At 45.1% G+C, this 144,179-nt stretch overlaps 2 protein-coding genes across 5 annotated transcripts; one reads left to right on the forward strand and one right to left on the reverse strand.

Moving 5' to 3' along the window:
• Positions 1 to 21,579: 21,579 nt before the first annotated feature.
• On the forward strand, positions 21,580 to 23,855 carry LOC115090878 (histone H3.3). 2 transcript variants are annotated; one of them, XM_029600494.1, is made up of 4 exons: positions 21,580 to 21,672; positions 22,437 to 22,575; positions 22,765 to 22,918; positions 23,150 to 23,855. In XM_029600494.1, the coding sequence occupies exons 2-4, from the start codon at positions 22,448 to 22,450 to the stop codon at positions 23,276 to 23,278; spliced, it is 411 nt and encodes a 136-aa protein (XP_029456354.1). In that variant the 5' UTR covers positions 21,580 to 21,672; positions 22,437 to 22,447; the 3' UTR covers positions 23,279 to 23,855. The 2 variants fall into 2 exon arrangements, with proteins under 2 accessions (XP_029456354.1, XP_029456353.1); XM_029600493.1 differs by lacking the exon at positions 21,580 to 21,672 and adding an exon at positions 21,679 to 21,820.
• Positions 23,856 to 24,009: 154 nt separating this feature from the next.
• LOC115090877 lies at positions 24,010 to 112,372 on the reverse strand. 3 transcript variants are annotated; one of them, XM_029600489.1, is made up of 17 exons: positions 112,193 to 112,372; positions 110,394 to 110,504; positions 107,782 to 107,857; positions 105,911 to 106,067; positions 104,739 to 104,784; positions 104,059 to 104,117; positions 103,939 to 103,974; positions 103,367 to 103,419; positions 91,280 to 91,306; positions 82,279 to 82,411; positions 77,817 to 78,013; positions 76,159 to 76,204; positions 75,997 to 76,062; positions 65,256 to 65,315; positions 64,635 to 64,717; positions 51,438 to 51,533; positions 24,010 to 25,416 (listed from the first exon to the last, which is right to left on the reverse strand). In XM_029600489.1, exons 1-16 carry the CDS (start codon positions 112,227 to 112,229, stop codon positions 51,482 to 51,484), a joined length of 1,239 nt encoding a protein of 412 aa, XP_029456349.1. In that variant the 5' UTR covers positions 112,230 to 112,372; the 3' UTR covers positions 24,010 to 25,416; positions 51,438 to 51,481. The 3 variants fall into 3 exon arrangements, with proteins under 3 accessions (XP_029456349.1, XP_029456350.1, XP_029456351.1); XM_029600490.1 differs by lacking the exon at positions 91,280 to 91,306; XM_029600491.1 differs by lacking the exons at positions 24,010 to 25,416; positions 51,438 to 51,533; positions 76,159 to 76,204 and having other exon boundaries at positions 64,631 to 64,717.
• Between the last annotated feature and the right edge of the window lie 31,807 nt (positions 112,373 to 144,179).

Here is a 144,179-nt window from a genome sequence, read left to right on the forward strand (position 1 = left end):
AAAATGGAACTCCTTACCACCTTATTTAAGAACTCAAACTAATATCAAAACTTTCAAAAAAGATCTAAAGACTTTTCTTTTTCATAAAGTCTACGTTAATGATTATTTATTTCAACAATCTAATTTTAACCAAGAATACCAACCGTACTCATGCAAAAGAGATAATGAAATATTGTCTGGCAACAACCATCATAATAGCAATATGAACTTATAATTAACAACACTAGAAGACCATCCTGAATATGTTTAAATACCAATACTGTTACCACTATCTTTTTCCCTTCTTTTCCTTATGCTCCCTTTTTCACCACCAACCTCTTCCCGATCCCTTCTTCTTTTCCCCTGTTAATTTATGCATCAATGTTTTTAATGGTTTATTCTCTGTTTGATTTTTGTAAACCGTTATGATGGCTGAACCGAATGACGGTATATAAAACTAAACAAATAAATAAATTATACACTCAGTTAATATAGAAGCAATTGTGCTTCACGCTACAATTTCCAGCTCCTTTGCATGTATGGCATGAGGGAGAGTTAAAAATGTTTGATATGATGGAAACCACTAAGAAATACATGGAAATTAAGTAGCTGAATAAATAAAAAAAATTGTTGCATCGTTAGTCTATTCAAGTTGGTGAAAATGCAGCTACTTTCACTGTACCTTTGAGTTCAATAACAACATTTCTGTATAATCTCCCGTTTAACTGTTCTGTTTCTGCAATTGGATATTGATTCCAATTAAAATGAAATGAATGCTGGCTTTGAAAATCTGAATGGTTGAGATCTGATCCCGTGTTGGAGTTTACATTGGCAATAAGTAATTGCAAAGTTCTTCATGCAGAGACTTGCTACAGGTGCTGTGATAGAAGCAGACGAAATGTGGATATCAGGGTAAATGCAGCTATAATAGCAGACAAGTGACATTTGATGCAGCAAGGTCTTTGGCAGATGGCTGGCAGTCTACACATTTCTTATGCAAGGTGTATCGGATACTGCACTGGAAGCAAGAGGCAACTACTACTATCACTTGGAAAATTCACACGTGTTGATTGTTTTTCAGTTTGAGCTCAAATATTAAATACTGAGCCCAGCTGAGTGGGCAAATATTAGACTAAACAAACTTTGGATCTCAGCTTAATTTCCTGGTCCAGTGCAGTTCCAACATGGGGAGTGGTAATGCTAAAAGTCTGTATTGTATTTCCTCTTTATGTCCGGGAGGGTATAGATTCCAACAGGATAAAGATCATTCAAGAGACTAAATGCTCAGTAGAATCTATATGGGTAGAAATCCCATGTGTGTTGGGTAAGAGTATAGTGATAGGAGTATACTACCATCCACCTGGACAAAATGGTCAGACAGATGATGAAATGCTAAGAGAAATCAGAGAAGCTAACTAATTTGGCAGTGCAATAATAATGGGAGATTTCAATTACCCCAATATTGACTGGGTAAATGTAACATCAGGACTTGCTAGAGACATAAAGTTCCTGGATGTAATATATGACTGCTTCATGGAGCAATTGGTTCAGGAACCAAGAGAGGGATATATTTTAGATTTAATTCTTAGAAGAACGCAGGATTTGGTGAGAGAGATAACAGTGGTGGGGCCACTTGGCAACAGTGATCATAACATGATCAAATTTAAACTAATAACTGGAAGGGGGACAATAAGTAAATCTGCAGCTCTAACACTAAACTTTCAAAAGGGAAACTTTGATAAAATGAGGAAAATAGTTAGAAAAAAACTGAAAAGTGCAGCTGCTAAGGTTAAAAGTGTTCAACAGTCATGGACATTGTTTAAAAATACAATCCTAGAGGCGCAGTCCATACGTATTCCACACATTAAGAAAGGTGGAAGGAAGGCAAAACGATTACCATCATGGTTAAAAGGTGAGGTGAAAGAGGCTATTTTAGCCAAAAAAAATCCTTCAAAAATTGGAAAAAGGATCCATCTGAAGAAAATAGGATAAAACATAAGCATTGTCGAGTTAAGTGTAAAACATTGATATGACAGGCAAAGAGAGAATTTGAAATGAAGTTGGCCATAGAGGCAAAAACTCAAAATAAAAACTTTTTAAAATATATCCGAAGCAAGAAACCTGTGAGGAAGTTGGTTGGACCATTAGATGACCAAGGGGTTAAAGGGGCTCTTAGGGAAGATAAGGCCATTGCAGAAATCCTAAATTAATTCTTTGCTTCCGTGTTTACTAATGAGGTTATTGGGGAGATACCAGTTCCGGAGATGGTTTTCAGGGGTGATGAGTCAGACAAACTGAACGAAATCACTGTGAAACTGGAAGATGTAGTAGGCCAGATTGACAAACTAAAGAGTAGCAAATCACCTGGACTGGATGGTATGCATCCTAGGGTACTGAAGGAACTAAAAAATGAAATTTTTGATCTATTAGTTAAAATTTGTAATCTATCATTAAAATCATCCATTGTACCTGAAGACTGGAGGGTGGCCAATGTAACCCCAATATTTAAAAAAGGCTCCAGGGGCGATTCGGATAACTATAGATCAGTGAGCCTGACTTCAGTGCCGGGAAAAATAGTGGAAACTATTCTCAAGATCAAAATTGTAGAGCATATAGAAAGACATGGTTTAATGGAACACAGTCAACATGAATTTATCCAAGGGAAGTCTTGCCTCATGAATCTGCTTCATTTTTTGGAAGGGGTTAATAAACATGTGGATAAAGGTGAACCGGTAGATGTAGTGTATTTGGATTTTCAGAAAGCGTTTGACAAAGTCCCTCATGAGAGGCTTCTAAGAAAACTAAAAAGTCATGGAATAGGAGGTGATGTACTTTTGTGGATTACAAAGTGGTTAAAAGACAGGAAACGGAGATTAGGATTAAATGGTCAATTTTCTCAGTGAAAAGGGTAAACAGTGGAGTGCCTCAGGGATCTGTACTCGGACCTGTGCTTTTCAATATATATGCTTTTCAACATTGTATAACTACAGCAAGGGTTATTTTCCCTATATGCAACACCTTGCACTTGTCCACATTAAATTTCATCTGCCATTTGGATGCCCAATCTTCTAATCTTGCAAGGTCCTCCTGTAATGTATCACAATCTGCTTGTGATTTAACAACTCTGAAAAATCTGGAAAGAATACGAGTGAGGTTATCAAATTTGCGGATGATACAAAATTTTTCAGAGTTGTTAAATCACAAGCAGATTGTGATACATTACAGGAGGACCTTGCAAGATTAGAAGATTGGGCATCCAAATGGCAGATGAAATTTAATGTGGACAAGTGCAAGGTGTTGCATATAGGGAAAATAACCCTTGCTGTAGTTATACAATGTTAGGTTCCTTACTAGGAGCTACCACCCAAGCATCATAATGGATAATACTTTAAAATCTTCGGGTCAGTGTGCTGCAGCAATCAAAAAAGCAAACAATGTTAGGAATTATTAGGAAGGGAATGGTTGAAAAAGGGAAACATGTCATAATGCCTATCGCTCCATGGTGAGACCGCACCTTGAATTCTGTGTACAATTCTGGTCGCTGCTCCCCCTGCCCCAGCGAAATAAAATCCTCTGCCCTGGCTTAAAATGGCTTAAAATGCTGATAGCCTTGGCGGAATGTGGCAGGAGAGCTGGAGTTAGCGGCACCAGCATGGTCTCTTCTTCTCACCCTCGTCGGCCTGGAAGAGGACGTGGTATTTAGCAGTCAAATGCACGGGAAGTAGAGACCATGCTAGTGTGGGAAGCATGCCCCCGAAGAAGGGAGGCATGGCCTGAAGAAGAGCAGCACGGCGCAAAGCAAAAGAGAAGCAATGTCAGCCCCCATGGCAGATGGGAGTCCTTTCTCGAGGCTGTGAGGGCTGGAAGTGGAAGAGGCTGCTGCTGCTAGGGCTGGAAGTGGAAGAGGTTGCTGCTGCTGCTAGGGCTGGAAGTGGAAGAGGCTGCTGTTGCTGCTGCTGCTAGGGCTGGAAGTGGAGGAGGCTGCTGCTAGTTTGGTGGGAGGAGAGAGAGATAGACAGATTGAGTGAGCAAGCAAGCATATATGTTTGAGATCCTCTGTGTGTGTGTGTGAGAGAGAGAGCGAGAGACAGCATTTATGTAAATGTGTGATTGAGAGCCTGTATATGTGTGTGATTGAAAAACCTGTTTGTGTGAAAGAGAGTATGTGTGTGTGATTGAGATCCTTTTTGTGGAGAGAGATAACATGAATGTAAGTGTTATGATTGAAAACCTGTATGTAGATGAGAGATCATGTGTATATATGATTAAGAGCCTGTGTGTATAAGTAAGAGAGAGCATGTGTGTCTGTGTAGATGAGAGAACATGAGTATGTGATTGAGAGCCTGTGTTTAAGTGAGAAAAAGAGAGCATGTATGTAAGTGTGTGATTAAGAGCCTATATAAGAGAGAGAAAAAGTAAGTGCATATGTTCGTGATTGAGAGCTTATGTAAGTGAGAGAGAGAGATCATGTGTATATGTATGTGATTGAGAGCCAGTGTGAGAGAGAGAGATTGTTTTGAATTTGCACAATCTCAGGGCACCTGGATATCAAACATTCCCTGGTATGCAGAGCAAAGCTTTTATTTATCCTTATTTTTCATTACTAGGTCTTTGTGTCTGCTATTTTGAAATATTTTATTGGTATCTAGACATTTTTTATATGAGTTTTTAATTATTGGATATTCCATTCATCAGCTATTTGGAATCTGTTCTTTTTGTTAGTATGGTTTTACTGCTATTGATTTTATATTTCTTGATTTGTTTTGAGGACTGGTAATGTTTCTCTTTTTTTCCTTTCTTACACTGCATACAGTCTCTCTGGCTTGTTGCATTTCCAGTTGTTTTGGTCTGCATGTTTCTAGTTATTCTTTATAGTCTCTTTATTCCTTGTTAGGTGAGGATCTGCACATGTGACTGAGGTGAGGTTATCTGCTGGCGTGAGGGCTCTATAGCAGCCTGCTTGGTCCGTTTTCCTAATAGGAAGTGTATTGGTGTCTTAAGGCCTGGTGTAATATTTTCAGTGTTGCCTTTTCTTAGGTAAAGTGGTTACTGTTAAAGTGCTGGAAATTGGTGTTTTGGTATGGGATGTTTACTATTTATGCAATTTCTATTCAGATAGCATACTTATCTTTCCCTTGTGTCATTCTTAACAATAAAATAATACTGGAATTATGAGCAGTGTGTCACACATGTGAGCGTGGTCTGTGAGGTGTGTCACGATGGGAAAAAGGTTGAGAACCACCGCTCTAGGATATTACATATTTAGGTCCTTCAGTCTCACGTATAGCTTTTGGTCAGACCCTAAACCATTTTGGTTGCCATTAAAGAATGGGCCTATACACCAGAAGATGGGTGGCCATTCTTTAATGAAAGATGCGCCAGTAGTCATTCTCTCCAACCCCTGAAGCAGACATGAACACATCGAAACACTGGCAGGGTTGGACAGGTTTTCCATCAGGGAGCATTTAACGGAAGCAAATTGAAGAAAGAGAATGAGCTGTGAGCTAAGCTCTTTCAGTTCTCTGCAAAAGTATCTTTAATTACATACTGATTTTGCAGGCGAGATGAGGCGAGAAGGGGTGAATGCTTGGGGCAGGGAACAGTACAAAAAGCGGTGAATGTTGGGAGGAGGTTAGGAGGGCGTAAATGCTTGGGATAGGAGGCACAGAATTAGGCCACGCTACACCTGCCAGCCAGGGGAGTGGCAGGGAGAGGATTGGAAGGGCACGCTGGGCCATATCCGGGGAGGGAGGGAGAGAGACATCCGGTATGGAGGAGAAGGGTGCAAAACCAGGAGGGGACAGGAGAAGAGGGAGAGGAAGAAGGGAGAAAGGGCAGAGTGATGGAGAGGGAAAGGGGATCCAGGGTCCAGACAGAGAAGAGCAGGTACTGGGAAGACCGAGATGGAGAAATTACTCAGGAATCGGGGGAGAAAGGGGTCTCTGATATACAGGGAGAGATTTGGGGATGGGGTCAGGAGAAAAGGACACTGGATAAGGGAGGGAGGGGGCAATCCAGGATGGAGGGAAGAGGACCAGATATTGGATGGGCAGTGAGGGGAGCAAGGACTTAGTTTTTGGGTACTTGCCAGGTTCTTATGGCCTGGATTGGCCACTGTTTGAAACAGGATGCTGGGCTTGATGGACCCTTGGTCTGACCCAGTATGGCATATTCTTATGTTCTTATGAAAATGGGTGAAGAAAATTAAGATGTTTTTATTTGCATTAAGAAAAACTTTGAAAAATTAATATTAAGAATCTTTAAAAACAACACTGGTATAAGATTATACTTTAGTTATAGCCATTCTGGTGGCTAAGATAACATTGTATGATACCAGAGACTGCCTATTAAGCATTTTAGCCCCTTATTTGTTTTGTGATACAACCAAGGAGGGGCAACTTTTTGAGGCTTGTATATGTTTTTGTAGTTATGATTTAACTACAGAGTCATGCACTTGGGGTGCAAAAATCAATCTGAGCTGTATGAAATTGGTAATGAAGAACTGACCAGGAGGAAGACCTTAGTGTAATAGTGTCAGATGATCTTAAGGTAGCAAAACAGTGTGACCAGAGCTGGGAGGATACTTGAATGCATAGAGAGAGGCATAACCAGTAGAAAGAAAGGTAATTTTTGCCTCTTTACAGTTGACTGGAATACTGTTTTTATTTCCGAAGGCTGTATCTCAGGATCTAGAGAGGCTAGACAGGATCCAGAGAATGGCAACTAAAATGGTGCAGGCTTTGTACTAAACAGCACTAGGAGATGAAAGTGAAGGAACTCAACTTAATATGTACACCCTAGAAGAGAGGCGAGATGGGGGGGGGGGGGGGGATGTGATACATTTAAATATCAAAGATATTAATGCACAGGTAGCCAAGCTTTTTCAAAGGAAAGGAAGCTGTAGAACTAGGGATCACAATATGAAGCTCCAAAGGGTAGATTCGGGAACAATGTCGGGAGGTATTTTTTCACAGAGAGAGTGGTGGATGCCTGGCTGGAGGAGGTGTTGATAACAAGGACAGTGACAGACTTCCAGAAAGAATGGGATAAACAGAGGATTCCTACCGGCAAGAGAATAAGGAAACAAACACTGGGCAACATTCACTGAGTGACTGTTGCAGCCTATAGCAGCAATTATATGGCTGCATTGTGCTGCCTAGAAGGCATAGTGTAGCTTGCACTGAGTATCAGTTACTACCCTAAAGGATGCACAACAGGTTTGGGGGTTGAGTTTCATGTGGGCCTTTTTATCTTACTCTAGGTAAATGTGCATAAAATTGCTGTTGGGAAGACTAGATGAGCCTTTTTGGACTTTATCTGCCATTACTGGCTATGTTAATGCTCTGTTAAAATCAGACATCTGACACTATTACTAAAAAAAAAACCCCCCATACATTATAAAATGTTTATTATGGACACTCCAAGATTAATGAAATACCCAGTGAAGCCCTTTTCAGTAAAATTTCAGTAAAATTGATGAAATAAAGATTCTGAGGGACAAAAGGATTCTGACTGGCATTTATTTTTCAGATACAAGCATATCTGTGGACTAAGTGTATCCCAGAAAATAGGGGTTTTTTTTAGCTCTGGATGGAACTGCTTGTATATAAGCATATTTACAGCAAATTTAACCTGAGAATCATGTACATTGCTGCACCAGAATTTTTTAAGCTTTACAGAATCAATTAGAGCCAATACTTAAAGTGAAAAAGTTAACATTTCAGTATTGCTGTCTGATTGGCAAACTTAAGTGCATCTGTTTTTCAGAATCTGAAAAGCAGAGCTTATTTGTAGAGAGGGTGTAGAATCCTTTAAAGTGGTGAATGAGGTTAGAGGGAAAAGATAGATCCAGTATATGTGGCATAATATTCCCTCCTGTGAAGTTGATGAACTTAGCTTTGTACACATTATATTCGTGCATCATAGAAATAGTGAAGGAAAGCAGAGGAGCAGTATCTGTCTGACAGACTTTCCCTGTAAATGGCAGTGACATTCAAGCCCTTACTAATAACATAGTTTTCTTAAACAAGCAGTTGTGAATAAAGGTAAACATTTGATATTAAATTGTAGTTTGATTGCATGCTGTTAAATACATTTTATGATTTGTACACTAAGGGCAAGCTAATAATATGTTGATTCACCTGGATTTTTATTTAGGTTTAAACGCTGCACCATTTTCATTCTTCAGATCAGAAAAGGCAACTATTAAACACTTTCTATTTCTGGTGCAGAAAATATTACATGAAAAAAGGTGATTGGTCATTAAAATGGAGTTCTTAGAATATAATAATAAGCAGTCTCTTCAGAAGAAGCTGTTTTGTGCTTTACTTTTTCAGGAGATCTCCATATTAATAAGTGTAAATTTAAACCCATTCGGTTGGATGCTAGGCCCCAGGTTTTGCTTAATGGACTCACAGATATATCAAAAGGAAAACCAAAGACGTTTGGTACCCAGAGCCATATTGCCAGGGTCGTTTTGTTCATGGTCTCAATGGAATGAAATTATTGAGGAAGAGTCCATGTGTCTAAAAATGTCACAGGGATTTGGCAGCTTTAATACTCTGCTCAATATACTGTACACTTTGTGGTGTTTCACTCAGACTCTGTGGAAGTCTAATATCTTACTGGTTTCTAGTCTGAGGCTTTTTTGTATAGCTGCAGACAAATTATTAGACACCACTAAAATCTGGGACAAGGCCTAAGAAAGATCCTAAAAGGGGGAAGCTTGGCAAGTTAATAAGGATGTTTAATAATGGAATATTTATAATATGAAAGATGACATTGTGAAGTCTGATTTTAGCTATTTTAATGTTGGTGCAATATAGGACTGGAAGTAGAACATTTTTTATTGTAAAATCAGACTCTTACAGTGCTCCCAGAATATTCAAACTTGCACTCTGAATGAAAAAGGATTGTTTATCCTCTCATATCAGCCAAGAGCTGGCTCTAGTTTATTATATTTTAATTAGTAGTTAAGACTTGACCAGCAGTTCCACTAATGGCAGCCAACTTTTCAAAATGATTGAGTGCTTAAATGCAATAGAAATTACTCCTCCCTGGACACAGTGAAGAGGTTTACTCAATATTGGGGGTGTTCAAGATTCCACAGTGCTGGTGCCTCTGCTTCCATAGAAAATGATGCTCATCAGAGCTTCACAAAAAGGTTAAACAGCAGACTGTGTGGATAATTACTGGAGAACTCAAAAGAATCAAAGGCAAGAGAGAAAAGATGAGTTTTCAACTGAGATCATGTGAAACAAGAGTTGCTTGGGCCAGATTATCAGAAAAGAAGGGGGAAGATTGTTTTATTTGTACATTGATTTGTTAAGAAAGACGATTAATCAATAATAATAATAAACTAAACTCAACTAGATATTTTTTCTCTGAGGCAATGTTGGATAGTGAAGGAGCAAGCAGATACCAATAGCGTAATGAGATTTTACAGAAATACTATATATAACAGAAGTTCAGTTTTAAGCTGAATCCTGAATGAGGAGCCATTCATGTTCTTTGAAATTAAGTCAAGGTGTTAGTGTGAATGAGAAGCATCTTTTGATTGTTGAACTACACAATGGTGAAGATGTAAAAGAATGGGAAGTTTATTTATTTATTTGTTTATTTATTTAAAAACTTTTCTATACCGTCGCTAAGTTATGTACCATCGCAACGGTTTACAAATAGGCACAAAATAAGGTATATATAGGTAGTTATCATACATTCTAACAGGTGCCAGATAAGAACGGTTACAATATCATTAATAAAATTAAATTTTGGGTAGTGATGGATTAATCCAGTAAAGTTATTGAGATACTATGAGTTGGTCTACTTCTTAATTGCATTTATGTATTTATATTATTGTGATCAGTTTGGAAGGGGCAAAAGAGATAACTGATGCAGACACTCTTATGGAGTTTGGCATATACAGTGGCTTGCAAAAGTATTTGGCATATACAGTGGCTTGCAAAAGTATTTGAGCCCCCCCCCCCCCAAAAAAAAAAAGTCATCTGATTACACAGATTGTTCCAGATGATATATTTATTGCAAACCAGTATACGCAAATTACATTTTCAAAGTCACAATTCATTATTTCTTTATAATCATTAGTGATTATAAAGGAGGCTGATTTGCATAGAAATGACAGTACAGCTTGCAGTTAGAATCTGTGTGACCAACAGGAAAGAGGTGGCTAGAAGAGACCAAAAATTAGGGATGTGAGATGGAACCCACTGGCTGAGATCAACAAGTTTGTTAGAGTGAGGAGCTGAACTATGATAGAATAGCCTGAGACAGATCAACATAGACCTAACACAATCCAAGAAGGTGTTTGAGATCCATGGAATCAAAAGGTACACTTAGGTCTGTGACAAGATGTTAGCTAAAGCCAGAAGAATACTGGGCTGCATAGAGAAAGGAATAACCAGCAAGAAAAGGGAGGTGATAATGTCTTTGGTGAGGTCTCACCTGGAATACTGTTCAGCTCTGGAGCACATATCTCAAAAAGGATAGAGAGAGGATGGAAGAGGTCCAGAGAAGGGCAACCAAAACAGTGTGAGGTCTCCATTGGAAGACTTCTGAGGAGAGGCTGAAGGATCTAAATATGTATATCCTGGAAGAGAGGATACAGACCTTCAGATAACTAAAAGGTTTTAATGATGCAAGAACTTCAAACCTTTACCATTGGAAAGAAAATAATAGAATTAGGGGTCATGAAAAGAAACTCCAGAGAGGACGATTCATATCCAACATCAGGAAACAGAAGGACTAGGGGGCATTCCATGAAGTTAGCAAGTAGCACATTTAAGACTAATCGGAGAAAATTCTTTTTCACTCAACGCACAATTAAGTTCTGGAATTTGTTGCCAGAGGATGTGATTAGTGCAGTTAGTGTAGCTGGGTTCAAAAAAGGTTTGGATAAGTTCTTGGAGAAGAAGTCCATTAACTGCTATTAATCAAATGTACTTAGGGAATAGCCACTGCTATTAATTGCATCAGTAGCATGGGATCTTCTTGGTTTTTGGGTACTTGCCAGGTTCTTGTGGCCTGTTTGGCCTCTGTTGGAAACAGGATGTTGGGCTTGATGGACCCTTGGTCTGACCCAGCATGGCAATTTCTTATGTTCTTCACAGAGGTGGATGCCTGGAATGCCCTTCCAGAGGAGGTGATAAGGATGAAAACAGTAAACGAATGTCAGAGGGTGTGGTTTTAAACACTGTGGAATCCTAGGAGTTAGAGGTTGGAAATGAAGAAAAGAGTGCGATGTGGAATATCCTGCATGGAGTGGCAGTTACTACCTTTAATCAGAAGACATGGCAATTGCACCATCGCGCTCTGCTTCGACGGTGGGGGGGGGGGGGAATTGGATTCAGACGACAGTCAATGCTGGGTCCTGAATTTTATGGTTCGGGATAGTGATCTGCTGATATCAGGGGAAAAAAGCAAAGCATGTTCAAGCTGCATGGTGTGATTGTAAATATTACTACCCTTAACATAAGGTTTGGGGCTAACAGCACAAAGCAGCAGTTACTACCCTTAACAGAGTCATAGGGGAGACCTGCATGGAGCGGAAGATACTACCTTATGAAACTTGCTTGGTAGACTGGATGGAACATTTGGTCTTTTTCTGCCATCGCTCTATGTTTTGATAATAGGTTAGGAGAAGGAATCTTCATCCACAGGCAGCAAAAATGATTGATCACATGAGTAGCATCAGTTTTAGTACTATGACCAGAGCAAAATCCAGACTGGAAACAGCCCAGCATATTGTGGCAGTCAGGATGATATAAAGAGGTGAGAAAAGGTTCATTTTCTGAGAAATGGGAAATTAGAAGTGAGATGATAGCTGACAAGAGAGTTATCAAGGAATGTCAAATATGTTGATACATTTCACCTTTTCAAGTAATCGGAGAAATGAAACAAAGGAGTCATTGAAAATGAAATAATGTAGAGATGTAAGTTTTAAAGATAAAGAGAGGGTTGCAAAGGACAGTAAATGTACATCCAGAGAGTCAAATATATATTTTTTCTATGTTTTGCGAGCCAAGAGAGTTGGGTAGAATATTATCTGAAGTCCTATATTTTGAGAGGAAATGGCAAAGAGAACTACAGAGGACAAGAAGAGGGAAGGGATGTCTAGTGAAGAAAAAGGGTGCTAAAGGGAGGGCATAACAGTATTATTCTGGATACAAGACATTTTTAATGGAATAAAAGGGAAGTTTAGGATTGCAGGAAGAGGAAAGATATAGTAACATAGTAAATGATGTCAGATAAAGGCCAAATTGTCCATCCAGTAAGTTGCTTGTGATAATAACTGCCGCTCCATTCATGTTACTCCTTAAATTAGCATAGGTTACTCTATAATCTTCATTTCCATCCTCTAGCAAGCCTGTCTGGATCCACAGCATTTATCCTATTCCCCTTTGAATTTCAGCATTGTTCTCATCTTCACCATCTCTTCCAGGACGGCATTCCATGGTATCCATCATCCTCTCTGTGAAGAAATATTTCCTGATGTTGGTTCTGAGTTATCCCCCCCCCCCCCGGAGTTTCATATCATGACCCCTAGTTCTGCAGTTTCTTTTCCAGCAGAAAAGGTTTGATGTTTGCATCATTAATTTCTGAGGATAAGCAGGATGGCAGTCGTCACACACAGGTGACATCATCGAGTCCAGCACAGAAAACGTCAAAGTTTCTAGAACTTTGACTGAGCCTCATTGAGCATGCTCACGCATGCAATACACCATGCGTCCATGCAGGGTCCCCTCAATCTCTTTTCTGTGCTCGGCTGAGCCTCTCCTTTTTTTCAAAACTTTTTCTAATTTCTCGACATTTTTGAGTAAGCTTATTTTCGTTGTCAACCCCAGGGGCGGCAGTGCGCTCAGTGCCCGCCGGTCATTGACAACCACCGCCATCAATTTCGATCTCGCGTTCTTTTTGTTTCACGGCGACACATCCACTTCTGGTTTCAAGCAATGCCCTAGGTATACAAGGACCTCCATAATAGATGTGTTCTCTGCCTTGGGACATCGAACGACGTCTGGGTTTGAAGCAAGTACCAAGACCTGAAGGGGCAGAGAAGACCAATCCATCAACATTGGAATCGAGGGACCTCGGAGCTGCACTGATGGACACCGAGCCATCGACCAACGGGGCCGCCAGTTCCATAAAGGGTGTCGGCTGAGAGGGAAGCCGGAGACCTGCTATCATCAGGCTCCGCCAGGACAAGAATGTCAGGTTCATCAACCTTGGCATTGGGGAAGGACCGATCCAAGCATTGAGGGAAGTCTATGCATGGTGCTGGGCACGGAGATGCTCTAGCTTCTGCAATGCCCCCGAAGTGACCCTGTGGCGAGGAGAGCCAGTTCTCTATCGATGCCAGGGGTACGCCATAGTCTCCACTGATTCTGATGCCTGCCACAGATCCTCTTTGTTTTAAAGAGGATCTGGTTACACCTCCTAGGTCCCAGCCTGTCCTGACATCAGTGATTCTCAAGGAAGAATTGGAGAGGCACATGCAGCTGGCTGTGGAGAGGGCGATACAGGGCTTTGGCATCTGAGCACAGATGGCACTGACATCGGCACCGTTGCTCTTTGAGCCACTGCTTGAATCCCTGCATGCCCTTATCTGTGTGTTACTGACCCAGTCCCCAGTGTCTGTTCCCGGGCTGACATCTATGCCTGGCGGGGCACCAGCACCACCACCACCACCAGCTGATCTGGCTGTCATCCCTGGTTCTTCCAAGGAGGAAGTCCAAATACCAGAGGTGGCACCGGGGCCCAGGACAAACGGCCAATCAAATTGGTGCCTACTGCGCTGTCTGGGGGCTGAGTACCTAGGGGCCCCTTCCTCAGTCTGTGAGGGCATCTATGACCCCTGGGGGGATGTCTTCTCCGTGGCTTCCAACAACACTTCAGATGGTCTCCCCTCAGAACCATCTCCTCCAAATGATCGAAGGAAGTCGCTGCTGGAACACACCTCCTTCACAGTTAATAGTTTGGGTAATGGTAGGGGCCATCCCATTTCAGTTGAAGACTGAAGACAATACCAAGCACAAAATGCTAGATGTCCTCCAGTATGTGGAGTCTCCCAAGGAGAAGTGGAGTTACTGATGAGGATGTGGAACACCATCTCGCAGTGCCTCCCATGAGCAGGAAGGCGGATGCAATTTATCTAGTCCAAAAGGCTCTCAAATCTGACAAGCATCAGCTGCCCCACCAATTGGAGGTCATCAAATCCTCTCTCAAGAAGGCCAAGCACGCTCTGACTCATTCTTTTGTGCCCCAGGAAAGGATCAGAAAGCAATGGATGCTCTTGGGAGGAAGGTGTTGCAGGGCACTATGCTTATTTCCTGCACAGTGGCCTACCAACTCTACTTGAGCTAGTACGTGCTCAAATTTCTGAAGCAGGTGCAGGAGGTTGCCGAGCAACTGCCTCAGCAACAAGACACTCTCCACTTGCTGGTGCATAAGAGTCTGGAGTGATGAAACACAGAATCCGTTCGACCTATGATGTTTTTGAAATGGCATCGAAGGTCTTTGCAGTGGGAATTGGTGCCTGCAGGCTTGCATAGCTGTGGGCTTCTGATCTCAGACCGGAGGTGCAGGAGCAACTCACTGTCATGCCTTATACAGGAGAGAATCTCTTTAGAGATAAAGTGAAAGGTGTGGCAGCCCATATCCGAGATCACCATGCGACACTCCAGCAGCTCTCAGCTGGTATTCAGCCAGGAGGCCATCGAGATTTGAGCCCAGGAAATCCTTCTTCTGCCGTCTCACTTCTGTCAGTAACACCAGGGCCCTCGTGGCCATCCCAGGCAACAGAGGGCCCTGAAGCCCCAGCAGCACTTCAATCAACTCCAGGGACGGAGTTTTGACTGGATTGCAAGGAACATAGCGAAGTTGCCTGTACCCGGCACGATGGACCTGCTGGTCGAGGGAAAGCTTTGGTTCTTTGCGAACCTGTGGCAGAGTATAACCTCAGACCAATGGGTTCTTTCCATCTTTCATGAAGGGTACAAATTGAACCCATTGGGTACCCTGCCAAATTGTGCCCTCCCCCCCCCCCCCCCCCACAGCCCATTCTGGGACTCAGTAATGCATTAGGAAGTACGAGTAGCAGAGCCTCTCCTCCCTCTTAATGGTCCAAGCATTCAAACTTGTTTCACCAGGGCAAAGGGGCAGGGATTTTGCTCCTGGTACTTTCCAATATCAAAGAAAACAGGGGGACTCTGTACCATCCTGAACCTAAGGGGTTTGAACAAATTCAACAAAAGAGAAAAATTCAAGATGGTTTCCCTGGGCACCCTGATCCCCCTTCTTGCAAAAAGGTCACTGGAAGTATCTCAGATTTATGGTGAGAAAGCAGTACTTCCAGTATTGCATTCTGCCATTTTGGCTCATGTCAGCTCCACGTATCTTTACATGTCTTTGCAAATTGGGAGTTCACATTTTCCCATATCTGGACGATTGGCTGGTCAAGAGCACCTCTCAGGTGGGGACTAATGAGTCCATGTGCACGACTGGGTGCTAGAGACACTAGGGTTCGTTGTCAACTACCCCAAGTCCCCATCTCAACTTGACCCACAATTGGACTTTATTGGAGCCCTGCTAGACATGGCTCAGGCCAAGGCCTTCCTGCCCCAGCAACAGGCCATCAACCTGATGACCATCATGGTGAGAATTCAACAGAGCCAGTAGGCATCGCGTGGCACATGTTAAGTCTGTTGGGCCATATGGCTATGACAGTATACATTACTCCCTTGGCACTTTTACATATGCGAAAGTTCATGCAGCAAACCAGCTTCATTATGCCTTCGCCTTCCTTTAGGGTGAGGGTCTTCTGAATGCATATCCTCCAGCTCTACTGGTAACGAGGACTCTCTTGAAGCTTCGTGAGCTCAAAGGGAGTATGATGCTCATAGCCCCTTCCAAAGTCCTCCCACCCAAATGCCTTACCACTGATGTATCTACTCTGGGCTGGAGAGCTCATGTAGATGGATTCAGCACCCAGGGTCTATAGTCTGTCCAGGAATATCTCTATCAAATCAATTTCCTAGCGTTGCAGGCAATCAAGTGCATGCTATGAGCTTTTAGAGATCAACCGTCCAACAAAATTGTTCCGATACAGACTGACAACTAAGTGGCAAATTGGTATGTCAACAAGCAGGGAGGTATGGAATCATATCTCCTGTGTCAGGAAGCAGTCCAGACCTAGTTGTGGGCCCTCTCCCACAGGATGGTGCTTAGGGCCATGTACTTGGTCGAAATGGAGAATGTAATGGTGGAAATAGTAGACAGATATCCACAACCAGGCTTCCCCAGAAGTGGATCTTCCACTTCTGGGGAAGCCTGGTTGTGGATATCTTTGCAGTGCCTTGGAATAGGAAGGTTCCTCAGTTCTACTCCTTTACAGGACATGCAGCAAACCAGCTTCATTATGCCTTCACCTACCATTGGGGTGAGGGTCTCCTGAATGCATATCCTCCAGCTCTACTGGTAACGAGGACTCTCTTGAAGCTTCGTGAGCTCAAAGGGAGTATGATGCTCATAGCCCCTCATTGGCTGAGGCAGATCTGGTTTCCACTTCTCAGGAAAATGCTCATCTGGAAATCAATCAGGCTGGGGACTTCCCCAGATCTCATCACCCATGATCGAGGCAGGTTGGAATTGCCCTGTCAGTCATAGCCTGGATGTTGAGAGATTACTATTGCAACCACTCAATCTCTCGGAAGGTGTGTCTTGGGTCCTGTTGGTTTCCAGAAAGCTTTCCACTAGAAAGTCCTGAGTACTGAAGTGGAGAAGGTTTTCTGTGTGGTGTGAGCAGAAGGCTCTAGATCCTTTCTCCTGCTCCCCACGAAAACTGCTTGACTATCTTCTACACTTAGTGGAAGCTGGTTTGAAGACCAACTCCATTAGATAGTATGCCCATTTCTGTACAACCTATTCTAAGTTTCATGTGGCATCTGCTTCAGTTGAAGCCTCCCCTAAAGCTTCCCTCTGTCTTGGGACCTCAGTGATGCTCCTGTGACCTGAAGTACCTGACCTGGAAGGTCGTATTTTTGGTGGCATTCACTTCAGTACCGAGGGCAAACAAGCTTCAGGCCTTAGTGACTTATCCGCTTTACTCTAAGACTTTCATGACAGGGTGGTCTTTAGTACGCACCTTAAGTTTCTGCCTAAGGTGGTGTCGGACTTCCATCTTAACCAGTCCATCATCCTGCCAACATTTTATCAGGCCCCATTTACACCAGAGAACAAGTTCTGCACCATTTGGACTGCAAAAGAGCATTAGCCTTCTAACTGGAGCGGACAGAAGTTCATAGACAGTCCACCCAACTTTGTTTCTTTTAATAGGAATAAGTTAGGTAGCACCCGTTGCCAAGCAGACACTTTCTAATTGGCTAGCAGACTGCACCTCCTTCTTCTGTTATGCTCAGGGAGGACTGCATCTTGGGGGTCTTGTCAAGGCTCATTCTGTTCGAGCCATGGCAGTGTCGGTGGCCCACTTGTGAGTAGTTCTCATGGAAGAGATCTGTAGAACTGCGACATGGAGTTCTCTCCATACATTCACATCACATTATTGTTTGGATAGGGATGACTGATGTGACAGCAGCTTTGGCCATTCTGTCCTTCAGAACCTGTTTGAGGTGTAGAACCCAACTCTATTCCTACCTAGGGCCCTTTGTTTTTGTTCAGTCTGTCCCCTCTGTTACCAACAAAACTAATTGTTTTGCCAGTTTGCACTTATTTTGTTTTGTTGGTCCCCTTTTCTGTTGGAGGGCAACCTGTAGCTAGAGGTTCACTTATGTATGAGGACTGCCAACTTGCTTGTCTTCTGAGAAAGCAGAGTTGCTTACCTGTAACAGGCGTTCTCCGTGGACAGTAGGATGTAAGTACTTACAAAGCCTGCCTACCACCCTGCTGACTTGGATTTCCAACATGTGCGTTTTTTCATTATTTTATTTTATTGTTATTCTGAATTCTATGATTATAAGACTGAGGGGACCCCCATGGAAGTGTGATATAATGCATGTTGAGCATGCTCAGCAAGGCTCAGTCAAAGTTCTAGAAACATTGACATAAGTTTTCCATGCTGGGCTCCCTCCAATGATGTCATCTATGTGTGAGGACTGACGTCCTGCTGTCCTCGGAGAACATCTATTACAGGTAAGCAGCTCTGCTAACTTTCAGGTATTTGGAGGTCTAAGTCAGTTTAAAGTAGGGATTAAAGATTATCAAACCTTTGAATTTGAATTGCTAGGAGCATAGAAACATGCCAGCAGATAAAGATCATATGACCCATCTAGTCTGCCCATCTGCATCTCCTGCTCATCGTTATAGTCTGTTTCCATCCCAGTATGGAGTCTGGTTTGATTTCTAGATCTTGTAGTGCATAAATGGAGGCACGCAATAAAACTAAGTTAATTTAAACTAAGTTGAACTCCAGAGGGTGATATCATAGAAACATAGAAATGACGGCAGAAGAAGACCAAACGGCCCATCCAGTCTGCCCAGCAAGCTTCACACGTTTTTTTCTCTCATACTTATCTGTTTCTCTTAGCTCTTGGTTCTATTTCCCTTCCACCCCCACCATTGAAATATCTAGCTTGATTAGTTAGGGGTAGTAGGGGTAGTAACCGCCGCAATAAGCAAGCTACACCCATGCTTATTTGTTTTACCCAGACTATGTTATACAGTCCTTATTGGTTGTTTTTCTTCTCCCCTGCTGTTGAAGCAGGGAGCTATGCTGGAAATGCGTGATGTATCAGTCTTCTCCCATGCTGTTGAAGCAGAGAGCCATGCTGGATATGCATTGAAAGTGAAGTATCGGACACAATTGGTTTGGGGTAGTAACCGCCGTAACAAGCCAGCTACTCCCCACTTTGTGAGTGCGAACCCTTTTTTCTTCTCCCCTGCCGTTGAAGCAGAGAACTATGCTGTATATGCATTGAAGGTGAAGCATCAGGCTTATTTGGTTTGGGGTAGTAACCGCCGTAACAAGCCATGATTTTTAAGTAAAGTTTTGGTGGACGTTTGGAAGAAAAGACCAATAAGAATTGGCCAGTGCCTACAATTTGTTGAACAGAGGAGAGGAATTACCAACTTAGGGCTGTATTTACTAAGCATTTTTCCTATAGACACAAATGGAAGAAATTCTTTAGTAAATAGGCCCCTTCAATTGTAAGCCAGGGCTTCCCAAACTTTTGGCCAGTGTGACTCCATTTTAGCACTAAAAATTCATACAACTCCAGACAACCAAAACAAATTAGTAGGGATCACTCTACTCTCATCCTTATCGCACTCCAGTTTACCCTCTCTATCTCAATCACCATCCCCTCCAAAGAACTTCCTCCCCTCCAGTGGACCCTATCTCAACCCCTGTCTCTCCAGTTCATCCCCTCTTACATCTCCCATATGCTCTCACCCATCCCATCCCCTTTCTGACGCCCTCCAGCCTTTTTTGCATTCCCCTAATTGATCCTCTTACCCTAAATCCTTCTTAGAATAGTTAACTGATCCTCTGTCATCCCCCCCTTCTCTCCCCATTCCCACTTCACCTTCATCGTCTCTCACACTCCTCACTGCCCGCTGATCACCTCTCATCCCCAGCTTCTCTCTTACATCCCCCAGTTGATCCTTTGTCATTCCTTCTTCTCACAGCCCATCCTTCCAGCTGATCCAATCCTCAAACACCTTCTGCATATCTTCCCTTCTTTCAAACATCCTCTCCAAATTTCCTCAAGGCCAGGGTCAGTCACAATATTTTCCTTTGGGCCCCAGGCCACAGGTGGATGACAACTGGTGAAGATTGGCAAGGCTGATGACAGGGGTACCATTTTTCTCTTGGGTAAGTTCAGTAATGGGTGAGGAGAGAGGAACAGTAGCAATCTCCACTGGCTCATGCACACACAGCCCTCTCATCTTGGCTGGTCTCAAGCATGAAGGTGATGTGCAAGCAGCAGCTTTAGTCATTGTGGGGCTTATGAGCCAGTGCAAGCTCTCAGACTCTGCAGCAGCCCTAAACTCTCCTTCTGCAGGGCTTCCTGTTACCACACATTCATATGAGGGCAGGGCTGCTGCAGGGTCTTTGAACACATTCTGGCTCATTGGTCCAATGCAAACTTATACTACCAATGCTGCTGCTGCCGGTTGAGGCACTTGTGACCCCAGCTGAAAGTTTTGTGACCCCATTTGGGGTCCCAGCTTGTAGTTTGGGAAGCCCTGTTGTAAGACCTCTACACTCTTCCAGAACCTTTATCCGCGCTCTCATCTCCCGCTTATTCTATTGCAACCTGCTCCTTTCAGGTCTCCCAGCAAGCCATCTCTCTCCATTGCAATCTACCCTAAATTCAGCTGTATGACTTACCTTCCACCAGAGTTGCTAACCCCATTTAACCCCTCTTCTGAAGTCACTGCATTGGCTCACTATGCATTCCCAAATTCAATTCAAGATCCTCTTACTCACCTAAAAGTGCCTTTAATCTGCAGCTCCTCACTACCTCTCCTCCTTTATCTCTCTCTACACCTCTGCTGCTGTTCTCCACTCATCAGACAAGTCACTCCTATTTATGCCTTTCTTATCTACTGCCAATTCCTTACTCTGTGCTTTCCACCTGGCTGCACCATGTGCTTGGAATAGTCTTCCTGAGCTCCTGCATCATGTTCTCTCTTTCACCTTGTTTAAATCCCATCTAAAAACTCATCTTTTTTAGGCTGCTTTTAAATATTAAAACTCAGTTGTCTGCCTTCAGCCTTGTTACAAGGCAGACAATCGGGTTTAAGATTTAAAAGCAGCCTCAAAAAGGTAGGTGTTTAGATGGGATTTAAACAAGGTGAGAGGGAACATGATGCACCAGCTCAGGAAGACTATTCCAAGCACATGCTAGGGGCAGGTGGAAAGTACAGAGTAAGGAAATGGCAATAGAGCCTAAAGATTAGATAGTCTCTGCTTCCTAGAGTTTACAATCTATGTGTTTGTACTGTGGTTGAGTAGGGCATTAGAAATGTTAATTGTCAATTAAAATTAAGTAGTAGTGGTAGGATAAGAATAGTAATCTGTGTTAAAGTGGCTGAGTAATCATGAAAGGTGAAATATAAATCTTAAATGAAAATTAAATTTACAAGTTTTTTGAAAAAATAAAATGAACGTTAAGAGTTTAGTGATATTCTAAGTACCTTCCCCTAGTCTCTACTTTATCGCTAGTCTGCATTATTTTGAGGTGTGCAAAATATTATGTACAGAAGAATACCTCTGCAGGGTAGAATCAAAAGCCTTTTTTGTAGGAAGTGCTGTTGTGTGAATATCTCTCGATATTTATCTGTTTATGCAGCTCGACAATTTTGCAACCTTTCGGTTAGTCTAAAAGTATCTACTTTGTGACTTTACCTGACTACAATATTAGTATGCTAAACAGTGAGAACGTCTTTAACATCACATTGACTTTCATTGTTGAGCTTTGCGCCAAGGACAGGATACAAACCTAGTCAAGTATCAACCAATCAGAGGAGTCACTTGAATAGTGCTTGTGATTGGCTTTTGAGTAAGAAAGAAACCCAATCAGTGTTTTACTTTAACAACCAATCAGATGGCTGCCTTTCCACCAATCATAACGAGGACCCGAGCATGGCTTTTGTGTTCTGTGATGTCACCGCGATGCCGGAGATGCCGACAAATCGAAAAGCCCGTTGCAATTTCGTGTAAGTATGCTAATACGGTTACCATGACGTCAATACGCTGCGTGCCGTTCGAATATAAAATGTGAGTGCCGTGGGGGGATGGCACAGTGTTATTGTTGCAGAGAAGAAGACAGGAGGTCTTGGCAGCTGTAGTTTGCAACGAATTGAGGTGAGTTTGGTCGTCAACACTGGTCGTGTTGTTCTCCGGCGAGTATGCTGTTATGTTCGGGGTTGGATGAGCTCTGTGAGTTCCAAATAGAACGTTTTGGTTTTTGTCTCGCCCTTCTATGTAACTGGAGCCGTCGGATAGGTTGCGGCGGTTGACTGGGGATGGTGGATTCGGAACTTTGGTTCCTGGAGAAAACTCCTCTTTTGGGTCTTTGTTTCCCCCTTTGTGGATGTGAGGGACTTCTATGGGATAGAGGCCGAGATTGCGCTAGACCCCGGCACTCCTTTGGTTGGTGTTCCCCCGGGCTTTGTTAATCTTTGGCAGGTAGGCTGGAGGGGGAGGGGAACGGCGGCGGCGACGACAAGCTTCCTTGTCTGGAAGGAGGGAGGCGGGGCATCTCGTCCTCAATGGCGCTTGCGCAGGCAGGCAGCCGGCCTTCGTGTTCTTTTTCTTCGTATTCCCCCCGCGGTGTGACTCAGACTCGTGGGCAGTGTGTTTCCTCGCGGAGGTGGTTTTAGGTGCGTGTAGAACGCGTGACTGTGCCTCATTGAAGGAGAGGGCAGCGATGTAGATTATTCTTTCCGGCGTAAGAGGTATAAACTTTTTCTTCATCTAGGAAAGAACAAAATGGCTCGTACCAAGCAGACTGCTCGTAAATCCACTGGTGGGAAGGCTCCCCGCAAACAACTGGCGACTAAAGCCGCTAGGAAAAGTGCGCCCTCTACTGGAGGAGTGAAGAAACCCCATCGTTACAGGTATGACCTCAGAACCGTTTTGGCCGTGTTGTCGTCTTCCCCTTTTCTGTTGACGGTGTTATCTTTTACGGCACTTCGGTATTGAGTTAGTTTTCACTATTCCAAGCTATTACCATGGTCTCTGTATAGCTGGCTACAATGCAGAAGGTATTCCTAAGTGGGTAGTAATGGTGTTTCCTGGTCTTCTAGGCCTGGTACTGTAGCACTACGTGAAATTCGTCGTTACCAAAAGTCCACAGAGCTGCTGATCCGTAAGCTTCCATTCCAACGGTTGGTAAGGGAAATCGCCCAGGACTTCAAAACAGACTTGAGGTTCCAGAGTGCAGCCATTGGTGCACTTCAGGTAGAGTTTGAATACACTTATTTTTTTATTTTTTTTTAATAGGTGGTGACAAATTAAATTCCTTATTTCATTCATGCTGTCTGGCAGCTTTATTAATTGCATCTATTTAAAGCTGCTGGCTTTTAAACCTGACTGCCATTTTGTGGTTCTCTGCCAGATTAAAAAAAACAAAAATAAAAAACTGTATTCTAGGCCTTAACTTAACCAATGGTTTTTCCTTCTTGAAAACAGGAGGCTAGTGAAGCATACCTTGTTGGTTTGTTTGAAGATACCAACCTGTGCGCTATTCATGCCAAGAGAGTCACCATCATGCCTAAAGATATCCAGCTGGCTCGCAGGATACGGGGAGAGAGAGCTTAAGTTAAAAATGATGTTGGTGATTTTGTAGTAAATTCTGTAAAATACTTTGGTTTTATTTGTGACTTTTTTGTACGAAATTGTTTATAATATGTTGCATTTGTACTTAAGTCATTCCATCTTTCACTCAGGATGAATGCTAAAAGTGGCTCTGTTCATAGACCTCAGTGATGTGGGCACTTGTGCTCTGGAGTGATATTTCTGATATGCAGAAGGGGGTGGGTGATCTTTCTTGCTTCTCATGCATGTTTTCTGTATGTTAATGAATTGATGGTAGCTCAAATTCTAAGGTACTAGAATGGTATAAACATGTACAGGGTCCTTTTGCAATAAAACTGGTTATGACTTAGTCCAAGTGTGTTAACAGTTGGGGCTGTTTAAGTCTAACCAGACATCACTGTGATAGGAAATGGACTTTTCAGCACATGAAAGGACAAGTCTTAACCACAGTGTAACTTACAGTTTCCTAAAATGTAAAACCTGGCAGCTATAGAATACACTATGTGCATTTATAATAGCTATTTTATATATTGTAGTGTTGACATTTTTAAATTAAATGTTTTACATTCACATGCAAAAATTTGTCATCTGTTAAATAATGAACATTGCTTGTTTTAGAAGTCCAACAGATTTTTATTTAGTGTAGAGTCCTGTATATAAAATTCAAGCACTTTGCTTGATAACTATGGTATGCATCCAATTTTATGATTTAGGGCAGGGGTCCCTAAATCTGCCCCCCCCCCCCCCCCCAAATCTAATCAAACTTTCGGGAGTTCCACAATGACTGTGCATAAAGTTTGCATGTATTATCTTCCTATGCAAAAAGATCTCTGGTTTTCCCCACAGTGACTCTACCTGACTAGATTTCAACATCAGAAGTGTGGGGACACCTAATCTAGGCCCTATGCTCTAAAACAAGTCATAGTGCTTCATTCTTGAAGCTCTTGTATGCTATTTTAGTAAAAATAACATGGTCAACTGTTGCATATAAAGAACATTAGTATAAAACTGTTTTTGGTTTTTTTTTGTTGTTTTTTAGTGAAGGCTATAACATTTCCTTGTAAGAATGGCCCTAGTTAAAAAATGAGGTGAAACTTAAGACAGGTTGATATTTCCCTAGTGTAGCTAAGCAAAAAAAAAAAAAAATTTGCCGAACTATTGGTCCTAGTGATCTCCTGCCACCTGGGCCAGAGCCATTACAGCTGAATTCTCCCTTCAAGCTATATTGTTGCCATAACAACATGGGATGACATCTGCTGTCTTTAAAGCTACATGCTCCATCCCCTGGTGAGGGGGTGGGGGGAGTAATCTGCCCATTCACTAAAAGGCAGGGTATAGTATCAACATACCTAAAGCTTATGCTGGTGATTTAACAAACAAGTGAATTTCAGGATAGTGTCCAGCCCTTGATCTTATAACTGTCTTGTTTAGCAGCTGCAGTTTCAATACCTAGTAATTGAGCAGACAGCAATAAGCCACCATTCCCTCCAGTACGCTACTTCTGAGGAATTAAGAACTCCTTAGGTGTGGGGTAAGGTCCTAAAATTATCTGAAATAGTGCATTGACTGTAGAAAGAATCTTTCATTTTATAAGTAGTTGCAATAAACTCTATCTGCCTTAAACACTTAAGACTAAGAAATGTACCTCCCCACTCCAAAGAACTTGATGATGCCTTAGATATTAACCTTATCGCCATACTCTTCAACCTTTTTTGAAAAGGTTGTTAGCTGAGTAATTATTTCAATATTGGGGGGGGGGGAATTGGTGGATTTAACTTAATCTAAAAGTTTTGATTCTGTTTTTTCACAATCTTTAGTAAGCAAGTTACTCTATAAAAAGGACAGAGCTGGATTTCAACTCCACACAACAAACGTCTTCCACCATGGGCATAGAAAAGTGGTTTGTAGATGTTTTAGAGCAACATGCCTGTACTCAAAGGCTGGGCCTGGCTACCACATCCATCCAGGCAGCTTGTTAACCTAGGTTCTCCAACTGTATAGCCCCCTCTGCAACACATTGCTTCACAGAAGGCTCCCTGTAGAATTTTCATGATCTTCAGGTATTGGAGACCTCCATGAACAGTAGCCAACTTGCACCATTTTTCTTCAGACAACCCACTCCGTATGTTTAAACCCAGCAGCTAAAAAAAAAATAAAAAAATTAATGTGCTAGTATTGGACCTAGACTTTTTTATGATTAAGAGGTAGTACACAAGGTCCTAGCCTAATATACATCCGGTAAGCTAATTCTTTTGTGTTGCACAGTATTGTTAACTCAAAATGGAAAGGGTGGTTGTACTGCAAAATCTACAAATGAAACCAGAAAAAGATTCTTAGACAAGGTCTTAAGGATAGCCTAACTTACTAAAAACTAAAGCAAGTAATAATTATTCTCACATGACAAGCAGGTTGGTAGTCCTCACATATGGGTGAAATCACAGGATGGAGCCCAATCATGGAAAACTTCTGTCAAAGTTTCCAGCACTTTGACTGGCCCCTACTGGGCATGCCCAGCATGGCACTAACCCTGCAGCCAGCAGGGGTCCCCCTTCAGTCTTTTTTCCGTGCAGCAGTAGCCTCGTGGTTAAGGAGCTCTGCAGAGATTCCTGACAGGAACTTTCCTCACGGAATTACTAAAAGTTAATTTGCCCCACAGGGGTCCCTCCTCTAACTTTTTCAAGCCGCAGTACTCTAAGTTTTTACCCGTTTTTCCGTCTATTACCCTAGAGTTTGGCCCTCGCAGCCTACTGGCCATCAACCGTACCATGGCTCAATTTTTTCCATGGCATCGGGGTTCCATCAGTGCCTGGACTATAATCGCACCATGTCCATCACAGACCCCCCTAAAGTCTGTAATGTGTCTTGGACAAGAGCACGATGTCTTGACCTGCACCAAATGCGACCTATTGGTGTCATTAGGGTACAAGGCCAGAATGGAGAAGATGGAACTTCTCTTCCGTGCTCAAACCCAAACTCCATCCATTGCATCGACGTTGTCTGAACCGGCACAGTCAACTTTGCGCCAGCATCATCCACAGTCCGGCATCGACATTTAGGCCTTCAACACCCTCTAGACAAACATCGCCACTGCCATAGAAAGTTCTCGGATCATCGACCTCGCCATCGTCCGAGCTGTTGTCGAAACCCTGTCCAGAAAAGGCACTGACCTTTTTGGCGAACTGGTCACCGAGGCAACCCCCACCGATGCAGCCGCAACTCCATCTTTAAGGATGGTCCCTCCGGCTATGCCTCTGCTGCCTTCTTCTGTTCCGGAGCTGGGGCTGCTTGCTCCAGGTCTCCGAGAAGAAATGGACTGGATGGTTCAGGAGGCCATCGACAAGGTGATGCAATGACTGCAGGATCCTCCAGTACCGATTGCGGAACCGATCACAGACTTGATTCCGGCAGCATTGGCACAACTGCTCTCCAGGATGGAAGCGCTAATTGCTGCTTTTCCACCGATGGACCCTGCAGGGGTCACTGGCGCCAGTGCCCTCCCTGCTCACTCTGTCATCGGGAGGATAAACAACTGTTTCGCATTCCTCCTTCGGGAGTTCTGCCTCAGCCATCGATGCCAATGTGTCAATCACCACAGAGCCATCCATCAATGCCTTTGCCTTCATTGCTGCCTCCGATTATTCCTTCGGAGCCTAGACCAGGACCTTCAGGTATCCCACCGTCCCGTCCCCCTCTACATCCTAGAGGGGCAGTGCTGATCCCTATGATGCCTGGACTGATGATTCCTCACCAGACACCGATTGACTTGCCTTCACCTACTGAAAGTAGAAAGCGTTCTCCAGAGGACCTTTCCTTTATAAATTTTGTGAAGGAAATGTCTGAATTGGTTCCCTTCCAATTACAGACTGAACAGGATGATAGGCATCAGATGATGGAGTTGCTCCAATTCTTGGATGCTCCCAAGGTAATAACCTCTATCCCTATCCACCAGGTTCTTCTGGATCTCCTGAAGAAGAACTGGGAACATCCTGGCTCCAGTCCACAGGCAAGCTGACACTACCTATTTTGGTGCAATCAGCTCCGGACTTTCAGAAACCACAACTGGATCACCAATCTGTAGTGGTGGAATCTGCACAGAAGAGATCAAAGCCTCACACTTTTTTTTCCCCCTGGCAAGGAACAGAAGTTTCTAGATGCCATTGGTCGTAGAGTCTTCCAAGGATCAATGCTTATCTCCTGAATTGCCGCTTATCAGCTCTATATGACCCACTATAACAGGGTCATTTTTAAGCAGATACAAGACTTGACGGACTCCCTGCCTCAGCAATTTCAAGAACAGCTCCAAACCTTAGTAAACAAAGGTTTTGAGGCAGGCAAGCATGAGATCAGATCATCTTATGATATCTTTGATACTGCTACTAGGCTTTCTGTAGCTGCTATTTCAGCGAGAAGGTGGGCCTGGCTCAAGTCTTCTGAGGAACAAGACAGGTTATCTGACCTGCCTTGTTGGGTAGGAGATAATCTGTTTGGAGAACAGATTCAACGGATGGTGGTGGAACTTAAGGACCATCAGAAGACCCTAAGAGAGCTCTCTCTGATGCCTTCTGATTATTCTTCTAAACAGCCCTTCAGAAAGGACCCTAAAAAGTCATTCTTCCACCTGAAGAAGTCCTACCCGCCACCACCCAGATCCCATGCCACGAGACCTTTTCAAAAAGCACAGTCTCGTCAAACACGTAAACAAAAACCACAAGCAGCTCCTCAAACAGGGCCTGCTTCAGGTTTTTTACTTCCACCTAGAGAGCAGCAGCCTAATTCCACTGCCTCACCTACCAATGGGAGGTCAATTGTGCCACTTCCACAACATATGGCACTCAATCACCTTGGACTAATGGGTACTGGTGATAATTGCTCATGGTTACTATCTGAATGTTCTCTCCGTGCCACCAGACTCCCCACCTCTACCGAAGTGGAGAATATACAATCACTCCATTCTTCTGGATCAAGAGGTCTCCCTCCTTCTCTAGTCCAAGGCAATAGAACTTGTACCATACTCTCAGCATGGTCTAGGGTTCTAGTCCTGGTACTTTCTAATCCCCAAAAAATCGGGAGGCGGTTGTCCTATTCTGGACCTACGGGCCCTCAACAAGTATCTCCAGCGAGAGAAGTTCCAGATGGTAACCTTAGGCTCGCTTCTTCCTCTTCTACAAAGAGGAGACTGGCTCTGCTCTCTCGATCTCCAGGACGCATACACTCATATTGTGATAACTCCATCTCATTGCAAATACCTGAGGTTTCTAGTAGGCCCCACCCACTATAAATACAGAGTGCTTCCATGTGGCCTAGCATCTGTGCTGCGAGTCTTCACAAAAGGCCTCGTCGTAGTTGCAGCCTTCCTCAGGAACCAAGGTGTTCAAGTCTACCTCTATCTAGACTACTGGTTAATCAGCGCTCCCACTCAGCAAGCTGCTCTGTCGTCTCTCAATCTAACCTTACCCACTCTAATTTCATTACGATTTCTCATCAACTACGACATATCCTACTTCCCTGTACGTACCAGGATCAGTCCAGGACACCTGGGTTGTGACTCCGCACCAGTAGATGGAGACAGACAGATTCTGGTGGTTAGTCAGGTTTTGAATTTTGGGCTAGTTTTTGTTAGGCCTAGTTGTTTTATGCTAAATTGGGGTTTTGTTTTTCTTTTAATCCTTCGTCCTGGGTGCCCTGCCTCCTAGGGGGGTTGAGAGGTCCTGAGGGGACTACCCTCCCCCGGTTGAGGCCGCTGCCAGGGTCGAGGACCCGGCTGGTCTAGTGGCAGCGTCAGGGGTGACACCGGGGAGCCCGGTTCACTCACCCCTGCAGGACTAGGGCTCCAGGACCCGGGACAGCGGTCAGCGTTTAAAAAAAAAAAAAAAAAAAAAAATTGTTTGTTTTATTTTGTTGCGGCCGGCTTTCCGTTGCTTAGGCGTCGCTGCTCCTTCGTTTTTCACGCGGGGGGGGGCGCCGCTGGCAGGGGGGAAGGTCGCCGAATTCGTTTTTATTAATTTTGACGCGCCTCAGTTTTTTCTTCCCGCGGTCGCCGGCATGCCGCGCGGTTCTCCCTGCAAGGCCTGCGGATCGGCGCGTGCGCGAGCGTTTGTCCCGGGAGGGCCTCTGCTCGGCCTGCGTCCCAGGCGGTGAAGGAACGTCCGGGACATTGCGAGGGGCTCGGGCCCGGAGCGCGCGTTCGCCGCCACGAGGGGTAGGCCAATTAGATAGGCCTCAGGACATGTTCCCGCTCAGCGCGGGAGTGGCGGCCATTTTGGCCACCGGCAGGGAATTCACGCGGACCGCGGCGGGCGATTCCGCTCTACCTCCTGTGTTATCCCCACAGCGGGGCGCGGCGGGAGGGGTCGTCGCGGAGGGGCTTCGGCCCCAGGGGGATTCCGGGGCCAATTCGTCTGACTCGGGTTCGTTTTCGGAGGATTTACGCGGTTTTGCTGCGCAAGGTACTTAAATACAAGCGTAGCACGCGCTCCCGAAGGGGGGGCTCTGAGGAGGGCCCCCACCAGGCCCCACCAAGTAAGCACAAGGCGAAAAAGACCGAGGTGCGCGCCCCGGAGCCCTCGCGAGGGATACAGCGGCCCCGGGGCGTACCTCAGGAGTCAGATTCTGAAGATTCCTCCACGGTGGATACTGCTGATCCCGAAGAGCCCCCGAGGGGGGCCGAGGCGACGGGGGCGGATGACGCCGCCCAGCCCGTCGCGGGAAAAGGCACACAGGCGGCGGACGGGGATGACCCCAAGGTAGTCCACCTGTTCCGCAGAGAGGAGCTATCGCCACTCATCCCGGCCATCCTCCAGGAGCTGGGGATAGAGGCTCCACCCGTGGTGGTCCGCCAGGAGGCCAATATGGATCCAGTTCTGCTAGGTCTCACGGGACCGGCGGTGGTTTTTCCTTTTCATTTTTTTCTTCTTCGGATATATTTTTCCGGGAGTGGGATACCCCGTAGTTAGGGTTGAAAGTCAGCAAAGCCATGGATAAGCTCTACCCGCTCCCGGAGGAGGCGCTGGAGCTTCTTCTACTTCCAAAGGTGGATTCAGCGGTCTCCGCGGTGACGAAAAGATCCACTATCCCGGTCACGGGGGCGGCGGCCCTTCGGGATATACAATACAGGAAGCTAGAGGTGCAGCTCAAGAAGATATTTGAGGTATCCGCCCTAGGGGTGCGGGCCGCAATCTGCACTAACTTCGCCATGCGAGCTCGTTTACGCTGGGCCCAGGTCCTTCAGGCGATTGCGGGCCTCTCTGCAGAAGAGACGTCTCAGGCTGATAGATTGGAGGCGGCAATAGCTTATGGAGCTGACGCCCTCCACGACCTTCTGCGCACCTCGGCTAGGTCCATGGTGGCAGCAGTTTCGGTGCGCCGTCTCCTGTGGCTGCGCAACTGGGCGGCGGATGGCTCTTCCAAGGCCCATCTGGGTTCGTTACCTTTCAAGGGGAAGTTGTTGTTCGGTAAGGAGTTGGATGATTTGATGATTTCTCTGGGAGAGAACAGGGCATTCAAGCTGCCCGAGGATAGGACCAGAGCGTGGTCCTCTTTTCCGGCCAGGTCCCGGTTTCGGGGGCCCAGGAAATCACGCCCTCACAGATCCGACGGACCTTCGTATAGGCATCTTCTTCCCGGAACACTCAGTGGCAGCAGTCCTTTCGTGGGTAACGTTACGGGAGGCAAGCCGGAGCCCTGTTGGGTGCGGGGTCCAAGCCCTCCCAATGAAGTCTGGCCGGTAATGGACCAAGGTGACGTCGGATCCGTGGGTCCTCGACGTGATAAGACGCGGCTACGAGTTAGATTTTGCTCGCATCCCAGCGGACAACTTCCTGGTCTCGCCTTGCAAGGCCTCCGGGAAGAGGGCGGCGGTGTTGGACACCATCCGTCGGCTGGAAAGCTTGGGGCCCATATCCCCCGTCCCTGTCGATCAGCGCGGCACGGGCCGTTACTCCATTTACTTCGTGGTTCCCAAGAAGGATGGCTCTTCAAGGCCAATTCTGGACCTGAAAGGAGTAAACAGATGTCTTCGAGTTCCCCACTTCAAAATAGAAACGATTCGGTCAGTTATCGCTTCGGTGCGTCCGGGCGAATTTCTGGCTTCCCTGGATCTCACGGAGGCGTACCTTCACGTGGGCATTCAGCCATCGTGCCAGCAGTTTTCTGAGGTTCTACCAGTTTCGGGCGCTCCCATTTGGCCTTGCAACGGCGCCTCGGACATTCACAAAAGTGATGGTGGTAGTGGCGGCGCAGCTGCGATGAGAAGGTCTCCTGGTTCATCCTTACCTAGACGATTGGCTGATTCGGGCGAAGTCCGAGAGTCAGTGTCGACAGGCGGTGGACAGGGTCCTCTAGCTCTTGCAGTCCCTGGGCTGGGTGGTCCATTACCACAAGGGTCATTTGGACCCCACTCAGTCCTTGGCATATCTGGGGGCCTTATTAGACACGGATCGGCAAGCTGCAATCTCAGGTGAGGCGTCTGTTGTCGCTTCGCCGTCCGCGAGTCTGCGATTACCTGACTGTGTTGGGGTCTATGGCTTCAACGCTCGCGTTGGTACCCTGGGCGTTCGCTCACCTGCACGGTCCAGTCTTTGGTGGCTGGATCCAAGTCATTTGTCCTGTGGCGTCTCCCTTCTCGTTCCAGAATGGACGGTGGTGACCACGGATGCCAGTCTCCCCGGCTGGGGAGCAGTTTGCCTAGGGAAGTCGGTACAAGGCCTTTGGTCAGAATCACAATCACAGGCTCAGTGGTCCATCAACCGCCTCGAGACCAGAGCGGTCCGTCTGGCTCTCCAAGCCTTCCTACCATTGGTGCGGGGACAGGCGGTCCGGGTACTGTCGGACAACGCCACCACAGTGGCCTACATCAATCGTCAAGGCGAGACGAGAAGTCCGCTGGTGGCGGAAGAGGTGCACATGTTGATGGCCTGGTCGGAACAACATCTCGGCAGCATAGCAGCGTCTCACATTGCTGGGGTCGACAACGTACAGGCAGATTTTCTCAGCAGGCATCGTCTAGATCCCGGAGAGTGGGAATTGGCGGACGAAGCGTTTCTCCTCATCTGCAGGACTTGGAGAGTTCCCCACATGGATCTGATGGCCCCGTGGCACAACGCGAAGGCTCCGCGTTTTTTACAGTCGGCGTCGAGAGAGGGGAGCAGAGGGCGTCGATGCGTTGGTGCTTCCTTGGCCGACGGATGTGCTGCTGTACGTGTTTCCCCCATGGCCAATGATTGGCAAGATTCTGCGGTGCATAGAATTGCACCCGTCCATGGTGGCCCCGGAGTGGCCACGCCGTCCATGGTTCGCAGACCTCATTCAGTTGTCGGTGGCGGCTCCCCTTCGTCTTCAGGGATTCGCGGGGCTGCTTCATCAGGGCCCCGTCTGTTTGGAGGATGCAGATCACTTCTGTCTCGCGGCATGACTTTGGAGAGGACTCGGTTGAAGAGAAAAGGTTACTCGGACGCGGTTATTGCTACGCTACTGAGATCCCGGAAGCAGTCTATGTCCCTGGCCTATGTCAGGGTATGGGTAGTTTTTGAGGATTGGTGTGTGACGCGAGGTTTGGATCTCCCTAGCGTTGCGGTCCCTGATATTCTGGCTTTCCTCCAGGCGGGACTGGCCAGAGGATTGGCGTGCAGTCCCTACGGGTCCAAGTGGCGGCACTTGGTTGTTTGCGGGGGAAGGTCGGTGGATCCTCCCTGGCTCTTCACCCGGATATAGCCCGTTTCCTGAAGGGGGCTAAACATCTCCGTCCTCCTTTGCGTCCTCCCTGTCCGGCTTGGAATCTCAATTGGGTTCTTTCGGCCTTATGTTCGGCACCGTTTGAGCCTTTGCAGCGCTCTACTGTCAAAGATCTCACGTTAAAGACCGTGTTTCTGGTGGCGATTTCTTCGGCTCGCCCTATCTCGAAATTGCAGGCATTGTCCTGTAGGGAGCCGTTCTTGCGAATCTCCGACACAGGCGTTTCCTTGCGGACTGTCCCTTCCTTTCTTCCTAGGGTCGTCTCGGCTTTCATTTGAACCAATCCGTTGAACTTCCCGCTTTCGCGGTCGGGGAGTCGTCGGATCCGAAATCGAGGGATTTACGGAAGCTGGATGTGCGGAGGGCCCTCCTTCGCTATCTGGAGGTCACTAATCCTTTTCGGGTAGCGGATCCTCAGTTTGTCCTCCTTTCCGGCCCCAGGAAGGGTGCTGCAGCGTCTCGTACGACGATCGCTCGATGGCTTAAAGAGGCCATAGGCTCAGCGTACATGATACGGGGACAGCCTCCGCAGGTGGATCTTCGGGCTCATTCGACAAGGTCTCACGCTGCGTCTTGGGCGGAGGCTTCTCAGGTGTCGCCTCAAGAGATTTGTAGGGCGGCTACCTGGAAGTCGTTGCATACCTTCATCAGACATTACCGTCTGGATGTTCAGGCCACTGAGGCCGGAGGGTTTGGAGAGAGGGTACTCCGAGCGGGACTCTCTGCTTCCCACCCTCGGTAAGTTGGCTCTGGTACATCCCAGGTGTCCTGGACTGATCCTGGTACGTACAGGGAAAGGAAAATTAGTTTCTTACCTGATAATTTTCGTTCCTGTAGTACCAAGGATCAGTCCAGGATCCCGCCCGCAGTACTACGCTAAAGTAACGGAGAGTCCACTCATCATTCTTTCTGTACGCTCACTGCTTGTTCGCTCTCCCGGTTGGGGAGTCTGGTTCCTACCGGAGTTGGAATTGTTTCCGGTTAATTAGCAAGTTTTGTTAGTTAGCTATGGTTGCCTACTTGGGTTTCTACTTTGACATTACGTATGACTGAGGGGCTGTGACTGGCACAGGGGCATAAATGGCTCCGCCCACAAGTTTTAGTCTGTCTCCATCTACTGGTGCGGAGTCACAACCCAGGTGTCCTGGACTGATCCTTGGTACTACAGGAACGAAAATTATCAGGTAAGAAACTAATTTTCCTTTAGTCCCATCTCAAACCTTGTCGTTCATTGGGGCAGACTTGGACACCTTGCAGGCAAAGGCTTTTCTGCCTCGACAGTGAGCTCTCACTCTCGTGTCTCTTGCACACCAGCTGCAGTCTCAGCACTCCGTGACTGCATGCCACTTTCTCATCCATGGGACACACCAATGGCCCGTTTGGCCATGAGTCATGCAGTGGACTCTAAGGTCTCAAAGCATTCAGCCCCTGTCGACCATTGTCCACGTGACTCACTCCATCAGTCTCTAGCCTGGTGGAAAAATCAGATCAATCTCCTCCACGGCTTGCCCTTTCAGGCTCCAAACCCTCAATTAATTCTCACCACTGATGCTTCCAACCTCGGATGGGGAGCCTATGTGGCCGATCTGCAGACACAAGGACCTTGGTCTCCAGAGGAAGCCAAACACCAAATAAATTTCCTGGAGCTTCAAGCAATCAGATATGCTCTCAGGGCATTTCAGGATTACCTCTCAAATCAAGTTATCCTGATCCAGAAGGACAACCAGCTGGCCATGTGGTACATCAACAAACAGGGAGGCACAGGCTCCTTTCTTCTGTGTCAGGAAGCTGCACAGATTTGGGCGGAAGCTCTCTCCCATTCAATGTACCTCAAGGCCACCTACTTGCCAGGAGTGGACAATGTGTTTGCAGACAAGCTTGAGTCGCATCTTTCAACTGCACGAGTGGTCTCTCAACCCCTTGGTAGTGAACTCCATCTTACAACAATGGGGATATCCTCAGACCTCTTTGCATCTCCTCAAAACCGCAAAGTAGAGAACTTCTGCTCTCTCAGTCGCAGTAAACACTCTCAGCCCAGAGATGCATTCTCCCTCTTGTGGGCAACCGGTCTACTCTACGCATTCCCTCCACTTCCTCTTCTCTCGAAGATTCGTGAAGTTACGTCAGGACAAGGGAACCATGATCCTGATAGCACCTCACTGGCCACGCCAAGTGTGGTTTCCAATACTACAGGATCTCTCCATTCGCAGGCATATGCCCTTGGGAAAGGACCCGCTTCTGATCACTCAAAACGATGGGTGCCTCCGCCATCCCAATCACGCCTTGTCCCTGAATGCATGGATGTTGAAAGGTTAATCTTTCAACCACTTAATCTTTCTGAACCAGTTTCCCGTGTCTTGATTGCTTCACGGAAGCCTTCCACGAGAAAAGCTTACTCTTACAAATGGAAAAAGATCATGTCATGGGAGAAAAGCTTACTCTTACAAATGGAAAATGTTCATGTCATGGTGCTCTTCTCAGTCCCTTGACCCCTTTTCCTGTCCAATCACGAAGTTTTTGAACTATCTCTGGCATTTATCAGAGTCGGGTCTAAACACTTCTTCCATCAGAATGCATGTCAGTGCGGTAGCCGCCTTCCATAAAGGTATTGGGGATGTTCCTATATCAGTACAACCCCATGTAATGCGTTTTCTGAAAGGCTTGGTTCACCTCAAGCCTCCACTGCATCCTCCGGCCCCTTCTTGGGACCTCAACCTGGTTTTGGGTTGAACATAAGAAAATGCCATACTGGGTCAGACTAAGGGTCCATCAAGCCCAGCATCCTGTTTCCAACAGTGGCCAATCCAGGCCATAAGAACCTGGCAAGTACCCAAAAACTAAGTCTATTCCATGTAACCATTGCTAATGGCAGTGGCTATTCTCTAAGTGAACTTAATAGCAGGTAATGGACTTCTCCTCCAAGAACTTATCCAATCCTTTTTTAAACACAGCTATACTAACTGCACTAACCACATCCTCTGGCAACAAATTCCAGAGTTTAATTGTGTGTTGAGTAAAAAAGAACTTTCTCCGATTAGTTTAAATGTGCCCCATGCTAACTTCATGGAGTGCCCCCTAGTCTTTCTACTATCCGAAAGAGTAAATAACCGATTCACATCTACCCGTTCTAGAGCTTTCATGATTTTAAACACCTCTATCATATCCCCCCTCAGTCGTCTCTTCTCCAAGCTGAAAAATCCTAACCTCTTTAGTCTTTCCTCATAGGGGAGTTGTTCCATTCCCCTTATCATTTTGGTAGCCCTTCTCTGTACCTTCTCCATCGCAATTATATCTTTTTTGAGATGCGGCGACCAGAATTGTATACAGTATTCAAGGTGCGGTCTCACCATGGAGCGATACAGAGGCATTATGACATTTTCCGTTTTATTCACCATTCCCTTTCTAATAATTCCCAACATTCTGTTTCCTTTTTTGACTGCCGCAGCACACTGTACCGACGATTTCAATGTGTGGGTTGGTTCATGAAATCACCATTCGAGCCTCTTCACTCCTGTGATCTTCGCTATCTCACATGGAAAGTGATTTTCCTTCTGGCAATCACTTCAGCTCGCAGAGTTAGTGAACTACAGGCCTAGTTAGTTACCTATCCGCCTTACACTAAACTCCTGCAGGACCGGGCAGTACTCCGCACTCATCCTAAGTTCTTGCCTAAGGTAGTATCGGAGTTTCACGTTAATCAATCCATTATACTACCTACCTTCTTTCCCAGGCCCAATTCCAAGCCAGGAGAACAGACTCTGCATACCCTTGACTGTAAACGGGCTCTAGCATTCTACCTAGACCGTACAGCTGCCCACAGGGAAAGCACTCAACTGTTTGTCTCTTTCCACCCTAACAAGTTAGGGAAGCCTGTGGGTAAGCAGACTCTCTCCTGGTTGGCGGACTGCATATTAGGGAAGCCTGTGGGTAAGCAGACTCCTGGTTGGCGGACTGCATATCCTTTTGCTATCAGCAAGCGGGCATTCCATTTCAAGACCATGTTAAAGCGCACACTGTGAGGGCCATGGCGACTTCAGTAGCACACCTACGATCGGTGCCGCTTCCTGACATTTGCAGGGCTGCCACCTGGAGTTCTCTCCACACCTTTGCAGCCCACTATTGCTTGGACAAAGCTGGAAGACAATATTCCATCTTCGGCCAGTCTGTCCTTCGTAACCTATTTACAACGTGATGTACCCAACACCCTTCCGCCTGCCCAGTGGGGTTCAGGATGCCCTCTACCAAATTCCACCCCAGTTGTTGTGCCTGTTGCACACCTTTGGGTACATTTGGTGCATGTTCGGACATCCTCAGCACGGTACTCGCCCATATGTGAGGATTACCATCCTGCTTGTCCTGTGAGAAAGCAAATGTTGCTTACCTGTTACAGGTGTTCTCACAGGACAGCAGGATGTTAGTTCTCACGAAACCCGCCTGCCGCCCCGCGGTGTTGAGTTCGTAACGTTTTATTTTATTTTTCAGCATTGCCTGTAGCTTTTTAAATAAGACTGAAGGGGGACCCCTGCTGGCTGCAGGGGTAGTGCCATGCTGGGCATGCCCAGTAGGGGCCAGTGAAAGTTCTGGAAACTTTGACAGAAGTTTTCCGTGATTGGGCTCCAGCCTGATGATGTCACCCATATGTGAGGACTAACATCCTGCTGTCCTGTGAGAACACCTGTTACACGTAAGCAACATTTGCTATCATAGATACCTGGGATGTTTGGTGGGGTAGGCTTTAGAGTATACCTTCTGACCGGAACTCAAGGAATGGAGGTTTGCTTAAGCAGGCTTTTACTTTTGGCAATGTGGAGGAGGCAGCATTAAAGATGCCATCTTTAGCTACTTGCTTCAGTTTTTCTTTCCCTGTATATACCTGATCAGTCCAGACTCCTGCGTTTATGCATCACTTGCAGCAGATGGAGCCAGAGAAAGCTTCAGCCACTGCTTCATAATCCCTGGTGCTACCAGCAGATGGTTGCTGGTGCAGAAACCTGCACTGCGGCAAGTTCTTTTGTTTTTTGTGAGCCTTCCTCCCAGGGGTTTGAGTCCTGGGGGATCCTTCCCAGTTTGGTCGAGGTGGATGAGCTGGAGGTCAGGGACCTTTTTGTACACTTGCTCCATTGATCTGGGAGGTGTAAATCTGGTGGTCCAGATCCCTCCCCTTAATTAGGCCACTTAGACTGCTCAGGTTGGTTTCTCAGCTGGTTTGTTTTTTTTTTGTCACCTTCCTCTTGTTCTTTAACTTTGGCTGAGCAGGACAGCTCAGCCTTAGGAGAGGGTGTTTGTAAATTTGATTAAAAGTTTAAAAAACAAAACAAAACACCCCAGCATTTTGTGAGGTAGGGCTCTAACAGACAGCTTTCTTCCCTGTGTGTGATTGATCTGCTGCGAGGGTTGGGCTCTTTGCTCTTCTCCAGTGTTTTGCAGTGCTTGGGCTTGGTGTTGGGATCAGGGTGCTGATCTGGATGCTGCCGGCATGGTTCTAGGAGATGATTATGGAGGATATTCCTGTCTTGGAGGGGGATGAGCCCAAGAATACTCGCTTGTTCCAGAGGGAGGAATTAGGTCCTTTTGATTCCTTAGGTTCTGGAGAAGCTGGGGCTAAAGGTCCTTTAGGAAGACTGTCATGGAAGGGGCGGATCCAGTTCTGGATGGGGTTGGGGTTAGGGCCCCCAGAGAGTGTTCCCTTATAAATCTGTGAAAAAGATGGTGGATCGGGCACAGGGTGCTCCCAATTCTGGCTTTAGTGGGAAGTACAATGTCAAAGCTTTATCCCTTGCCTGATCAGATGTCCGAGTGTTTTTTTCTCTTCCAAAAGACGCAGTGGTTTCAGTGTTCACAAAGACTACTATCTCTGTGGCTTTGAAAGATGTTCAGGATCAGAAGCTGCAGCTCCATCTCAAAAGGTTCTTTGAAGTGTCAGCCCAGAGTCTGCGGGCTACCATTTGCTCAAGCTTCATGCAAAGAGCATGCCTGCACTGGGTACAGCTTCAGGATGGGCAGGCAAAGTCTGGTGACAAGGCGGTTAAGGCTGAACGCTTGGAAGAATCTGTTGCATATGTGGCGGATGATTTATATGACTTAGTGAGGACTTTTGCTCGTATTTTGGGATCCGCTGTGTCAACCAGGTGGCTGTGTAACTGGTTGGTGGCTGTGTCGTTTAAGTCCCAGTTGGGTTTGTTACCTTTCAAGGGATGTCTTTTTTTTTTTGTTTGGGAGGTCCTGGAACACTTGCTGAAGTAGCTGGGTGAGATGAAGGTACACAAGTTGCCGGAGGACAAGCCTAAGAACAAGCAGTCTTTTCAGTTTTGTTTGCGTTTTTCGGGAACGCAGAAAGTCTCTTCATGCGAGAGGAGCACCATGGTTGCAGAAGCAGTTTTCTCCTCTAGGTCAGGCCTGGGGCCATTCCTTCTGAGGCAGTCGAAGGCCCTTCAGAGCTTCTATAGGAGGGAGGGCTCCAGGGGCTAAATCCTCAATGAGGAAATGCCGGTCCACTCAATCGATGCCTTTCTAGGAGGTCGTCTAGCACGATTTTACGGTGAGTGGGCCAAGGTCACTCAGGATCAGTGGGTTCTCAGTGTAATAAAATGGTTACACATTAGAATTTGTGCTTCCTGTTTGTGACCTGTTTCTAGTGTCCCCCGGTGGGTCGTTAGAAAAGCAGCAGGAGACTTTAGACAGGTTGCAGAGATTAAGGGCTGAGGTTCCGGCTCCTCTGGATGAAAGGGGCAAAGGTTGATATTCTATTTATTTTGTGGTTCCAAAGAAAGAAGGCTCTCTTCGCCTGATTCTGGAATTGAAACGACTAAATGTGGCATTAAGATTCCAATATTTTGAATGGAGTCCTTGCAGTCGGTAATTGCAGCAGTGTGCGATTAAGAGTTCCTGGCTTCTTTGAATTTGATGGAGGCATAGCTGCATATCTCCATTCGTTGGTATCCCCAGTGTTTTCAGTGACTTATGATACTGGGTCAGCACTTCCAGTTTCAGGCTCTCCCTTTTGAGCAGTGGCTTTATGGTGGGAGGGGCTGTTGGTACACCCTTATCTAGACAACTGGCTCATTAGGGCAGAGTGAGAGGACAGCTGTCGCATCACAGTACAGAAGGCGATTGATACTCTGGAATATCTTGGCTGGGTGATGAATTTGGCAAAGAGCCACCTAATTCCATCTCAGATTCTCAACTGTCTGGGATTTCGGTTCAAGATGATAAAAGGCAAGGTCTTCCTGACGGAGGAGAGTGTGTGCAAGCTTACAGAAGCATGTTTGGTGCTTGTTAATGTTGCAAGTACCCAGAGCCTGGGATTTTTGCAGGTTCTGGGTTCAATGGCTTCAACGCTGGAGTTTGTATTGTGGGTGTTTGCGCATTTAAAACCTGTTGGCACAGTGGAATCTGTTATCCGAGGAATTTCATCAGCCCGTGTCTCAATGGGCATGCGGGGGCCAGTGTCTTGGTGGCTGCAGATGGCAGATCTAGTATGGTGTGCCAATCTGGAGTTACCGGATTGGGTAATTTTTTTTTCTACCAATGCCAGTCTTGCTGGATGGGGAGCAGTATGCCAGTGAGAATTGGTCTAGGGCACTTAGACCAAGAGGCTTCTTCACTGACCATCTCTCACTGAGAGACCAAAGCTTTTCTACCTTTGGTTCAAGGCTGCTCGGTGAGGTCTTGTCTGGCAATGTGATGACCTTCGCAGAGAGGAACCAAGAGTCGAACGGTGGCCTTGGAGGCTCAGGAGTTAATTGTTTGGGTGGAACAGTACTTGGTTCAGAAAGCGGGGTCTCACATCAAGGCTCAAAAGTCCAAGTGGATTTTCTAAGTCGCAGAATGCTAGACGAGCGGGAGTCGGGTGAGTCAGTGATGCAGCTCATCCAAGAGAGGTGGGGTTGTAGATCTAAGGGTAACTCATCTCAATGTGAAGGCATCTCACTTTTACAGCCTAAGACAGGGCGCAGGAGTTGACACGCTGGTGCTACCCTGGCCTCAGGGGGTTCTACTTTACATATTTCCCCCTTGGCCTCTGGTAGGCAATGTGTTGTGTCGAAGGGAGAGACGAATGGGGGAAGTGATATTGGTAGTTGCAGAATGGCCACGTCGGCCATATTTTGAGGACCTGGTTAACATCATAGTGGACGACTCGTTATGCTTCAGTCATCTTCCATGCCTTCTTTGGCAGGGCCCCATATTTTCAGACCAGCCAGATTGCTTTTGTCTAGCAGCTTGGTTTCTGAGAGGTGGCATTTGAGACTAAGAGGGTACCCAGAGGCGGACATTGCTACTCTTCTGCAAGCTAGACACCCATCTACTTCATTGTCATATGTCCAGAGTCTGGAAGGTCTTTGAGACATGGTGTATAACTAAAGGTGTACAAGCTGTCTTTGGTGTCTCAGATCTTGGCTTTCTTTCTAGAAGGTTTGATCAAAGGCCTGGCCTTCAATTCTCTGAGTTCAGGTAGTGGCTCTGGCTTGTCTAAAGAGGTAAAATTTTGAAGGTTGCCTGTTCTCTTAGCCTGATGTGGCGAGGTTTCTTCAGGTGTTAAGAATTTGCAGCATTCGGTCAGGAGTTTGTCCATCCTGGAATCTTTAATTTCATTCGAGGTTTGTGTAAGGCACCTTTTTGAACCTCTTTGCAGAGTGACAGTTAAGGATTTGACTTTAAAGGTTGTATTCTTAGTAGCTGTTTGTTCTGTGAGGAAAATCTGAGTTTGCAGGCTTTATCTCGCCGTGATCCATTCCTTCAGATCTCAGACTTAGCCGTGTCCTTGTGGATGGTACCCTTGTTTCTTCTAAAGCTGGTACTTCCAGCTTTGATGGAATTCTAAAGCTGGTACTTCCAGCTTTGATGGAATTGGATCCTTCTGCACCTCATCTGCGGAAGCTTAGGCTGTTGGATGGCTGTGAGGTTTTGCTGAGGTATCTCAAGGTAACAAATGGTTTTAGGAGATCTGATAGTCTCTTCATTTATGGAGTAGTTCAAAGAAAGGTATCCAGACGTCCAGCACGAGGTGGATTAAGGAGGCTACTGGGTCGGCATACATTCTCAAAGGCTGTTAGGTACCTGAAGGATTGTGGGCTCACTCTACATGGGTTCAGGTGTGCTTGTGGGCAGTGGCCCGTTGCTTTCATCACAGGAAGTTGTAGAGTGGCGACTTGGAAGTTGCTGTGTACTTTTGGAAGGTACTACTATCTGCATGTAGAGGATGTGCAGTCTCAGTTGTTTGGCGAAAGTGTCTTGCGCGTGGGCCTCTCCAGGTCCCACCCTCAGTAGGGAGCTTTGGTACATCCTAGGAGTCCGGGTACGAACCCAGAAAGGAAAAGTGGTTCTTACCTGATAATTTTCGTTCCTATACTACTATGGAGTAGGCCGGAACCTGCCTGCCCTAGGGTGGTAGAGAGTCATCTGTATGAAAAAAAGGTATAACTGAGCAATTTCCAAGTTTTTCAGGGTTCTGGAAAAGTGTTTTGTTTTTTTTGTTTTGCAAGTATTTTGTGCTTGGGTACAGATTAATAGTGAGGAACTGCAGGTGCCACCAGCCATTATAAAGCAGTGTCAGTGAGGCTGGACTGAGCAGTGGTACTACATGAAAGAAAAGTAGCAGGTAAGAACCAATTTTCCTTTCCTGGTTGCATAAAGTAGCAGTTACAATTATAAACTGGAGGCATATAGTTAACCTAGACCATTTTGATCTTTAGCCACCCTCATTTATGAGATAGTGGTGTGTATCAAAGTGCTGGACCAGTGGGCATTTGAAAGAAAGAGCTCATTAACATTCTACAGCTTTTAAGTTAGTCCTATCCCAGTTCTGGAGGTTTTGTTTTCAGAAAATATGGACCCAGTTTCTACTTTTCATACTAGGCTGAGACACTCAGAGGCCAGAAGAAGTTTGTTCCCTTTTTTTTTTTTTTTTTGGAGAGTTAGAGTAGCTAAACATGGACATCTATCTCTCCTTTAATATCATTCTTTTGAACCTTCTATATAAAAAAATGCACAGGTTCACGAAGGCATTTTAACAGTATATACAGGCCGATACAGTAAAGCGTGGCCGCAGTTACCCCGTTTCTAACCCGCTGTGTACTCACAATTTCTCTGCGTAAGTCTAAACCCGCGATTCACTATCTGTTTTTTACCGATCCTTACCGCTTCTTTAACGACGCGTATCCCTTTCCGCCCGCGGCATGTATATGTATGTAAATGATCAGATTAGCTATTCCCTCCCATACAGTAAAGTGCCCCCCGACTATCGCCTATTTAACCTGCTATCTTGCCGCGTCTTTAACCTACTAATTTACCGCCTACCCTGACCCTTGCATTAGTGTGGTGAACTTAGCCGCCCAGTCCCAAACCAACCCAATCCACAGAAAAAAAAATGCTTCTCGCACTTAGCCGCCCAGTCCCAAACCAACCCAATCCACAGAAAAAAAAAATGCTTCTCGCACTTAGCCGCCCAGTCCCAAACCAACCCAATCCACAGAAAAAAAATGCTTCTCGCACTTAGCCGCCCAGTCCCAAATCAACCCAATCCACAGAAAAAAAATGCTTCTCGCACTTAGCCGCCCAGTCCCAAACCAAACCAATCCAAGCCCAAGCAGAGACGAAATTTCACAGTCCCAAACTTTCCCCCAGCCCCCGCTCACCTGCCCTGGCCGTGGCCACGCAAGCCCCCAGCAGCAGCAGAAGCAGTAGACGTAGAAGGGCGGCGAGAGAGAGCGGCTTCAGCAGCCCCGCCGGCGAAGGTTAATATGTGCAGGCCTGTAGGTCCAATATGGGTGCTCAAGGCAGCAAAGGCGCATGCGCACATTCCGTGACCTCCGACGTCCAGCCGGTCACAGCGTGTGTGCATGCGCCTTCGCTGCCTTGAGCGCCCATATTGGACATACAGGCGTGCACGTATTCACTTTAGCCGGCGGGGCTGCTGAAGCCGTTCTCTCTCGCCGCCCTTCTACTGCTGCTGCTGGGGGCTTGCGGTGGCCACGGCCAGGGCAGTGAACGGGGGCTGGGGGAAAGTTTGGGGACTGAAATTTCGTCTCTGCTGGGGCTTGGATTGGGATGGTTTGGTTTGGGACTGGGCGGCTAAGTGCGAGAAGCATTTTTTTTTCTGTGGATTGGGTTGGTTTGGGGACTGGGCAGCTAAATTTCGTGTCTCTGCTGGGGCTTGGATTGGGTTGGTTTGGGGACTGTTTGTCCGTCCGAAGGACGGGTTGGTTTGGGATGTTTGTCCGTCCGAAGGAGGTTGGTTTGGGATGGTTTGTCCGTCCGAAGGAGGGTGCTTTGTTGCACTCCCTGCCTCCGATCGCCAGCTGCTGGGGCTTGCTGGCGCCGGGCGCTCAAGGCAGCGGGGTCTGTAGGAGAACCATCCACTTCCTGGTAACCTGTCATTCATTCAAACGTCATTTGAAATGACAGGTCCCAGCGCACCCAGGATACTGTATAGGCCAGGTGTCAGGAACCTTTTTGGCTGAGAGAGCCATAAACGCCACATATTTTAAAATGTAATTCCATGAGAGCCATACAATATGTTTAAAACTAAATACAAGTAAAGTGTGCATTTTATATAGATCACACTTTTAAAGTACAATAAGTCTCTGAAAATATTACACCAGCCTTAAGTCACCAATACATCTCCTATTAGGAAAAACGGACCAAGTCAGGCTGCTATAGAGTCCTACACAGAAACTACACAGCCAGCAGAAAACCTCACCTGAATCACTGTGCTGTCCCTCACCTAACAGAATAAAGAGACCAAAACGCATAACAAGAAGCATGCAGAAAAAAACTGAATTGGGAAACTGCAACAAGTCAGAGTCTCTGTATGCAGTGTAACAAAGGAAAAAAGAAACATCACCCATCCTGTATAAAACAAATCAAGAAATATAAAATCATCAGCAGTAAAACTATACTAACAAAAAGAACATATTTCGAAACAGCTGATGAGTGGAATATCCAATAATTAAAAACTCATATAAAACATTTCCAGATACCAACAAAATATTTCAAAATAGCAGACACAAAGACCCAGTAATGAAAAATAATAAGGATACAAACATTTTTTTGCTCTGCATACCTGGGAACGTTTGATATCCAGGTGTCCTGAGATTGTTCTGAATTAGCAGGAGGCGGGGGTGGTTTGCTTGGAACTTTCTCCTCTCTCAGTCACATACCAGCGCTCTCTCTCACACTGGCTCTCAATGACACACCTATACACACATGCTCTCAGTACTCACATATACACATGCTTTTCTCTCTCACTTATATAGGCTCTTAATTACACATTTACAACACATGCTGTCTATCTTTTCATGCTTACACACACACACACACACAGGCTTTCAATCACATAAATACATGCTGTCTTTTTCTCTCACACACAGACTCTCATTCACATGCTTACAAACATGTCCTCTCTCTTTCTCATTTACACACAGGCTCTCAATCACTCACATGCTCCCTCACCTAAATCAGCTCTCAATCACACACAGACACACATGGTCTCTCTCTCTCATTTAAACACAGGCTCTCAATCACATACTCACATGCTCCCTCACCTAAACCAGCTCTCAATCACACACACACACACACACATGATCTCTCTCTTACTTATACACACAGGCTCTTAATCATACATACACATGATTTCTCTCACACACAAGGATCTCAATCATACACACATACTCTTTCACACAAACAGGTTTTCAATCACAAACTTACACATACAGGTTCCCAATCGTAAACTTACATTCATGCTCTCTCTCTCACAGGCAGGCTCTCAATCACAGACATACTCTCTTTCACATATACAGGCTCTCAATCATTCACATACATGCAATCTCTCACTCACACACACAGGATCTCAAACACCACATGCTTGCTCGCTCATTCACTCTCTCCCCCCACCCCGGGAACTCGCGGGCAGCAGCCTCCTCCAAACGCTAACCTCCTTCATTTTCAGCCCTCGCGGAGGCGGAGTCCCAGTCGGCCGCGGTTGAAGCTCTTCATTTTCCTCCGAGCCGCGCTGCAGTCTTCTTTTCGGTTGCGCACCACCCGATGCTCACCACTTCCTCTTCCGGCCGGGGGGGGCGGGAAGAATAGACCACACTAGCGTGGTCTATTCTTCCCGCGCACGCACCCGTGCTCACCACTTCCGGGCCGCGTGGGGGGGGGGGGGGGGAGAGAGAAGAAGAGAGCAAGCCGGTGCCGCTGACTCAGCTGTCCTGCCGCGTTCTGCCGGGCTGACAGCATTTTAAGCCTGGGCGGAGGAGGACCGGGGAGCAGCTGGGTCAGCGGGGGACTGGAAAGTGTGGCGACCTGTCTGCGAGCCAGATGCAGCCCTAAAAGAGCAATATCTGGCTCGCGAGCCATGGGTTTCCCGACCCCTGGTATAGGCGCTGTATAGCACCTATACAGTAAAATGGATTGCGCTCATGGACGCGCGTTGGACGCGGCTTGCATTTGCATGCCATTTAAATACAGTATCGAGCGGTAGGTGGATCGAACTGTGCGTGCGGCAAACGCGGGTGCACCGGGCACTAATGCACCTCTTTCTACCGCACCTTACTGTATCGGCCCAATGTGAGGAGGTGCATTCGGCAGGGTAAGGTGCTTCAATTATTTCTCAGTGTGGACAAGTACTCTACACTAGAACCACACCATTGTGCTAAACATTTCCAGCCAAGATAAGTTCTCCCGTCTTAAGCTGTGCAGATCTTACAGCATTTATCTCCACAGTCTTAATTCATCTACCATTATAACCAGCATTCTCTTCTAAGGCTTGAAAGAGTGTGGGATCAAAAGCAAAGAAGCAAAGTCCTTTTAACCTCTCCCACTACTGTCAGCACAAAGTGACCAGAAATGATTTGCATGATCTTTTTTTATGGGATCTAGAAAACTATCATGGCATGGGAAAATGTGTGGGCTTGAACCTACAGCAATTTCAAACTAAATAAAAATTAATTGCATCAGAAAATCATTCACAGTAAAGTAGGTCCACTGCAGTGATGATAGTGTTGAAGCACACCCATCCTAGCAGAAAAGATACTATGCAGCGCCATCAGAGTGGGTACATGATGCTGATAAGTCAGTGGAGCAGAAATGCCATAGCAGTGTCCTATGTGTCTCTAAAGCAACCCTGACCGTGCTATTAGCATAGAAACACATTCTGGGGTAGAGGCTTTGGCAAGCTCAGCACACTCAATGCAGAAACCTTGCTGCAAAGGATAATGGCCCCCACAACTATGCGTGCAAGAGAAGCTACAGTGCACTTATTACACACACCCAAATGTAGCCTGTGGTAAAAAAAGCATACCATGGTGCCAAAAACATAAGCATAGTGTAGGAATAACTTCAGCTTGTAGAGCAAACTATTCATCTCTAAAATAATGCCAGGAGTAGCTCCAACACTATTTTCTCAAATAATGGCATCTCATCCCCACCACTATTGGAGGCTAAGGGAGACTTCAGCACACAAGGAAAGTTCAATGTTGCCCCTGTCAGAATGTCATGCATTTGTACAGAAGCTGTGGACAAATTTTGTGCAAGAACCACCCGTTTATGGATAATGCAGTGGGAGAGAGATGCCTTCCAGAACAAAAGGAACCTCCCTCATCTCCGCCAAATGGGTTCTCAAACTAACTGGATATTACTAAATTTCATCTCAACTTCCACCACTATGACACATCTGTTCAGCTTGTCAATTTGATATATTCATTAAAAGCCTTCCTAAAAGTAAGGCAATAAACCTACTCTACAGGCACAGAAGGGGAAAGAGTTCTATTCCAGATATTTCTGATTCACAAAAAGACATGAAATTTTCATCCAGTTATTGGATCTCTGGGATTTGAACACATACAAGAATGAAAAATTCAAAATAAATTCAATAAGAATAATTTGCTTTCTCGCTTCACATCCATGAACCTCAACAATGCTTAAACTCATCCAAATGGCAGAGATGAAATTTAATGTGGACAAGTGCAAGGTGTTGCATATAGGGAAAAATAATCCTTGCTGTAGTTACATGATGTTAGGTTCCATATTAGGAGCTACCATCCAGGAAAAAGATCTAGGTATCATAGTGGATAATACTTTAAAATCGTCAGCTCAGTGTGCTGCAGCAGTCAAAAAAGCAAACAGAATGTTAGGAATTATTAGGAAAGGAATGATAATAAACAGAAAATGTCATAATCCCTCTTATCACTCCATGGTGAATTTGGGGTGAGTATGAAGGAGTACTCGGTCATGCAAGATCCTTGTGTAGGGTGAGTATGTGACAAGCACTTGAAACTCACTGACCCTCCTAGCAGAAGTAATGGCTACGAGGAAAAATACTTTCCATGTAAGAAATTTTTCATCACAGGAATGCAGAGACTCAAATGAGGATCGCATGAGTCTTGCACTAAATTTAGGTCCCAGTCAGTAACTGGTGGTCGAATGGGAGGTTTAAGGTGGAGTAAGCCCCTCATAAACCGACTCACTAACGGGTTGCACTGTTATCGGTGCTCCCCTATTCCCTTGTGGTATGCCGCTATGGCACTTAGGTGTACCCGGACAGAGGATGTCTGGAGACTAGAATCCGAAAGATGGCACAGGTAGTCTAATAATGAAGGAGTGGGGCAAGAGAAAGGGTCAAAACCTTTTTGGGTGCACCACTTGGTGAATCTGGTCCACTTAGAGTGGTAAGATTTACATGTGGAAGGCTTTCGTGAAGCTACAGGAACTTTAGAGGACTTGAAGATTAAGGGGGTTGCAGAATTAAGCTTTCAACATCCAAGCTGTTAGGGCAAGATTTGGCAGGTTGGGGATGATGCAACTTGCCCTGATTCTGAGTTATGAGAGTGGGTGCTGTGTCCAGGTGAATTGGTTGTTTGATCGAGAGGTCGAGGAGTATGGGAAAACATACTTGTCGAGGCCAGTATTGGGGCTAATGAGAATCATTGACCCTCTGTCCTGTTATAGCTTCACGAGAGGTTTTGGATATGAGCGGAATCGGGGGATACGCATATAGAAATCCCTGTGTTCCAGGGGCAGAGCAAAAGGCGTCCCTGGGGAAAGTTTGACGACGGTCGTGGAGGGAGCAGAATCTTTCGCACTTTGTGATTCAGTTGGACGCAAAGATTGGGGCGACCCCAGCGTTGAAAGATTTTGCTCGCTACCCTGGGATCGAGAGACCATTCGTGGGGATGAAAACGCCGACTGAGATCGTCTGCCAGGACATTTTTGTATGCCTGCCAGATAAGTTGCTGGGAGATGCATGGAGTGCTCGAGAGCCCAGGCCCAAATTTGTACTGCTTCTTGACAAGCAGATAAGAGCCCGTGCCTCCCTGCTTGTTTATTGTACCACATTGCTACTGTGTTGTCTGTCTGTATCAGTACAGTCTTGTTTGAGAGGCAGTCTTTGAAGGCATAACGCATCGCTCAAAGTTCTAAGAAGTTTATCTGGCACTTCATGTTGAGCATAGTCCACGTACCTTGTGTTTGAAGGTTGTTGACGTGCGCTCCCCATCCCAAGTTGGAGGCATCCGTGGTCAAGATGACTTGCGGAGTTGTTTGCTGGAATGGTAGACCAGCTTTCAAAGCAGTTTGGTTTGTCCACCAGTGGAGCGAAAGGCATAATTGGTGGGTGACTTGAACTGTATACAACAGTGTTTGGAAAGCTTGGAGCCATTGGCTGGATAAGAGTGGAAAACTCCCTTTCTCTTCTTGCTCTTAGACAAAACTCGATGAGAATCAAGAATCTGGGCCATAGAGGTGTGCCCCTCCGGTGCATGATGGCAGTGCTCGCACAGCTGTTTCATAGCGGGAGGGAGCGCTTTCTATGACATAATCTACCAGCACCATTCTCACAGGCAGAGAAGCAGAACCTAGCGCAAGGCTTCTCAAACCTGTCCTGGGGATCCCCACAGGCAAGTCTGGTTTTCAGGATAGCCACAAATGAAATGTGTGAGGTACATTTGTGTAATATGGAGATTCTGCATATGCAAATTAATCCCATGCATATTCATTGAAGATATACTGAAAACCCGATTGGCTGAGGGGTTCCCAGGACAGGTTTGAGAAGCCCTGACCTAGTAGCATCTTATTGCCCAACACACAAATACCAGTTATCACACTCAATTTCCCCCTCAAGATATTTATAAAGCAGCTGTGTGGTCCATAATGAACACTAGATATTACTGTCTGGATCAAGATTCTCACAAAGACGGCATATTTGGCAAATTATGATTAAATAACATTCCAGGTTTACACAAAATTGACTCGGGTTGCAAGAATGGACAGAGTTCAAAACTATTCACAATTCTTAGCTTATGTGGCTGTAATGTACTGCTTGTCCACAGAGAATGAAAGGTTGCTTACCTATAATGGAATAATGGTACGAACAGCCACACAATTCCTCCTTCCTCTCCAGAAAGCTGTACAGCTCTTTATTAAACTGAGGAGACGAATGCAGTGATGCTACGGTGGGAAGATCTATGCATGCTCAGATGCATTTCTGAGCTGTGAGAGAAAGTAACCCAATCTTGGCGCTGTTGGATAAGATTACCCAACTTATGTGGCTGTCTGTATTGCTGTCCACTGAGAAAACCCACTGCAGGAAAGCAACCTCGCTTTCCCTAATCAACCTGTGTTGGTCTGGTCCAAGATGGGCGGGCCTCTTGAAATGGAACAGTGATCAACATTCTAGAACTCCTGGCATGCCATGTAGCTGATTTTTTTTTATCCCTTTTTTGGGAGACTTATTGTGCCTACAGCCTAACATTGATCATTTTTTGTTAATATAATTATTTACAACATTCTATTTGGTGGAAAGCATGCAGCAACATCGCTTCAGGATTACTTTACAACATGAATTTGTGGGAAGGGCTGTTTGGTTGTCTATAGGTATCAGGTGTTTAAGTGTTTGGGAATGTATTTGGGTAAGAGAGGGAGGGTGAATGTGTGGTAGGATTGTGTGTGTTTGTGTGTGTAAGATGAGTTTAGATAAGGCTTGAGCCATCCTTTGCTAGTTGTTTGTTATTTTGTCTGTCTGAAGTGTAACATAGCCACAGTGGGTGGTGGGGTAGCAGCAGCATTTGGAATGGTGCCCTGGTCAGCATTTTGATCTCAGCTGTAATAGTCACATTTTCTCCCTACACACCAAATCTGATGAACGTCCATCTCTTTTTAGAAGAATTATTATCCTTACCAACAGCGAGATGGGCATCAATCCCTTTTCCATAGTTCTTCCAACATTCTGTATGTTGGGAAGTATAAAAAAGAAAGTCCAAGTATCCTGTTGAAGGTCAATGTGGCTGGCTTAGTGAGAGCATCAGTGATCACAGCTTTGTTCTTTTGAGCACTGGGTTACATCACAAGCATGTATTAAAAAGAATTTTACTTTTAAATATGAAGAAAAGCCCCAATTCTCTAAATCACATTTCTTTCTAAATGTGAAAAAAAGTCTTACCAATTCTCTTAATTATCTCCTCACACTCCATTGCAGAATGTGTCCTAAACACAAGACACTGGAAAGTACATTGGGCTGAAGCAATCAGAGGATTCCCTGTAAGGAACAAGTTCAGCATGAGTTAAAGTACCATTGTCAAGTACTAGTCTTTCTTCCATTAAAACCACTATTGTAATTCTCTTCAAGGAAATCTAACCATTAGTTTGACACAGACCTGAAACAGCCTCACATTTGTGGATATCAGACCATGAATGTTTCTCTTAAGACAGCTATTCTATCTACTATCGGGTTATTTCAGTTTGAGTAATACCTTTCTACTGGTAAACCAATAGTCAGTATGTTACACCTCATGGTTAATAAGCATATTACAATAAATATTCATAACAAGTCATTAACCACATAAATGCATAAGAACATTACATGCATAGCAAAATAATATTAAATATTACAATAGCAAAACAGTGATTACAAAATACATTTCCTGTTTATGCCCAAAGCCTTGCCCCTGCTCTTCAAGAGGGAAACGCTATGTTACACAGATATTCCCCAAAATTCCCAATCAATACCAAACCCCCAAGCTAACAAAAAGGGTCTCTCCACAAACTAAATACTCCACTTTCCTACAACAGGCCTAAGTGGATGAGGCTAAACCCATTCATCTAAAATACCCCAAAAATCTCCCCCACCCATCTTCCTCCCAATCACTTTCAAGGGTTGATCCCCTTTGGGTCTCTGCTGCAGGAACATTCCACCACCACCACCACCAGTGTCTGACCGGTGACCTCAAGAGTTATGGTGGCTACTGGTTGTATCAAAACTTACACTAACCAGCAATACTTTGCTCTTCAGCCAGACGTGTGTTTATGCTCCCCTTCCAGCAGATGGAGATGGAAAAAGTTTGCTGACGTTACACTATATAAGGTCCTGTGCTCCCTCAGCCTGCCAGTATTTTATGTCTCCAGCAGATGGTAGGCAAGTAGCCCATGTTGTGAGCATGAACAGGATTGAAAAGGAGTATTTGGCAGCTCCTGGGGATAATCCTTCCTAGGCTAAGCACAACAAAAGCCAGGTAGGGGCTCCCAATTGTCTTCTAGAACTCCCAAACTTGGGGTCTGAGGCAGTGACATAGTCTGTGTAATTTTTCTTTTCTCTGCAAGGATGAATAATTTCACTGTCACTTTACCTTCAGCCTTGCTCTTTCCTCAATTCCTGGCATGCTGTTATCAAATTGATAGATTTGAAAAATTAAAAAAGCGAAAGTCAGAGCTGTTTTTTTGGCAGCAGGAGTTGGGGATCTCATGGAATCATGAATGTCTGAGGGGAGAGAAGCTATAACTGGGCAACGAAGCTTGTGAAGTGTGGCAGTCTATGTTGTGCGTACAGGTCCTGCCACACTGTATCCGGGGAAGGGTTGGGGGGGGGGGGGGGGGGGGGGGTAGTTGATGTTATGTAAAGCTTATATAGATGAATTCAGTTAAGCAGCTAGAGGTCGCATCTCAGAGGACTCCAATAATGGGAGTTCAGTCTGTAAAAGGTGTTCCCATTGATCTACTGAGTGCTGTAGCAGAAAGAGCAGCCATTTCGCAGCTGCATGGCAGTGAAAATTTGGAGATCCCTCTGGTGCTATCTCCCATGATCTCAGGGTTAACATTAGGGAAACCTGGAGGTACCTTTGTCTTTTATTATGTATTTAAATCTCCAATTCTTGGCAGTTAAGAAACCAACATTCATACAATGTAAGATCTAATCATAAAATCAAAATTGATACACAATGCAGAACACTCATAAAATATAAACAGTCACAAAAATCAAACAGAAATAACATACCATACAAAACATCAACAAGCTAAACTTAAAATGAATTATAGCAGCTCTGAACATATCAGAATAAAACAGTACAGCTCATGCTGTCCGCAGCAGTTCTAACAATATGCTTACTTATTACAATTGCATAGATCAACAGCTACCCCTCTTCTGTGAACATTATGGTAGCTTCTTTCTCTCCTCAGTTCCTCAGTTGACTCAGGTTTTTACTCTGGGGTAAAGTTAGGGTGCAGGGTCCTCCAATCCAACCCGCTGCCCATCTCAGGAAGGTTGTCCACTGATCCGGTTTTTCAAAAGGGCACATGGGGAGGGGGAGGAGGACTGGAACCTGGAGGAAGGAAGATCCTCAAATTTAGATATCTAACAACGGTGGGATAAAGAAGGTCATGTTTGGCCCTTTTCTGCCGTTGTTTCTATGTTTCTGTATTCCGCCAGGGAGGAGTAGGAAGCTCTTATAATCCATTTGTTTAGGAAAGAGGAGCTATCCTCTCTTATTATTTAGTCCTAGATGATTTTGAACATCACTGAGGTTAAAGAGGGGAAGGATAAGTCTGAAGAAGATCCCATCATTGCAGGCAGGATGTTATAATCTGCTATGCTGATGGGTGGAGCAAGCAGATGGGAGTTAGCAATCTGTTAGCAATCTGCTCCTCCAGAGGGGAGGAGCTAGCAATCTGTTATCGATCAGCTCCTCCTGAGGGGAGGAGTAGCAATCTGTTATGGATCTGCTTCCCCAAGGGGAGGAGCTAGCAATTTGTAATACTCTGTAGGCGGAGTTAATGATCTGTTGTAGGTTGGCTCCCACAGAGTGGCAGTCTGTATGATACCGCTCTAGTAGTGTAAGGAATAAACACTTAATACACAGACATTGTGAGTTCTTATTCCAGCGTGCATATAGGAACCAGTACTTGCCTACGGCTCCTGTTCCTGAATATACTGAAGACTCTCTGTTGCATAGAAGCCATTACAGATATATACAATTGTGAGTGTATCATGTACTACTGGTTATGTATCCAGCATACCCTGTCTACTCACTACCTATAGTCTCTCTCTCCAGCTCAGCAACCCAGAGATCGCAGTTCCAGTATCTGAGGGACTTCAGCCCTGCCGGGCACATCAGCTCACTACTGCCACCTCTGGTGGTTCTACTTCCTATCTAATAAAGAAATATCTGTGTTTGTCTCCATACTCCAGCCTAGCCGGTGGTCCCTCTCAGGATATCCTCCTGGGGGCGCTGTCATCTGCCATCAGCCCAAGGATTCACCAATTTCCATTAGATGGCTTCTGGAATAGAAGAGACTCTTTGGAGGGTTTTAGGAACATAGGCCCTCGTGGAGCGAGTACCGGTTCCTATCTGCAATCTGTAATGGTAATTCACAAGATATAGTTATGCAATAGCTTCTGAGATAGAAGAGAGTCTTTGAAGGGTGTTAGGAACATGGACCCTCGTGGAGCGAGTACGGTTCCTACCTGCAATCTGCAATAATAACTCACAATCTCAGTACCTGCGATAATGTCTTAGACAGAAGAGAGTCTTCAGAGATTAGGAAGATAGGCCCTCGTGGAGCGAGTACCGGTTCCTATCTGTAATAGAACTCACAGTGTTCACATCTGCGATCGCTTCCAGGCAGTAAGGAGTCTTCTGAGCATTCAGGGACGTAGGCCCTCGAGGAGCAAGTACCAGATCCCGTCTTAGCAATCTGAAATCAAGAAGAGAGAGTGGGGTTCGTGCCCTTGCCGGTACAAACTCTGGAGCTTGCGTGCGCACCCTTACGTCATCAGGAACATGGTGGATCCACAGTGTCAGGCCAGCCCGGGGATTCCGGGAAGAAGTGGTGAGGAAAAGCCGCAGCAACATCTGTCCGTCAGACCCGAAGGGAGTCACCACAAAGGTAGAGAGGGTAGAGCGAGGGCGAGAACAGGCACGATCGCAACACAGGAGAAGGCCAGTAAAGGCCTTTCCATTGCTCAAGATGATCAGAAAGTTTATCTCAATGGCATGGGACTCCCTGGACACCAGGTGTAAAGTAGGAAAGGCTATAGGGAGACTTTATCCTCTTGTGACTAGTGAGGAAAGGCCCTGTGATTGGATACCTTGGTGTGCATAGTCATGAGAAAGACCATGATACCAGTGGAAGGGTGCATGATCCTCATGGACACCCAGGATAGGAGGATTGAGGCTTTGCTCAAGCAGGCCTTTGATGTCTCTGGTTTAGTAATGCAGGTAACACTGGGTAGTGGCAATGTGCCAAGAGCAGGTCTGAGGCTGTCTCAAAGCTTTTGGGAGAGTTTATTGCACTCTTTGGAATGGAGTTGGAGGAAGTGGCTCAGCTTGAATCAGGAGCTGCCTTCTAGGCTTCATGCCTCTTATGATCTTGTCAGGGATTTGTCGCACAGCATGGATTTGATGATGGTGGCAAAATGTCTGCTTTGGTTGAGAAAACTGGGTGGTAACTACATCTAAATCTCAGCTGGCAAACCTCCCTTTTAAGGGGGGCAATGGGAGAATCTAAGACCCCCAGGCTTACATAAGAGCATAAGATACACCATATTGGGTCAGACCAAGAGTCCATCAAGCCCAGTATCCTGTCTCCAACAGCGGCCAATCCAAGTCACAAGTACCTGGCAAGTACCCAAACAATACACAGATCCCATGCTACTAATGCCGGCAACAAACAGTGGCTATTCCCTATTGATTAATAGCAGTTTATAGACTTATTGAGGAACTTATCCAAATCTTTTTTAAACCCAGCTATACTACCACATTCTCTGGCAATGAATTTCAGAGCTTAATTTGTGCGTTGAGTGAAAAATAATTTTCTCTGATTTGTTTTAAATGTTCTATTTGCTAACTTCATGGAGTGCCCCCTAGTCCTTGTATTATCAAAAAGAGTAAATAACCATTTCATATTTACCTGTTCAAGTCCTTTCATGATTTTGTAAATCTCTATCATATCTCCCCTCAGTCATCTCTTCTCCAAGCTGAACAGCCCTAATCTCTTTAGTCTTTCCTTATAGGGGAGCCATTCCAAGCCCTTTATCATTTTGGTCGCCCTTCCCTGTACTTTCTCCAGGCTTCCCAAGGATAGGTCAAATAGTGCTTCTCGTAGTGTATGGCCTACGAGTTGGTTGCAGACTCTAGGTGCTATATAGACCAGGGAAAGTTTCATCCACACACTGAGGTCAGCCTTTTGGCAGATTTCAACCCTTTTGAGGTGGCAAGAGGAAAGCAAAGATGGAAATTCAGGGTGAACCCGAGATTCCCAATGAAAATGTGGGGTCTTAGGCTCCAGAGCCAAAGGTGCGGATGGCTGTCCACATTTTACCGGAGATGGGTTCAGATTACTACAGACCAGTGGATCTTGGAAGTAATAAGAGAAGGTTATACCCTGGAGTTTTTCCAGCCTATTTCAGATGGTTTTTGTAATGTCTGTCTAAAAAAAGCAGTGATGCAGATAACTCTGTACCATCTTCATTGTATAGGAGTGGTTGTAGTGATTCTTTTATCTCAGTGGGGACGAGGAAGATATACTTTGTAGTTCTTAACCTAGAGAATTCTTTTCATCCCATCCTGGACTTGAAGCAGATCCTCAAGGTATTGAAGGTCTCCTTTTTCAGAATGGAGACCTTAAGATTAGTCATGGCAAAAGTATGATAGGGAGAGTTTTTGATTTCCTTAGACCTGATAGGCCTATCTCGACATTTCTATGAGAGGATCATCAATGGTGTCATGTAACGTCTTTGCACTTACTTCCCTTAACACCCACCAAAGTTTGAACCCATAGATACTGAAAAGGTCTCGCCTGCACTTGCACTTGAGACCTTCTACTGGGAACCACCACCCACCAACTGTGGTTCAGCTTGCTTTCAGACAATTAACCTGCCCACAAAGCTATTTATTCCCTGAGGGTTTTTCTGGGGGCACAGTGACTCCACAAACTTGGGGTCCCAGAGAAATGCTCAACGATCATGCATGCAAAACACCAGGCTCAGCCAGCTTCTCATTTACTTGAGATTTCAAATCAGTATCAAGCATAGTAGTAATAAACTAATGAGTATATTACCAACAAGTTAAAACAGTGAACAAAAAAGATAAAAGCAAGTTTGCTTACCGTAAACGGTGTTTTCCATAGATAGCAGGGAATTTAGCCATGCAGTATAGGTGACGTCATCCGTGATGTCACGAGGCGGAGCTTACTCTCTCAGCTCGAAGAGCTTTGAAGTGCGCATGCACCGGCGTTCCCACGCTCCTCGAGCCGTCTCCTCAGTTGGTTTTTCCAAGCTATATGTGAGTGTAGGTGTTGAAAGGAATGGCTGTCCAGGGAGGCGGGAGGGAGATTGCATGGCTAAATTCCCTATCTGCGGAAAACACCGTTTATGGTAAGCACAATTGCTTTTTTCCATCGATAAGCAGGGCATTTAGCCATGCAGCATGGGAGTCCCAAGCACATAGGTTGCGCACAGTGGGCCAGATTTTAAAAGCCCTAAGCGCGCCAGTCCTATTTTATAAAGGCCTGGCGACGCCTGTAAAGCCCTGGGACGCGTCTAAATCCCAGGGCTTCAAAAAAAGGGGCGGGGCCAGCGGCCTCCAGCACAGTGGCCATTTGCCGCTGTGTGGGAGGATCGCGTGCTGGCAGGCTGCCGGCGCGCGCAACTTGCGCCTGCCCAGAGGCAGGTGCAAAAGGTAAAATAGAGGTCGGGGGGGGGGGTTTGAATAGGGCTAGGGGGTGGAAAGGTTAGGGGGAGGGGTGGGACGGGTCTGCGCTTGCAGGGTGCACAATTGTGCACCCCCTTGCATGCACCGACCCCCGATTTTATAACGTGTTATTGAAGTGGCTGTGGCTCTGATCTGGTGAGCTCTAACTGTATTTGGTAGAGAAATCGACTTTTGGGAGTAGCAGAATTGGATGCAAGCCTTTAGCCAGTTTGATAGAGTTCTTTTAGAGACTGGTTGTCCCGGGTTTTTCGGGTTAAACGAGACAAATAATTGAGAGATACGCCTGATAGGCTGAGACCTATTTTTGTAATAGGCCAAAGCTCTCTTACAGTCCAATGTATGAAGAATCTTTTGACGGTCATCGGAGTGTGGTTTCGGGAAAAAGACTGGCAAGGAGATTGCTCGTTCAAATGAAAGGATGAGACAGGAAGGGTGAGTCCGTAATAAGACTTTATTGTTATGAAACTATAGATAAGGGAAGTTGATTACCAGTGCTTGGAGTTTACTTATTCGTCTAGCCGAGGTGATGGTCACCAAGAAAAGGACTTTCCAGGTCATAAATTTGAACAATGAAGATGACATGGGTTCAAATAGAGCTTTCATCAGAGCTTCTAGGACCAGATTTACATCCCATGGGATTGGATGTTTCTGAATTGGTGGGTGTAAGTGATTTAAACCTTTCATTAATTTTGAAATCAGAGGATGAGAAGAGATGGAAGATCCGGTATTCGTTGAGTGGTAAGCTGCTATTGCGCTGAGGTGAACGCGGATGGATGTAACTGCTAGGCCTGATAGGGATAAGTTATGCAGGTAGGATAGTAGTATTTGTGGAGGACATTGAAAAGGGTTAACTCTCTGCTGGTTGCACCAATTCGAGTATCTCTTCCATTTGAAAGCACAATTCTTCCTGGTGGAAGGCTTTCTGGCTCCTATCAAAATATCTGTGATATTGGGAGGGAGATTTAGTTCATTTAGTACCTCCTGTTCAATCTCCATGCCGTTAAGTGAAGAGATGACTGCATGAGATGTATGAGATTCCCCTTGTCCTGAGACAGTAGAAAGGGATCATTGATTAGTTCCCTCCGAGGCCGCTCGAGGGAACAGGCAGCGTGCGCTGGGTTCGGCGCGCGCAGGTTGCACAAATGTGCACCCCCTTGCGTGCGCCGACCCTGGATTTTATAAGGTACGCGCGTATCTTATAAAATCCAGCGTACTTTTGTTCGCGCCTGGTGGGCGAACAAAAGTACGCGATCGCGCAAATTTAGAAAATCTACCCCACTGTGACTGCTATACATTTCTGAATTGTGCGTGAAATTAACGGAATTGGTGGGAAGGCGTATACGAGGCTGTCCGTCCAAGGAATCAGGAAAGCATCCTGTGATGTCCTGTGTATGCTCGGAAGAAGTGAGCAGAACTTCCTTACTTTCTGTTGTCCTCTCAAGCGAAAAGGTCCATATCTGTGCAAAGATTCTGGTTTCTTCTGTTTGCTTCAGTGACCATTCGTGTGGGTGGAAAACCCTGGTGAGTTTGTCCGCTTTTGTGTTCGCAAGACCTGGTAGGTAGGATGCCTGAAGCAGAACTCTGTTCTCTGCCCATTCCCATATCTGAATTGCTTCCTTGCAAAGAATCAAGGAAACTGATCCTCCTTGCTTGTTTATGTAGAACATCGCTACTTGGTTGTCCATGTGAATCATCACAGATTTGTTCTGTATCCATGACTGGAATGCTAGTAAAGAGTTTTTTATTGCTCTGAGTTCTATCAAGTTTATCTGAAGCGCTTGCTCGCTCTTGGACCAGACTCCTTGGGTTTTTAAGTGTAGGAGATGGGCTCCCCAGCCTTTCATTGATGCGTCCATCATTATGATAAGTTGAGGAGGAGGCCCCCGCAGTAGACATCTGTCGGTTAAGACTGAAGGACTGAGCCACCAAAGGATGTCTCTGAGCATGGATCTTGAAATTTTTATCCTTTGGGAGATTTGTTGAGTAATCTGGCTCCATTGAGTTTTGAGGCTCCATTGAGTTTTGAGACCCCATTGGAGACGTCTTATGTGTAGACGTGTGTTTTGAACCACATGAATGGATGCGGCCATGTGGCCTAATAGGACCAGTATTTGTTGAATGGAAGTGTATTTATTTCTGATGATGGAGAGATTGACAAAGGGACCTCAAAGTCTGAATTCTGTCCAGTGGCAGAAAGGCTCTGGAATTGGGAGTCTGAATTTTCGCTCCGATGAATTGTATCTCCTGAGAGGGATGGAGCTGGGACTTCTTGTAGTTTATAATCTAACCCAGACTCTCTAGACAAAGTAGTTTCTTCAACATGAGTCTGTAGGATCTGGGCATTGGAGGAGTCGATTAGCCAATCGTCTAAGTATGGAAAAATCTTTATCCCTTTTTTGTGTAAGTGTGCCTCAACAACAGGAAGACATTTCGTGAAGACTCTTGGGGCAGAGGAGAGACCAAAAGGGAGTACTTTGTATTGATAGTGCTGATTTCCCACTTGGAAACAGAGGTAATGCCAGAATTTCTTATGCATTGGAATGTGAGTGTACGCATCCTTTAGGTCTAGGGAACATATCCAGTCATTGGTTTGTAGAAAAGGAAGGACTGTCTTGAGAGAGGTCATCTTGAACTTTTCTTTCTTGAGATGTTTGTTGAGAGCTCGAAGGTCCAGGATGGGATGATGACCTCCTGATTTTTGGGAATGAGGAAGTATTGGGAATAGTAACCCTTCCCCCTTTGTGAGAAAGGGACTGGGCAGATTGCTCTTTGTTGAAGCAGTACTTTTACTTCCTGCATCAGTGAGGGAATTTGTGCATATGACGTCCTGGGTCGAATAGGACAGGGGAGTGTTGGGATATAATTGAACTGTAGTTGTAACCATGTGAGATTATATCCAGTACCCACTGGTCTGTGGTGATTGCGGACCAATTCGGATGAAATAAGGAGAGTCTGCCCCCTACATGCTTTGTTGCTGTTGTGGCGAGTGCATCTAAAAAGGTTGTTTGGTTGGGGGTTGAGACGTTTGTGGTTTCTTTTGTCTTTGGGATATATGCCGAGGTCTTTGTCCTTGAAGTTGAGATTGAGGTCTTTGCTGTTGGTAAGTTTGTTGTCTGTAATTTTGGAGGTACGGTTGGTAGTAACGGTACGGTCTCCTATAGTAATATCCTCTTTTGTACTGGCTGAAGTAACGCCTGGATGTTGATGGTGTGTCTGAGGGAGATGTTAATGATTGGACTGCCATATTCTGTTCCTTTATTTGGGAAACGGTTTCTCTGAACTTTTCTCCAAAGAGATTATCAGGCCTACATGGCAAGTTCGCCAATCTGTCATAAACATCTTCCCTTATGCTACTTGCACGCAACCACACTAGACGTCTAGCTGAGATTGAAGTGGCTGAAGATCTGGCAGATGTATCAAAGGCCTCATATGCTGTTCTTAGTAAATGGCGCAAGCCTTCTTGTAAGTCTTGAAAGGGTTGTGGAAGGGGGCCATCCCCATGAGATTTTACAAGGAAAGGTTGAAGTTGTTGAGTAGAATTGAACAAATACTGGATTATATAGAACTGGTTTTGATGTATTTGGGATCCGAGCATGGAGTTCTGGTAAATTTTACGACCAAATTCATCTTTGTCTGGTGGTGTATTGGAATATAGCCTGTTCTTCTTAGCTCCTTTCATTGCTGATTCCACAACATAAGAACATAAGAACATGCCATACTGGGTCAGACCAAGGGTCCATCAAGCCCAGCATCCTGTTTCCAACAGTGGCCAATCCAGGCCATAAGAACCTGGCAAGTACCCAAAAACTAAGTCTATTTAATGTTACCATTGCTAATGGCAGTGGCTATTCTCTAAGTGAACTTAATAGCAGGTAATGGACTTCTCCTCCAAGAACTTATCCAATCCTTAATAGCAGGTAATGGACTTCTCCTCCAAGAATTTATCCAATCCTTTTTTAAACACAGCTATACTAACTGCACTAACCACATCTTCTGACAACAAATTCCAAAGTTTAATTGTGTGTTGAGTGAAAAAGAACTTTCTCCGATTAGTTTTAAATGTGCCACAAGCTAACTTCATGGAGTGCCCCCTAGTCTTTCTATTATCCGAAAGAGTAAAAAACCAATTCACATCCACCCGTTCTAGACCTCTCATGAATTATGAGGAATCTGGACATTAGAATAACAAGAAGTCTACTGCATCCTATACTTGAGGTCCAGTTTTCTGGATGTAGGAGAAACAAGATGCGGAGTATCCCTAGTCTTGTCCATAAGGGATTCCAAAACCTGGTGGGAAAGAAGAGCAGATGGTTCGGCTGGCACTTCTAAAATCTGAAGGATCCCCATAACCTCCTATCTGGGATCCAGGAGTTTTCGGGTTTCTATATTTAGGGCTAAACCCAACTTCTCCAAAAACTGAGAATAAGTGAGATCTTCTGGCGGTGAAGAAGGTTGGGGTTGGTCTTGTGGAGGGTCCAATGGAATTCCCGTAGAACTGCCCGGCGATGAAAGGGGTGAGAGTTCTGCAGATGTTACATGAGGGGAAGGTGGAGGTGAAGCCGAATCCCGAGGGGATGTTTCTCTTTATGGAGAAGCAGGAAAAACATGCGACAATGAAATCCCATGTGTTTCCGAGAGTGCTGGAGGATCATGTGACGGTGGGCCCTGGAAGAAATTCTGTAGAAGGGTAGAAATTTGAGACATTGTTTCTTGGGCCGATGGTCTCTGAGGTGGAATATTGCTCATGTCATCTTTGCATGGCCGCTTGCTTGCAGTAGAGAAGCAATCCTGAGTCAAGAGTGTATGTGGAGAGGCTGACCTCTTCCGAGAGTGGCGAGGCAGGCATTGGATATCTGGTGATGAGTCCCAATTACCCGCTGGTTCCTCTATGGTTATATCAGACAAGACCGAGGAGGGGGAGTGTCGACTCCCTTGTGGAGATGTGGGATATGGAGCAGCGGATCTTGTTGAAGAGGTTGCTCCAGAAGGTGTCACGATATGTTTTGTCTTGGTAGAAGACTTACGGGGTGTCTCAGTTGGTTTTTCTTTTGAAACATGTGACGATGTGTGCAGCTGAGAAGATTTCTTGATTTTATGTGTCGTGTGTGTCGTGTGGTCTTTGTATGCATCGGAGTACATCGTAGGCATTGACGCCTACAATGCGTCGGGTACATCGGGTGAGGCAAGATGGATATAAGACCAATGCAGGGTCTGATAGCGATTGCGTCATAGGCATCAGCCTCGGCTCGGCACTCGACGCACGAGGCATCGACACCGACGCAGTCTTCAGCACGTGGCCTTCCGAAGCTGAATGGGTGCATTGTGGAGCCTCGGACCAGGGTTTTTTCTTACCAGGAGAGGATTGTGTCAATCGTTTGTTGGTCGGAGAAGGGGCATATGATGATGGGTGCCTCAATCTCTCCATTTTCTCGGCCCGTTGGCAAATCCTGCCACAATCTTTACATGCGGCCTGGTCGTGGTCGGGACCGGGACATAAATAACAATTATGTCCATCGGTCATCGACATTATTTTCCCACAAGAGCAGTATTTAAAACCTGGGCTCTTTGGCATGGTGACTAGGCATCTGATTTTTCTATTATTTTCTTTTTTTTTTTGAGGAGATCGAGAGTGCTATACCTGTCCGTGAGGTACTGTGGAAAAACATAGAAACAGCTGAGACACAAAACCCCCATGCATAGCAGAGGCGCCTAAGGCAGAGGAGTAATGTGAGTGCCAACAAGAAATAAACTTTGCATCATGGAAAACATTACAGCAGGGTTTTGGATCAGGAAACCCTGACGACAGTAGGTCTAGAACCTCCTGGATACAGGAAAAAATCTAGAGATGTAAACAAGAGAAGGATTCTTGCACAAGAATGCATAGTTTCCTTCATGTTACAAAACAACCGAAAAAAACAACCGGGGCCCAAGAGCTCCCCAGAAAGAAATCGCGGAAAATAGATATACAAATCATATAACCCCATTATCCTCCCAAAACTCTCATCAACTCGCCCTACACACAACACATACACATCAACCCTCCAAACAGAACCAACAAAATAAATAATCACTAATTCCAAAAATATCCCTTTTAACAGAGACCCCCAAATCCCGATTCCTTGCACCACTTTTCTTACCATGTAGTTTCAAGACAATACACTTATAAGTATCATTTTCCAAAAACAGTTTCAGATAGCAAATTCAAGTGGCAACTACCACTTTTCAAAGTTCAAATCACTCCTTACATGAACTACTTATTGGCTTCAGAAGCCAGCAAACTTGTTGTTCTGTATCCATGTGATGGAAGAGGAGCATTAATCCCCATGCATCTGGACTGGTCTGGCTGGGCTCTTATGGAATGTGATGCCCACAGTCAATACAGACCAACCAGAGGCAATAAGAGATCATTTGCATCTTTTACTAACCTAGCTGTTTTCAGGAGTAAAAATTAAAAAAAAGCAAAATCCTTAGTTTAAAGATTTTATAAGAAATATTTTGCAAACTTTTAAATACTTTATAAGGCATCCTCTAAAGTTCTTATTTCCCCTGCTTAATCCAGAGTTATGACATGAATGCTATAGAACAGTTATTTCTATAACGCTACACGACATACGCAGCACTGTGCAAACATACAAAAAGTCCCTGCTGTTACTTACATTATGCAGAAGGCAAAAATATTATTATTGCCAAGACGGCGACCCACACAGGAGATTTCTGGGTAAGGGTAATGGAACAGAACCTAGAGTTTGAGAGTCAACACATGCATAGTGTTAAAAAAAAAGGTTACAGATAAGATTTTGCTCTGTGACAAACTACTTATTCAGTAGTTTATACAAGAGGAGGGAAACAGTGCCTCTGTGCCAGCTTTCCAATTCAGATGTCTATTGCAACCAAAGCCCCAATATACATTTGAGCATGCTCATGTGGACTCTAGGAGGGGGATAGGATCAAGACGCTAACAACAAGTAAATGTGGAGATCTAGAAATGGATTGGGGTACACTGGTATCCACTAAAGTACGTGGGTTAATTACAATTACTATGAAAGGAAGGAAATCTCTGAAGGTTGGACTTGGTAATACTTCTCATTTGATTCCCTATTGATGAAACTAGTGGCCAAATACATTTTTGCAGATGTTTTGGACATTGGACAAGCTTGCAGTTGCATGCACCACACTCCTGGGTGCATGCAAATCTAGTCAGACCCAATCTGCTGGGTCTGACTAGATTTAAAGCTGCCTTATCTAATGTTCCCTTTTGTTTAGAAACACTTTCTTACCTCGGAAGATGTTTTCTCTTTTACAATGACTTCTGTTTCCTTTACATCAAACAGAACTTCCTAAAAAAAAAGCAGGAGCACATTTTCTGTCAAAAAAGATTTAATTTTTTTTTTTTAAAGCTGTACCTATGTGACCTCCAAAGGCACATGTACACACTTCCCACAACCACCATCCCCCCCTCACACACAGTCACACACATTTCTTCCTCAAATCAAAGTCCTGCCTCTGCATGTCTATTTTTTTTATGATGATGCTTTAGAAACAGTAATACCCATCATTCTTGTCCCTATAATTAGGATCATCCTACTCATACAGACTAACTGCTCTAACAACCCAATGCAGAGAGGCAATAAAAACATCCAATGGACTTTATCCACATCAATTCTGAACATATATCAAATACATAAATACCTCTAAAACATAAATATATAGGAATCTTCCTACCCCATTTGTGTTCTGCAATCAAGCAGAATGATCACACAACTGTTCTAAGCTTATATAAGGTTCTGCTACTACCTTCCTGAACATACCCAGATCAGTCCAGACAAGGGGGTTTGCATCCCTACCAGCAGATGGAAGCAGAGAACAAAAACGTTGATGGCCACTGCTACCTAACCAAAACTGCCACCATGGCAGTCCCTCAGTATTTCTTTGTCTCCAGCAGATGACAGAGGTGCAAACCTGCAGTTCTGACTGAAAGTTGGCATTTGGACATAAGATGGTTGAAGCAGCTCCTCGAGGTGTTAAGTTCCTTGTGGGCATTCCCTCGAATGGAGTCGGGAAAACGAGGGGGTTGGATACCCCTAATGGTGGTAGCCCTGCGGTGCCGGAGACAGTGATAGCCAGGGGACTGGCTCCCTTCTTAGTCTCCGTAGTCCCCTCCTGCCAGCCACTGCCTTGGTAAAGGGAAGTACCCTTTTTGTTCTTCTGTTTAAGTTGGTTTAAAAAAAAAAAAAAGTAAAAAAAAATGAGTAAAGACCATCATCAGCCAGGAGATTTTGGTCGACAGTGCAGTGAACAGGGCGCTGGACAGCAGGAGCTGTCGAGGTGCAGGAGGATGAGGGTTGCAGTGCTGCGGTTTGTTGTTTTCCCCGGCGGGAAAACTTGAACTGTGCAGCTAGATTTTTGGTGAATGTTGCTTGGCCTGCGCAAGCCCCTGCATGCTGTTTGACAGCACGCAGTGCTGAAGATTCCCTTGTGGTACAGCCTGCCTTGGAGCGGGCTTTTCTGGCTGCGTGGCGGTGCAAACCGCATGGCGCCAAACTGTGTATGGCGGTGTGCAGGGCCTGCGGATTCTGGTTGGCCCGACTCAATTCCCATTCCCTCTGCACAGGCTGTGCTTCGGGAGCGGAGGGATCCTCCGCGGCTTGGGAGCTGCGCCAGTAGTGCAGGAGGGGACCTCCCTTTCAACTGGGCCTGTGGAGGATCGTGGTCAGGAGGTTGTTCCTGGCCAGGATGCCGGCGATTCTCCTCCTCCTCTTTCTACTGCGGTTCAGGATACTGAGGATGGCCATGAGGAGGGAGCAGACTTGGGGGGACAGCCTCCTTACACAGTCCTGAGGAGTTCTCCCCGGAATTTGTCCTTCTGCTAGGAAGGGTGCAGGAGTCAAGAGATCCATGGTGCATCATTCTGTCTCGCCCAAAAGGCCAAGGATGGAATTGGCGGGTGGTTCTGGGGATTTAATGAAGCGCCCAGGGCTGCGCCATGCCAGGGTGGACGAAGACCGCAGGGACCTGGATGACTCGGATGAGATACCGGATCCTGCATCACCGCAGGGGGCGGACCTGGATGGAGAGCCAGATGGGGGTCAGATTCCTGATCCTGATTTAAATAAGGATGATCCGAATCTCGATGAGACCGTACCTAAGGGGGATGACCCTTGGGTAGTCTGACTGTTCAAGAAAGAGGAGCTGTGGCTTCTCATTCCTCAGGTGTTGGAGGATTTGGGGGTTAAGCGGACTCAGGAGGACTCGGATAATGAAGGAGTGAATCCGGTCCTGGATGGACTGCGGGGTCCTCCTACGGCCTTTCCATTGCCTAAAAAGATACAGAAGCTGATCAGCTGGGAGTGCGATTTCCCAGAGGTAGGCTTAAAGGTCGGTAGGGCTATAGCGAAGCTTTATCCTTGGAAGGAGGCGCATTTGGATCGCCTAAAGAAGCCTAAGGTAGTTGTGGCGGTCTCAGTAGTGGCAAAGAAGACCACAATCCCTGTTGCAGGTTCAGCTGCGCTTACGGATGTTGAGGACCGCAAGTTGGAGATTCAGCTGAAGCTCATGTTTGAGGTGTCTGCTTTAAGCCTTTGAGCCATGGTGCGTGTAAGCATGATGCAGCGGGCCTGCTAATGCTGGATTCAGAAGGCTCAGGAGCAGGAGTCTGTCGGGATGATCAGTCCCATCCAGTTGGCTTGGCTGGAGGCTGGAGTGGCCTATGTGGCTGATGCACTGTATGATTTGATGTGTACCTCTGCCAGGAGTATGGTCTCGGCAGTGGCGGCACGCTGGCTTCTGTGGTTTCGTAATTGGTCGGCGGACATGTCGTCCAAGGCTCAGCTGTGCAATCTCCCTTTTAAGGGGAAACTGCTATTCGGGGAAGAGCTAGATCAGCTGATGAAATCCCTCAGATAATCCAAAGGAAACAGGCTGCCCAAGGATAAGAAGAGCACTAAGAAGGTCTTTCCACCCTGGTCCCGGTTTCGGGATTCAAGGAAGTTTCGTCCCAGAAGAGGGGCCACAGTCATCAGGGTGTCAGCAGCCCTTTCAGTGCATTGGCAGATCCTCCAGAGGCAGTTCCAATCAGGGGACCAGAGGGGATACGGCCTCACTCCTCGCTGGAAATGGTAGAGGGTAGGTTGTCCCATCTTTATGAAAAATGGATCAAGATCACTGCGGACCGGTGGGTTCTGGAGATCGTAAGAGAGTACTACGCCTTACATTTTTGCTCTCAGTCAGGGAGGCCTTTCTGGAGTCCCACTGCTCATCTCGCAGCAAAAGGGACGCAGTAGAGGAGACTATGCAAAGGTTGCTAAGCTTAGAGGCCATCACTCTGGTTCAGCTGAGTGAGCAGGGACTGGGGGGGTTCTTCATTTATTTCATAGTGCCAAAAAAGGAGGGCACCTTCCATCCCATTTTGGACTTGCAAAAGGTAAATGTAGCCTTACGGGTACCATGTTTCCAGATGGTGTACTGTGTACAGTAATAGCAGCAGTCCGCAAAGTGGAGTTCCTTGCATCCCTGGATCTGATCAAAGCCTATTTTTATATTCCCATTCGAAAAGACCATCAGAAGTTTCTCTGATTCATGGTGCTGAGGCAACACTTCCAGTTTCGGGCTCTTCCCTTCGGGTTGGCTATGGCTCCCCAAACTTTCACAAAGGTGATGGTAGTCGTGGCAGCAGCCTTGAGACAGGGAGGGATCCTGGTACATCCATATCTGGATGATTGACTTATTCGGCAAAGACTTAGGAGGAGAGCGGCTGTCAGTTTAACGAGTGGTGAACACTCTCGGTTCTCTGGAATGGGTGATCAATGTGGTGAAGAGTCACCTGGTGTCATCCCAGTCATTGGAGTATCTAGGTGCCCACTTCAATACCCAGCAAGGGCAGGGAGTTCCTGATAGTGGACAGGTTGAAAAAGTTGCACGAGCAGGTGACACAACTCTTGTGTCTGTCAGTGCCAAAGATCTGGGACTACTTACAGGTACGGGGCTCCATGAACTCAATGTTGGATTTGGTTCCGTAGGCCTTTGCTCACATGCGTCCCTTACAAAGAGCGCTTTTGTCCAGGTGGAATCCGTTGTAGGAGGAGTATTATCTGCCTTTGCCTCTTCTAGGAGAATCCAGATCCAGTTTTCAAGGTGGCTATCGAGGAGCAACCTGGAGAAAGGAGTGGACCTGGAGGCCCCAGACTGGGTGGTGGTGATCACAGATGCCAGCTTCAAGGGCTGGGGGGCAGTGTGCCTGGGTCGGTCTGCCCAGGGTCTTTGGTCCTGGTCGATCAATCATCTGGAGACAAGGGCTGTACACAGAGCCCTGAAGGTGTTCTTGCTGGTGGTCCAGGGACGGATGGTTCAAGTGTTTTCAGACAATGCGATAACAGTGGCGTACATCAACTGCTAAGGGGGGAATGAAGAGTTGCGTTGTTGCTTGGGAGTCTAAGCTATTGTTTGTGTGGGCGGAGCATCTCGAGGGGACTGAGGCCTCCCATGTCGCGGGAGTGGACAACGTGCAGACAAATTTCCTCAGCAGGCAACAGCTAGACCCTGGGAAATGGGAACTGTCCCTGGAATCACATTTGTGTAAGGTGGGATCTTCCTCAGTTGGACGTCATGGCATCGCAGCCAATGCAAAGACCGCAAGATTCTTCAGTCACCGAAGGGAGCATGGGTCAGTAAGATTAGATACTCTGGTGTGCCCGTGGCCGACCAGGATTCTTCTATATGTGTTTCCTCCGTGGCCACTCATTGGTTGAGTGTTACGGCGCATAGAATCGCACCCAGGGAGAGTGGTGCTAGTGGCGCCGGAGTCGCCTCGACATCAATGGTTCGCGGTGTATCTGGCGATCAACGGGCCTCTGCGGTTGGCTCATCTGCCAGGCCTGCTGTGGCAAGGACCCATATTTTCGGATAGCAAAATTGCTTACCTTGTAATAGGTGTTATCCCAGGACAGCAGGATGTAGTCCTCACATATGGGTGACATAATCAGATGGAGCCCTGATACGGAAAACGTCTGTCAAAGTTTCTAGAAACTTTTGACTGGCACAGTGAAGCCACTGAGCGTGCCATGATATTCTCAGCCACAGGGGTCTCCCTTCAGTCTCGTTTGTAGCAGTAAGCGGGAGCGAAAAAATAAAATAATAAAACGTATCAGACCCAACTCCGCAGGGTGGCGGGTGGTTTTCGTGAGGACTACATCCTGCTGTCCTGGGATAACACCTATTACAAGGTAAGCAATTTTGCTTTATCCCAGGACAAGCAGGATGATAGTCCTCACATGGGTGATTAGCAAGCTACAAGCTGAGTCATTCTTGTATTGGACCAATAGCATACAACTTGTGCAACAAGCACAACAACTGCTGTACTGTTGGAAAAAATTAGGCAGCCTGAAATCACAGTAGGATGGATGTAGAAGGAGTTGGTACTATACTAGAAATAAGTTCCTTAAGACAGATTGTCCAAAGGCTGAATCTTGTCTTCCTTCCTTGTCCAAACAGTAATGTGCTGCAAAGGTGTGACGTGAACTCCAAGTTGCAGCTTTGCAGATATCAGCAATAGGCACAGAACGGTAGTATGCTACTGATGTAGACATAGCCCTTACTGAGTGCGCTTTTACTTGCCCTTGGAGAGGAATGCCTGCTTTTTTATAGCAGAATTCGATACAGTCTGCTAGCCAGTTGAAAGAGTTTGTTTTCCCACTTCAACTCCTAGTTTATTTTTGTCAAAAGAAACAAAGAGTTGGGTGGATTTTCTATGGACTGCCGTGCGGTTCAGGTAAAAAGCTAGTGCACGTTTACAATCTAGGGTGTGTAAAACTCTCTCGCCCTGGAGAGAGCGTGGTCTTGGAAAGAAAGTAGGCAAGACTATGGATTGATTGAGGTGAAAATCCGTTACCACTTTTGGTAGGAATTTGGGGTGAGTGCGAAGGACTACCCGGTTATGTAAGAATCTTGTGTAGGGTGAGTATGTGACAAGAGCTTGTAACTCACTGAGCCTCCTAGCAGAGGTAATGGCTACTAGGAAAAATACTTTCCATGTAAGAAATTTTTCAATGCATGTTCTTTTCTTGGTGAGGTAGAAGAGTGTGGTTTTTGTTTTCTGGCTTTTTTCTGAGCCGATTTGACGACCACTGATTGGTGTGGCAATTGCGGTTTTTGGAAACCTGGGGTATGTTGTACCAGGTATGTTGCATCTGTTCTTCTGTTTGCAACCAGTACAGAGCAAGGATGTTCCCATAATCGATGCTGTAGCTCTAGAAGCACTTCATGAATGGGTATTGCCATCACCTCCTTTGGTGCATCCACAAACTGCAACACTTCAAGAGCCTTGTGTCTTGTATCCTCTTCAGTAAGCAATTCAAAAGGAATTGTATCTGCCATTTCCTTTATGAAATTTGAAAATGACAAATCCTCAGGAGGGGTCTTCCTCCTCTCTTCTGGTGGAGAAGGCTCTGACTGTAAATCATCTGTATCAGTGTCAGTGTCTACATCTTCCCAAGGACTGTATTGAGGTTGATAATGTGCCTCAGAAGGACCTGGTTTATGCTTTTGTTGGTGATGTTTTGTCTTAGAAGCAGACTTCGATGGTTTGAGTTGGAATCTGCTTTTGTATTAGAGGAGGCAGCAAAGGCATCGATGGGGAATCGAAAGGTCTCGATGGCAATCGATGGCCAGCGTCGCCCGATGGACCGGGTCGTGAGGACATCGATGGATCCGTGAGTGGCATCGAAGGTAATATCGGTGCCCGGAAGTGTTGAAGGCCCAATGGCCCCGGGATGGAATCTGAGTATCTCCCATCTTCCTCTGATGAGCCTGGGATTGGAATCGAAGGAATCACCGGTGTATGTTTTGGCATCGATGTGTCGATGGCCGCATCGGGGGAGCTGTCGGCGTCATCGGTGTCTGTGCCGGAAAAGCTCTGGTTAATGCGTCGTTTTTATTCAGTAATTATTCAGTTTTTATTCAGTAAAAAAACAATGGTTCTGGTGTCGATGCAGGTGTCGGTATCGGTACCGGTGCTGGCATGGAATGAGGCTGGAATTTTTGGAACGCCTCAACGATGGCTTGCTGGACCATGGAAGTCACTTCTTCCCTGGAGACTGGGACTAGGTCCACTGTCACAGGAGAAGGTGAGACTTGCGCTACTGGTTCTTCCACGACTGAACGTGGTGGCACAGTCTCTAACAACGATCCCGGTGGAGAGCACCTCGGTATCTCGGGTACAGAGGGAAGTGTTGGCTCTAGTACCCGGACTCGCTTCAGCATCGGCTCGATGTCCTTCGGTGCCGATGTGGATGTCGTTCCCTCCAATGGATCGGAGATTGAAAGATGTCGATAGCGTCTTTTTTCACGATGTTCTTTAGATGTCGATAAAGACACTATGGAAGATCCGGATGGGTCGTTGATGGACGGTCATCGGCCCTTTTCTTTCCTCGATGTTTTTCAACAGAGGGTGATGATTTCTTCGGTGACGATGTCAAAGATGACGATAGAGTGAGTTTTTGAAACAGCTTCTCCATTTTATCCAACCAGGCACGCCTGCCCTTAGGTGTCATCTGGGTGCAAGTTGTACAAGCCGGACATCGTGGCCTGATCCCAGTCATAAAACACAAACATTGTGCGGGTCAGTGATCGACATAGTTCGGTTACAATTTGGGCATTTTTTTAATCCGGAGGCCATGTTGGAAATAGGCCGGATAACGGTCAATGGCCTGCGGGTACCGAGTGAAGGTGACAGGAATCAACTGAAAAATGATTCAAAAAAAGTACTCACCGATTACTATGTCGAAGGGTGACCCGAGTGATAAAATTTGTGACTGAAAAGTTATGTTTTCTGTGAGGAAAAAGTGAGGGAAAATCTCACAGAGCTCCTTTTACGCGATGCTTACAGCACCGCGGAAAAAAAGAGACTGAAGGGAGACCCCTGTGGCTGAGAATATCATGGCATGCTGGGCATGCTCAGTGGCTTCACTGTGCCAGTCAAAAGTTTCTAGAAACTTTGACAGAGGTTTTCTGTATCAGGGCTACATCTGATGATGTCACCCATATGTGAGGACTATCATCCTGCTTGTCCTGAGATAACAGGAGGATCTCTTTTGTCTCGTAGTTTGGCTTTTGAAAGGCGGTGCTTGTGCCTGAAGGGATATTCCGAACCAGTGAACTTCACTATGCTCCAGACTAGGAGACCTTCTACGTCTTTGGCGTATGGTAGGGTTTGGAAGGTGTTTGAATCCTGGTGCCTACAACAGAGTCTGGGCGGCGGGAGTCTCTCATATTTTGTCCTTTCTACAACAGGGCTTGTCCAAAGGCCTAGCCTATAGTTCGCTTTGCATTCAGGTTTTGGCCTTGGATTGTCTTTGGGGCAAAATCCTGGGAAGGTCTTTGGACGCTCATCCTGATGTCGTGCGTTTCCTGAAAGGGGTTAAGCCATTTGTGGCCTCCAGTTCGGAAAGTGTGTCCGAGTGGACCCTCAGCTTGGTTTTGCGGATTCTCTGTGGCGCGCCCTTTGAGCCTTTAAAATGAGCTTCCGTGAAGGACTTGACATTGAAGACAGTTTTTCTGGTGGCTATATGTTCAGCCTGTTAGGATTCGTAGGTTTCGTGAACCCTTGGCCCGAGGTGAGGGTTGACACCACCTGTGGGGCTCCTCCCCACAGGTCCTCACCGTCGGGAGGCGAGACCAGCTGTAGCAGGAGGTCAGTGAGTAGTAGCAGAGAGATAGGGCGTCCTGCGTCACAGCCACGTGATCGCAAGAGCTTATAGAGAGGATACTGTGGGGTGCCCGAGGAACGGGGTAGAGACACAGTCTGGAGGGAACCCACAATACTCAGGCTGGACTGGAGATGAGAGTGCCAGCGTGAGAGCCTCCGACAGAGGAGTGCTGGCAGGCCCCGAGGAGTGGGGAGCACAAGATAGGCACTGTAGGTGGAATACAGCAGAGACTGTCCCGAGGTGCGGGACAGCATAGCGAGCGAGGCTATGGTGTGATGATGTAGGCTGACCCGAGGTGCGGGGAAACCCGAGTCAAATCTCCGAAGCAGTGACGTAAGCCGCCCCGAAGAGCGGGGCTGTGCACAGAGGAATCTCTGATAGAGAATCAAGGGCTGCCCCAAGGAGTGGGAAGCCCAAAGTACAGTCTTTATGTAGAATGTGGGCACTACCCCGAGAAGCGGGGAAGCACGAATTACAATCTCTCTGTAGGACGTAGGCACTACCCCGGGGAGTGGGGAAGCACGAAGTACAGTCTCTTACAGAACTTAGGCGCTTGCCCCGAGGAATGGGGAAGCATGGGGTGATGACTCCCAGGCAGGAAGGTGGTCCGAGAGGCAACCCTGAGAAGCAGGGAAGTCGGCAGGCAGGGTCTCTAGAGGCGCTGGCAGGCCCCGAGGAGCGGGGAAGCAAGGAGACAGAGTCCCCAAGCAGAGCACGAGCAGGCCCCCGAGGAGCGGGTACCCAAGCTAGAGTCCAGAGCCAAAGGCAGGTCCGATGCAGGAACCACAATCCGAGGAGACAGGAGCAAGCAGTAGGCGAAAGACTCATTGCCAAGTCAGTTAGCAAGGGGGCGAAGGCTGTCCTTAAGAATCCCAACCTTGTGATGTCATCAGTCGGGGACACCCCCGAGGTTCCCGCCATTGGGCCTTTAAAGAGAGGTCTAGGAAGGCCCAGAGTCAGCGTGGGTGAAGGTGGCGTCCCAGCTGCCATGAGGAGCCTTGCAAAGCCGGAGATGCACAGCGGTGGCGGCTAGCTCTGGCTGCGAGCTGACCCAGAAAGGAGAGCAGACCAACACATATCGAGAGTTGAACCGGTCACAGCCATCTGCGACTGACGGTCATAACACAGCCTGGCGGATTTCTAAGCTTCAGGTGCTTTCTAGTCGCGTCCATTTTTGTGCATTGTGGAAGACAGGGTGACTTTATGTACGATTCCCTCCTTTTTGCCGAAAGTGGTATCTTCTTTTCATGTGAATCAGACTGTTGAGCTTCCAGCCCTTCTGGAATGGTCTCGTAGGTCTCCTCAGGATAGGGAACTGCGGATGTGCATCACACGCTGTTGCATTATTGGAAAGTCAATAATAGCTTTCAGAGGTCGGATCATCTGTTTGTGTTGTTCGGTGGAGCAAAAAAAAGGGAGAAAGCCTCTAAGGCTACGATTTCTAAATGGCTGAAGGAGACCATTTGTTCGGTCTATACCTGTAAGGGTTGTGAAATTCCGATGGGCCTCAAGGCGCATTCGACTCAGGCACAGGCAGCTTTCTGGACAGAGATATGTAGGGCAGTGGTGTGGTCTTCGTTACATACTTTCACCAAGCATTACCGTTTGGATGTTCGAGCGCAGAAGGATGCAACTTTTGGTGAGAGTGTGTTAAGAGTGAGTCCTTCGGTCCCGGTATAGGGGTGCTTGGGTACATCCCACTTGTCTGGACTGTTCTGGGTATGTTCAGGAAAGGAAAATTGGTTCTTACCTGCTAATTTTCGTTCCTGTTATACCACAGATCAGTTTAGAGACCTGCCCTGTTGTTGCTGCTGCCAAAAGACTGAATTTCCTGGTGAAGGACAGCCATTGTACATCAGGTGCTTTTTGTTTTCACATGGTTAAAAAGTTGTATTTCTTTTTCCGAGTAAGAGGTTGGCAGTGTTTAGCTTTCCAGTTCAGGGGGTTCAACCCTGTGTTCGGATTGTTCCTGTTCGCCCTAAAAATAGGGGGAGTGGTGTCTATTTTTTGGCTTGGGTACAGGTGAATACTGAGGGACTGCAGGTGACACTCTCGGTTATGTAGCAGTGCCTCAAAGTTTTTGTTCTCTGCCTCCATCTGAAGGTAGGGGTGCAAAACCCACTTGTCTGGACTGATCTATGATATTAGCCACAAGAACAAAAATTAGCAGGTAAGAACCAATTTTTCTATACTCCTCATGGGTGTCTGAACCCAAGCATAAAGATAAATATATAAATATATCTATCATAAATTCCTTATGCACAACATACCATGACATAGCTTCCTCACCATGTGTTAAACTACATTCTAAGAAACTGACCCTAGGTAGTGTTTGTTGCTCCAACACCATGGGGATGCCTGTGTCCAGCACCTCCTTGCCGCCATACTGAAACAATTAGCACAGAACATGAAGAGTGTAAATGCAAAAGGACTCTTAGCAGAAGTTGATGTAATCCTCTAAACATCATCACTGAATACTCACCAGTCCAACCCTGGCCTGGCCCAAGTACTGTAGTGCATACACGAGCCTGAAGATAACCAGAGGTCACATGATTTCCATTTCCTTAGAGAATTTCAAACCACAACACCTCTCCCAGCAGATTCTAAGCATATACAGACCTCCCCAGACCATAAGATGATAAGCAAGAAACATCTGCAATCACCACTGACTGTATGTGGGGAGGTTACTAGTGGAAGCCAGGCTCAGTATGGTCCTTTCAGGGCATGATATCCAAAAGGCACTATTTTATAATGTCCATTCCATAAGAATCATCCCACATTCCTGACAATTTTAGAAGTTTGAAAGAGTGGAGTAATAATGAGATGGATATGAGCAATTTGGCTAAAGTAGAAAGGATTCTTCTACTAGCTCAGCTAGGGAAGCTGCTGCTTTAGTCCAGAAGTAGAGACTTCCTGGTTAGGAGCCACATGGTTCTAATCCTGAAATTGCCACTTGGAAAATGTGCTGTAGCACTGTGGAATGCGCAGCAAGTGTGGAACCTTCACAACTAGGCAGCAGTTTAAGTGATAATTACTAAAGTCAGTTGATGTGATCTGAAAATCATAAAGAAACAAAGGTAGCTCAAGAGTGACTTCTTATTGGAGAAAACCTCAAAGCAGCACAGAACCTGGAGTTCTGGTACAAGTATGATTTATAATTAACATTCTTTTTTTAGATTTCATTTAAATTTAGCTTTCCTGCCTCCTTTTCTCCCCTCCCTTTGAACAGCTGTCCTGGTATAATCTGAGTTCCCTTGCTAATCAAGGGCTGGAGTGGGGTAGGAGAAGGGAAGAAAGATTTCTCCAATTTGAAATTCTTACTATTTGCTCTTGTGCCAACAGGGATCACTCCAGTGGCAGCTATTTCAGGGCCTAACGTTTTATAATCAGACCGTGAATGGGAGATTCACCTTCATATATCTGCTGTGGGTTTAAATATCGCCTTCCTTCATCATATCGGACAATAACTTTTGTAACTGTTGACAGTTTCATTCATCAAATACCACATAAATTCATTTTATGGTATGTACTGTAGTTAAGTTAGATTTCTCTAACTATAAACATAGGAGACAATCTTTTTAAAGTCATTTGCCTGGGCAAATTGGCTTAGCTAAAAGGCTGCATGCTGTAGAAGCCAATGCATACCATTAGCCAGATTGAGGGGAGATGGTCTTGTGTGGGTTAGGGAAATAAAAAGGTTTGCTTTCAAATGTTTTCCTGCAAATGATTCCCAGCACAAATCTCAAATGTAAAGTCCATGAGTACTTCAAACCTTCAGACTTTGTAGGCAAATTCTCAAAGGCAAACTACTCATACAGTTTCCCTTACAAATAAACCATCAAATAAATGAAAGCAAAACATGCCTAGGTGAGACGATTGCTACACTGCTTGTGGGTTTGCATGCTAAATTATGTATTTTCATCTTTAGTTCTAGTAAATAAATCTAGAGAGACCTGTTCATGGAGATATGCCAAGTTTTCTGCATCTGTATGTGCTATAGTGAGCTATGATCTGCCTCTTTCAGCATTAATTAATATTGCTGGCATTCCACATCAATCCCCAGCATTCACAGGTATCCCCTACTGTGCTTCAATGGCCAAAGTGAAGAAGTCCTTGACCATTTCCTGCTTTGTGCTTTACCTGCCGTCCTGCAGGCAAATGTCCTCACTCTCTTCCAAGCGCTTAGGCTCATGTTGGAGTTGGAAGGTAGGCAACTTCTCCTGTAAGACTTTTAGGTAAGACAACAGTGGCCGATACAATGCTCCATCATGCCATTTCCAGCGGATCAGACGAAAGCATAGTGGTTTGCCTTTTAACTTCTGCAGGACTGTTCCAGCCTGATAAAGAAAGTAACCTATGTGAGGTCATCCTTGTTAAGTTAGCAGTTCGGGGGGCAAGGTAAGGGTTAGGAAGGAGCAGGAAACTGGGCATACGTTAACTCAAGCTCTTCCAAAATGGAGAATTTTGTTCTTACATTGTAACCATTAACCATGTCTTTCAATGAATTTTAATAATCAAATTTGGAATTAAACTATGGTATGCACAAAAGAGACCCTAGAGGATTCAGATGCAAGATTGTTCTACCTGTGACTGACTGCTTTCTTCACCATGATTGATCTCAAAGAAACAATCCAAGTTTCTGTTCTGCACCTGTCATATGACCCTCCATCAAATTAATGTGCACCTACACTCATACCAGCTGCATATACAGCAAGGCTCCCATACCTGTTCTGGGACTCCCACAGCCAGTTGATTTTTCAGGATATCCACAATGAATATGCATGAGAGAAATATGCATATGATGGAGTCTCCAATGCAGATTTATCTTGGGTATATTCATTGTGGATATCCTGAAAACCCAACTGGCTGTGGGGTCCCCAGGTGGGAAGCTCTGGTATAAAGAGCTTTCAATCTGTATTTTAGAACAGTGGTTCTCAACCTCTTTTCTGTCAAGACACACCTGATAAATAGTTCTCACATATGTGACACACTGAACACATGACAGTCACAAGGTAAATGTAAATGTACACTTTGAATCCACAGGAACCCCACCCCCACCCCTCAGCAATGAGTATAAAGCAGAACTATAACGTTTCCCATACAATTCACCATACAAAAAAGATATTCTGATGTTATCTCAATAACATAAGAACATAAGAAAATGCCATACTGGGTCAGACCAAGGGTCCATCAAGCCCAGCATCCTGTTTCCAACAGTGGCCAATCCAGGCCATAAGAACCTGGCAAGTACTCAAAAACTAAGTCTATTCCATGTAACCATTGCTAATGGCAGTGGCTATTCTCTAAGTGAACTTAATAGCAGGTAAAGGACTTCTCCTCCAAGAACTTATCCAATCCTTTTTTTTAAACACAGCTATACTAACTGCACTAACCACATCCTCTGGCAACAAATTCCAGAGTTTAATTGTGTGTTGAGTAAAAAAGAACTTTCTCCGATTAGTTTTAAATGTGCCCCATGCTAACTTCATGGAGTGTCCCCTAGTCTTTCTACTATCCGAAAGAGTAAATAACCGATTCACATCTACCCGTTCTAGACCTCTCATGATTTTAAACATCTGTATCAAATCCCCCCTCAGCCATATCTTCTCCAAGCTGAAAAGTCCTAACCTCTTTAGTCTTTCCTCATAGGGGAGCTGTTCCATTCCCCTTATCATTTTGGTAGCCCTTCTCTGTACCTTCTGCATCGCAATTATATCTTTTTTGAAATGCGGCGACCAGAATTGTACACAGTATTCAAGGTGCGGTCTCCCCATGGAGCGATACAGAGGCATTATGACATTTTCTGTTTTATTCACCATTCCCTTTCTAATAATTCCCAACATTCTGTTTGCTTTTTTGACTGCCGCAGCACACTGAACCGACGATTTCAATGTGTTATCAGCTATGATGCCTAGATCTCTTTCTTGGGTTGTAGCACATAATATGGAACCCAACATTGTGTAATTATAGCATGGGTTATTTTTCCCTATATGCATCACCTTGCACTTATCCACATTAAATTTCATCTGTCATTTGGATGCCCAATTTTCCAGTCTCACAAGGTCTTCCTGCAATTTATCACAATCTGCTTGTGATTTAACTACTCTGAACAATTTTGTGTCATCTGCAAATTTGATTATCTCACTCGTCGTACTTCTTTCCAGAACATTTATAAATATATTGAAAAGTAAGGGTCCCAATACAGATCCCTGAGGCACTCCACTGTCCACTCCCTTCCACTACTACCAGGCGCAATAGCTCTACTTATAAAAAGAGAGCAGTTCACTACCAATGCATGTCCTATTGAGAAAACACAACAAATAAGACTGATACAAATGCCTACATGCTAGTTAAATACCTCACCTCGGTCATACACACAAAAATTGACCTTCACCAAGTACAGAAAGACCACAAATTACAAATATGGAGACAGAAACTGGAACGGAAACCCAAAAAAGCCACTCTGCATGCAGTGCAAAACAGAAGAAATGGAAAGAGAAATACAGCACCTAACATAATCCCAGAATCTGCAATACTGCACACAAACTAACTTGCACAAAGTTACACCTGCATTATGGAAAACACTCAAACAGTAACAACCCTATCTATGAAAAGGCCACACTACAAATATTAAATCAGGCCCTAAACACTAATACACCTCCTATTAGGAAAACAGAACAAGCCAAGCTGCTATAGATCCCCACACAGAAATAATTGTAAAACTATGGGGCAGATTTTCAAAGCCTATGCGCGTAAATCCAGGAGGGATTACGCGCGCCGGGTCTATTTTCAAAAGGCCTGGCGGTGCGCATAAAGCCCCGGGACGCGCGTATGTCCCGGGGCTTGAAAAAAGGGGCGGGGGCGTGACCAGAGCCTCCAGGCACAGTGGCCATTTGCAGCTGTGCCCGGGATTGCAGGCCGGCCGTTGGTCGGTGTGCACAACCTACGCCTGCCGGAGGCAGGCGCAACTTATAAAATAAAGGTGGGGGGTGGGGGGTGGGGGATTTAGGTAGGGCTGGGGGGGTGGGCGAAGGAAAGTTCCCTCCGAGGCCGCTCTGATTTTGAAGCGGCCTCGGAGGGAACGGGGAAAGCTCGGCGTGCGCAAGGTGCACTAGTGTGCACTCTCTTGCACACGCCAACCCCGGATTTTATAACATGCGCTTGGCTGCGCGCGCACGTTATAAAATCGGGCGTAGCTAATAAAATCAGGCCCTATATGAATAAATGTTTCAAAACAGCTGATGAACAGAATAATATCTAACAATTAAAAACTCTTAAAAATTATTAAAAATTCTCCAAACACCAGTAAAATATTTCAAAACAGCAGACATATCACATAATACCCAATAATTAAAATGACAGTCAATCAAGAAAAATGAACTTAAAAAGCCATCTTTTCCTACCCTCTCCTGCAGTTCTCCTACTCCTTTCCCTTGCAGGCCACACCAGAAGCAGCAGTAGCTGCTGAAGCTGTCCTCACGGTTCTCTTCCTTAGGATCCACAACCAGTCTCTGTCTCTCTCTCACACGCACACAAAATACACACAACACCAGTCACACCCTCAGGACCAGTTTCTGTCTCTCATACACCAATCATCTCCCCGACCAGTCTCTCTCTCTCTCTCACACACCAGTCACCTCCCTCATCAGTCTTTCTCACACATATACACGTCATCTTTATGACCAGTCTCTCTCAATCACACAATCTCTCTTGCTTACACACAGGTTTTCAATCACTCACATGCCCTCTCTCTCACAGACACAGCCAGCCAGAAACATGCTTCATCTCTCTCTCACACACAGACAGAAGCCCCTCCCTCGCTCACATACACACACAGAAGCATCCTCCCCCTCTCACATGCACACCACACACACACACACAAGCACTCTTCCCCTCACATACACACCACACACAAGTACCATCCCCCTCCCACATACACACCACATACACACATAAGCACTCCCCTCACACATACACACCACACAAACAAGCACCCTGTCTCAAATACACACCACACTCACAAGCACCCTCCCTGTCTCACATACACATGACACATATAGAAGCACCTTCCTGATCTCAAATACATACACACACACACACACACACACCTGTCCCCAGCTGATCAGCTCCGATCTTCAGCCCCGCCAGCATGGTTTCTGCTGGCAGCCAGCAGCTTCCATCTTTGGCCCCGCCGGCATGGTCTCCGGCAGCGGCCAGAAACTCTGGTCTTCAGCCCCCCACCCCCCCAAGCCTGGTCTCCGGCAGTGGCCAGTGGCTTGTCTTCGACCCCGCCAGCTGCGGGTAGCACGCAACACACCTGCCGGTGCTTGGCGACACACCAGCATGTCGCAACACACTGGCTGAGAATCACTATTCTAGGAGACCATAATGAACCTTGATTGGTAGCTGAGATTTAGAATAAGATAACTGTAATATGGTCAAACAGAGCTCATCTCTAAAGCCTAGTGCTTTGAATTACTGGTTTTTTGGGACCCAGGGTCCTAAGTTCTAGTCCCAGCAGGCACATATTTCTCTGCAAGGTCAAAAAGCAACTGCCTTGCAAAAGAGCAACTTACTAGCAAGGTATGAACATGAGCCTCACCTGCCCATTCTGAGCATTTCTCAGTGAGACACCATTGATCTCATCAATGATATCACCAGCCAGAACCAACTCATCAACCTCTGCCTGGCTTCCAGGTAATACCTCCACAATGAAGATCCGACCATCCAAGTATCTGAAAAATTATCAAGGAAACACAATTATAATAGGTGCATGTCTACCAAGCTGCATACAAATAGACCTAAAACAAGATAAAAACATGACATTATAGATAGTCTTGGTTCATTCCTCCATGTACTTCTTTTTGGAAGGTGCCAGCTTTGAAAAGTCTGATATCCCCCCCAAGGATGTACCTCCACACTAAATTTGCTAGAATTAGGTCCTTCAGTTTCAATGTTATAAAGTTGGTACTTGCATACAACAAACTGCATGCATTTCTTATGAGAAAACTGCCAACTTCGCTTTCTCCCCAACCTAAAATCAGTCATCAGCTTTGAAAAGTAGATAAATCTGATGTTCCCCCAAGTATATACTGCCATACAAAGTTTGGTACAGCAAAGATCATTCGTTTTAAGGAGATAAGAGACAACAGACATGACCAATTGCATGCATTTAATATGATAAACTTGTGCCCACTCTCCCAATCGATTATTTGAATACAGTATTGAAAATATCAAACACCTACTTCCATATATATCAAAACGTATTCCATTACAATAAACATTTTGCTTTGCAATATATCTCTCATACAAACTCAACCATTTAAAACCACTCAACATAATCTAACATTTAAAGAAACAAACTCAAATAGCAAAAATAAAAACTCACCCCAAACCTATTTTTAACTTTATTTTTATTTGAATTTATTAATCGCCTATATCCTAGGTGATGAACAGAAGAAAACGAGCATAAAATCAGTATATATACAATCCAAAACAATAATTACAGCAACTGAGAAAAATACCAATCAAAATCATCTACGGGACTAATAAATGCCTGTCTGAAAAGCCAATTTTTTAGTGAGGTCTTGAAAGACTTCACGTTGTCTGCAAGGCACGTACTTCAGGAAGAGAGCTCAGAACACTTCTGGTACTGTTAAGAGACTTCTTAATGTGGATCACAGACAAAACCCTGGATCCAAAAAAAGTGTGTGATGTTTTCATTTTTCGAAAGAGGTTGAGATGTTATATTCAAATGCCCATATACTAACTAGCCCTTAAAAAGATAATCCAAAGGGGAATTGAATTAAGCAAAATCAATGATGTGGAATCCAGATATTGAACATAAAAAAAAATAATTGGGGAGAGTGAGTAAATCGACATCCAGCAGCATCTTCCTCATCATGGGCTTCTTCATGGGCTCCTTATCTGCCACTAACCTACGATTACATATTGTACATACTGTAAATAGTTGTTATATATTGTCATATATCTTAATCAATTGTTAACTTTTTTGTTACCATACCTTTCCGGTACCTAACTCTGCTACTCTAGTCCTCTCTCCCAGTTACAGCTCCCTTAAGTTATATGTAATTTCTAATTTCTTAAGTTAATGGTTACCCCAGATCAATGTAAACCGAAGTGATATTCCCTTGAATGTCGGTATGGAAAAGATTTAAATAAATAAATAAATAAATATTCACTAAAGTGAAAAAACAAAAGATTGCACAGACCACACAACATGCAAAACAAAATAAACCTTTAAACAATCATAAAATATATAACATTACCTATAAAGTGGTAATCACTTAAGCAGCTATTATCGCCCTTCTTACTTAAATTAAATCACATATTCATAAACCCTCCAATCCCAATATACCACATTGACTGGGTCACATGACCCAGTTATCTCAATCACATAACAAGACAGCACAAAACTAAACACATATAACTAATCAAAACTTACACAGTAACATAGTAATGATGGCAGAAAAAGACTAAATGGTCCATCCAGTCTGCCCAACAAGTTTCTTATGGTAATAAATGGAAGGTTACCCCCCCATGTTTCTGTTAAGAGTAACTGCCACTTCATGCCGATTACCCCAAAAGCCTTATGTTAAGGGTAGTAATATTTAAAATCAAAACCAAGCAACTGTCAAACCCATAACAAAGTTACTGCTAGCAACATTTTTACGGGTTGAGCAGCCTTCTTGATAATTCAGACAATGTTGCTTGAACGTGCTTTGCTTTTGGACTTGGCTGTAGAAGCAGTCCTGTGGTTTTTCTCTAATGTCTGCACATCAGTACCCTGACTGTAAAAGCTGGGACCCAGCATTAGCTGTTGTTTTAATCCAATTCCCCTTTTTCCTCCCGCCGTGGAGCGGAGAGCGATTTTACAATTGTGACAAAAGCATCAAGGCTAATTGGTTAAGAGTAGTAATCCTCATGCCTTCTGTTAAAGGTAATAACTGCTGCTCCATTCCACATTTACATTTAAACCATGCAGACTAATTATACCTAATTCAAAATCCACTGTTGTTCCTTATGCACAAGTAATGGATTTAAATCCCCACCTTTACTGCACATCAATCGCTGTAATAAAATACTGGAGATCCTCCACCAAATAGCCCTTCTCTGTCCAACAATGGTCTAAAGAAGTCTCAAGATGAGCACTCCGAAAATATTGAAAAAATATTGAAAATATTGAAAAAACAGAATTTATACATCTTGAACGAAAAAACATTGAAATAATTCAGAATCCCATCAAACTTAAAAATGACAAGACAGTGGAATTAAATGAGAAAGCTCGTAACCTAGGAGTAATAATCAACACGGAACTCAGCCTTAAGCAACACATATCACTAAATGTTAGAGAAGGCTACGCCAAATTAATGGTCCTTAGGGAGACTAAAACCCTTATTAACTCAAGCACACTTTCGAACAGTTCTACAAGGACTGGGGAAACTTTTGGGGAAAGGGGAGACTTTTCCGAAAGGATGTGCTCCACCTTAACCAGAGTGGAACCAAGCTGCTGGCACTAACTTTCAAAAAGGAGATAGAGCAGCTTTTAAACTAGAACAAGGGGGAAAGCCGACAGTCACTCAGCAGTGCATGGTTCAGAGAAATGTATCCTTGACGGATACTAATGAAACAGGAGAGTTAGCGCATCCCAACAGAGAGGTTCCATTAAATGCAAACATAGTGTTACGAGCGCGCGCGGGCGCGGTCGTCTTGGGCGGGTGGTGAGCCCTTGGGCCACGGCAGGACCCCAGGAGGAGCCCAAGGCCACACCGTGGGAGGTGAGCTGAGCAGGCATGGTGAGCCAGGCAGGCAGGAACAGAAGCAGGAAGTCCGGCCCTCAGCCGGACCTGCATGCCCATGGTAGCCAACACGGGGAAGTTGACTAGTGAACGGTCCTCCGACTGTTCCCGGCCCTTTCGGACCCGCCGCAGGGAACGGCAATGGGCAGCAGGCCGGACAGAGGCGAGGGCAGACAGAGTCCTTAAACTGAAGACATCAGACGGGGCAGAAGCAAGACGAAGACATCAGGACAAGGGCTGAAGCGAGACACAGGAAAGGCCCAGGCGAGCAGGAACTCCGATGCTGGGATACTCACATCCGAAGCCCCCTCGGCTGGCAGAAGCTCAAGAGCCCGTGGGACGAATCCCTCCTGTTGGCCACTCCAGGGCCCAACAGGACAGAAGGCTCAGGAACCAGGTCAAGGCAGAGACAGGTAGACATCCGGACAAGGGCTGAAGCAGACACTGAAGACAAGGCTGGACGGGAACATTGCACTGTCCATCAGGGCGCCCTACTCAGCCCACCCGTGGGACTGAGTCGCGGACCACCCTGTCCCAGACGCGCCCTACACAGCCTAGGAAGGCTGGTCGCGGACCACGCTGAGAAGGAGGGCGCGGGGAAGACCCAGGCGAACAGGACTCCGATGCTGGGAAACTCACATCCGAAGCCCTTACGGCTGGCAGGCACAGGAACAAACATCTAGGCAGGGTCAGAGACCGACATCAAGGCAGAGACACTGGATATCAGGAACAGCAAGCAGCAGGAAACATGGAGGACCTGGACCGGCAAGGTTACAGACAACTGTAATGCACAATCTGCAGGCCAAAGACAAGCAGGAGTCGGCGTCACGGACCGGAGTCAAGGCAGGCTGAAGACAAGCAGGAGTCTGAGTCACGGACCGGAGTCAAGGCAGGCTGAAGACAAGCAGGAGTCTGAGTCACAGACCGGAGTCAAGGCAGGCTGAAGACAAGCAGGAGTCGGAGTCACAGACCGGAGTCAAGGCAGGCTGACGACAAGCAGGAGTCGGAGTCACGGAGGACCTGGATCGGGAGAGGCCACAGGCAACTGTGTAACCCAATCCGAAGGCCAAGACACAGTGAACAGAAAGTCCTTAAATACTGGAGGTAGAGGGCAACTCCCTGGGAGGAGCTTGCCAGGACCGCCCACCGCTGGTCCTATAACTAGGGTAGAGAGCTGCGGGCCAGCCCCTAGGGAAGGGCGTCGCCCAACAGGAAGTCCAAACACTGAGGCTGCAAGCCACCGGCACAGCTAGGCCTCTCAGGCCCTGGAGCAAGTCCTGGATGATGCGCAGGCGAGGCCCTGGCTTCAGAGCGGCCTCTGGAGGAAGGTAAGAGACCTCCTGCAGCGCAGCAGCAGGGGGGATCGCAACACATAGTTCATATACCTATATATAAAAAATCACCAAAGCTAATGATTTCCGAATTATCCCAAACAACTGAAACGCAGGTTGTTAAAACAAGCAAAAAACACACTTTGAAATGTCTGTATGCCAATGCCAGAAGTCTAAGTAGTAAGATGGGAGAGTTAGAGTGTATCGGAAAGTTGTTATGCCTGAACTTAAGAAATGCAAGGTTTAATTCCCGTCAAATTCACTTGGTACTCAATACCACGGTTTAGCTCCCGTCAACTTCACATGGTACTTAATACCGCATTCTGTGTTTGTGCGTCCTGAGTCTAGCCCAGTACTGTGGCTCCTCCCCGTGGGTGTGATCATCTCCCACAGTACCCAAGAATCCACTCAAACACCTCAAAAGTATAACAGGTAAAGACACAAAAAAGAAAGTAGAGTATTTCCTTTTCTGTGGAGGTGGAGATGCTTTTATCTCTTTCCTGACCAATTCAATTTCCTTCTCTTGGAGGAGGGTATCACTGCCAGAAGAATCGAAAAATCTGGCCCCCTGACGTGTTGAGATTGGCCCTGGTCTTCATGGTGAGACTTTCGTATCTTCATCAGAGGAGCTGAGGCTGTCTCCACATCTGTTTAGAGATTTTGGAAAGACCTGTATGGACACACTGCCCCTGTAAGAGGAGGCAGAGGAGTCCTCAGAGACCTGCACAATATCAACATCGGAAGTGTCTAATATCCTGAGTTCACTTGGGGTAAAGACTACCTGAGGGTCAGGACACCACTGCGATTGAGAGCCCCTATCCTGGAATTTGCTCTGCTGTGACGCATGCTTCTTCTGCGTCTGTTAGGAAAGCTCTGTGTTAGAGCTGGGAGTTAGCAATCTGTTATGACTCGGCTCCTGTAGAGGGAGGAGTTAGCAATCTGTTAAGCTCTACTCCTCAAGAAGGGAGGAGTTAGCAATCTGATATGAATTGGCTCCTGTGGAAGGAGGAGTTAGCAATCTGATATGCTCAGCTCCTGTAGAGGGAGTAGTTAACAATCTGTTAAGGTATAGACTGCGGAGATAGCAATCTGTTATGGATGTTGCTGAAGACTCCTGATGGGAGAGGAGCAGCAAACTGTTACCAGCGGAGTGCTTGTAGAAGGCATTCAGCTGTAGAAGAATGTAGACAGGTGGATCCTTGGGCCGATGGCAGATGACTGCGCCCCCAGGAGGATATCCTGAGAGGGACCACTGGCTAGGCTTGGGTATGGAGACAGACACAGATAGTTCTTTTATTAGACAGGTAGTAGAACCACCAGAGGTGGCAGTAGTGAGCTGATATGCCCGGCAGGGCTGAAGTCCCTCAGGAACTGGAACAGCGATCCCAGGGTTGCTGAGCTGTAGAGAAACTATAGATTGTGTGTAGACAGGGTATGCTGTGTTCATAGCCAGAACTAGATGACAAAACTCACATAAGATCTTAAGGAAGCTTTTGCCCGGGCAAGGACTGGATGGATCGATGAGTTGGAGCATATGAGCCCGAAGAGGCTCCTTCGTAGTCTTGGAGCCTGGTAATCTTCTCCCCCTGTTGCCACTGGGCCCTGGGTGATATTCTGCCACAGTTGTGGCAATAAGTTTGGTCATGGTCCGGCCCCAGGAACAAGTAGCAATAGTTATGCCCATCTGTGACAAACATAGCTTTGCCACATTGGCAATACTTCAATCCTGGGGTCTTGGGAGCCAAAGGTAGCACTTAAAAGTGCTTTTGGGGATTCACCGGAGTGAAGAGAGGTAGAAAGAGGGAAAAAAAAAGGTGCGAGAGGAGAGGATCCACGTCTATGAGTTGCGCGGGAAAAAATAGAACTGAGGACAGCAGGGCAGTCATGCAGGTGCACAGAGCAAAGCTCTGTATATCTGGCAAGATGTTTCCACTTTGAGCTGCCTTGAAGGGACATCCCAGACAGTATGGCTAATTCAGCCTGCTTATTGACAAGAAAACAAATCTTTATCCATTCATACTAATTTCAACAGCTGAGGAAGGGCTGGAAAACTAAAAGGAGAAATATAGGATAAGAGAAAAAAGAAACTAGGATAGCATGTAGCAGACTATACATTTCCTAAAGATCTTATTTCTCTAAGTCACTGATAGCGAACCTATCACACACGTCAAAGGTGACAAACCATGACATTTTGGGTGACATGCCAGCGTCCACCAACACCTGCCAAATTATAGGACCCCTATAAGTCGTTACGATCAACACTAGGCCCCACAGCAGTTGTGGTAGAGCAGGAGCCTCCCTCGAGGCTCTCTGCCCATTTTTCTTGCTTTTCCAGCAGCTTCATAGGCTTCTGCTTCTCTTCAGTCCACCCCCCTCCCACCCACGGCTGCGATCGTGTCTGCATTTTTTGGTTTTTTCTGTTCCCCACAGCATCACTGATGGGACTGCTCTGTCTTCCCTCAACAATAGACCTCCCACTATTACCTCACCACAGCTGAAGGTAACTCACTGATTTCTGTGGATCCCCCCCCCCCCCCACCCTTATGTTAGGTCCATGGCAAAAAATAACTCTCTCCCACCCATCCTGCCTCAGGCCTTTCTGCCCACTTCATTCCACACCAGCTGTTAGCCCTGCTTTGATCCCTCCTAACCACCAATGTAAGTACATTTTTTTAATATATACTTAGAGGCTGCATAAAAGGGGAGAGAGTGGGAATGTGCAAGGGAGTCAGTGGGTGCAAGGAAGCATGTGTATGTGTCTGTATGTCAGCAGGTGCAAGGGAGCATATGTATGTGTGTATGTTTTAGCAGGTGCAAGGGAGCGTGTGTGTGGATGTGTCATTGGGTGCAAGGGAGTGTGTGCATGTATGTCTGCATAATTGCTGTTTTCATCCTGTTTGATTAATGTGCTGTTGCGTGTGCCAGCCACGGAAGGCCCGCAGCCAGGCCCTCTTACCCTCTTTTGCCTGCTCCACCGTCTGGCTCTACCTCTCTCACAGCCATGAGCTGCCGCCTACGACCTCGGGCCACCCCCGATGCTCCTGTCTCCGCTACGGACGTCCGAGCTCCGCGGGGAGACGCCGCCGTCCCGCATACGCCTCTCCTCTTCCTTTAAAGGGGCCGCGGCGGGAATCCAACTCGTGGCCCCGGATGATGAAGTCACTGGGTCCCGGTATATAAGGCCAGGCCCAGCCACTGTTAGTTGCCTTTGCAACAGGTCTCCATGCTGGTCGTGTTCTTCGTTGCTTCCTCTGGTGATTTCTTCATGTTCCTGCTTCTAGTTCCGGTATTCTCCCTTGTTCCTGAGTTCCTGTATTACTCTACTTGTTCTACGGACTGACTCCTGGACCTGACCTCTGCTTTGCCTGACTACGCTATTGATCATCTCCTGGACCCGACCTCTGCTTTGTCTGACCACGCTACTGTTCATCTCCTGGACCCGACCTCTGCTTTGTCTGACCACGCTACTGTTCATCTCCTGGACCCGACCTCTGCTTTGTCTGACCACGCTACTGATCATCTCCTGGATCTGACCTCTGCTTTGCCTGACCACGCTACTGATCATCTCCTGGATCTGACCTCTGCTTTGCCTTACCATTCAACCTTGCCTGATGCCTGCCCTGACTTCAGCCTGTTCAACGACGCATCTACTGTACTCTTTCTGGACTTGGCTTCTCAGGCTTTGGCCTGTTCTTACTCGAGTTCCCCCTGTCTGCCACTCATTCCAATTGGCGTCCGGGTCTTTGGGACTCCGCCTCGTCCAGATCAGACTTACTACCCTCACCGCTGTTGGCCCCTGGCTGACCTCGTCCATCAGAAGACCTCGGACGGAGGTCCACCTAACTCCAACCGGCCCCGGTACCCAATGGCTCAACCTGCTTGGAACGAGGGCTGGTATTGGCGAAGCTCCAGCCGGCCTCCGTCAGTCAGCCAGCTCCGCCTACCGACGGTGGGGACCAGTAGGGCTTGCCCTGCGGGTAGCGTCAACCCCACCTCAGTTCAAGGGTCCACCTCCTGCACAACATGTGCTGTATGAAACTGTTTTTAATAATGGATCTGTTTTTTTCGTTATTAGTTTTTTTTTAATCATTTTTTTCATTTTTTCAATTGTTTTTTTTTATATAATACATAGCACCAGCCATGATGGGACTGTATTTTTTGTTGCTCACGAGGCAACACATGCTCAGTAGAGCTAAAAGCTGTACGAGCTAGGATAGATGGGTCCATTCGGTGCTGCCGGATGACGTCACACATGTCAAGGCTAATTCATCTTGCTATCCACAGAAATCACCGTTTATGGTAAGCAAACTTGTTTTCCACCTGAATCAAGAAATAATACTACCAGCTTTCTTTTCTAAGCCAGACACCAAAACTGCAGAGCAGGTATTGCAGAAGAGCCCTTTTATTCTACTTGGACAGAACTCAAACAGTCAACCCAGCTTTTCATATTTACCTTATGACACAGCCAAAAAAGGTGCAGCTGCAAAAAAAGAAATGTTACCTACACAGTGTATCTCTCATTGTTATGCAACCACGGGTTTGGAAATACCACACACTAAAAGCACATCAGGTCACAGCAATGGCAGCATCAATGGCACATCACAATTCGACAACAATCCAGGCTATCTGCATAGCTGCCACATGGTCAACTTTACATACTTTATAAAACATTACTGTCTGGACAAGCAATGCTAAAAAACATTTTAAAATATTCAAACCAAACTTCCCACAAAATACAAGATGGGTTGCAAAGAAGCCATTAATAGACGTAACAACTTTAGAGCAATCCACAGCTGGGGAGTACCATCTTATGTGCCAGTGTGTTGTGCATGTCCATGGAAAAAGCGAAGTTGCTTACTTGTAACAGGGGTTCTCCATGGACAGCAAAACATACAGCCACACAATACCTCTCTCTTCCCTGAGAAATTTACATAGCTTGGAAAAAGAATGAGGACATTTCTTTGCTTTGAGAGAAAAAAGACCCAACTCAGTTGATATCACCCCATTTTATGTGGTTGTCTGTTTTGTTGTTCACAGAGGAACATCTATTTCAGGTAGGCAACTTCACTTTACGTGTGAGTTTATTTCTTTAAATGTGAGGGAGTCTTATGATTAGATTATGTTGGGTGGTTTGTGTATGCAAAATGTATTGCAAAGCAATACATTCATCATAGTATAATAAATTTTTTATATATATTTAAGCAGATGTTTGATATTTATGATAGTGTGTTCAACTAATTTATTGGAAGATTGGGCACATTGCATATTAGTATATTTGGGTTTATGAAAAATGTTGCCTATTCCCCCACTCCTATCTCATTCACCAACTTTGGAAAGTAGAAAAGTCATATGTCCACATCCCGCAAGCACCTACCTCCATAAAGTTTGGTGCAGCTAGGCCCAGCCATTTCAAAGTTTTATGGGGAGGGGGGATGTATGTGTATGTATATACATACATATATATATATATAAACCGCAGAACACACAGACATTTTATCATCTGATAAGCCTCTCTGTTCTACTGAACCAAAACTGATCAATATAAGAAAATTGGTTCTTACCTGCTAATTTTCGTTCCTATAATACCACGGATCAGTCCAGACTGTTGGGTCTTACCTCCCTTCCAGCAGATGGAGACAGAGAAAAACTTCAAGAGCATCCCCTCTTAATCCTGTATGCAACCTGCATCTCTTCAGTATTAGCATTACCAAAGCAGAAATAAGCAACTATTCAACATGCAGGACAAGCAAAGGACAAGAAAGAAATGACCAAACTAACCATGTACATGAGAAATCTGTGATCAGGATAAGGAGAAGCCTGTAACCTTCTTCAGTTTGTAGTGAATCTGAAATAAAATAATGTTAAGACAGTTTGAGTGGACTCTCAAGAAAATCCTGGTCACCCCCAGTGGGTGGGCATCTGGATTGATCCGTGGTACTATAGGAATGAAAATTAGCAGGTAAGAACCAATTTTCCTTTCCCTGTACGTACCTGGATCAGTCCAGACTGCTGGGATGTATCAAAACTTCCCTATCTGAGGTGGGACCCTGAGAGTCCCGCTCAAATGACACTGCTTCCGAAACTGTCAATGTCCAGAGTCTGGCAAAAGTGTCTGGCAAAAGTGTGCAGAGACTTCCAGGTCGCCGCCCTGCAAATTTCTTGCTGCGAGACCAACTGGCACTCTGCCCAGGAAGCAGCCTGCGACCGGATCAAATGTGCTTTTAAACCATCTGGGACAGGCCGTCTGCGACAAATATAAGCGGAAGCAATGGCCTCTTTCATCCAATGGGTTATGGTTGCTTTTGATGCTTTTATGACCCTTCTTAGCGCCACTCCATAAAACAAAAAGATGATCCGAGACCCGAAAGACATTAGTGACCTCAAGATAACGCAAGAGGACTCTCCTGACATTGAGACACCTCAATTCTCTAGCGTGGGGTATATCCAGGTTGATGGTGGGAAAGGCCGGAAGTTCCACTGACTGATTTAAGTGGAAAGCAGAGACAACCTATGGAAAAAAAGATAGAACCATTCTGAGCGAGACTCTGGCATCAGAAATTCATAAAAAGGGTTCCCTGAAAGAGAGGGCTTGAAACTCAGATATCCTCCTAGCTGAGCAGATCGCCACCAAAAAACCGCCTTCAGAGTTAAATCCTTTAAGGTGGTCTTCTTAAGAGGTTCAAAAGGAGCTTCACACAAGACCCTGAGGACCAAATTAAGGCTCCAAGACAGACATACTGGACAGACTGGGGAATTCAAATATTTCACCCTTTGGAGGAAATGCACCATATCGGGATGCGCCACCAGGGTCACACCATCAATCTTTCCTCTCAGGCATCCAAGGCCACTACCTGCACCCGGAGGGAATTAAACGACAACCCTTTGCTTAGGCCTTTCTGTTAGAATGCCAGAATCTGTGCCACCGAGGACTGATGAGGAAAGACTCCCTGCTCGCAACACCAAGATTCGAAGACCTTCCACACCCTGACATAAGTTAGAAGTAGAGGTCTTCCGAGCCAGAAGTAGGATGGTAATCCGGATAACCTTTCTTCCTTAACTGCTTCCTTTCAAAAGGACGCATGTATGCGAAGGGCCAAGGAACCACATCTATAGTAGTAGCCATAGGACCTAGGCCCTGTAAGTAGTCCCAGGTTGTGGGAACCGAAAGAGACACCAAATGTCGAAATTGGTCCATGAGCTTGAGCGCTCGTTCCTTGGTCAGAAAAACGTTGCCAGAGCGAGTGTCGAAGCATGCTCCTAAGAAGTCCAGAACCTGTGAAGGTCTGAGATTGCTCTTGGAAAAAATTGACCAGGGAGTTGAGAAGCGACAATACTTTGTTGACCGCCAATGTGCATGTGCAGCGAGACTCTAACTTTGCCCGAATGAGCCAGTCGTCCAGATAGGGATGGACCGGGACTCCCTCCTGCCGGAGGGAGGCCGCCACCACTACCATTATCTTGTTAAATGTGCGTGGAGCAGTGGGTAGGCCAAAAGGGAGCACGCAAAACTGGAAATGATGCCTCAGGATCTTGAAGCGGAGATACTTCCGATGTTCCAGGCATATTGAATATGGAGATAAGCCTCTGTTAAGTCCAGGGAGGCCAGGAACCCGCCACTGCGAACCGCTACCATGACAGACCACAGGGTTTCCATCCGGAAGTGGGAAACCTTGAGTGCTCTGTTGACTCTTTTGAGGTCCAGAATTGGTCGAAAGGAGCCGTCTTTTTTGGGAACAATGAAGTAAATGGAATATTGGCCTGACCCCTGCTCCCCAGGAGGGACAGGGGTGATGGCTCCGAGATCCTGCAGCCTGTTGAGCGTCTGGCACGCCACTTGTCGCTTTCGTGGTCCGCACAGAGCAATTAGATACCAGTCTGGAAGAGGCCAAGCAAAATCCAAAGCATAGCCGTATTCTATGACCCATTGGTCTGAAGTAATTTTGACCCATTCCCCGTAATAAAGAGAAAGTCGGCCTCCGATGTGGGGAATAGAGAAATGGGGTGGCCGTATCTCACTGAGTGGCCTCTGTAAAGGAACTCTGAGGATTTCCGTCTCTGAAGGTTCGGCGCCTACGAAAGGAATGAGACCATGACTGAGACCTTGTCGTCTGTGGAATTCCTCTCGATCTGTTGCAGTTGTATCTGCGCAGCCCCCGGAAATGAGAGCATGAGGGGAAAAAAGGATCTAGACGTTTGGACGATCCTCAGGAAGCTTATGAATCTTGTTTTCCCCTAAAGATTTTATAAGCTGTTCCAAGTGTTCACAGAACAGAAGTTTACCCTTGAATGGGAGCGCACCAAGCTATGACTTGGATGAGGAGACTGCTGCCCAATTTCGCAGCCATAGGAGGCATCTGGCCGAAACAGCTGATACCATGGATCTGGCGAGGACTCTGAGGAGATCGCAGCCTCGAGACGCTCCGCCTGTTCAGCCTCTGCAGACAGAAGGTCCTGTGCGCTGAGTAGTTGTTGGACCCATCTAAGGCTTGCTCACTGCAAGAGGCTGCTATAGACAGCCACTCGGACCCCCGATGCTAACACTTCGAAGATTCTTTTAAGGTGAACCTCAACCTTGCGATCCTGAAGATCTTTCAAGATGGTTGCACCCACAACCGGGATGGTAGTTCCTTTGGTAACAGCTGAAACCGAAGAGTCTGCCTTAGGGACCTTGAGCAGCTCTAGGCATTGGTCTGGTAGTGGAAAAAGACTGTCCATTGCCCTGCCAACCTGAAAGCCGGAGTCAGGTGACTCCCATTCTCTGAGAAGTAGCTGCATCAGCATGGGGTGACATGGAGGCACCCTGAGTCCCGCCAGGATAGGGTCCACGTTGCTGGATCCCAGGGGCGCTGTGGTTTCCTCTGGAGGTGCATCTATCCCCAGTTCAGATAAAACAAAGGGGATTAAGGGATCCAATTCCTTGCGCTGGAAGAAGCATAGGACCCGTGGATCGTCCCCCTCGACCGGGGGATTCAGATTCACTGTATCCACATTTGTGACTGGGTCCGGAGGCTGAGAAGACGGATCTGGAAGGTTAAGGTCCCCCTGAACATTCTGAACCCAATTAGTGCCCTGATTTGTCCCCTGAGGATCAGGGATTTTGAGTGCTTGCATGGCAGGAGATCTTTGGTGGAGGGTCTGGAAGAGTTTGATCCTGTTGCAAGCTAGCCACATAGGCCTTATGTAAGAAAAGCACAAAATTGGGGGTAAAATGCTGGGGAGTGTTCCTGGGCCCCAGAGCTGGTGGAACCTCCGGCTGAGGGTCAGGGACTGGCAGGGGAAGGTCCACAGGGCTCAAATCCAAAGGGAATGATGAAAATCCAAATTCCTTCCCCGTAGGCTGCTATCCTTCTCTTTAGTCAGCCTTAAAAATATCTTGCCTTTATTATTTTAATTTATTTTTTTTTGGAAGTATACAAGGGGCAGAGGAATTTGTGACCTCTCTGCAAGTAAGGGACCTGAGGCATGGCACTTCTCAGGGGTCCAAGCGGGGGAGAGACTGGACCACCAGTATCACCCCTAACCAGGCACTGGGCCACCGGGAAAAAAAAGGTCCTGGGCTGACAGAGTCAAGGGGAAGAACCCCCCTAGACACTATCGCCACCGTTGCTGCTGTGCTCCGAGGGAGTGAAAGCCTGCGCGATCGGCGCCCAGACCCGTCGGGGTAAGGCCTCCTTGTCTCTCCTTCCCCCGGCGAGCCCAGACACCGATCTCGCCTCCAGCCAGCCGCGCCGCCCACCCTCGCGGCTCTGGGACCCGCCCACCACCCAGGGGACATCCAATTAGCAGCGGAGAGGGAGGTTTAAATTTTAAGACCTGCAGGCGCCGCTTCAGACTGTACCGGACCTCCGCTGACACTATCGCCACCGTTGCTGCTGTGCTCCGAGGGAGTGAAAGCCTGCGCGATCGGCGCCCAGACCCGTCGGGGTAAGGCCTCCTTGTCTCTCCTTCCCCCGGCGAGCCCAGACACCGATCTCGCCTCCAGCCAGCCGCGCCGCCCACCCTCGCGGCTCTGGGACCCGCCCACCACCCAGGGGACATCCAATTAGCAGCGGAGAGGGAGGTTTAAATTTTAAGACCTGCAGGCGCCGCTTCAGACTGTACCGGACCTCCGCTGACACTATCGCCACCGTTGCTGCTGTGCTCCGAGGGAGTGAAAGCCTGCGCGATCGGCGCCCAGACCCGTCGGGGTAAGGCCTCCTTGTCTCTCCTTCCCCCGGCGAGCCCAGACACCGATCTCGCCTCCAGCCAGCCGCGCCGCCCACCCTCGCGGCTCTGGGACCCGCCCACCACCCAGGGGACATCCAATTAGCAGCGGAGAGGGAGGTTTAAATTTTAAGACCTGCAGGCGCCGCTTCAGACTGTACCGGACCTCCGCTGACACTATCGCCACCGTTGCTGCTGTGCTCCGAGGGAGTGAAAGCCTGCGCGATCGGCGCCCAGACCCGTCGGGGTAAGGCCTCCTTGTCTCTCCTTCCCCCGGCGAGCCCAGACACCGATCTCGCCTCCAGCCAGCCGCGCCGCCCACCCTCGCGGCTCTGGGACCCGCCCACCACCCAGGGGACATCCAATTAGCAGCGGAGAGGGAGGTTTAAATTTTAAGACCTGCAGGCGCCGCGCGCCAGCGTCGCGCGCCGAAGGAGCGCGACAAAGGGGCTTGCCCCTTTGTGCGCCCCTTCGTGCAGCCTCTGAGTCTCAAGAAGAAGTAGATAATAGAAAAAAAAAAAAAAAAAAAAAAAAAAAAAAAGGTAAAAGTAAGAAGGATATTCATCTCCTGACTTCAACCTCAGCCATCCCCTCCTTCGGCTGCTAATCTCTCGACTACAAAGCAAATGCACCCGCCCTCCTTTTGACCAGGGACCCTCTCTGCGTCACATTCCTCTTTCAGATACCCATAAACAAACAAACCTCCAGCATCCATCAATAGGACTACACTCAACCTCCAGCTTCTTCACTCGGACTACACTCAACCTCCAGCTTCTTCACTCGGACTACACTCAACCTCCAGCTTCTTCACTCGGACTACACTCAACCTCCAGCTTCTTCACTCGGACTACACTCAACCTCCAGCTTCTTCACTCGGACTACACTCAACCTCCAGCTTCTTCACTCGAACCGCACTCAATCTCTATCATCCATCACTCGGACCGTACTCAACCTCCAGCTTCTTCACTCGGACTACTCTCTATCTCTATCATCCATCACTCGGACTACACTCAAACTCCAGCTTCCTTCACTCGAACCGCACTCAATCTCTACCATCCATCATTCGGACTACACTCAAACTCCAGCTTACTTCACTCGGTCCTCTCTCAACCTCAACCTCCAGCATCCATCACTCGGACCACCCTTTGTGCAGCCCCTGAGAACAGAACCTGCTTCATTGGCCACGTCATTCTCCTTTCATATCTTGTAAAGATCTCAGCGTTTCACCCTCAAAACTTTAGGTTTACATAGGCAACAAGAGTCAAGACAGCTGAGTCAACATCAACAACCAACATGCTAACTGGTTTCCCAATCCCCTTACATCACCATTTTTGCCATGGTTCATACTCCATTCCTATCATCAGGAAACAACGCAATCATCAAACTAAACCTCTACCACAACATTACAACCGCCAACAAAGGCTAATTCCAATTATGATTTCACCTATCACTCAATTCCTGGGCCTTTCTCTTCTATCCCTAACACTTTTCAACGCACAATCGCTTTCGAAAAAAACTCACATCTTAAATGATTACCTTACAGAAGTAAACCCAGATATCTGTGCAATCACAGAAACATGGCTTAAACCCACAGATATAGCTCTTTTAAACCAACTACCTACTCAACTTTACAATTTTTTTTCCATCCCTAGACTCAAAAGAAAGGGAGGAGGTCTGTTCCTAGCATCCAAGAAAGAGCTAGGTTTCACTTTACAATATTCAAACATCACATCGAACATAGAGTTTGCAGTTTTTAAATCCGAGCATCTACAAATTGGCCTAATCTACGCTCCTCCTGGAACTATAGACTCTGACCCCTCTCCGGTCATTGAACTTACCGCCAAATATTTCAACCCAGATAAACCTGCCATTTTATTGGGAGATTTCAACATACATGTCGATGCTTCACCACAAACAGCAAACTGTGTTACCCTACTTTCATCACTCAGCTATATGGGTTTCACACAAATAATAAAAAGCCCAACCCATAAAGCAGGCCACACGTTGGACCTTATTTTCATTAATCAGTGTATCTTGCCCCCTGATTCACCCTCTTGTTCTCCTGTCCCTTGGACGGACCATCAAATTATCAACACGACACTCAAGCTCTCAGGACATCTTCCCACTTCATTCCCAAAAACCACTATCCAATTTAGGAAACCCTGTTCCACAGACCTTCTTAGCAACCATCTCTCTAATGAATTATCTCAACTTGATCTCTCCAACGCTTCTACAGCCATATCTTCATGGTGCAACATCACCAATAAAATTGCAGATCTAACCTGTCCTTCAATCACCAAAGTAGTACAACCTTCGCCTGACAACAGAAAACCCTGGTTCACCACTGAATTGAAGCTGCTTAAACAAAAACTAAGAAATAAAGAACACACATGGAGAAAAAACCCATCCCCCACAACATTAGCTGTATACAAAACCACTCTCAATGCCTACAGGATCAACATTCTTAAAACTAAGAGAGACTTTTCTCTAAAAAAATACATCATTTCATCTTTGATTCGAAAGCACTCTTCTCCTACGTTTCTGCCCTCACTAAACCAACCCCTCCTACCATCCCAGATGATCAAGCTCTCAACAAAGCCTCCGAACTAGCTGAATACTTCAAGGAAAAAATTGATAAATTGACTGTTTCTTTCTCTTCATCTAGTTCTTCTCCATCTCCACCTAATACTCCACCAAAACTAAATACGACTCTAGAAACTTTTGAAACCACATCAGCTCTTGAGATCGAAAATATTCTCAAGAAAATGAAACCATCCTCTCATCCCTTAGACACAATTCCAAACAACCTCCTCATTGCTATAAGGAATACCATTTCAAAGCCAATTGCCGATATCATTAATTGCTCTCTTTCCCAAGGTCTAGTTCCTGACCAACTTAAACTAGCAATTCTTAAACCTCTTCTTAAAAAACCAAATCTTCCGGCCACAGATCCAGCTAACTTCCGCCCAATAGCCAATTTGCCAATGATCGCCAAAATTATGGAAAAGATAGTCAATAGACAACTATCAGAGTACCTGGAAGAAAACTACATTCTTGCACCTTCCCAGTACGGTTTTCGTAAATCGTTAAGCACTGAATCCCTACTTATCTCTCTCACAGACAATATTCTAACTAATATGGATAAAAAACAACCTCACCTCCTTATTCTTTTAGATCTCTCTGCGGCTTTTGACACTGTCAACCATTCATCTTTATTACAAGGTCTGATAGACATAGGCATTAAGGGAACAGTACTCAGCTGGTTCAAGTCCTTCCTGGTTAATAGACAATTCAAGGTAAAGATAAACAACAAAGAATCACACCCGGTCCCAGCAAATCAAGGAGTCCCTCAAGGTTCCTCCCTCTCTCCAACCCTTTTCAACATTTACCTTCTCCCTCTCTGTCGTCTTCTTAATAATCTAAACCTAACACACTACATTTACGCGGATGACATCCAAATACTCATCCCAATCTCAGAATCCCTACACAAAACCTTGATTCACTGGAATAATTGCTTGCAACTAATCAATCATCTTCTATCCAGTCTCAGCCTTATTCTCAACAACAACAAAACCGAGATCTTAATTATCAATCATGACGTTAATAACAATCTAATATACCCAGCTGTCCCACTCATTTCTACCACTCCTATAATTAATCACTCACCATATGTACGTGATCTAGGCGTCATGATAGATAATCAGCTTAACTTCAAAAAATTTATAAGCACCACCACTAAAGACTGCTTCTATAAACTTCTTGTCCTGAGAAAATTGAAACCACTTCTCCACTTCAATGATTTTCGGATGGTTCTACAAGCCATTATTCTAACAAAAATCGATTATTGCAACTCGCTCCTTTTTGGTCTCCCTACCTCATCCATCAAACCCCTCCAGATGATTCAAAACTCTGCAGCTAGAATCCTTACCAATACAAATAAAAGAGACCATATAACCCCCATACTAAAACTCCTCCACTGGCTGCCTATTAAGCAAAGGATTCTCTATAAAGTATACACAGCAATTCATAAATCTATTTACAACATATCCCCACTCCACTTAAGTACCCAACTTCGTTTTCACTCTTCATCTAGACCTATCAGAGGAGCTTATAAAGGCACACTCTTTGTTCCTTCAACAATATCCTTACATCAGAAACGTACCATCTCTTTAGCAGGACCCGTCCAATGGAACATGCTCCCGCCAGACATCCGTCTTGAGATCTGCTTCGCTTCCTTCAAAAAGAAAATTAAAACCTGGCTCTTTAGCCAAGCTTTTCCAGAACTTTGATTATTTTTTACCTCCAGCTATCAAGTTTTTCTCACCATCGCAATCCCTTCTGCAGATCACATTTATCTTAGACAATTACGCCTTATTTTATGATTTGGTTTCTCAAAGAGACTATACAATTTTCTCAATGTTATTTTTCGAACCTGTTTTCCATGTTTTCCAAGTTCTATAACCTTGTTATATGTACCGCCTCTTGGCGTAATTTTTATGTTTCAATGTAAACCGATGTGATCTGTATTTTAATACAGGAACACCGGTATATAAAAATCTAAAAATAAATAAATAAATAAATAAAGAGCGAGCGCTAGGAGAGAGGGGGAGCTGAAAAACCCCTTCTCCAATCGTAAGAAAAAATAGCTTTTTTTTTTGTAAATACTTGCCCTAGACCGCTTAGCCATCCAGACCTCCTCATCGGAGGCAGATCGACGGGGCTCAAATCTGGTGGGGAATGAGAGAAAACAAAGTCCCCTCCTTCCTCAGGCAACGAATTTGGTGCAGGCTCTGAGGAACAAAATGGCCGCCGTTCCCGCAGTGTGGTGAGATGGGGCCTGCCTGCAGGAGCGACTGCTAGAACGCAATTGGGACACCTGCCACCCCGATGCCGAAGAGGAACCCTCTCTGCCGGGTAAGCACACCGAACATAGCCCATCGCGGGAGAGACGGGAAGCAGGCTCCCCGCAGGCAATGCAAAAATGGAGAACGAGGCATTGGAGCGAGCGGAGGGGTGGGGGGTGGGAGGGAACTGTCAGTGGAGACAGAACAAACCTGCGCCAGGCTGAGAGTAGGAGAAAAAGTAAAACTTCTTACAAAACTGCTCCTTCCCCCTAGTCTGGTTTTTCTTCATGCTTCTATTTCTTTTTTTTTTACTTTATTTGCAGCAAACACAGAGGAATGTGCCTTCTCTATGTAAGTGGACCCGAGGCATTAACCATCTCAGGGATCCTCAACGGGGGAGGGATTGGACCGCCAATATCGCCCCGGAGCCAGGCAGCAGGTCACCAGGAAAGAAATCCTAGGCTGAAAAAATTCAAGGGGAAAAACCCCCCCTAGGATTTAAAATTGTCTCAAGGAGGCGTATAAGAGTGAACACTGAGGGAGAAAGGCAGCTCACGGCCACCTTCCCCTGAAATGGTAAATTAGAATTTTCAAATAAATGTAGTACTTGCTTGATCCAGAAAGGAAAGATGAGGGAAAGAAACTTCCTCAAAGATAGGAATATATGAAAAAAATGGGAACCACAGGTTCTGCCACCTTCATCTGCTGGAGAAATACTGAAGGGACGCAGGGTGAGCACTGTCCTGATACAGGATACCCTTTGAGTTTTTCTCTGTCTCCATCTGCTGGAAAGGAGGCTCAACCCACTGTCTGGACTGATATGGGTACGTACAGGGAATGTCTGTATATGCTTCTCCAGGATATTCTACTGCTCTCAGGATTTGGCAAAAATAAGCAGATAAATGGTGCTTTTCACAATATCGCAATAGCGCCACTTTACATACCATAATGCTGAATTATATTGCAACATATTTGCTCCAAACTCACTTAATGATGCATGGAAAGAATTTCTATCTTTCAGTAGAACACTAGATAAGAATTAACCAAGAATGTATGGAAAAATTTCTTGTTATCAAATCAGAAGCCAAAATTGTTATTACTAAAAAGATCAAATGGGAGTGCTTTTTTCATCCCCAAACTAACTCATCTACCAGAAGGGTGGAAAGTTCAAACTCCATTTATCCTGAGCAATGATTCCAAGTGTGCTAGCTGCACTTGGACCCTATAACTGCTGTGCTGAACTAAAACTCATGCTGGATTATTACGAAAGAAAATATTCATCAGCTTGGTCCTCACTCCAGTGAAAAGCGGAAAGAGGGATAATATTTCCACCCTTTCTGGATTTTGCATTCTTCTCTCTTGGAGAGTGATAGTTTTAACATGAAAATGGCATGGGTCAACTAGCCCAGATAAAGAGCAAAGATTTTAAACACAGATAGAGGGGTTCACAGCAAGGGTTCATTTACAGAATAGGGCTGCCAAGGGATTCTTACCTGAGCACCATCCCCAGCTCCCTGCAGGGTACAGTCTCATAGGTTACACACACCTGGAATACAGCACAAACCATCTGTATGGTGCCTAGTACTAAATACAAATCTTGCTTAGATTGACTCCTGGATTTATTCTCTGCTTCATGTTTTACAAAAATAATCATCAAGAACAGAAGGATGGCTCTTTACAGCCACTGTTCCCCACATTCTTCCAGAGGTACAACCTTATGAAAATACAGCACCGTCCCCTGCAAGAAGTAAAGTACTGACAATAACAAGGAAAAGGAGGCGAGGGGGATTTCAAATCACCTCTTTAAACTGAAATGTAACCAAATTTTCAGTTTTTAAACAACTTGAGTCTCTGTCTGGATGGAAGGCTGATGATCACGTGATCTACATCTCTAAATCTCTAGCAGGTCCAAATGGTGCTTTTCGGATGGGGATTCCTTTCTCTATAGGAGGCAATTATCAATAGCCAATGCCCAATGCAAATAGTTTGTCCTTAGTGATAGAAGAGGGGTGATAATTTTGAAGCAACTAAGAAATGATAAAAGCTAAGATTGCCAACAACTTACAGGCAGCAACCAGCTGTCATCCAAGAAACTGGAGTTCTGAAAAACACACACAAAACAGTCTGTTTAATTAAAGGAAGAAGAAAAGCTATGTTGAAGTGCTATCTCAAAATATTTCATTACCTCTAAATCCAAAGAGAAATTAATTTCTGTCACCACCAGCATCATGGACAGGAATGGCTCTGTAAGTAAAAAGGACAAAGGCATCATGTACGTCAACTTCCTTCAGTTCACATATTTACCCTCTTTATTTAATGCAGAAACATTATTAGTGAACAATATGGTCCCATTCCGCAATCATTTTTCACTTGGCAAGGCAGGGCAGGAAAAATCTGGGTGCCAGGCACCTAAAACTTGGGGCCTGGAGCCCAACAGTATAGAGGTTGGTGGAACCAGGACCAGATAGAGGAAATTGTGGTGGTTGCTACTGGTGGGGCAGGCCAGCGAGAGGAAGTTATCATGTCAGCTGAAACTGGCAGGGCTCAAAAGAGATGGGAGAAGCTGCCGCCAGCTGAGAAGAATAGCGACTGGTAAGAGGGGAAGAAACTATGAGAGAGGTGGGATCGGAGTGGAAAAGTACCTGGAAGGAAGGAAAAAGGGGGACAGTAAATAAAAACTAAACAGAAATAAAGAGCAAAATAGACAAAAGCAAAAAATCCTATTTCCCTGGCTCCTAAAAATGTTTGGCTTGTGTCTAAATCTTCTAAATATTTTTTTCAATCCCGGTCAACAATGATAAAAAAATTCCAAAACACACATTCAGGTGATCAAGCACATACAAGGAATTTAATTAAAAATACTACCCATGAAATCTTCATTTCCCATCACAGAGATCAACGGATCATACCACTAAAAAAATCCAAAAGAACACAATGAAAGCCGTAAAACATAACTAAAATTATTTTTTTGAGGGTTTTGTATGTCATCTAATAGAGGATCTCTTTTCCTCTAAATATCTCTTTCTATTTTTGTGGCTGCCCTTATAGCTGAAATTTTAAATACTTCATTAATCTTAAATGTTATTCTACATTTTTATCCCTTAATGTCTTCTTATCAGCAGCTAGGAGCCTTCATGTACAGTCTTCAGAAATGTTACTTCTTACAGCTTCTTTCTCTCCTACTGAACTCCAACTACTAAGACTGTATCTATGTTTATCTCATGAGAGGGCAGAAAAACAGGATTCCTTAGATCCCTACCAAGAACTTTTTCCATGTTATGTGAACAAGCAAACCAGGTGTCCCTTTTAACCCAGTGCCTAACGCTCCATGTCACAGACAGTGAGTAGTACACTTCTGGGCCAAGAAGATGGCCAACTTCTTTCCTTAAGAGATACAAACAGGTCATTTTTTCAGGCTATCCACGATGAATATGGATGAAATGGATTTGCATGCACTACCTCCATTGTATGCAAATATATCACTTGCATTCACTGTGGATAATCTGAAATGCAGGCCTGTTTGTGACTCCTGAATACAAGTCTTGGCTATCCCTTATCAAGGGGAAAATTTCCTAGTACTGCAGTATATAATAGTTTCACCAACCCACTGGGCCAGCCCCTATGTTTATTTCAGTGAAATGCATTTAGATGAATCTGTAGACTGCAAGATTATTTCATATTATTTATTTATTTATTTATTTATTTAGAACTTTTCTATACCGACTTTCCAGTAACAGAATTACTGATCAATTCGGTTTACAATTTGAACAATAACAACAGTGACAAGTAAATGTCTTACAAGGAACATTAGGGTTGCCACCTCATTCCAGGCCTGATTTTGCTCCATGGCATGTATGGATTTGTAGTTCTGATTTTCCCATTGATTTCCCTAAGAAAATGGGAATTACAAATCTGTGCATGCAATAGGGACAAAACCAGGACTGGACCAACCTGTTTAGTTGACCTGGGGTGCAGTAAAAGTCCTATTTCATGTACATATTTTAAGTAGAACTGCAGATCATAGAAAGCTCTCCCACCTCCAGCAGCTTAGGGGTGTGGACCAGATGCTGAATGGCAGTTGCCAGTAACTTCTTTTTCAATGCCAGCCGCAGGAAGAATCGCCCTCGTCCCTGCACTGTCAGCAACTTCTTGCAGGAATTGGCCCTCTCAATCATGACTGACAGCTGTGTAAGCCTGTACAAGAGAAGAAATGAAAGAAGAAATAAAAAGGAGGCTAGCTTTGGCTGAAACATATCAACATTTACCCATTCACTTACTGTGCACAAAAGCCCATATAGCAAATCCTAGTACTGTAATTATACTTGGTACTGGTTTAAATGGATAACTTAAAACTTGTCTCTCCCTCAATCAGATTCAGACGTGCCGAGTATTATTTCCTTATTTATTTACAAAAATGTATATTCAGCCTCTTCATCAGATATACTCTCATGTTACTGTGTCACACACAGGGGCTGATGCAATACAATGCGCTCAGCCAAGCACACTGTATAACCCGCAGTTGGATGTGGGTTGAATAGGCGCTAATCAATCCCCTAATGCAATAAGGGGATTAGTGCCTATTCAACACGCGGAGTGAATCTAATGGCGCTCATCACATGCAAATGCATGTGAATGAGGCTATTAAGCATTCACTCCAATGCAAAAAAAAAAAATGTGCGTCTCGGACACACATTTAGCAATCATCTATTAACGCCTGCCTGGAGCAGATGTTAATAGCTGAGCGCATTTAAAACAAGTACAGAAAAGTAGAAAAAACTGCTTTTCTGTACTTCCTCCTACTTAATATTGTTGCAATATTAAGTAGGAGGAAAATCTTAAAGAAACAAGTTAAAAAAAAAAACCAACCCTTGACAGTCGGGTGCAGGAAATGGATGCTCAACTGACAAGCGACCGTCCTGAACCCCTGGCGTTGGTTTTCCTAACCGGCAGACGGCCGAGTTAGGAAAACTGATCAGGTTCTTGTTAGCAAGGAGGTGCTAGGGGCAAGCGACCCTAGCGTTTCCTTGCTAACGTGACTCCCTAATTTAAATATTGCATGGCGCCCCCCCTTGGGGGCACGTTACGAAAGCGAGCACTGACTGTTCAGCGCCCGCTTTCTACGCACATTTATTGCATAGGCCCCACAGAATTTTAATCTTCAAAAAAAAACAACTTCCTGCATTAAACTTTAAAAATGAAAGTATGAAAGTTGAACTTTGCTGCCCATGATCTTTCATAGACACTGCTCTGTAAATGCCTCCCATCTCATCTCCACTGGCTCACTACAGACACACCCTGCAGAGAAACTCTCCTATTCGCAGTGCTTCACCGTCTCGCCTCCCAGTAAGTTCTGGTGTTTACCTATATCCCAAGCTACTGTCTCTGATATTAATCCCCAGCTTAAGCGTCACCTTTCTGTCTTGCTACATCCATTCCTTTTCTCTCCTTGCCCCCACCTCCTTCTCCATTCTTCTTGTTGCTTCACTACCTAGTCTTAAAAGCCGATGTCAAATCTTTCCTTTTCTGCAAAACTTTGTCTTACAATTATTTTTCCTCAACTCCTACTCTCTGTTCAATTGTGCTGTTTATGTAACACTACACAGGACCTTAGAAATGAAATGTTTTATAAATAAACAATAAGTAAAGGATTATAGCTTTGATTATAACTTGATACCTTTCTTTAACAATATGGTATACTATTCTTTTCTTACCCCATTCCACTCAACAAATGACAATTTAATTTCCAAAGATCCTTTGAAATAGATGTGATGCTATTTCCAAGAGTGTGAGGATGCAGAAAGAATGGGCATTTCCTGACATATTGGACAGTCTTGTGCTTTTATTGTAAGTTACAAATAGCTGTATATTCACTGCCTCCATTCCAGGAGACAGTGAATATACCACTTACCTGCCACACATATCCTGCTGAGAAAGTTGTTCCAACCAGTGCCAGTAATCTCGTTTCTTGAAACCCAGAACTGATTCTGAAAAGAAAATGTAATATTTCCTCTGTAGATGGTCACTGACAAGTGACACCAGTACATGATTTTTTTTTACAGGACTCTTGAAAAGATATACAGGACTGATATTCCTGAGGCTCACTTGTAATTCTCTTTCAGTGCTCTCTGCAATTCAGTTTTATATACAGCTACTTAATTTCTAAATTCATTGCAGCTGCCATTTTCTTTCCCAATGTAAACGGTACCCATTGGTCGTGTTACCAGTAAGTCCTGGGTAATTCATGTTCAGTGGGTCAGTTTAAGTTAGTAATTAGGGGGAGGCACCATTCATACACAGTCCCTCCCTTTGAGGGGGCTGGCATGGCCATTCCCTTCCAGAGGTTTTATAGCAGCTCTCTGTAGAGAGCTCAAGGGGCAGTATATCTTCATTTTTGGAGGTGTCTGGAGGTTTTGCTTAAGTTTGGATTTTTGGGCCTACTCTGGGGCTCCAGCAAACCCTGCTGGTTGTCTGTGAGTTGGGTCTGGGGGTCTGCTTTTTCCTTTCCATTCCCTGGTAGGTAAGGGCTGTATCCCGGGAATATTTTGGGCTTAAATACTTTAATTTGTAGGAGCCCTGTGAGACACCTGGGCCTTTCTTGGATTCAGGGCACGGGGATCCCTGTATCCGAGATGCCCAGGGATAGGGAAGACCTGCCTTTGAGGTGATGACCCGCTGCAGGGATAAAACTCCAGTGTTTGCATCATTTTTGGGATAATACCTTGCTTTTGAAGATCTGGGAGGAAGGTTTGGCTGCCCCTTTTCCTTCCCATCTAAGATGCATGAAGCTGCTGTTCCAGCTTGTATCCCACTCATCTAAAAACCTAGAAGACCAACTAACTGTGAGTAAAAAGAACTTTAAAATCATTGAGGATATCAATCCAGAATCTTCATACCCTAGGGAGAGAAAGAATTTCTCTCTCTGTGCAGAGAGTATAGCTTTATATTTTTCGCCAGTTTGGAAGGGTTTTCCTGCCCATCTAATGGATATTCTGCCCACCCTGGGACTCTATTTTTCCAATCCCTGGAGGACAGAAGTTTCCCTGGTTCTGGTGCCAGAGATTCCTGCACAGATTGAGGAAAGAGAATGTAAAAGTAAAAGACTCTGTGGAGCTGTGGATTAAGTTGTTGTGCCTTTCTTCACCAAATTTATTTATTTATTTATTTATTTATTTGTGTTTTTCTATACCGGCATTCACGGGAGTACGTATCATGTCAGTTTACATAAAACAAGGGGTGATCAATACATTATAACTACATAACTAAAACATAAGAGTATACATTACAGGAGTATAAACAAGTGCACGGAAGAGAAAGTTACAATAAAACAGGGGTTATTCTAACTGGGATTAGAGTTAAAGGAAAGATAAACAAGTTTAACAAGAAGTAAAACATTGTAGTGATTGGTTTGTAGTGTCTGATTCAGTTAGAAGATAATGTTCAATTAAATAATTGTTCTTTTAAATAAATATTTTATTTGATAGAAAATGTTCAGTATTGCTGTATTTGATTTTGCTGCAATTGATGGAAGTGAATCCTTAAGGGTCTGGAAATGCTTTCATGAACAGCCATGTTTTCAGTCTCTTTCTGAAGGTTAGGAGACATGGTTCCTGTCTTAATTCTAAGGGGATTGAGTTCCATAGTGGGGGACCTGCTGTGGAGAAGGCCCGATCTCTCAATGTTATTTGTTGGGTGGTATTATAAAAACTTTATTTTTGGATGCTAACTCAGTGGCTCCAGTGGTTTTAATGGCATACTCAGCACACGTCTTGTCTTACAGATACCCCTCTCCCAGGGATGAGAACAAAGGGTCACTCCTAGCACTCAGGGCCTTGAAAGTAATCTCCCCCTGCACTTGACAAAGGATCTAGGCCTGGTAAGGTTCCAGCCCCAAAGAGTCAAAACAAATTCTTTTATGGCCCCACCCGTGCAGGACAGGCACACCGGGGTGGGGTTACACTAAACATTAGAAATGTGTTATCCCTTTGCCTGCATCAGAATTCGTGTGGGTGTGTGGTAGTGCACAACATTTTTTTTAATTCATTTCAATTTAATAAAATAATAGTATAAAATACAAGTCCAGAAATAAAATACATAACATACAGTAGTTCACCTGAATGTAATCCATTCTGAAGTGCCAAAAAGCAAAATATAAAAAAATTAAATAAATACGAATACAATGAACAATCTGCTCTGACTGACCTGTTCAGCCTCCGCCTCAACAATACAACAATAAAGCTACATCACTGGTCAAATGCCTGTTCACGGTTCCACCCTTTTCTGGAATGTAAGATAATTGGTCTCTAACCAATCTTCTAAAGGTATACTGTTCCAGAGTGAAGACATAAAACAATTAAAAGGCACAATGCCTAGTAATAGTCAACTTGGCAGTGGAAAGGGAAGGAGTGGTTAGAAGAGCTTCCTGCAATGGCCTAAGAGGTTTTGGTATAATGGTTTGTAAACATTTAAAGGCAATTGACAGGGTTTTACATTTAAGTCTGAATAACAGAAGCAATTACTCACGTTTTATCCCTTTCCGAAGGATCATTTCCAAGATCTCACAGAAGGAGGCCAAGTGAGGGCAGGAGTCTGTGATGGGGCTGCTTCCTGCTGCCTGGATGCTCAGGATGCAGGCTACAAAGAGAAATATGCATTTAAAAAAAAAAAGTACCTTACAATATCTGGCAGAAGTGTGGTTTATGAAGTAAATCCCAAGATAGCTATTACTAAACCAAATTATAAATCATAGGAATGCCCAGCCAGTCAGTCAGTTATAGTTAGTAACAGGCAGAGCATTCAAGCAGCAGAATGGTTATAATAAATCGGAGATGTAGAAATTTCTTGGGAGAGTTCCTCAGAGCGCCACATGGCTTCCACATACCACATAACTACACACATCGTTGAATGTTATCTGTACACATAAGAGGATTTTGTGTATTTCATAAAATATATCATGGCATTATTTCATGGAGTTAGTAAACTTTGCGATGGGTGAAACCTTTAACTTGGTCATGTGGCCTTATTGCAGATCACTTACTAAACAAAAGAGATCTGGAGAAGCCATCAAACACAGTCATACTTAAAGCAAAGGAGTTCATTTTCAAAAAGCCACTGAACACCAGGACAACTGTGGTTATCTTTAACTGAATTTTTAGCCAAACCTGTTTTGTTTTTGGGCTGAAAATTATCAGATCTACTATTGACTGGTGAAATTTAGGTCAACTATTTGTGTGTCGGGTTAGTTGCTTAAAATTTAGTAAGTTAGCACTGAAAATTACTGCCAACTGGCTAAATCATAACCCTGCCCTGAAGAATGGCCTTAAAGAGGACCCATTTTTGAGCCAGCTAAATGTTGGCTCTTTGTGCATTCAGCCAGAGGTAAGCAGGGGTGCCTTGAGTCTCATAGAAAATAAAAATGACAGCAGAAAAGGACCATCCTCCTCCTCTGCCACTTAGGGCATGGATTGTGGTACTTTTAACCATGTGGCAGCAAAGGTGTATATGGCCTGAAGCACCTCTGCTCCCCTCCTCCTCTTGCTGGCCTGGTTCAGTACAGGGACAGGAGAGAGAGGAATTAGCTTGTGAGTGCAGGGGGGGATCAGCTAGGTGGAGTGGGATGAAAGAGAGTCTAGGGAATCTGCTTGGTGGAGAGTAAGAAAAGGAATCACCTGGAGGAAAGAGTACAAGAGGATTGGCAAGCCTGGAGGGAGTGAAAGTAAATTGAAAGTGCAAGGGGATCTGGCTGTGTTTGTAAATGAGAGACAGAAAAAGAGGGGATCAGCACCTGGGGTGAGAGAGAGCGCACCTGGGATTGAGGGAAAAAGTAGGGATTAGAGGTGGGAAGACAGAGTTAAGAATAGGTAGGAGATCTGATAAGAAGGGGACAGAACCAGTAGAGGGTCACCTCTCCTCTTCTTTATACCAGATGCTTCCTATCTCACCCTTCCCCTGATCTCAGATCGTTACTCTTTCATGCCTCATTCACCGTACCCCAGCCCAGATCCTTTTCCCTTCTCTCCTCAAACCTGATCCTCTCCCTCCCCCTCATACGCGAGATTTCTCACCCATTAACCCCCCCCCCCCCCCAAAAAAAAAAAAAAAAGAATCAAGGTTGGAAAAGTATTGTTTTACTATGCAAAATAAATTTACATTATTTAATATACAAAATATTGCAGATTTATACAAATGTACTTAAGAATTTAGACGTGGGCTGCGGCTGCAAAATAGGGGCTGTGATAGAAAGACATTTATAGCGGTATGTGACAGCTGGATGCCCCGCCCCCGTCCCCAACTGCTGCCCCGCCCCAGTTCATGCGCCTCACCTTTCAGAGTGCCCAGCAGTGGCTCCTTCCCGGCCATGGTGCTCTGGCACGGCTCGTCTCCGTTTTCCCTCTTTCTCTGTCACTTCAGGAGCCAAGCGAAAAACCACAGTGCCCGCCCCGCTGGCCTCCTCCCAGCACATCATCCCCACCTCGGGCCAGGTCCCGGAGCCAACCGCTTCCGCAAACACTAACCGCTGCCCAGGAAGACACCACCGCCACCCACAGAGGGGGAGAGGGCCAGGCCGAGCGAGGATCAAGTGGCTGTCCTCACACACATAGAGAGCTGGGGGCTCCCAGTGACAGAAACCGGCTATCCTGAAGGTTTCGCCAGAAGGAGGCTAGCTGTGATGAAAAGCCGGACGGAAGAAGACTGGAGGGATTTCGGCGCCCCCCCCCCCCCTGTAAAGGGCCGCACTTGGGTCGCTCGGCTCGGAGGAATGTTGGCATACCGGTTCGGGAGGCGGCCGTCGCGAGTGGGCGGGACCACAGGGTTAACAGGAGCCCGGGCTGGCACAGCTGCAAAACCCGCCAAAATACCACGACTAGAAATAGTGGCAAGTGCCTTTCCGCATCGTGCCAGCTGGCTTCCCGATTCTGTTTGACAGAGGGTAGCGCCTGGTACATCTGAAATCTCTGGTTGCGGGTGATACCTTGCTCTATCCTGAAGGTGCGCGAGTCCCAGACTACTCCTGTCCCCTGGTGGCAGAGTGAAAAAAAAAATACAGCAGTGCCTCCCAGATTTTAGGTCCCTGAAGATTGTTCCATAGTTAAAAGCACATTTGGCACGAGGGGCTGGAATTATTAAACTTTCTCCCCAATTTTGTGTCTATGGAAGAAAAACTTTGTGTCTATGGAAGAAAAACAATTCAGGTCCTTGGCATTATAGCTTTGAGAAAAATAGAGCATGTTCATTTCTCGGTTTCTCACTTTATTTTGTGACGGCTTCTGTAGAAATCTGTCTTATTGTGGAAAGTGAGTCCTGAATGTAAATTTTGTGCCTAAGTTTAAGATATCGTTTACTGAAGTAACTAAAAATAATTATATATACTGCACTTAGGAGGTATCTTCTTTAGAGTAGATGATGACAGATAGCCATTTGTGCGGCAGAAGAGTGCACTAGTAGAGCAATAAGCTGGGAAAAAGGGGTTTTATTTATTTTTATTGATTTATATTCCACTTTTCAGCTCTTCTAAGCAGATTACATTCAGGTACTGTAGTTATTTCTCTGTCCTCAGAGGGCTCACAATCTAAGTTTGTACCTGAGGGCAACGGAGGTAAAGTGACTTGCCCAAGGTCACAAGGCATGGCAGTGGTATTTGAACCCTGGGTTCAAATTCTTCTTCTCCCATTGCACCCCTTGAGATCTTAGTGTAAATCCTGAGCAGGATGGATCCTTTATTAAGGGCACATAGGAAAGGCGATAGAGGAATATCTACTAAGAGAAAGGAAGTGATGATCCCCTTGTACAGGGCCTTGGTGAGGCCTCATCTGGAGTACTGTGTTCAGTTCTGGAGACTGTATCTCCAAAGAGACAGGGACAGGATGGAGGCGGTCCAGAGAAGGGTGACCAAAAAGGTGGATGGTCTTCATAAAATGACTTATGAGGTGAAATTGAAGAACCTAAATATGTATACCCTGGAGGAGAGGAGGAGCAGAGGTGATATGATACAGACTTTCAGATACTTGAAAGGTTTTAATGATCCATGGTCAACAACAAACCTTTTACGTTGGAAAAAAATCAGTAGAACTAGGGGTCACGACTTGAAGCTCCAGGGAGGAAGACTCAGAACCAATGTCAGGAAGTATTTCTTCACGGAGAGGGTGGTGGATGCCTGGAATGCCCTTCCGGAGGAAGTGGTGAAGACTAAAACTGTGAAGGATTTCAAAGGGGCATGGGATAACACTGTGGATCCATAAAGGCTAGAGGATGAGAATGAAGAGAAGAGCCAAGGGGGTGGATTACTGGAGTGGAGGCTACTACCAGGTGATTACTACCCTTAATAAGCTTTCGCAAGGTTAATGCAACTTCAACATTGCTTTCTGCTTCAACGGCAAGGGGAAATGTGAAAAAGAAGATTTGCAATCAGACAACAACCAACAAGGGCTGAACTTCACAATCTGGATAAACAAATAAGTGTGGGGGTAGCTTGCTTATTACAGTGGTTACTACCCTAAACCAATTAAGCCTGATATAGCACTTTGAATGCATATACAGCGTTGCTCTCTGCTTCAACGGCAGGGGGAAATGTGGAAAAGAGGATTTGCATTCAGACAACAACCAACAAGGACTGAACGTCACAATCTGGATAAACAAATAAGCGTGGGGGTAGCTTGCTTATTTCGGCGGTTACTACCCTAAACCAATTAAGCCTGATACATCACTTTGAATGCATATACAGCGTTTTTCACTGCTTCAACGGCAGGGGGAAATGTGGAAAACAGGATTTACATTCAGACAACATCCAACATCTGTGCAGTCTGGGTAGAAAAGCATCGGGATAACTTGCTTGATGCAGTGGTTACTACCCTTAACCATTAAGCCTTATGCTTACCTTTGATGCTCCAACATTACTCTCTGCATCAATGGCAGGGGATGGCAGGAAACTTGAATCAAACAGTTACCAACAAGGGTCTTGAAATTGGTGGTTGGTGAAACAGATACATATGGGAAAATAAGCGTGGGAGCTTGCTGGGCAGACTGGATGGGCCGATTGGCCTTTTTCTGCCGTCATTTCTGTTTCTATATGTTTTTATGTTTCTATGAGATGAAACTTTTCTACACACAGTTCTCTTAGCTGCTGTTGCTTGCACCTGAAGTGCACCTTTACTGGATGAGATAAGGATAGCGATCTGGAAGCATAACAGTGCTGTATGCAAGATGTAAGCCATTTGAGACGGTATGTTTTGCTACTGATGTTCCCACTCTGTTTGGGTCACATGACACAAATAATTGTGAAGATTGTCTATGTCCTTGCATTCTTTATTTGGAATAGGCCAAGGCGCTTTTCGTGCTCTTGTTTGTGTGGTTTTGGGAAGAATGTTGGAAGAGTGTTGTACTTTGGACATTGAAGAGTGGGCCCTTGGTTGCTGTAAGAGATGACACCTCCCACAGGGCGGAGCCCTGTGGGGATTATCAGCGAAAGGCTAGCTCTAGGCAGAGATGGACACAGAGATATATCTTTATTGTACTACAATGTAGATGGTAACCCGAGGATCTGGTGGAGAATCCAGCTAGGAGAGGAGAACCAGATGACAATGTTCCATCTGTATGTTGTAGAGTGGAATGGCAGTTCCACAGTCTCAACAAAATGCCAAAGCAAAATAACAAAGAGCACAGTGTGGGTCCTTAAAATCAAATGACAAGCACAAAAGGCACCAAAAATGACACTTCAAAGAAAATCTTTTGGCGCGCAGGCAAAACCAATCTGTAAATACAAAATATTGTTGAAAAAAGTAAGATCCACATCTGCAAGCCTGCCGACGTGTTCAACAAATTGAACCGTCCGGTCTTTTCTTCATTTGCGGATCTTACCAGGCCAGAAACAAGCCTGATGTAACTCTTGTGGCTACGAAGCCTGTAGAAATTTGTTAAATGAATTGCTTTGTGAAGGATTAATAGCGCAATGTCCCATAACTGTATGTAAACAAATCCCGACAGCGGCCGGTGTTTCGCTGCAATGTCTGCAGCTTCTTCAGGGGTCAAAAAACCTCTTCTATTCGGATGCCTGGTCCCTCAACGCTGGTCCCACTTTTGAGAATACACCGTCGAGAGACCAGGCGTCCGAATAGAAGAGGTTTTTTGACCCCTGAAGAAGCTGCAGACATTGCAGCAAAACACCGGCCGCTGTCGGGATTTGTTTACATACAGTTATGGGACATTGCGCTATTAATCCTTCACAGAGCAATTCATTTAACAAATTTCTACAGGCTTCGTAGCCACAAGAGTTACATCAGGCTGTTTCTGGCCATTGCCACAGAATCTCAAAAAATCTGCTACAGAAGTTGCTAACTCGTGTCGCAGAATCTTGAAAAATCTGCTGCAGGAAACCGGCTTAGAGAGCCAGTTGAAAATAATTTTTTCAAAAACTGAGCAGAAGCTATGAACCACAGATTTCCTGGTTCAGTTTGACATGCCACACATGAGCAACCTGTTTCCTTCTGGAGCTGAAGCCCAGTGTTTACCTTCAGGCCGATACAGTACAGTGCGCTCTGACGTTTTCCCTTACCCCTTATTCAGTAAGGGGCGGAAAATGCGCGTCCAACCCGCAGCACCTAATAGCGCCCTATTAGGTATGCCCGCGCGATACAGTAAGTAAAATGTGCAGCCAAGCCGCACATTTTACTTTAAGAAATTAGCGCCTGCCCAAAGGTAGGCGCTAGTTTCTGCAGGCACCGGGAAAGTGCACAGAAAAGCAGTTAAAACTGCTTTTCTGTGCACCCTCCGACTTCATATCATAGCGATATTAAGTTGGAGGTCCTGAAGGGTGTAAAAAGTAAAAAAAAAAGAAAAAAACATTTAAATTGAGCCGGCGGCTGTCGGGCCGAAAACCGGACGCTCAATTTTGCCGACGTTCGGTTTCTGAGCCCGTGGCTGTCAGCGGGCTTGAGAACCGACGCCGGCAAAATTGAGCATCGGCTGTCAAACCCGCTGACAGCTGCTGCTCCGGGTCAAAAGGAGGCGCTAGGGACGCACTAGTGTCACTAGCGCATCCTTTTGCCCGTTTCTACCACACCACCTAATTTACATACTGTATCACGAGCACCGGTGAGTGGCTGGTGCGCGCGTCGGGAGAGCGGGCGTTCGTCCGGTCTCCCGCGTTTTTACTGAATCGGTCTGCTTGTAAGTTAATAAGTGCTATTTTTGGTGTGTCTTACTTTATATGTCTGTCACAATGTGCAGATCTGGCCTTGAGCAGTCCAAGACAAACCAAAAGTGTGCTCAATGATATTTTTGAAGTAAGAGTAGTCACTTATTATAAAGCACCTACAATTTCAATATTTGTTGTTGTCTCATAATAAATTCCATTGTATTTCTTTCAAAAAGTGCTATGGAATACATGCCAGCCCTAAAGCTGCTGCCAGGAAGTGAGAACGTCACTGCAATCCAAAGTAATCAATAGATGGCACTGGTTCCAGACAAACTTTATAAAGCAGGACTGGGCATCAGCAAAGGGTGCTGAAGGTGCCAGGAAGAGGAGGGTACATTGGTTCATATGCTGTGGGAATGTAAATAGTTTTGTATCTTCTGGCCTTAGTGTGGCACAATATTATTAGAATGTTAGAAGATAACATTGAAGAAGTGCCTCAGGTAGGCCTGGCCAATTAGGGAAATAATCATATTATCTTAACGTAATCCTCTCTGAAGTGGCTGAAAGGCAGAACATAAATGCAATAAATAAAATTACTTCTCACATATACAAAATATTGAAGTACACACTAGAAGATGGCTTTTGATTGCTTTTTTTTATGTACAAGGAGAATCATTCCTTTGGCTATGAAAAAAAGATAGAAACCTTGCCTTTAAGATATGGCTGTGGAATCCATAGGGTCATATGAGCTACAAATGAACATAACGGGGCCGATTCAATAAGATGTATGCTGAAAATGGGTGCTCGTATTGAGCACCCATTTTCCTAATGTGCACGCAGTCCCATCCCCTATTGCCCAATGCCATATTTATATGAGGCTGCATTAAAAAGGGCGCGCTAAAGGAAAATTGAGCATCCGTAGCACTCAATAGTTTATTGCATCAGGCTCCCAATTGCAACAGGCGCTCAAAACGAGTGTCCGTTTTGATCCCGCTTCTTTTAATTGCTATAATTAACTTCAGCAACCTCAGCAAAATATTAGGAGCCCCTTGCTATGGATGTCCAAATTATGTGGCGATAAAAAAAGTGGAGTTTATTTTAATGACGTGAAAATATACAATTATTTATCTCCACCAACAGCAGTAAATTAAAGTGTCACAATGATACTAAGGGGAGGACACACATCATAACACAGAGAACCTATTCTTTAATATTTTTCATGAGCCCTTGACAGCAAGCTGCCTTTACGCCATCTCTGAGACAGGAGTTAAATTTGCCACATTAATAAGTGTGCATTGGGCGCCCAGCGCTTTATTGCATTGGAGTAATAGCTAATGTCATCTACATCTGTTGGGCACTTTCGGATTTGCGTTTCTTAGAGTGTGCACTTTGGACACGCCCTACCACATCCGTCACTACTCTAGTGCATCCAAAACGCGCATCCAACCACACATAAACCCATGCGCTAGGCTGGGCGCATTTTATTGCATCGGCCCCCAACAGGTCCCATGCATTGCTGGGTCAAACCAATGGTTCACTGAGCCTAGCATCCAAGCAGCATCTCTTGGAAGTGCCCAACAGATCCAAAATATGGGGAGATTCATTCCCTGTTGCGATCCCCAAGTCTACCTGTCTAACAAATGTTAATGATCCTATCTTCCAGAAATGGAAAGAGGGACTTGAAAAAGTTTAATAATGTTTGGTTATCTACTCCTTGGGCTAGCTGAGGTTCACAGCTCCAGGGGTGGGGAGGAAGAGTCCCAGCCATTGCGCAATGGTGACACGTAATGGTCACATTCACTGGGCACACATACTGAGGTAGATCTTTAAAAAGTACGCCGGATTTTATAAGATACGCGAGTAGCCATGCGTATCTTATAAAATCCAGGGTCGGCGCGCGCAAGGCTGCGCAAAATCGGCAGCCTGCGCGCGCCGAGCCACGCAGCCTGCCTCCGTTCCCTCCCGCGTCCCCCCACCTTCCCCTCCCTTCCCCTACCTAACCCACCCCCCCACCTTTGTTGGGCAAGTTACGCTTGCTTGAAGCAGGCGTAACTTGCGCGCGCCACCTTGCATCCCCCGGCACAGGCCGCAGTGCCGGGGGACTCGGGACCGCCCTCCTGGCCTGCCCCCGAACCATCGCCATGCCCCCGGACCCGCCCCGGACCCCCGGACATGCCCCCTCCCGCCCCTTTTACGAAGCCCAGGGACTAATGCACGTCCCGGGGATTTGTGCATGCCGGCGGCCTATGCAAAATAGGCGCGCCGGTGCGCGAGTGCCCTGCGCATGTAAATCCGGGAGGATTTACGCGCGCAGGGCTTTTAAAATCTAGCCCACTGGGTTCTGGATGGATCAGAGTTCTGTTGCCCCTAACTGGAATCCTGTTTCTACAGTCTTTTAGCTACATCGAAAACGGGGAAGAGGGATATTAAAGACTGGGTAAAATCCATGGTTATCTGTCAATTAAGATTCATGGTATTTCAGCTATAGCTCAAAAAGAATGTGTGGAAACTGCCAGGCCAAAAAACATTCATTCATAATAATGTTAGGTCTTCCCTTCTGATATAAAGGCCAGCCTAGAGAATAAGGCCAGACTGCATGGATTTTCTCACTGTCTCATTCCCTTTCCTTCCTTGTTTTCTTATTAGTTATTTTTTTCCTCTCTCATCTCTTTTTCTCTTTCAGTCTCTATTAAATAGATGCCATCCACATTTATTTATTTATCTATCAATCAATTTATTACCCATCATTTTCATGAGTGCTCAAGGCAAGGAATAGCATAAGAACATAAGAAAATGCCATACTGGGTCAGACCAAGGGTCCATCAAGTCCAGCATCCTGTTTCCAACAGAGGCCAATCCAGGCCATAAGAACCTGGCAAGTACCCAAAAACTAAGTCTATTCCATGTTACCATTGCTAATGGCAGTGGCTATTCTCTAAGTGAACTTAATAGCAGGTAATGGACTTCTCCCCCAAGAACTTATCCAATCCTTTTTTAAACACAGCTATACTAACTGCACTAACCACATCCTCTGGCAACAAATTCCAGAGTTTAATTGTGCGTTGAGTAAAAAAGAACTTTCTCCGATTAGTTTTAAATGTGCCCCATGCTAACTTCATGGAGTGCCCCCACTAGTCTTTCTACTATCCGAAACCACTATCATCATCAAATACAACTAAAAACATAACATGAGCAACATACCACAGGATAGTATTCATACTAAAAAATTTAACATCAAAGCAAAAAATACACTCCATTTAGATAAGTAAACAAAAAATAACTGCTATTACAGATTTTTTTGGGAATGCTGTTAGTAATAATATGGCCAGTTGACAAATACTGTTTGCTTTTGATTTTCTCGTTTAAGAAAATGAAATAAAGATGAATAATAATACACAAACTATGCCGCTGGGAACGGTTCACGTGCAAATTATTTATACAATCATTGGTAAAGAGGAATTAAAATGGTGGTTGCCTATACTCAGATCTATCAAGAGGCTGCTATCAAATAGCTTACCCTGGACAAAGGGCTGCTACAGCCATAGCATGGAGGGAGGTAGTGCAAGAAGGGGCTGAGAAATCAGTGCAATGGTAGCAAAAGGAAACCTGCAAGCCAGCATGGTATACAGGAGTATCTAGGACACAGTGAGTAACGCAGATACTTATATTCATCTTGTTGGCCAATAAAATCTGCACTAGCAGATACTCCATAGAAAACTGTTCCTTATTGCATGCTTCCTCTTCCCAATTCCTGAGCTTCCCTTCCTCTTTCCTCATCCCTGCAAGTTCCTCTTCCCCTTCTCCCCCACATCAATATCAGAGATCCCTACCCATAAACTCACAAACTAATACATTATACAGACACATAAGCAAGGTTGGACATCAACTTTATTTTTACTATTGTTATTCATTTACAAACATGTGATATTCTGTTTTATGCCAGGAATTGTGTCAAAGCGGATTAAAATTAATTTGAGGATTAACAAGCATATTAATGGAAATACATTAGTAATGCATGCCATTTTAATAAAAGAGAGTCCAGGGAGGTAACTTTGTTCTTTCTGGCAAAACACAATTACATTATTTTGTAGCCCCTGTCCTGGTCAGCTCTTGGCCTTGGAAGGTCACAGACCATATAAAATCCCGAGTTTCCTGCACTGGGGAAAAAAAAAACAAGCTTTTCAAGGCCCTTAGGGTTGTTCTTTATCCTGGAGCTCATCTGCACATCAGTCTAGTCACACACACAAATATCACTCTTCACTCTCAAAGCTATTGTTCAAAAGGTAAAATTTAAACTTATGTGTTAATTTCCATTCCTTTAGTCCGGCCAGACCATTCCAGAGAAGTGGGTTACATCCTCCTGCTAGCAGACAGAGAGATAAAAAGCTCAAAGCTGACTTTGCTCCCCCTATAAAGGTCTGATGTTGCCTTCGGCTCTTCAGTATCATATGGAAAATATAAGACATCCAAAGGCAATTGTTTTGGTTTCTAAATCACCATCATAACCAAAACCTGATACCTGAAAAACCTGAAAAAAAAAAAAAATTCACTCTGTAGTTATTGACCCAGAAATAAGAATCCCTACACCAAGCTCACAATTAGCCAGCTGCCTTCAGCATGGACATTTCTAATTTCTGGACTTATCAGACTGAGAGCCCTTGATCGCTGCAACTTCTCCGAGTAGGTTCGAGACTAGTCTGGCAGGACTAAAGGAAAGGATATTAACAGGCAAGTTTAAATTTCTCCTTCTTTATTGTCTATGCCAAAGCATTCCAGACAAGTGGGACTTACCAAAGCTCCACCAAAACTAGGCAGGAGGAAGCCACGATAGCTCTCAGGACTCCTGCATCCAAGACTTAACCTTCCAGCCTGCATATCCACACCAAAATGCTTTGAGCAGGAATGCAATGGATGCAGTCTTCTGGAAAGGCAGATTCTGACTCTGTCTGTGAGAACTTCTGTGCCCTGGTTGAGCAGGGTCACTGGCTCTCTGAGACCTGTAAACTCTTGCTGGAGCAGGTCCTCTACTTGATTACTCCTGAAATTCATGCCTTAAAAACCACTGTGCTTTAAACAGGATACATTAATAGAACAAACACCTATCTGAGAAAAACCATATCAAAGATAACCTACAATGGACTTGAGCTGGCCATCTTTGTCTCAGCCTACATCAACTTACATTTTCACTCTCATAAATGAAAATGAGAAATTACTACTTACCTGATAATTTCCTTTTCTTTAGAACAGACAGATGAATCCAGAAATTGTGGGTTATGCACCTCTGCAAGCAGATGGAGACTGAGCAAAGTTGACATCACAGTATATATAGCCCTAGCCTGCCAGTATTCTTTACAAAAACCAACTGTGGACAGATTAACTAAAATTTTATTAATAACAGATAACCATTCCAGTACTCAGCCAACAGAAAACACTGAGTTCATACAAAGAATGTATTAACACTAGTCTAGGGACTGGATTAACACTTACCAGTAACCCCTGGAACACATAGCCACATAGGAGGACCATAGCACAATCAGTCAGCAGCCAAGGGCGGGAAGCTGGATTCATCTATCTATACTAAAGAAAGGGAAATTATCAGGTAAATAGTAATTTCTCATTTCTTAGCATCCAGACAGATGAATCCAGAACCAGTGGGATATTCCCAAGTTACTCCCGAATAAGGCGGGAGTCTGCCCACGGTCCAGTCAAAACAGCACGTGCAAAGGCTGCATCTTCCCAGGCCTGCACATCCAGACGATAATACCTGGAAAAGGTGTATAAGAAGGACCACGTCACAGCTCGGCAAATGTCGACAGGAGACAACAATCTAACCTTCGCCCATGACACGGAATGAGCCCAAACCTGGCTGGGCAATGGCTACTCAGCATTCACATACACGGCCATGACTATCTCCTTAATCCGACGAGCTATTGTAGGCCGTGAAGCCAGCTCACCCTGTTTACTTTTACCGTGGAGAACAAACAGGCAATCCATCTTCCTGAGAGGTCTAGAAACCTCCAGATACCTTACGATATGTCTCTTAACATCCTAGGGTTGCAAAGGCGATATTCCTCTGCAACCCTCTCCCTATCCAGAGACGGCAGGAAATGGACTGATTCAAGTGACAATCCAAGACCACTTTTGGCAAAAAGGAAGGAACAGTACGTAGCTGTATTACCCCTGGAGTCACTGGAAGGAATGACTCCCAGCAAGACAAGGTCTGCAGCTCAGATATTCTACATGCAGAACAAATCACCACAATAAAGACCATTTTCAAGGTCAGAAACTGCAAGGAAAGGTCACACATCGGTCAAAATGTTGGGCCTGCTAAGAAATCCAAAACCAGATTAAGACTCCACAAGGGCATTGGTAACCACAAGGGAGGATGAATATGTTTCACTCCTTTCAAGAAACTGGCCACATCTGGATGAGCTGACAAGGGACCCAATTCACATGACTCCTGAAACAGGCAAGAGCCGCTACCTGTACCTTTAAGGAATTAAGGGCCTACCCTTTATTCAATCCATCCTGCAAAAATTCCAAAATGAGCAAGATCTTAGCCAAACGAGGAAGAAGCTCTCAGTCTTCATACCAAGCCTCAAATACTCACCAAACCTGCACATAGGCTAAGGAAGTGGAAAACATTCTCTGTGGGAATTATAAGCTTTGCCAGCAAGCCATTTCATCAGGGTTAAACACTAACTTCCCTTCTCCCTGACCTTTGCCTGAATAAAAGCATCACTTGTGCTTAAGCCTCTCTGCCTAGGAGAGGATACCTGACTTCATGTATTTCTCTGGCTTATAATTAACCCTGATAGCCTGAAAGAAGGGCTGGGTGTTCCCTAGTCAGAGGCAGGACAAAGTCAGGAGGTATAGAATTCAGCAGCCAATGAAATGATCCGTGCACACCCCCTGAGCCAAGCCAATAGTGTAGAGACTTGTCTGTTGCTATGGGGAAAGTAGCCAATCATGTAATGACACATCATCTGCCTTTGTATGAATGTACAATAAAAGAGGGCGCTGAGGTGTGCTCAAGTCCCTTTTTCCCTGCCTGCCATGAAAGCTGCCTGATGTGCCTCTTCATTACTGCTACATCTGGTGATCCCGCACGTGATGATAAACTCTCTGCTCATTCGGCTGGACATAGCTTAAGTGCGCACTGTTCAACAGATTTGCAAATCGTAAGTATATTTAAAGTACTTTTTAGTATATTTAAGTATTTTTTAGCAAGTTTGTTCCCCACATTCGTGAGCATGGGAAGTGATTTATCTGTACAGCAAAGGCTACATGCCAAGGAGCTGCAGAAAATAATCAATAATCATTATTTCATCACCAGAAGAAAAGAAAAAGCACAAGTCAGCCTGGGGGACTTAGAAAAATTAATAAGTGAAATAGTTTGCCGTTGCCCTTGGTATTCACAGGCGGGAACTCTGAATATCCAGGACTGGATTTTAATAGGCAATAGTCTTCATATGGCTCCCAGAGCTCCCATAAAGCAAATATTAATCTGGCAAAAATGTACAGAGGCCATAGAACACATAGGAAAAAAAGTTTCAAGGCAGCATTTCCAAACCATGTGCTTTTAGAAGCAGGCAGACTCAATCAGAATACCCTTCCCCCATCTTATGCTTAGTCTCCCTCAGAGACAGCAAATTCTTTGTATCAGCTCTCCATACCCACACCCAAGCCCATTCACACCTCTTTAGAAAAGCAACCCTTGAGAACAATTGAGCCACAACCTGGCCTGGGTGGGGTGATTAGCATTGAATTTCAGCAAAAACAGCAGAAAGAAAACCTTACAGAAAAAGAATTATTAGGACTTCAAGCTGTGGCTTCCTCTGCGTCCACCTCAGAGAGAAGGCCCCAGGAAACTGAAAACACTGAGGTCAGAAAAACTAGCCTCTCTCCATCTTGCCTGCAAGCCCTTCCCCCACCAACCACCGACTCCCTGTACCCCCATTTGCCATTGCCTGAGACAGTCATTAATTCTGCATCACCAATTTGTCCAGGTAAATTACCATCTCAAACCACTGCTCCCGGTAACAATTTATGTGCCGCGGTCAGCATGGGATTTCACCTAGAACATGGAAATCTCACAAGGGAGGAATTATTGAAAAGGATTCAAGCCTTTCCCATTACAGAAAGGAACAAAGAGCTGGGTGTGGCAGCAATAGAGTTGAGTGCCGCCCGGAGTGCCATGAGCAGTGGCTATGCCCCCAGGTCTTCAAAGAAATCAGCGTGTAAGACCTTGGGCCAGGCAGCTGCACTCCTGCGTTACAAGCAAAGAAAAAATCACTATGAAAAAAATGATTTAATGAGACAGTACAATGGCCTGTTACAAACCAGACTACACCTAGTGCTGGAGCAGACACAGCAAACTTGGAAAAATGGTTTCTGTTAGTCTTTGATATTCAGTTACAAAAAATCTGCATACTTTGAGAGTATTTTCCCCCACAAAGTGTATGCAGAGCCTTATGTTAAAACTGTACTGAAATTTGAATAATATACTGTGTAAATTATATGTGAAATGTTCACTTTTTGCAAAATTAATTTGGCTCACATTTAAAATGACTCCATTTCTCTGAGATTTAAGTTTATAAGCAATTGCTTGAATTGCCAGCGCACAGATTTTTATTGTAATTTTCCCTACAGGAGAAAGATAGAATCTGTCTGCAAGAAATCAGCAAATCCTCGCCAGCCATTGTTTCTGGTTGATGTTATCTAGATTGTTAAACAATGCTATCTTTCAGTTCCTATTGACTGAAGGATTAACTCCTTGGGTGCAGTTCTTTTCTTTTGAGAAACACTGCTCCTCCCCCCCTTTACTGTCTTTCTGTTAACTCTTGCTTGCCACTCATGGGGGAGGGAGAGAGAACTTTTGAAAAGAAAAAAAAAAAACTGGACTTAGTCCTGCAGTTTCTCTCTCTAGTTTCTATATGTTATAACTCAGCATTCCTGTACTAGCCCTTCCTCGTCTCACTCTCTTTCTGTTAATCTTTTTAATACTTTCAAACTTCCTTAATACTGAACTGAGATTACTGAATAGCGTGTTTAATTTCCTATTCTAATAATTATAAGAAGAAATTCTATTCTGATATTCCACATTGAAAGTAAGCTCAGAGTATTATTGATTGCAACCTGGAACAATAGTTGCAATCTATAAAGTAATGATGGGGTCTCCACTAGGAGGCGCTATGTTATTCTACCAGTTATATTATATTATTGTTTTAATAATTCTGTTGTATAATAGTTTTTATTTTTCAGGCCTACAGACCTTCTGTATTAAGGACACTTCAGTTTTATTTTCTTTTTCACAAAATTTATACAGAATTCTGAACCTTAAAAGTTTTACTGACAGAGGTTGCTACATCTAAAGCAATCCCTCCCAAGCCTTTTCTTGCAAATCCAAATTGATTTTATTAAATTGAATGATAGAATTGATTCTCCAAGGTTAAGAAAGTAAGAATTTCACTTTAATCCTTACCTTAATAAATTTTTGCTGTATGCCAGTTTTTGATATTTTCCAGATTTACAGCCTTCCCGCCATGAGAGATGTGAAGATGAACACTTTGCAGTTTATTTTAACATTTTTCTAACACCTTTTGACTTTTGATTTTTGATCCTTGATCTAATTTTGTTTTGATAACTTTTTGATAAGATTTTTAGCTCAAATTATGTGTTATCTGTTGTCTGTCTTGATGTCAAGAAGACTATGAATGAACATTTGCAGGATGAATGAATATGTGTCAGTCTTGTGTAACATATGTTTAATATAATGTCTGATATACTAGTCATTTGTGCTTCAGCCTACTACAATTGACTTTTCCTTTAAACGATTAATTTACATTTATGCTAATTTACTGAATGAAAATTGATCACTGCATAAAAACTTTCTTGATAATGGGGTTACCCTCTGTTCTGAAAACTAATAATGGCTCTATTTACTGCAGCCATTCCTTTACATGAATTTCGTCAATAATTGAACATTAAATACTTATTTGGCATCCCCTACAACACCACAGGGCAAGCCATTGTGGAGAGAGCCAACCATACCCTTAAGAGCTCTTGAAAACAAAAACAAAAAGGAGGGATTGCCCCTGGATTTTCCCCTAAGAAGGACTGGCTGAACAAGAACAAAGTATTGTTTACTTTAAATCATCTAAACATATCACATATAAGACCACAGCCATGAGTAATCATTATGGGACTAGGGTTAGTCACCCACAGCCATCAGTTTTGTATAGAATATTTAATGTCTGGTACGGTCCCGTTCCCTTAAAATGGGGAACGAGGATATGTTTCTCTGCTTGCTTCCACAGGTATCAAGCCATGGAGAGATGGAAAGGTGTCCAGGTCTACAGGACCCGATCACAAACTTCTCCCTGAGACTCCACAGCCCTCAGAAGGACAGAGACCGGACTCCTTGCAAAAAGCAGCACCACATGACCTGGGGACAGATCAAGGCCCTATCCAACCAATCTGCACAACTCTTAGAACAGCAAGGCCTTGAGAAAACTCCAGAGAACTTATTAGCCGCCTTTTCTTGCCTGAATGCCAACTCATTAACAATTGTGTTCTGCACCCTCATCTTTTGCCTTATTTCTCCAACTATGGCGATTTCAGAACAAGGACTCTGACAGGACAACATGTACATCCTCGATGCACAGAACTTTTCACACCTGTTGAATTGAACAGACTGTTGGATCTGCACACACATGCCAACCCAAGCCTGCGGAGAACTACTGACGCATGCTGTACCATTTAACCTTACAGTATGGACTAATTATCCTTTACAGAGAGGTTTTCATTAACTCTCCAGTTAATAATACCATACTACACATTGGTAGCCGTATTCAAGAGACTGCCGCTCTTTGTTGTTGGGACTATGATACAGGGGATGGGAAGGGGATTCAGGTGGGAAATATCCATATTGTAACCGAACTTTTGTATTAATCACTGAACACTTACATAATTATACCACATATATGTATGCAATTGGCAGATTTCAGGATGTGCAGTGGGAGACCCAAGCAGGTGCAGAAAGTATAGAGGGGACGAGGGATTTACCCTTTGTAGTTATATAGCCCAAATGATAACCAATGACATGTCCACTAATCTGTTAGGAAACATATGGATGTTATGTGGGCGTAGAGCATATATGCACATTCCCCCCAGATGGAGAGGCAGATGCACTCTAGGCTACATCCTCCCCTCATACTATGCAGTCAAAAATTTACCCAAAGCAAGGCTTCGTAACAAAGGGGAGGCGATAAATAATCCCATAGAAAAGTATACAGAAACTCAGATAGCTAGAAGCCTGTTTCCCCCAATGGGGACAGATATGAATTACAGAGACTTACACATCCTAGCTAACTGGACTACTGCCCTATTTAATCAGACAGTCCATGCATTAAAACTACTCACAACAGAAGTCTCTCAGATTAGAGAAGTAGCATTACAGAACAGCTATACCTTGGACACTATTTTAGCCTTAAAGGGTGGTGTTTGTGCATTAATTGGATCTCATTGCTGTGTGTACATATCAGTTTATAAAGCAAACCTCACACATACCATAGAGCAGATAGAAACCATGGATGCTGATGCACCACTTTCAGGCAGAATACCAACTTCTCCATGGGATTGGCTATGATCCTGACTCCCTGATATTTCTGGTCTCAAAAGGGTGATTTCTATTATAATGACCATAATTGTCTTAATTGTTTGCCTGTGATGCTGTATTCAGTGCATACCCAACCCTCATATCCATATTGAAACCTTGCTCTCAGCGTGGATACAAAGATGTCTTGTAAGATGCCTAATAGGGAATCCTGAGCCCTGCAGCGTTGGCACACCACGCTGCACCAGCTCTGGGTGATATGGAGATTCAGGAGCTCATCGGCAGCTGGCACACCACGCCAAATCAGCTTTCTTCCCTCCATATCCCCCTTTTTCCTATTTACAGCCCATACCAAGACATAACAGATTTCAGTAAGGGTCTAAAGCTTTATTGAGCTGCCTAAACAAAAACAGAAAGGGTGAGATGTGGGAATTATAAGCTTTGCCAGCAAGCCATTTCATCAGGGTTAAACACTAACTTCCCTTCTCCCTGACCTTTGCCTGAATAAAAGCATCACTTGTGCTTAAGCCTCTCTGCCTAGGAGAGGATACCTGACTTCATGTATTTCTCTGGCTTATAATTAACCCTGATAGCCTGAAAGAAGGGCTGGGTGTTCCCTAGTCAGAGGCAGGACAAAGTCAGGAGGTATAGAATTCAGCAGCCAATGAAATGATCCGTGCACACCCCCTGAGCCAAGCCAATAGTGTAGAGACTCGTCTGTTGCTATGGGGAAAGTAGCCAATCATGTAATGACACATCATCTGCCTTTGTATGAATGTACAATAAAAGAGGGCGCTGAGGTGTGCTCAAGTCCCTTTTTCCCTGCCTGCCATGAAAGCTGCCTGATGTGCCTCTTCATTACTGCTACATTCTCACTCATAGCAAGGCGGCAATCACCGCAGTAGAATATCCATGCTTCAGCAAGTTAGCCCTCTCAAGGACCATACCATAAGACAAAATCGAGTTGGATCTTCATGAAGAACAGGCCCCTGCTGTAACAGATCCCTGTGCGCCAGAGACTGGAGGGGGAGTCTACCAGGAGCCTTTTCCACATACCATGGTCTCCTGGACCAATCTGGTGCCACCAGAAGCACCATCCCTCTGTGACTCTCAACCCTCTGAACCTTCTGCCCAATATGCGCAATGGGGGAAAAGCATACAACAGCTTGTCCTTCAGCCATTCCTACGCAAGAGCATTGATGCCCAATGACTTTGGATCATTTCTGTGGCTGAACAATCGAGGAACCTTCGCATTTCAAAAAGTTGCCAGCAGGTGCAGAAACAGAAGGCCCCAGTGATCCACTATTAGCTTAAGTGCCTCGTTTGATAATACCCATTCTCCTGGATCCAGACTCTGCCTGCTGAGAAAGTCTGCTCTTACATTGTCTTTTCCTGAAATGTGCAAGACTGAGATCTCCTGTAGATGCACTTCCGCCCATTACATAAGTTGGTCTATTTCTTACAACACTTGCTGGTTCTTGGTTCCTCCCTGCCAACTGATGTAGGCCACTGTCATTACATTGTCCAACATTATTCAGACCGCTAGACCCCGCAATCTGTTGCCAAGCTGCAAGCACACCAACCAGACCGCCCAGGCTCCAGCTGATTAATGTTCCAGAGAGACTCTTCCTGACAATAAGCTTCCCAACTTTGGAGGCTCGCATCTGTCGTAAGTACTAGCCAGTCCAGTGAGCTTAGGGAAACCCCCTTTCTCAGATGATCCGCTTGTAACCACCATTGAAGTTGAGAGCAGACCTTCATCGGCAGGTGGAGCCAAATCAAATAGTACTGAGACTGTGGGCTCCAGCGAGATAGCAGGGACTGTTGAAGAGGACACATTGTGCCCTCACCCACAGCACCACTTCCAGGGTTGCTGCCATCAAGGAGAGCACCTGTAGATAGGACCACACTGTCGGGCGTATTGTGTTCATCAGACGCACCTGTGCCATGTTAAGCGCTAGGGCATTCTTTATGACGCTTATGTCCAGGGATACAAGAACACTTAGATTTTGGTAGAAAGCATAATTTTTTATTTATTAATATAAGTATTCTTGGGAGATGCTGATGCCATTTCTTTGACAAACTGACTACCAGCATCTCATTGTATACAGGAAATGATCCTTCTTTTATAGATAACATTCAATATTGTACAAGGGTAGAAGATTCTCGAGTGCGTGACTGCCTTAGAGAATAATTTACATAGGTTGTCATGTCAACAGCATGATAAAATCATCCCTAGCTACCCCTTTCTCCAAGGTGGGGCCCATTTACCATCACTCTCTAAATAGTCCTTTGTTCTGTTAGAATCCTGCTGGTCAGGGCAATTAACACATCTGAAGTTGTGTTTACAGATACTCCTGAGAATAGTGCCTCTTATTGTAACAGGAAAGTCTGAAGTTCCCGCCGTTGATTTCTGCTTTGTGTGACCCTATGATTAGGCATCACCTTATGGAGCCAGCTTGACTGCCTGCCCAGATGTCCTAGGAATTCTGCAAGTCATTCTCGATAAGTAAACTTAGAGTTCATGCAGCCAAGGCAGGCTAAGAAACCAGAGGATTCTGGGGCATTTTCCTTTCTCCGTGTTGGTTTTATGTTCAGACACACTCCTCAGCCAACAACTTCTGAATATGATCCTCCGGCAGGAAAACCCTACCCTACTTCATGATGAACCAAACACCGAGATGCTCTAGCAACTGAGATGGCTGAAGACTTCTCTTGGCCGGGTTCATTTATTTATTTATTTATTTATTTGTGGTTTTTATATACCGGACTTCGTAGAATAACATCAGTTCAGTTTACATTATAACTTCAAAATCAGCAAAACAGAGGCTTTACATAGAACTTATGGGATAACAGTGATAATATCTTCAAAATCAGCAAAACAGAGGCTTTACATAGAACTTATAGGAAAACAGTGATTAAAACTATACAATAAATGAGGCTTAAATCACCCAACCAAGCTCCTGCAACAAGGAGATCACCTTGCGCAACACCAGGAGACTACTCCAGAGACTTGGCCCGAATCAGTCAGTCGTCCAAGTACGAGCATATCTGAATCCCATCCTTTCTCAATTCTGCCCCCACCACCAACCATAATCTTGGAAAAGTTCTGGGCACGGTGGCCAGACCAAAAGACAGTGCTCGAAAATGGATGGGAATATACAGATATGCCTCAGACAGATCCAGGGAGGTCAGAAATTCCCCCACCTGCACGACCATTGTCACTGAGTGCATGGTTTCTGTGTTTAAATGAGTCACCTGCAAATGGTGGTTGTTCTAGGTTGTTCTTGGGCACAATAAAATAAATGGAATATCGGCCTGTATTTTCTTGAGATGTGGGCACTGGAACCACAGCCCTTAGACTGAGGAGCCTTGACACTGCCTGTCTGTTCTGTGGGGAGTGGCTGAGAGACACCATGAACACGTCCTGAGGAACACTGTGGAACTCTAGCGCCTATCCATCTCGTATCACCTCCAAGACCCACTGGTCTGACGTGATTTCAACCCAACTCTGATAAAAGAGAGAGAGGCAATCTCCTATCTCCTGTTCCTGGGGGTGGGTTGGCACAACTTCATTGGGAGGCTTGGGGGCTCCACTACCAGAGCCTGCATTTCATCTGGGCTGTCTGGGATGAAAGGACTGAGACCTACCGTAAGGTCGAGACCACTGAAAGGTTGAAAACGCTTGGATTCCCTAGCATGCATCTGTTTCTTATTCTCCAGCAACCGAGGAACCAGGGACTCACCCCACTTATTGGCCATTTCTCCAACTCACTCCCAAACAAGAGCAAGCCTTTAAAGGGCAACTTCATAAGGTTAGCCTTGGAGGTTGCATCGGCCGAATAATTTCTCAGCCATAACTACCGCCTGGCCACTATTACTGAAGCCACCCCTCTGGGTGAGGTGCAGACCAAATCACAGCCCAAATCTGCCAAAAAGGTGGCTGCTGTCTCCATTACTACCCTGGAATTCACACCAGAATCATCAACCTCCTGAGAGAGAAGTAAACAGGGGCAAGCCACCAGGGAACAACAATAAGCTATCTGCAAATCATTGCCACTGCTTCAAAGGCTTGCTTAAGGATGGCTTCAATCCTTCTATTGTGAGCATTCTTCAAGGCCACTCCTTCCTCCATGGGGATAGTTGTCTTGGAGACGGCACATACATAAGCACTTCCTCTTTCGGAAAACGCAACTGCTTTCTCGCCACTGGATCCAAGGGGTACAGGCCTTCTAAGACTTATCCCCCTTTGAAATTAGCCTCCGGGGTGCCCAACTCAAGATCAATCAATTCTTGAATGGCCTCCATAACAAGGCATGGATTCAGCCCCAGGAACTCCCAACATCATTAATGTCTGGGAAATCTGAGCCAGTAACTCATCTCTATGAAAGAACCGCAACACAGTCCTATACGGTTCCAATCCCGGAGGAATTTCCCCAACCTCCAGGTTTTAAGGATCAGCTTCATCATCCATGCCATTCAGGTCCCTATCGGGAAGCACGGGTGCCAATCTAGGTGTACTTCAACGCTTAACCACAGCACCAGGAGTTGGTGAGATCACAATCTGTGACTCTGACCTGGGAAGATTGGTCGGAGCTGCCAAATCTAATAAATAAAAGTCTATTTCTGAGGAGAATACACGTTGTCTTTTTCATGACTTAGGATCACAAGTAAGGTGGGAGGGCAGCTGGCAGTGTCTTGTAGCAGACAGATCCCTGCACCCCTAAACCTGCCTACAGTAAGACAGAGACTGGTCAGGGAAGTGACTGGTGTTTGTGAGGAAGAGAGTCTTGTCAGGGAGGTTACTGGTGTGTGTGAGACAGAGACTGGTCATGGGATGTAATTGTTGACTGTGTTTGAGTGACTGGTTGTGGTCCCTAAGGAAGAGGACCATGAGGACAGAGCTTCAGCAGGCACTGTTGCTTCTGGTGTGTGCTTTTGGCCTGCAAGGGAAAGGAGTAGGAGAGTTGCTGGAGAGGGTAAGTAAAGGTTGCATTTTAAGTTTATTTTTCCTGATTGACTGCCATTTTAATTATTGAGTATTATGTGATGTCTGTTTTGAAATATTTTATTGATATTTGGAGAATTTTAAATAATTGTTATGCGTTTTTAATTGTTGGATGTTATTCTGTTCATCAGCTGCTTTGTAAGCTTTATTTGTATAGCTTTACAACTATTTCTGTGTGGGGATCTATAGCAGCTTGGCTTGTTCTGTTTTCCTAATAGGAGGTGTATTGGTGTTTAGGGCCTGGTTTAATATTTGTAGTGTTGCCTTTTCATATATAGGGTTGTTACTATTTGAGTACATTCCATAATGCAGGTGTAACTTTGTGCGGGTTAGTTTGTGTGCGTTATTGCAAATCCTAAGAGTCTGTTAGGTGCTATATTTCTCTTTCCATTTCTCCAGGTTTGTACTGCATGCAGAGTGGCTTTTTTGGTTTTCCATTCCAGTTTCTGTCTCCACATTTATAATTTGTGGTTTTTCTGTTCTTGGTGAAGGTCCGTTCTGGGTGTGTGACCAAAGTGAGGTATTTTACTAGCATGTAGGTATCTCTATCAATCTTATTTGTTGTATTTTCTTAACAGGACATGCATTAGTGGTGAATTACTGTCTTTTCATAAGAAGGACTATTGTGCCTGGTAGTAGAGGGAGTTTGTTTTGCTTTTACCGAGATGTCACCAGAATATCTTGTTTGTATGGTGAGTTGTACTGGTAATGCCCTACTTTTGCTCTGCACCCATTGTTGGGGGTCGAGGGGGTTCCCATGGATGCAGAATGCATGTTTACATTTAGCCCCGTGACGGTCACATGTTCAGTGTGTCACGCATGTGAGAACCATCTGTCAGGTGTGTCCCGGCCAAAAAAAGGTTGAGAACCACTGGTCTAAGCTTCCAGTGGGAACACACAGCACAGCAAGGATGCCAGTCATGATTGTACCAGGATATCTGAAGCCTCCCCACCCCCACCCTGCCCAGGATGCAAGATTTAGGCTTTGGAAAGTCCCATAGTGTCCGAAATACCGAAGTGGTCAGAGATGCAGAAGCATCCGTAACATTACTGGCAAGTCCCTCACGTCGCCTGATGGCCGTTCTGTACCTGCACGGAACCTTTACCTGAAAGGTCTTGGCACCTAAAGGCCCCATTGTGGGCTCTGCTCTTCTCCGAAATTAAGGCTGACCTTCAGTCCTGCGGTGGGGCGGATGCTTTACACCTCTGACTCCTCACCTCGTGTGTGGTTTATGCACCTGCAAGTTGCCAAGAACTCCATGACCTATATGCGTGGCAATGTTCCACTATTGACCTGGACCCTATGTAACTGGTGTGCAAGTCTTGTCAGAGCTCAGAACGGCTCAGGGCCTAGCTGCTTCTCCTTTGTATACAAAGCTCTGGTAATAAACTGAGACTCATTGGGACTCCTCAGCGTGGACCGTGTCTTGCAGCAAAGGAAGGGAAAGCAGCCCCTGGGGTCCTGAGCCCTGAACTGGGCAGGATCATGACAGTTTTGGGGGCATTGGCTGAGAAGAGACGCAGAAGTCAGTGTGATCCAGGTGAGAGCTTATTTTTATTTTCGTCCCTTCCATCTGGTTTTTACTGCGTTGCTTCTCTGTCCCTTCCGACAAAGCTGCTTTCCCCTGCAACAAGGCTCAGCTGGTAAGATTTCTTCTGGGGTTATAACTTCCTGTGTTTTTCTTTTTTTTTTTTAACTGTTTATTTAGAATTACACAGGTGTACACAATAAAGGATTAATTCAACAAAATATTGTTACATACAGAGACAGTAAGATTTGTACAGCAAATGTGAACCAGAGTACCTGGGTTTTTCATGTTCATGAGAGTTGATTTCTTGACTTAGAGCTCCATCTAGTGGTTTTCGAACTGATACCTTTTGGTTTAATTATTGTATTAGAAATCTTTTTGGTTATAACTGTCTTACTGATGGCCTTAGCCTATCTCATAGAAACGACGGCAGAAGAAGACCAAACGGCCCATCCAGTCTGCCAGCAAGCTTTCACACTTGGTTTTTTTTTTCCTCATACTTATCTGTTACTCTTGGCCCTTAGTAACCTTATGGTTCTATTTCCCTTCCACCCCCACCATTAATGTAGAGAGCAGTGCTGGAGCTGCATCTAAGTGAAGTATCTAGCTTAATTGGTTAGGGGTAGTAATCACCACAATAAGCAAGCTACTCCCACTACTTGGCGTGTTTGACTCTGGTCAGTTAATCATCTGCCTGTTCTATTCTCCCTTACAGAACCGCTGAGACAGTTTTGACATTTGGCTTGGAGCTGGACTCTTTGCCAAGGAATAGATTTTGAGGTTAGACTTGGTAATTGGGATTTTTTTCTTCCAGTTGGACCTCATTGGAAATCCCAGGTTTTAGTTCTGGTTGAACCTGAATGAGTTAAAGTACCGGTTGGACTGGGACTGATAGTGGTGCACCCTTTTTTTACTGCATGCAGATTAAGGAGAATAGGAGGTAATAATTTGATCATTCCGATCGTGCCCTTTTGAGTTGTTGAATGTGATACTCATCAGATGTGATTGCTGAGTTGTTTTAAAGATGGGGGCAGTTCTTCTGTCACTGTTCCTCCTTCAGACACGCTAGCTAGATACATATATGACCATTATAACTATATTAATGTTACATATTTTAAAAAATGGCATCACTATACTAGAAATAATCCTGGTTTCCAAGTTCCACTAGATGGCAGCTATGTATCAAATTAATTCATTTGTGACTAGAAGGGAGAAAGTTTTATAAGTGCAAAAAGATATATAAGATTTAGAAAGCAGGGCAAGGTCTTTTGGTATGTCCAAAAATGGTTACATTTTCTTTTTGTCGCTTTCTGCCTTTTTTTCCCCAAGTTCCCCTAATTCTGATACCTCACTGCAAAAAGATTTTTTACAGATAATGTCGACTTTTGTTTGACTAATCATGAAGTATAAGGTAGATAAAGAGAATGTGCATTATTCACAGTTAAATTTACCTAATGACATTTAAAGGAAAGATAGGAAATGGATACCTCTGTTAAGTTATTTATGGACGAGCACAATCAGAAAAAAAAATTAATTTGGTACGAAGGTGCTGTAAATACAGAATATGTTCCCCCTTTCGTCTCCCATTCCTCCAGCAGCTCCAAGAGCAGAAAAGTTTTTATTTAGGCCAATTAGCTTTTGCGTTGTTTCACTTTTTGTAACAGATTTATATGCTTATTTTTTAATTTTTCCTGATTTTTCTTTTTCGGGGGGGAATTCTCCTGTTGGTTCATGTTTTATATTTTCTGAATGACCGAATCTCTGGGAATATTGTCATGTGCTGTTTATGTATTTTCTGTTCATGCATTTGTTCTGTGAACGATGAAATATGAAAAGAGGAAATGAATAAATAACAGGGATTAGAGCATTCTATTTTTTTCACAGGCTATTCAGTCTGCTCTATGAGACCTACAGTTTTCTCATGACTCAGTATTATCTCATCTTCTTTTTACCTTCCAGAGCCCTCTGCCTGGCACTTTGTACCTTCTTTGTCAGATACCTCAAGAGGTGATGTGCTGCAGCAGGACAGTGGGGGTCAATATGACGAAGCTTGACGAACACCCACCACATCGAATCGAATATCGGCATAGAAAATAAATAAATAAATAAGACTGGAATCACAAGAGACAGTGAGGCCCCTGAGTCTGATAAGGTGGAGATACCTTCCCATGCTGAATTTCTGACCTGGTTTCGCAAAATGAGAGCTGATATGCTTGTAAAAAAGGATTTGTTAGAGACTGTCAAAGTTGTGAAGTGACCTGATGGATATCGGGAGGAGAGTGGAAGGGCTACCAAAATGATAAGGGGAGTGGACAACTCCTCTATGAGGAAAGACTAAAGAGGTTAGGACTTTTCAGCTTGGAGAAGAGACGACTGAGGGGGGATATGATAGAGGTGTTTAAAATCATGAGAGGTCTAGAACGGGTAGATGTGAATCGGTTATTTACTCTTTCAGATAATAGAAAGACTAGGGGGCACTCCATGAAGTTAGCATGGGGCACATTTAAAACTAATCGGAGAAAGTTTTTTTTTACTCAACGCACAATTAAACTCTGGAATTTGTTGCCAGAGGATATGGTTAGTGCAGTTAGTATAGCTGTGTTTAAAAAAGGATTGGATAAGTTCTTGGAGGAGAAGTCCTTTACCTGCTATTAAGTTCACTTAGAGAATAGCCACTGCCATTAGCAATGGTTACATGGAATAGACTTAGTTTTTGGGTACTTGCCAGGTTCTTGTGGCCTGGATTGGCCACTGTTGGAAACAGGATGCTGGGCTTGATGGACCCTTGGTCTGACCCAGTATGGCATTTTCTTATGTTCTTATGTTCTTAAGAGCAGGCCTTGGTGGTGGTGCAAGTCCAGAAGTCCCAAGAGGAGCTGGAGAAAACTAATGTGGAGATCCTGGATAAATTGGAGGACCCTGAGACTAGATCAAGGCGTTGCAACTTGAGTATGGACTGTGCACGTGTGGTTAGAAATATAAGAAAAGCAATTCTGGCTGCTTGGTCAAGCCTTAAAAATGAGCAAGGCATAGTGATCGATAGGGCGCACAGATCTTTGAGGGGGCCTCAGAAAAACACCCAACAGGATATAATTGCCCGCTTTCACAATTTTCCCCATCAAAGAAACAATTCTTACACAGCTTGGAAAATGGGACCCTGAACTGGGATGGCTACACTGTGGAGTTATAGAATGACTTGTCCTCTATGATTGCTCATAAACGGAAGGAGCTGAAAGCTATAACTGCCATACTGTTAGGATAGTGGATCCTTGGTCCGGGACGAGGAATGACACCCACCAGTAGCGCCTAGGTGTGCTCTTCTCCGGAAGGTGGAATGTACTGCAGCACAATCCAGCAAGGGGTCTCAAGGTAGGCGGCAAGCAACACAGTCCGAGTTCCAGGCAAGGGTCCAAGGCAGGCGGCAGACAACACAGTCTGAGTTCCAGGCAAGGGTCCAAGGCAGGTGGCAGACAACGCAGTCCGGGTTCCAGGCAAGGGTCCAAGGCAGGCGGCAGAACAACACAGTCCGGGTTCCAATCCGAGTCAAGCCAGAAGACAGAGAAATCCAAACCACAGGTCGGGGCAGGCAGTGAACGGCGAAGTCCAAATCCAGGCAAAGGTCCAATACAGGCGGCGAGCAGCAAGGTCCAATCCAATCCGAGTCAAGCCAGAAGACAGGAAAACCAGAAGAACAGCAGACTACCATTGGAACCTGTTTCAAAGGTGTCTTCCATTCTTCAGAGGGAGTTTAAATCCCCCTGGCTGATGATGTCATCTTCCGGGGCCGGCCTGGTCTTGGCGTCACGGCCCCTTTAAGAGGCGGGGCTTGCTGCGTCTTTACCGACGCTGCTCCCCGACGTCCGGAGGGAGTCGCTCCGCGGCCCGTGCGCTGCTGCCCGCCACGATCGGGACCCTGCGCCGGCAAAGTGGAGGAGGTAGGGGGCTCTGGCCGCGGGTAAGCGCGGCCGGGACCCACAACACATACTGTGGAAAATATATCAAATACCCATGGCTGTTTCCCTTTTCCCTAATGTTCAGTGTCAGCAGGGTTACAGCCTTGCATGGATGTGAGCCCTTGGGGCTGTGGTGTGGTTGATGCAGCCTACTAGGCCCACGCTGACAGCAGTTGGATTCGCTCTTACTAGGATCGGAGCTGGAGCTTCACTGATACCAGCCCCATTCCCTGCAGATTGAGCCCTTGGATTCCAGGGGCCAGCAAGGCTTAGGCGAAAGTCCCATAAACAGCAGTCTGATGAAGTCAAGTTTTGAGCAGAGGTCAGCGATGACAGCAAGCAATGGTACCCAGGACCAGGCCAAGGTCAGGGCAGGCAGCGAGCAAACAGTATCCGGATCCAAGCGAAGGTCAGGTCAGGCAGCAGTCCAGAAGATTATTCAGTATCCATAGCAGAGGTCAAAACCAGGAATCAGGCAGAGGCAGACAGACAAGACAAGGGCCAGGGGACCAAGACACAGGCAGGGCGGACAGGGAAAGGTAACAGAGGCAAGGCAAGACAGGACAACAAGGAGGCAAGACAAGGCAAAATGCATAGAGACAAGTAGCAACACGCACTGCAATGCAGTTGCTGAGGTGCCAGCTGTGGTCTCAGCAATGCTCAAATAGGGCCAGTGTGTGACATCATCATAGGATGCCATGCAGCTTTTCCCGCTGCGGGCCTTTGAACCTTTAGTGTGCACGTCTAAGGAGGCCCAGGAGAAGGAGGAAGCATAACGGCATCCCTGCTGCAAAAAGGAGTCAGTGCTGGGGTGAGTGAGGACGTCCGTGGGTCCATCCCGAGGACAGCCAAACATTACACATCCAAAGTCAAGACAATCAAAGTGGTGAAACTATCACGAGCTGCTGATATAAATGTGTAGTTATCTACGGCATCTAAGTCAGGACCTTCCAGGAGAGAATATCCCAGATGGCAGAGGGTGAAGAAAGAAGGCTTCAGAGGAATTCTGGAGTGTCAGTTTCATTCAGGGACACCAACACTTCAGCTTGCCTGATAGCAGCATAATGGACTTTCTGCTATGAACATCAATCTGCAGATTTTTGAAGATTCTTCAGATTTCTATATTGGGGCCTTCCTAGTTTAGGCCTACTGTGACTTGTGGACCTTGAATTTTGTAGCTTTCTATTTTTTGTTTTGCTCATAACGTTTTGGTGATTGTTTTATTATCTATTTATACAGTTTGTAGTGGAGTTCACGGTTGCGATACCATTCCTCATGAAGGTGAAGATCTGTACTGGAGGCGGCAGATGGGGTAGGGAAGGGAGAGAGGTTGGACTGTATGGAATATGGTCTGGGGTGCTTGGTGGTATTTGTGTGATTGGGGTTGTTCAAGGCTTGGGGAGGGAACTAATTAGTCTATTTCTATTATTGTGGCTGCATTCATTTTCAGTAACCCAAGCTTAATTTGATCTTAAAGCCCCTCTAGGAAGCCTCATTTGTGTAGAGGAGAAGAGAGCCAGTTCTACAAGCTGTTACTCTGATTGTTTCATTAGCGGAAAGGGTAAGAGACAGGAACTCCACCATGCTTGGAGGTCACCTGCTGCAATAATAACTCTATAGCAAACTGAAGCTGTGTGGATTCTACCATGCCAGAGTGTAAATCTATAGCCCCCTCATGGAACTTCTCCTTTCACCTGCTGGTGGAAAGAGAGTGGTAAAGAGCCTGGCATGCTTTACTTATTTATATCATTATCTTTTTTTTTTTTTTTTTTTGCTCAAAGCAGCAGTAAAACAGCTGCTAATCCTTCCAGAATGGGCACACTGACCAGGTCCTATTCCATGTGCACCATACTGCTGTCGTACCCATAGTGTTTGAACTGGGGAACCCATCCACATTTGCTTGTGGCAGGGTGCCGACCTTCTGCGGCTCACTCCCTCCTCTTCCTGCTCACAAGACAGGCAGAATGCACTGACTGACATGCTGAGCCACGGTTACTTACCTGTGGTGCCTCACCTGTACCCCATAGAAAAAACAGAAGCCAGTGGAGAGAGGGAGGAAGGAAGGTGATCACCTCCAACCCCAACAGAGTCCAAATCTGGCATAGTATTCTAGGAGCAACAACAGCAGGGGAAATGCAGTTAATTTAATAAGTCCCCACAGCTTCAGAATTATTTCATGAAATATGCACTTTTTATTTCATTAGCGGCAACTCCATTGCTTAGAGAGGCACAGTTTTAAGCAGGGTCCCCTGACATGGACCCGTGTTTCGCCAAACATGGCTGCATCGGGAGGGACTTTAAAACGGGGTTCATCAGCTATAACACAAAGAGAAATTAACAAAATAGTAAAGGGGACTCTTAATAAAAGGATCCAATATTAAACAACATACATTAAAAATAACAGCACACATACCTTTTCAACGCTGTGCATTCATTTGATTCGCAAGGAGAGCAGGCAGTGCCGGCAAGATTCGGTGTTTAAAGGCACCAGAAAATGGCGCCAAAAAATGTGGCCAATCACAGCGCATCAGAATAACATACAACCAATGGAAAGGCAGATATGGGATATACAGGAGAAACAGAGATTAATGCACTCGCGCTAAAACAATTACATACAACAAGTAGAAAATACAGTAAGAATGGAATTAACCCCGCTTTTGCTAAAGCCTCGAGATGGCACAATATGTGAAGAAATTATATATCAACATTACATACCGATAGAAGGGAAATGTGAGAAATACAGAGGAGATATGTAGAAAAAACATGGTCTAATATACTTCTACTGGACAATTACATGTGGCTAATAAAAGAATTTAAATAGAGGATACAATAAGATAAACCACACTTTGTACTAAAGCATCGAGGTGTCAGAATATAAAAGGAAGTTTTATTACAGAAAAAAGTGCCACTCAATCTCACAGTTCAGTCCGTGGGGAGCCAAGCTATTCAATTTAAAAATCCACTTCTGTTCCCGGCGAATCAAAATTTCAGAAAAATTACCACCCCAGGGCACAACATCGATAACAAAAAACCTTAACTCACTTTCAACATGGCCTAACGTAATCCAGTGAGATACCAGGGGGGGGGGCCGTCTCTCGACTATTTCTGATGTTGGAACGGTGTTCTATGATTCGGGTCCGGATCGGACGGGAGGTTTTCCCTACATACAGTTTAGAACAAGGGCATAAAATGACATAAATGACTCCCTGAGTCTGACATGCAGAGGTAAATTCTAATCTGAATTTAGCACGAGAAGTGGGATGTTCAAAAGTAGACATTGGGACTGAAAGAGGGCAAATTGAGCAGTGCCCACAAAGGCCATTCAGAAGTAGACTGCAACCAGTCATCGAAGTGTGAATGAATCAGAATATCCCCTCAAATTTCGACCCCTACAGAATGAAAAATGGATAGGGACATCAAATATTCTGGAAGTGGATAATATTGGCCAATAGTGTCTAATAATTGAGGTCACATTATGTATATGGGTTGAGTAAGGCAAGATGCAATTAATACATTCATCAGACGATCTATTTTGTGGCAAAAACAAATAATCATGATTTGCATATAATGCACGCTTAAAAGCTCTATGAAGAATGCGTCGAGGGTACCCTCTCACCTGAAAACTTAGTAGCATCTGCTTAGCTTCACTAATGAAATCCACTTGGGAGGAGTAGAGCCGTCTCAGTCTTAATAGCTGACCTGCTGGGATATTAGTCCTTAAGGCGATGGGATGATGACTATCGAACCTTAATAAAGTATTACGGTCAGTATCTTTACGGAAAATAGATGTTTGGAAATTGCCATTTATTAAAGATACAGATAAGTCCAAAAAGGCTACAGTCCTAGCGTCAATTGAAAAATTAAATTGGAGGTGTTCATTACAGTGGTTTAGCCAATCCAAGAAAACAAAAAATTGAATGTCAGTCCCTGTCCATACCAGAAAGATGTCATCAATATATCTATCAGATTCAATAGAGTAGGACTTAAAATTATGGACGAAAAGTATTGGGAATGAACCAGTAGTAAAAAATAACCCAGTGCTCTTCACCTTAAACAGGAAATTATAGACGCTGCACAGCTAACAAATATCAGAGATGACCATCATACTAGGCTTCCTCGTAAGGGCTTTCGCCTATTCAACTCGGCCTTATAAATAATCATAGGTCATATTGATGAAACTAATTTTTTTAAATATTTTTTCTTATGCAATTAAAACTCGCAAAATCATAGGCTGTGTTCAGCCCAAAATCGTATTATGCTTTGTGCAAATCCATCATTAAAAATTTCAACTTATCTTGAACACTTCGATGTGTGAATGAAAATTATCAGTCTTAAGCCATAACGATAATCGCAGTGCTGAAGAGCACTGGGTTATTTTTTACTATCAATATATCTATACCAGGAGAAAATGAATGGGGCCCAAGTGGATGGATAAATATATTCATCCTCAAATTTACTAACATAAAGGCATGCTAAGCTTGGTGCCATTGTGGCCCCCATTGCTGTGCCCTTAATTTGTTGGTAAATGGTTGTTTGAAACTGAAAATAATTTTTAGTCAAGGCAAAGCGTGCGAGGGTTAACAAAAAAGAGGTTGAAATGCGAACTGGTCCAGGATGGGTATTCAATATCTCCTCAATCAAATTCAATGCCTCCTGCTGAGGTATATTGGAATAAAGTGAAACAAAGTCAAGTGTCACTAAAAAATAGTTCGAATCATGGGGAACTGACATTATTCAAAATAGTGTTGAAGTGATTGGTGTCTTTGACAAAGGAACGGCTCTTGCATACTAAAGGTTTAAGAAACATATCAACAAATTGTGATAATGGTTCTAGAACCGAACCGATGCCAGGGACAATGTATGTTGTTTAATATTGGATCCTTTTATTAAGAGTCCTCTTTATTATTTAGTTAATTTCTCTTCGTGTTATAGCTGATGAACCCCGTTTTAAAGTCCCTCCTGATGCAACCGTATTTGGCGAAACACGGGTCCGTGTCGGGGGACCCTGCTTAAAACTGTGCCTCTCTAAGCAATGGAGTTGCCGCTAATGAAATAAAAAGTGCATATTTCAT

The sequence above is a fragment of the Rhinatrema bivittatum genome, chromosome 4, assembly GCF_901001135.1.
Source record: "Rhinatrema bivittatum chromosome 4, aRhiBiv1.1, whole genome shotgun sequence".
NCBI lineage: Eukaryota > Metazoa > Chordata > Amphibia > Gymnophiona > Rhinatrematidae > Rhinatrema > Rhinatrema bivittatum.

Bases quoted from the DNA above. Each gene is read 5' to 3' on its own strand.
- LOC115090878 (XM_029600494.1), top strand. From the start codon at position 22,448: ATGGCTCGTACCAAGCAGACTGCTCGTAAATCCACTGGTGGGAAGGCT. The intron at 22,576-22,764 runs GTATGACCTCAG...CTGGTCTTCTAG, and splicing joins AAGAAACCCCATCGTTACAG to GCCTGGTACTGTAGCACTAC. The intron at 22,919-23,149 runs GTAGAGTTTGAA...TCTTGAAAACAG, and splicing joins CAGCCATTGGTGCACTTCAG to GAGGCTAGTGAAGCATACCT.
- LOC115090877 (XM_029600489.1), bottom strand. From the start codon at position 112,229: ATGGCCGGGAAGGAGCCACTGCTGGGCACTCTGAAAG. The intron at 107,858-110,393 runs GTGAGTAATTGC...TTTTCTTTTCAG, and splicing joins CCTTCGGAAAGGGATAAAAC to AATCAGTTCTGGGTTTCAAG. The intron at 103,975-104,058 runs GTAATGAAATAT...TGTGTTTTTCAG, and splicing joins ATTTCTCTTTGGATTTAGAG to AACTCCAGTTTCTTGGATGA.